The sequence below is a fragment of the Perognathus longimembris genome, chromosome 17 (genome assembly GCF_023159225.1).
Source record: "Perognathus longimembris pacificus isolate PPM17 chromosome 17, ASM2315922v1, whole genome shotgun sequence".
Taxonomy (NCBI): Eukaryota; Metazoa; Chordata; class Mammalia; order Rodentia; family Heteromyidae; genus Perognathus; species Perognathus longimembris.
In genome coordinates, this window is record NC_063177.1 from 15,060,675 (window position 1) to 15,177,852 (window position 117,178).

At 51.1% G+C, this 117,178-nt stretch overlaps 3 protein-coding genes across 3 annotated transcripts; 2 read left to right on the plus strand and 1 right to left on the minus strand.

The window, feature by feature from the left end:
- The first annotated feature begins 13,362 nt into the window (after positions 1-13,362).
- On the plus strand, positions 13,363-14,317 carry LOC125366095 (inorganic pyrophosphatase-like). The gene has a single exon (XM_048366513.1). It carries the CDS (start codon positions 13,363-13,365, stop codon positions 14,230-14,232), a length of 870 nt encoding a protein of 289 aa, XP_048222470.1. The 3' UTR covers positions 14,233-14,317.
- Positions 14,318-15,549: 1,232 nt separating this feature from the next.
- Natd1 (N-acetyltransferase domain containing 1) lies at positions 15,550-25,107 on the minus strand. Its single transcript, XM_048366514.1, has 3 exons — positions 24,911-25,107; positions 19,615-19,733; positions 15,550-18,879 (listed from the first exon to the last, which is right to left on the minus strand). Exons 1-3 carry the CDS (start codon positions 25,014-25,016, stop codon positions 18,763-18,765), a joined length of 342 nt encoding a protein of 113 aa, XP_048222471.1. The 5' UTR covers positions 25,017-25,107; the 3' UTR covers positions 15,550-18,762.
- A 19,292-nt stretch (positions 25,108-44,399) lies between these two features.
- Map2k3 (mitogen-activated protein kinase kinase 3) lies at positions 44,400-69,765 on the plus strand. The gene is made up of 12 exons (XM_048366512.1): positions 44,400-44,634; positions 57,831-57,897; positions 58,310-58,358; positions 58,929-59,042; positions 59,282-59,401; positions 60,603-60,719; positions 61,758-61,809; positions 63,466-63,593; positions 63,951-64,028; positions 66,995-67,134; positions 68,193-68,238; positions 68,757-69,765. Exons 1-12 carry the CDS (start codon positions 44,586-44,588, stop codon positions 68,838-68,840), a joined length of 1,044 nt encoding a protein of 347 aa, XP_048222469.1. The 5' UTR covers positions 44,400-44,585; the 3' UTR covers positions 68,841-69,765.
- The last annotated feature ends 47,413 nt before the right edge of the window (positions 69,766-117,178 follow it).

Here is a 117,178-nt window from a genome sequence, read left to right on the forward strand (position 1 = left end):
AGTCCTAGGAATTCTAGAACACCAAGTGTTAAGCATACCACATTTCAGGGCAAGCTGCTTATGCATCTTTTCTGTGTCAGCTTCCTTTTTTTGTGACACAGTGGTGGTATTCATACCTCTTTTCAGAGAGCAGGTGGGAGTGTGTCTTGAAATGACACATGCATTGAACCTAGAAAAGGACCAAGCCTAAGGTAACGATAATAACTGGTTGTTATGTATTGCCCAGTGCCAGCCTATGTTTTGAGTTACCTCCTCATCTTTTTTTTTTTTTTTTTGCCAGTCCTGGGCCTTGAACTCAGAGCCTGACCACTGTCTGTGGCTTTTTTTTTTTTGCTCAAGGCTAGCACTCTGCCACTCGAGCCACAGCACCACTTCTGGCTATTTTCTATATATGTGGTGCTGAGGAATTGAACCCAGGGCTTCCTATATAAGAGCAAGCACTCTTGCCACTAGGCCATATTCCCAGCCCCCTACCTCCTCATCTTTTTTTTTTTTTTTTTTGCCAGTCCTGGGCCTTGGACTCAGGGCCTGAGCACTGTCCCTGGCTTCTTTTTGCTCAAGGCTAGCACTCTGCCACTTGAGCCACAGCGCCACGTCTGGCCATTTTCTGTATATGTGGTGCTGGGGAATCGAACCGAGGCCTCATGTATATGAGGCAGGCACTCTTGCCACTAGGCCATATCCCCAGCCCCCTACCTCCTCATCTTAACCCTATGAAAGTGATACTGTTGTCAACCTTGTCATTTTGCAAATGAGGAGAACAAGACACCAAAGACCTAAATGACTTACCAAGATCACTCTGCATAAGGAATACTGGCAGGATTTGAACCCAGGTACAGAGGTGATGCTTTTGTGCCCCAGGAAGTACTTTGGAAATGTGTTGTCATTAGTGAGGCAGGTACCTGGTCATTGTGTAGTGCAAGAGCAAGTAAAAATGCTCAAACATCTGTGGACCCAGGAGCTCCATCTCTCCAGCTCTTCTTTGATCCTCGTGACTTTGAGATGGCCATCTGCTTCCAATGTACTGAGATCCTCACAGGGTGGTCTTTTTTTTTTTTTTTTTTTGCCAGTCCTGGGCCTTGGACTCAGGGCCTGAGCACTGTCCCTGGCTTCTTTTTGCTCAAGGCTAGCACTCTGCCACTTGAGTCACAGCGCCACTTCTGGCCATTTTCTGTATATGTGGTGCTGGGGAATCGAACCCAGGGCTTCAAGTATACGAGGCAAGCGCTCTTGCCACTAGGCCATATCCCCAGCTCTAGGGTGGTCTTTTGATCACTATTAGTACATAGATGCTGTCTGGAAGATTCCTGGGCAGATTGACTCACTCAGCACATTCCCTGAGTGCTTACTGAGGGCACCACTTGAGCAGTAGAAATTGGGTTCCTGAGGGTGACTGCCGAAGAGCTCTCTGGCTGGCTGGCAGGTGGCAGCCAGTGGAAAGGGCATGTCCCTCTAACTGTTCATAAATAATAGACCATTTCTCTTCCCACACTTTTCACTCATTCATCCTTAACAAATAATGGTGGGCAGACTGTGCCAGGCAGCTTTCCAGGCACAGAGGTACAGCATTTAGCAACACAAACATTGTTCCTGGGCTCAGGGACTTTACATTCCAACCAGATGAACAACTGAGTGAATGTGTACTAGCAGAGCAATAAATACCAGGAGGAAAAGAGGCAGGATGATGTAATGGGGTGACTGAGTTACAAAAGATGTCTTTTGATTGGTAACACTTGAACAGGACCTGACTAAAGACAGAGTGTATATTTGAAGGGCTACACACAGAATGTTCCAAAGTGGGACTGAGCCCAGATCATTCTACTTATAAGTGGAACACAGGGAGGTAGGAGGGGTTTACACCTTTGGTTCAATCATTCCTGTCTTTGAATTTCAGCTTTTTCAACTATAAAGTGGGTAGTTTTTTTTAAATATAACAGTCAGTATCTAATTAGGAAAATACATGTTAGGCATTTCAAACAGAAGGAAGTGAGTAAAGGATATTGTTGACTGTAATGGGGAGGCCAGATTTGGCCAGTGACATCATTAACTGTGGAGGGACTTCAGGTTGACTCCAGCTCAGATAAGAGCAGAAGCCAACTCCATCTCCACTAAGCTCTCCCCCACCCTATCCAGGGAAGCTCCCCTTTATTATGTTAGGTTATGTAAATTGACCACCTGAGGCCTGGGAGCTTCAAGGGAACCTGTGCCCTCCCATGTGAGCCCAGCCAAATCCATTCGCCAATTCTAACTAGAATGATAGGTTGGTTCAAACAGATATGAGACAGACTGTAACTCTATTGGCCACCTGTGTGCGGCCTAGCATGCTCTGTAAGTGTTGTATCTTCATTGGTCACCTGCATGTGGCAAGTTTGTCTGTGATGTTTGCCTTATAACCAGGCTGGAAGGCCACACGTGTGCGCGGTTCCAGCTCCCGAGTCTGGGCCTTGATCCTGCACTCGTGGTCAGCAGTTTTGGCTCTCGAGTCTGGGCTGCGACCAAGGCCGGTCGGTTCACTTTTTGTTCACTTTTTACTTCCCCAATAAAACTGTCTTTTTGTCATCTTGTAGCTGGAGACTGTGTGGTGGACTCTTGGGGGAACCAGGAATCCCCTCCCTTGGGGGGGACCCGGTTTCATTGTAACAAACCTCCACTCTACTTCATTGACAAAGGTTTTGGAAGGACAGGAAAAGCAAGAGACAGGATATCCAGAAACAAGCAACTAGAGTTAGCTGTTCCTACCAGCTAAAGTAAAAAGAAATGGAGGATTATTTCCAAAAGCCAGGTTCCCGAGCTGCCAAATAGGAGCCCTTGCCAAGCAGGTAAAGGGGGTGTTAAGGACAGGCATCTAATGCCAGGTCTAGAGAATGGAATGACTTGTCTCTCACTTCCTGACATCCTGCCAAACCCTCACATTGGCAGAAAGAGTTGACAAGGGCATCTGGGAAATGTAGTTTGCAGCTATGCCAGTGACAAGTGCTCACAGGTAGAACTGTAGAAAGGTGAGTATGTTGCAAGTGGAGATGTGGTTCAAGTGGTAAGAGCACCCATCTTGAGCTGAAAACTAAAGGGATAACATCCAGGCCTTCCCTGAGTTCAAGCCCTAGTACCGCCACAAAATAAAATAAAACATAAAATAAAATAAAAATAAAGATGATTTTAAGGGACTGGGAATATGGCCTAGTGGTAAAGTGCTTGCCTCATAAACCAAGTGCTCGCCTTGAAAGGTGAGTGTGGAATGAAGACTAGAGACTGTTGGCACTGCCCATCTCACAGAACTATTAGAGAAACAGAAAAGTCATGCTCAATAAATTGTACTTATTGTAGCTTTGTAGGGGAAGGGGAATCCTCCAGAAACATATGTTTGGTATAGTATTTCTACCGAAAGCTTTGAATTTACAACTGAAAGCATCAAAAATGAGTCTTTTAAAAACAATTTTAGAGCTGGGAGAGATGGGTTCTTATGAAATTTGTTTGTTTGGCCTAGGCTGGCCTTGGAGCTGTGATCTTCCTCATGGCCTCCTCCCAAGTAGCTGGGTCAGAGGCATGAGCCATCATGCCTAGCCAAAAACATTTTTCTTTTACACAAAGGGTGTATAATACTACATAAACCATTCTACCTTTTTTTTAACTTAGGACCTCACACATGCAAGCACTACCACTCACACCAAACTTCCAGCCCTTTTCCTTGTATTTTGTTTTTAACATAAGGTCTGCCAGTATTTCCCAGATTAGTCTGGAAATGGAGATCCTCCCATCTTTGTCTCCAGGGATTACAGGCATGCACCACCATACCCAGTGCTTTGTTGTTTGCACTAACCTACATCTTAGAGTTCCTGCTCCATTAGCACCATCTGATTTGTTTGAATAATGCATTGTATTCCTTTGTTTAGATACACCACACTTGGTTTGTTGTTGTTGGTTCTGGGGCTTAAACTCAGAGCCTGGGGTGCTGTCCCTGAACTCCTTGTGCTCCAGGTCAGTGTCCTACCACTTTGAGCCACAGCAGCACCAGTTTTTGGGTGGTTACTTGGAGATAAGAATCTCATGGACTTTCCTGCCTAGACTGGCTTCAAACAACAACCAGGATCCAAGATCTGCCTCTTTTTTTTGTCAGTCTTGGGGCTTGAACTCTGGGCCTGGATACTGTCCCAGCTCAAGACTAGCCCTCTACCATTTGAGCCACAGATCTACTTCCAGTTTTCTGGTGGTTAATTGGCGATAAGAGTCTCATGGACTTTCGAGCTGGCTTTGAACCTCAATCCTCAGATCTCAGCCTCCTGAGTAGCTAGGATTATAGGTGTAAACCACTGGCACCCGGCCCACCTCTTTTTTCATGCAAGTCCTGGGGCTTGAACTCAGTGCCTAGGTACTGTCCTCGAGTTTCTTTTGCTCAAGGCTAACTCTACCAGTTGAGCCACAGCATCTCGTCCGGCTTTTTCTCTTTACAGTACTGAGGAACCGAACCCAGAGCTTTGTGCATGCTAGTCAAGCACTCTACCACTAAGCCACATTCCCACTCCCCTCTGTCTATTGAGTAATTAGGATTACAGGCGTGTGATGGGTGTTCTGCAACACCATAGTTTTTATTATTCAGCCTCTCAGCGGTCTTCTACTATTTCAGGAATACTGTGATAAATATGCCTGCACTCCTTCTTGAGAAGAGCAAACAGAGCTGTAGCATGATTTTCTGAAGAAACTTGTGGGTCAGAGGCTACAGGCATTTGATGGGCATTGCCACTCGGCTATTCACCAGCTGTCAGTGGATGACAGTGCCTACTGTCTCACAGCTTTGCTAACACTGCCTGTTAGCAAGCACTTTACATTTGCCAATCTGATCAATAAAAACATATCTAGGGCTGGGAATGTGGCATGCATGAAGTTCTGGGTTCAGTTCCTCAGCACCACATAAACAGAAAAAGCCAGAAGTGGTGCTGTGGCTCAAGTGGTAAAGTGCTAGCCTTGAGCAAAAGAAAAGTGCCCAGGCCCTGAATTCAAGCCCCAGGACTGGCAACAAAAGGGGATGGGGGGTGAAGTTGGGTGCTGGTGGCTCACACTTAAAATCCTAGCTACTCTGGAGGCTGAGATCACAGGATTGTGAATCAAAGCCAGCCAGGAAAGGAAAGCCCATGAGACTCTTATCTCCAGTAAACTACTAAAAAGCCACAAGTGGTGCTATGACTCAAAGTGGTATGGTACTAGCCTTGAGCAGAAAAGCTCAGGGACAGTGTCCAGACCCTAAGTGACCACAGAGAGAGAGAGAGAGAGAGAGAGAGAGAGAGAGAGAGAGAGGATAATAATGACAATAACCAGAGGCCAGAAGTCTGGCTTGAAAGTAGAATTGTTGCCTAGAAAATCTGAGTTCCTGAGTCACTTCTAGTACCACTGAAGAGTTAAAGTAAATCCCATTTTCAAGCAGCCCCCGTTTTGTTGTCTGTTTAAACTTTGAGTAACCCAGGCCACCAATTATCCCGGCTAGCAGGACAAGCTTATTAGGGCCCAGCCAGTCAGGAAACTCCCTGCTTAACTCTAACCGCCTGGGAATGCTTAACTCTAACCGCCCCAAATGCCTGAGCCAATCAGATTCGTACCCGTATCCTAATCTTGCTTGAACACCTGATTGCTGTAACTTGTTTTTTTGCCTTTATAGGCTCTGTGAAAGCTCAGCTTGGGGCCTTCCTCCTAACCTCCGCTGTGTCCTGGCCGATGTGCAGCTCACCTGAATAAAGCCTTGCTTTTGCATTTCGGAACGTCTGTCTCTCAGTGGTCTTCTTGGTGGACTTCTCGCGACTTGGGCATAACACTACCAAAGGGGGAAAAAAGGTATGTAGGCCAGATATAGTGGTGCACATTTGTAATCTCAGCTACTCCCAAAGGCAGAAGAGGATTGCAGGCTCAAGGCCAACTTGGTCTACAAAATGTCTCAAAAGCACTGTGCAAACAATAGGGCTGGAAATGTGACTCAAGAGGTAGAGTGCTTATATTTATGAGGCCCTAGGTTCATACACACAAAATAATCCAGTGGACTAGGCTGTAACTCAGTGTAAGTGTGCTTGCCTAGCATTTGTGAGGCTCTGGTTTTGATGCCCTGTAAACATGCACAGTATGTGCCTGGAATCCCAGCTAATCAGAAGGCTGAGGTCAGAGGATCACTACAGTCAAATCCATCCTGGGCAGCATAGTGAAATCCTAGCACAAACAAAAACAAGACTAAAAGGTTAGTAAAAGTTGTGTTTATGGGGCTGGGGATATGGCCTAGTAGCAAGAGTGCTTGCCTCGTATACACGAGGCCCTGGGTTCGAGTCCTCAGCACCACATATACAGAAAATGGCCAGAAGTGGCGCTGTGGCTCAAGTGGCGGAGTGCTAGCCTTGAGCAAAAAAGAAGCCAGGGACAGTGCTCAGGCCCTGAGTTCACGGCCTAGGACTGGCCAAAAAAAAAAGTTATGTTTATATTGTGATCAAAATGAAGCCTCCTGATTATTTTTTTTTTCTATGTTGTACAGGCTGGCCTCCAACATCTGTGACCAAGAAATCCTACGTGTAGCTGGGATCACAGAAGTGTTACCTGGTGCCCAGTTTGACACTTTTTTTTTTTTTTCTAGTCCTGGGGCTTGAACTCAGCCTGAGCACTGTCCCTGGCTTCTTTTTGCTCAAGGCTAGCACTCTACCACTTGAGCTACAGCGCCACTTCTGGCTTTTTCTATATATGTGGTGCTGAGGAATTGAACCGAGGGCTTCATGTATGGGAAGCAAGTACACTAACTACCACTAGGCCATATTACCAGCCCCAGTATGACCCTCTTAAGAAGATGGATGCCTTAAGTAAAGCTTACTGATGTAAAACTGTTACAGTTTCTTCACTTTTTAAAAATGTTGCTCACACTGCTTTTCTAATTCTCATTATCTGATACAATGTTTCTTTTATTATTTTTTTTTGTTTGTTTTGTTTTTGCCAGTCCTGGGGCTTGATCTCAGGGCCTAAACACTGTCCCTAGCTTCTTTTTGCTGAAGGCTAGCACTCTACCACTTGAATCACAGCGCCACTTCTGGCTTTTTTTTATATATATGTGGTGCTGAGGAATCGAACACAGGGCTTCATGTATGAGAGGCAAGCACTGTACCACTAGGCCATGTTCCCAGCCCAGTGATACAATGTTTCATATTCCCATACATGAAATACAACTTCAACATATCTTCCCCTTTGCAATTATTTTCTTCTTTCTCCTCCCTCCATCCCTCCCTTTTTCACTCTTTTTTTGTCAGACATGGGGCTTGAACTCTGAGCTTGGGCGCTATCCTGAGCTCTTCAGCTCAAGGCTAGCCCTCTACCACTTGAGCCACAGCACCACTTCCAGTTTTTGAGTGGCTAATTGGAGATAAGGGTCTCATGGAGACTTCTGCCTGGGCTGGTCTTGAACTCCTATCCTCAGATCTCAGTCTCCTTAGTAGCTAGGATTATAGGCATGAGCCACCAGCACCTGGCTTCTTTCCTTATTTCTCTTTCTTTCTTTTTCTTTTTCTCTTTCTCTTTTTCTCTCTCTTTCTCTCTTTCTTTCTTTTCTTTCTCCTTCCTTCTTTCCCTCCCTCCCTCCCTGATAAGAGTTTATTGGATTTGTCTGCTTGGTCTGGTTTCTAACCCAGTTCCTCAGATTTCAGCCTCCTAAGTGGCTAGGATTACACACATGCCCCACCAGCACCATGTGCCTCCACCCTTTCTGTGGTACTAAGGTTGGAACGCAGGTCCTTGTGCTTCCTAGGCAGGTGCTCTACCACTGGATCATACCTCCACCCTTTTCTTGCTTTCATGATTTTTCAGCTGGGGTCTCATATTTCTCCCTGCCTTGGATTCGAATTCTCCTAACACTGGCCTTTCACATGGCTAGGATGACAGGTATGTGCCATGTCAGGCTAAGGCTGCCCTTGAACTGTGATCCTCCTGATCTCTGCCTCTCAGTATCTAGGATGACAGGCATGAATCACCATGTCTGGCATTACCATTCTCTCTCTCTCTCTCTCTCTCTCTCTCTCTCTCTCTCTCTCTCTCTCTCTGCCTCTCCTGTTTTTTTGTTTTTTTTGGCCAGTCCTGGGGCTTGGACTCAGGGCCTGAGCACTGTCCCTGGCTTCTTTTTGCTCAAGGCTAGCACTCTGCCACTTGAGCCACAGCGCCACTTCTGGCCATTTTCTGTATATGTGGTGCTGGGGAATCGAACCCAGGGCCTCATGTATATGAGGCAAGCACGCTTGCCACTAGGCCATATCCCCAGCCCCCAGTCCTGGGGTTTGAACTCAGGGCCTGAGCACTGTCCCTGGCTTCTTTTTGCTCAAGGCTAGCATTCTGCCACTTGAGCCACAGCGCCACTTCTGGACTTCTGGTCTTTTCTATATATGTGGTGCTGAGGAATTGAACCCAGGGCTTCATGTACACAAGGCAAGCACTCTACCACTAGGCCATATTCCCAGCCCCAACTATTCTCTTATACTAGTGTCTTCCTGAGTGGGTGACATGACACCAACAAGTGTGCTGAACTCACCTGGAAGGCTTGGTGATTCATGGGCCATGTTATTCCTTTGTCACCAAAGCCTTGCAGAGAACCTGCTATGAGCAAAGCCTGAAAAAGCCCTGCGGAAGGAGAAGTGAGTGGATAGTATACCTGTCTCAAGCTCACCTGCCCAGCCAACTCATTTAAGGCAGGGCAAAATCCAGAGTGGAGGTGTGTAGGGTGACCAGCTATCCCTATTTCAGAGGGCTCTCGGGATAGGGGAATTTCTCTATAGTGAGAGACAGGCAAAACTGGGCCAATTGGCCATGTAGTGTGGTCAGGAGAGCAAAGATAGTTTGATAATTAGTCCTTTTTTTTTTTTTTTTTTTTTTTTGCTAGTCCTGGGGCTTGAACTCAGGGTCTGGGTGCTGTACTTGAGGGTTTTGTTTGTTGGTTGGTTTTTGACACAGAGGCATTTCTAGTTTTCTGGTGGCTAATTGGAGTCTTATGGACTTTCCTACCTGGGTTGACTTGAAAAAGATCCTCAGATCTCAACCTCCTGAGTAGCTAGGACTATAGGCCTAAGCCACTGGTACAGGGCTAGTCTTTTGCTTTTTATAGTTCATTTCATACCTAGGATGTCCTCATGATACACCCATAAGCCAGACGAGATACCTAATAGTTTTGACTTCATGAGCTTGGAAACAAACAGGCTAAGCACCTGCCCGCACCTGGGAATCAAATCTCCTGTAGGTCCTACAGGGCCACACTCCTTGTTCTCACCTCTCTCCCCACAGGCAAACATTTCCAGGGAAACCCTTGGCCCAATGATGGCAGTTGACCATGTGGTTAAATGTAGTTTGAGAGAGTTCACAGAAAGCTTCCATGCAGCCTAGGATTTATTTTTTCTATCCATTTGCCATCTCACTCCTGGTTAAAGGGTGCGTGTATCAGGCTGGACCAATGGCAGCCATCCTGGGCCAGCCACCCCCATCAAGGAACAGAGGTCTCAATGGGAAAGGCAAGCAGGAGTTTGATATTTCCAGGGAGGTGCTATGCAGATAAGGTAGAAAGACATTCTGTCTCTCTCTGTCTCTGTCTCTGTCTCTCTGTCTCTGTCTCTCTGTCTCTCTCTCTCTCTCTCGGCTGTGGGGCTTGAACTCTGGGCCTGGGCACTGTTCCTGAGCTCTTCAGCTCAAGTCTAGTGCTCCACCACTTGAGCCACAGCGCCACTCCTGGTTTTCTGGTGGTTCATTGGAGATAAGAGTCTCACAGACTTTCCTATGAGGGCTGGCTCTGAACTTCGATCCTGAGATCTCAGCCTCCTTAGTAGCTAGGATTACAGGTGTGAGCCACCAGCACCTGGTAAAGACTAAGTAGGAGTGGATGGGGAAGAGGATTGCTATAAGGAAAGGTGATCTGAAGAGGTATCTTAGTCAGCTTAGGCTGGAATAACAAAACACCATGGAGAGGGTGGCTTAAACAACACACTTATTGATCACAGTTCCAGAAGCAGGAAGTCCATGATCAAGGTGATGGCAGCTGCAGGGCCACTGTGTGTCTCACCTGGGAAGGGGGGAAAAGAGAGACTCAGAGATAAGTGAAGAAATCTTGTAAGGACACAGATGCTATAGGGTTGGTCCCACCCTTATGACCTCATTTAACATTAACTACTTCCTGAAAGTCAAACCTCCAAATATAGTCTCAATCTGAGGTACTGAAGGTTCAAGCTTATAATGGTTTGGGTATGACTGGAATGTGTCTCTGCCCCCTCCCCCAGGCCCAATTTTTGGAAGTTGGTGCTCTATGAAGCCTTAGGATGTGAGGGATCTTTTGGGGCCTAACAGAAGGTAACTAAAAGCTGAGAATGTGGCTTGGTGGAAGAGTGCTTGCCTAGCTTGCATGAGGCCCTGGGTTTGATTTCTCAGTACCACATAAACAAAAAAAAATAAATACTTTTTTAAAAGACTTTAAGGTTGAGGAAAAAAGTTGTGTTTTTTTTTTAAGAAGGTAACTAGAACATTGGGGCCCTGCTTTTGGACTTGGCTGACAGATTTCTTGGAGTTCTATGTAGTAGTTCCTGTGAGAGAGGTTGTTATAAAGGAGCAGGATGGTCCAATCTAGTGCTGTGGCTTCCTCTCTCACCATGTGATCTCCCCATCTCTCATGTGCTTTCCGAGCTGTGCCATCTTCCATGCTCCCCAAAAGCCCTCTTTAGAGACCAGAGAAGGATGTTCTTCAACCTCCAAAACTGACTAAATAAACCTTCTTTTTAACAGAATACTCAGCCATGAGTATTCTGTTATAAGAACAGAAAACTGGTAAATACAAAGTTTCAGCATATGAATTGGGGGAGAGAGGACCCAAAATGCCCTATCCATGTCCTGCCTTCTTGACTATCTTCCCTTAAGTGGGAGGGGAATAGAAGAGGGGCAAGTAGAGAGAGCAGAGAGAAGACTGATTTGCAAGCATGCACTGTGTCCCTAGCTGGGGCACAATGGGCTGGCAAACAGTTACACTTGAAGGAGTCTGAAGGGGCGGGACTGTGACGAGACACAGAGAAGGTGGAGCCTGTGCACAGGGCAGGGTTGTTCATGTTGTCAAGAGATGGAAGTGCCCAAGTGTTCATCAACAGATGAGCAGATAAATGGGTGGCTGGTCCAGCCGGTGCAGGATTATTCATCGACAAAAAGAATGCAGTTCTGGAAGGGGGAGGGGAGAGGGGGGAAATGAGGGAGGAGGTAACAAGTAAAACAAGAAATATACCCATTGCCCAGCACCACATATATAGAAAATGGCCATAAGTGGCGCTGTGGCTCAAGTGGCAGAGTGCTAGCCTTGAGCAAAAAGAAGCCAGGGACAGTGCTCAGGCCCTGAGTCCAAGCCCCAGGACTGGCAAAAAAAAAAAAAAAAAAGAAGCCAGACACAAAGAAGAAACTCTGATTCACTGACAGGAAATGTCCACAATAGGCCAATCCAAAGAGAGGGCAGGTGAGTGGTTGCTAGGAACTGAGTGTTGGGGGAAAGACTTGGGCAATGACAGCTCAGAGGAGCAGATTTCTTTTTGAGATGATAAGACTGTTCGGGAACTAGATAGAGGTGGTGGTTGCAAGACGAGCTGAGAAGTTTTTCCTTTGGTGCTGATCCTGATGCTTGAACTCAGGGCCAGGGCACTGTCCCTGGACTTTCTTGCTCTAGGCTAGAGCTCTACCATTTTAGCCACAACTTCACTTCCAGCTTTTTGGTGGCTACTTGGAGATAAGAGTCTTGAAAATTTTCCTTTCCCAGGCTAGCTTCTAAGCTTGATCTTCAGATCTTATCTACGCAGTAGCTAGGACTACAGGTGTGAGCCACCAGCACCCAGCTTCACTGCTCCCTTTTGTCAATTGGGAATGCTTAATCCTGCCCAGCTCTGGTGTCAGGCCACCTCACTGAGGCAACACAATAGCCCTACCTGTTGACTCTTTCATTGAGTTTCAATCTTCAGGAACAAACCTTTCTCCTCTTTTTTTTTTTTTTCCAGTCTTAGGGCTTGAAGTCAGGGCCTGGGTGCTGTCCCTGAGTTTCTTTTGCTCAAGACTACAGCTCTACTACTTGAGCCACAGCACCACTTCTGCCTTTTTCTGTTTATGTGGTACTGAGGAATCAAACCCAGGGCTTCATGCATGCCAGGCAAACACTCTACCACTAAGCCACATTCACAGACCTCAAGGCCCTCTCTGACATCATGGATCCCATCATTCCCCTAAAGAAGTTTCCAAATCTCTCCAGCCAGGTTTTCCACTTGGCTGAGTCTCCTCCTTTGACCCTCAAACTCCTCCCAACACAAGCAAGCTTCAGCTTCCTGCTGCACTGTAGTCAGTGAAAGGGCAACATGGGGATGATGGTGACCAGCCCTCCTAACTGCCATTCTGTGGCTTTGGTGCCCAGCACTCTCTCTTCTCTGTGGTTTTGAATGGAGAGTGCCAGGGATGGAACTCAGGCAAATGCTCTGCCATGGATTTACACAGTCCCATCATTCAGATCAATGGATTGGCAGTAGGACATATTATACCATGCACCTAGCAGGCAAGGATGTTCCTGCTTATTCTGATTACTTGTCTGTGGGCTGCCAGATCCCTTCCCTTCCACAGTGTCACAGAGGGCCCATACTACATCTGCCCAAGCCTCTGCCAGTGAGCTGATTAGGGATGAGAAGGCATGGATTTCTGGGCTTGGTGGTGTTTTTAGTAGTGGTTGCAGCAGGGAGCAGTGGACACAAGCTTCTGGGTCTCAGGCAGTGAGTTTCTACTGGGAATGCCCTCTGCAGAGCTGTAGTCACAACTTTGAGTGATGCCTTCTGTCCCTCCAGCCTCCGTGTAAAGACAGCTTCCTATATTATCAATACAGGATAATGTCACCTTCGCACTCATTTTCCTCCCATGCTTTCACAGCCAATCCCTTGCACTAAATTCCCTGTGTGAAGCACCTAGCTCCACTTCTGCTTCTGAACTGATACTGTTCCTGGCAGCAGAAATGACTTCCTAAGAAACAGTCCCTCAAAGCTGGGGACCTGGGTATTGAACTGGCTGGAACTCATGAATTACTTGATTATAGGAAGGATAATGGGTCCCTTAAAGCTTGGAATTCACTGCTATGGCTCAAATGTGTCTCTCAAAAGTTAGGTGCCTAGTGGCAAGAGTGTTTGCCTCGTATACATGAAGCCCTGGGTTCAATTCCCCAGTACCACATACATAGAAAAAGCCAGAAATGGTGCTGTGGCTCAAGTGGTAGAGTGCTAGCCTTTAGCAAAAAGAAGCTAGGGGCGGTGATCAGGCCCTGAGTTCAAACCCCCAGACTGGAGTCAGCGCCTGGTGCGGGCGGTAGCTCATAGCAGCAGCACCATGAGCAGCTTCAGCAGCAAGGAGCTCGCCCCGCCCTCCACCCTGGATGCGCCCCGCATCTTCCTCAAAAATGAAAAAGGGCAGTATATATCTCCATTTCATGATATTCCAATTTATGCAGATAAGTATGTGTTCCACATGGTTGTTGAAGTTCCACGTTGGTCCAATGCAAAAATGGAGATTGCTACCAAGGACCCTTTAAATCCAATTAAGCAAGATGTTAAAAAAGGAAAACTGCATTATGTTGCAAATTTGTTCCCATATAAAGGATATATCTGGAATTATGGTGCCATCCCTCAAACATGGGAAGACCTAGAACACAATAACAAACATAGTGGGTGCTGTGGTGACAATGATCCAATTGATGTTTGTGAAGTTGGAAGCAAGGTAAGTGCAAGAGGTGAGTTAATCAGAGTGAAAGTTCTGGGCATATTGGCTATGATCGATGAAGGAGAAACCAAATGGAAAGTGATTGCCATTAATGTGGATGATCCTGATGCAGCCAATTACGATATTAGTGATGTTCATCGGCTGAAACTTGGGTACCTAGAAGCTACTGTGGACTGGTTTAGAAGGTACAAGGTTCCTGATGGAAAACCAGAAAATGAGTTTGCTTTCAATGCAGAATTTAAAGAAAAGGAATTCGCAGTTGATATTATTAAAAGCACTCGTGACTATTGGAAAGCATTAGTGACTAAGAAAACAGATGGAAAAGGAATCAGTTGCATGAATACAACAGTGTCGGAGAGCCCCTTCAAGTGTGATCCGGATGCTGCCAAGGCCATTGTGGATGCTTTACCACCGCCATGTGAATCTGCCTGCACAGTACCAACAGATGTGGATATGTGGTTCTATCACCAGAAAAACTGATACAGTTCTCTGGAGTACAAGCTGATTTTCTGCATCCTATTCATCTGCAAGTATTAGGAGCAAAAGTGGTAACTTTTCAAAGCTTTAAATTTATGACTAATGCAAATTCTGCTGTGAATCTATTCAGAATGTTCTGTCTGGAGGCATTTTACATAAGTCAACTGAAGTTAACTATAGTATGTCTTAGCTGTGGGGGGCAGTGGTGGTTTGGGAGTCATTTGTGAACAGATGTGCAGTATGACCACTGGTGGGGTCTAAGTACGTGTGTGCCATGTGTTAGGGAATAAAGTTATTTTGCTGAAACTTAAAAAAAAAAAAGACTAGGTGCTAAAGCCAGGTGCTGGTGGCTCACACATGTAATCCTAGATACTCAGGAGGCTGAGATCTGAAGACTGTGGTTTGAAGCCAGCCTGGGCAGGAAAGTCCATGAGATTCTCCAATTAACCAGCAGAAAACTGGAAGTGGTGCTGTGGCTCAAAGTGGTAGAGAGCTAGCCTTGAGCAAATAAGCTCAGGAACAGTGTTCAAGCCATACAATGAACAAAGTAAGTTATGTACTGGATACTTAAATCTCCAATAGATACTAAGTCTCAGCACTGAGAAGTGCTTGAGAGACCTTTAAGGTGGAACTCTGCCTTCAGGGATGGGCTGTCATTATTGCAGGAACCATCCACTTGTGAAGATGACTTTGGCTCTCTCTCTCTTGCATGCACATGCTTTCTTGCTGTTCTGCCATCTCCCATGGGATGATGCAGCAAGAGCCTTGTTGGCTCTTTGGCCTTGCCAACCTCTACAAGTGCCAAGATCTCCATTTCTGTTCTTTGTAAATCATCCAGTCTCAGGTATTCTGCTGTGGCACCATAAAATGGACCAAGTGGCAAAACCAGTACTTAAAACTATACTTTGTGTGTGTGCTGGTACTGGAGCTTGAATTCAAGAGCCTGGCTGCTGTCTCTTAAGCTCAAGGTTGGCATTCTGGCATTCTACCATTGAGCTACAGCTCTACTTCCATCTTTTTGATGAGTAATTGGAGATACAAAGCTCATGGACTTTCCTGCCTACGCTGGCTGCAATTCTCAGATCTCAACCTCCCAAGGAGTTAGGATTATGGGAGTGAGGCACCAGCTCCTGGCAGTGAAATGTCTTTTAAAGGCAAAGACAAAGAGCCTGAATAGCCAATGACTGCAAGTGTAGTCCTGGGGCCAACACCTAGCATGAGCCTGGAGTGACTGAGGGCTGCCAACTACAATAGACAGTCAGCAGAGAGAACATGATCAACCACTGTGCCCAAGAGACCAACAGAAAGCTGGAGAGCATCTTTGACAACCAGAAAAGCATCTTTATTATCTTGTAGCCATAGGATGGATACAACTGAAAACAGGATGCTAAACTCAGTCCTGCAGGCCGTGGCTACAGTACAAGCGAATCCACGACCTTACTGGATCTTTAATGTGAAAGTTAGGCATTGATCTGGAAGGAGTGGGACCCTGAGAATAGTAAAGGGATGTGTGGATGAACTTGAACCAACCCAAGTCCTGAGCTGAACATAGTGCATGTGGCCAGGTGGTCCACAAATCTCCTATGTATGGCCTATTTTAGAGTGTGACCCAGCCTCCTCCATGCCAGACAGGCACTCCTGACTAGCCACACACACCTAGCTCAAGACAGAGCCCCATCTCAACCTTCTGAAGGAGCAGGAAAGTTGCTGCAAGTCTGATCTATTGCTTTCTGAGACCATCCCTCACCACATGCCAGCCCAGAACTATCGAGATAGGACAGGGACTGGTTTTGGATCCTGGTCCCTTGGGCTGTGTGGGCTTCAGGCTGACACCATCACTCTGACCCTCAGTCTTCTCATTTGTCAAACAGGCCCTGGGACCACCAGGGATAATTGAGAGGAGTAAGGAAGAGGGAGCTAACTACTGTACCACTTCCTCTTTTGGCAGGTAGAAAGTGTTGTGGCCTTCAGCTTATGCCAGATTCCTGCCTGGTTCTCCAAGTGTTTACCAAGGTCGGGCCCCAATCTCCCTGCTCTGGGCCAGAAATCTAAGGACTATCTCAGACTTTTGCTTCTGTGTAAAATGGGGCCTCTTCCCAAGAAATTCAATAAAGCTGTCACTCTGGAGTTGTAGTGTGGCCTGGAGGCGGGATAGATGACAGTCACTCAGTGTTGGAATTCTGACATCACCAGCACCACAGTGCTGGGAAAGCTGAGCCAGGCCCCAGCCGATGCCTCAGAGGCTCATCTTCTCTAGTGTGGCTGTCCCCAGCAGGCAGGTGGCACTGATAATGAGGAAAAAAGCTGACACTGGAAGAGTGCAATGAGGGACCCCCCCCAGGGCTCTGTGTCTCTCCTCATGCCTCACCCTCTCACTAGCTAGAACAGGACAAGCGGCATGTATGTCATGCAGTATTTGTCTGAGAAATGACCAGGGAGCCCAGACACCAGTGGGAGTGGGTCCTGAGTAGGAAAGGCACGCGAGTTACCGCCTATGGAGACTGGGGAAAGAACAGAACCCCTCTTCTTCTGGGGGGTGGAGGACCGTGCCCCTCTGTCCTGCATTGACCAGGGCCCCAAGTGACCAGCACCTGACCATGGTCTCCTGGAGCATCCTGGGATAGAGAAGGGGTGAGGCAGATGGGGGTAGCACCAGAGGGGCCAAGTTGCGCAGTGCGGGCCAAGGTGGGGCTGGACTCCAGGGTGACCTGGACACATAGTTACTGCTGCTGCCATAACCAGATCAGGCCAGCACAGCCCTGTCAAGCCCCTAGAATGGGATCAGCGGGACTTTAAGGCAGCTGAGGTGGTGAGGATGTCCAGGTCACCCCTGTAGGAACTTAGGACAAACCCACTGAGGAAGCCCCTGCTGCTTTTCCCAGGCCCAAGGTCCCTCATTCAAGTACTGTTAGGGATGTGGGGCCGCCACAGGAGTCACCTGTGGCCACAGCCCAGTATGCAATCTCAGGTTTTGGGGGGAGTGGTGGGGTCAGGCTGGGATGCAGTAGGGTGCTTGGGAAGGCGATCATGCTGGTCCAAGCCAGTAACTCACAGTGGTGGGGCTCAGGGGTTCTGTGCTCAGGGACCCACAGGCCTCTTGGTGCAGATCTGGACATGGGAGGGTGTCTGTGTGGGTATATGGGCCCCTGAGTGGCTACAGCTGGGGAAAGAGAGTGAGGGTCTTGGAACTGAGATTGGAGAACTAGGAGGTGAGTAGAAAGGTCACCTCCAAGATAACCCAGCACCAAAGAGAGGGGTCATCATGGAGGTTTGGGTGACAATGGGCCTCCTTCACACCCCCAGCCCAAGGTGACCCCCTGAGAAAGCCCAGGTAGGCAATAGCAAAAAGGTCAGAGGTATTGGGATATGCCACTCACCAGGCTACCAGCACCCCAGCATCTACTTCCTTGAACCCCTGTACTAGGGGAGGGAGACATAGGTGTTCCAGCAGCTTCTTCTGGGAGCAAGGGCCCAGCCTCAGATGCCCTCAAACTTGAAAGATGTAATTCACCCCCAGGGAACTGGTACTGCAACCTGTAAGGAACCTTGGCTCCTGGGGTCCCCTGCCAGCTCTACAAAGATGCTTTGAGGCAGGTCCCACAGCACCAAGATGAGTTTGGTGCATTGCCCAGGTTGTCACCGGGGCAGTAAGTATGGGGAGGGGCTCTGAGAGTCAAGGAAAGGGAGCAGAATGTGCTAGCCACAAGGTGCTGACCTCTGGTGGCAGAAAGAAGACCCCCTCTGGCGGCAGGCTTCTTCTTTTTGGGTGATGCATGATGATGTGCCTTCCTCCCTCTCCCAGTTCCAAGGTAATCCCTCTGAGAAAACCCAGATAGGGATGGCAAAAAATCCAGAGAAGGCAGGGATGCTGGGATGCCTGTTGGGCCCAGAGGGTGCTGGGACAGAGACACAGGAGATGGTCACAGATGATAGTACCAAGGAAGGCAAGACATTCTCTGCCCCCTGCTGTCTCCACTTCCTGCACATGTGTTCATGTGTGTGTTGAGCCAGAGCTCCGTCGGCGACTCTCATCTCCCATGTGAGGGAGGGTCACCCTCTGCCATGGCTACACCACTGTGCCAGTGCACTGAGGTCTGAGAAGAAGAGGCAGCACTGGCGCAGGTGAAGCTCGGTGCTTACCACCCTTGGGAGTTGGCACACGAGGTTTTCTTGTTGCTCCTCTTGGCTCCCAGGAGAGCATCCTCCTCACTTGTAGGAAAGACACAGCCCAGAAAGTGGTACCCAGGGCTCCATATTGGCCTCTGCTGATCATGGAGTAGGGACCCCCGCTGGCCAGGGTAAAAGGCCTCTGAGAAGCTCAAGGGTCTCTGCAGGGACCACAGCTGCTGGCCTGCCATTTGCCTGGGTCCCTGGATCGCTCGGAATCCTTTGCCAGCAGCCCCAGGAACCTGGATATAGGTCTGCAGCTGAACGTCCTTACAAAAATAACTCTGAGCCTGGTCCCAGGGGGAGCAGGGTCCTGAGAGCACACAGCTGGGTGGGATCGAGTGGAAGGCCGCCTGCCCGCCAGGGTCATGGCTGCAGGCGCTCCAGGTACTGCGGCAGTGGGTTCTCCTTGACGTACTTCTGGATGTACCAGCAGGTGAGGTGGGCCTTCAGGTCCTCCTCCACCACAAAGTCCAGGGCAGCCTGGGACCAAGCAGAAGGATAGCAACCCTCAGAATCTAAAGCCTGCACCCAGGGGCTGCACTGCCCAGCCTGAGATGGGGGCTGTAGTGGGCTCCCTCTGCAGCCTCCAGGCTTCATGGCTTGGCCACTCTCCCACTCTGCCTAGGCCAGTGCCTGAGGTTCACTCCCTGGGAATCCAGGATGACTCCATGGATATGGGGCTATGCAGATACCAGCTTTGCAGCCTGGCCCAGAAAGTGTTACAGGAGGATGAAGAAGCCTGGGAACAGGGGCTGGGGTAGAGATGGGGCCAGCGGAGGCCCCTAAGCAGCCCTGGGGACATTGAAGGCCTTATCTGCTGCAGGTATAATCTTCATCATGAAGCCCCAACCTGCTGTCCAGGCAACTAGGGGTTTGATAGGCTTCAGAAAAGAAAGGGGCAGGGACAGCAATGGGGCATATACCCACTGACCAGAACATTCATCCCTCTGGAGCCCAGGGCAGTCAGGCTGTGGTGATCCTACAGCTCTGGCTGTACTAGCCTCTATCAATCAGGAGCAGGGGCCTGTGCTATGTGCCCCAGGGAACCAGGGAAAGCAAGGAGGGTGCCCAGTGCCTACCTACTACTTGCTGTGTGACCCCTTTGTCAGCCAGGTTTGAGGGGCTGAGCTCTGGCCAAGAAGCAAGCCGGAGTCAGCTCTGGGACTTTCTCCTGAGGAATGTGGTAGCCTGTGGTCATGCCTGCTGCTCACATACCTTGGCCAGGTGCTTGGCGATGCCACGCCCACGGTAGGCATCAGGGACCTCAGTGTGCTGCAGGTCTACAATCCGCTTGCCCACATACTCGTACAGCAGGACAGCCCGATCATGACATCCTGAAGATCAACAACAGAGACTGCTGAGGCATGGACTCCAGGAGCCTGACCTGAGGACAAAGGTCCTCAGGCACAAAGACTCTGGGGGTCCCAGGGGAGCCAGATGTGGAGGCTGGGGTGGAGGGACAGGCATCTGGAGCCAGGCTACTGGAGTTCTACTGCAGCTGAATTCTGAATAACCTCTCTGTGCCTGAGTTTGCTCATCCATAAAAGTAGGGATATGAGCAAATCTCTTTCAGAGGGCTGGGACATGCTCAGCAAGGTGCCAGACCTGCACAAGCCCACTCCATCCCATGGGAGGGGAGTCATAAAGTCTTTCTGGGAACACAGAGCAGGGCATAGCAAATCTAGACCACTACCAGATGCAGCTAGACCCCTGCTGGACCCTGCCTGAGATAAGCTTCCTCCCAGGCCTGAAGGAAGCTCCCCAGTCCACCCTAAATCCTGCTGGGAAACATTTAACTGAAGTTGCTCAATCACAATTTTAGTTCTCCACTCATCTGTCCACCTAACCCTCCACCTATCCATCTGCCCACTCACCCATCCATCCATCCATCCACTCATCTAATTATCCATCCATCTATCTACCAACCTACCCATCCACTAGTCTTATCTACTCATCCACCCATTGATCCATTCAGTGATCCATCCATCTAATGTTTACTGAGCTCAGGCTGTGTTCAGGTGCTAGGCACTGAGACAGGAAGAGGGCCCTCAGCAGAAGAGGGGCAACAGCCTTTGGAGGGGCAGGAGCCCAATATGTGGTATGAGGGGGTAGGGGGGTACTGACAACTGATGGAAAGAGCACAGTTCCAGAGATGTCCCAGGAAGGACTTGCTGGTGGTTTGATGTGCTCAAAAGAGGTCAAGGCAGGGCTGGGGATATAGCCTAGTGGCAAGAGTGCCTGCCTCGGATACACGAGGCCCTAGGTTCGATTCCCCAGCACCACATATACAGAAAACGGCCAGAAGCGGCGCTGTGGCTCAAGTGGCAGAGTGCTAGCCTTGAGCGGGAAGAAGCCAGGGACAGTGCTCAGGCCCTGAGTCCAAGGCCCAGGACTGGCCAAAAAAAAAAAAAAAAAAAGAGGTCAAGGCAAACCTGACCAGTTCTCTAACTGGAGGGAGCTGCGTGTGTTATGAAGGAAATAAGCTGGGGAACCCTGGGCCATGCAGCTGGGGGCAGTCAGGGAGCCTCCCAGGACAAACTCTCTGAGCTAAATGGTGAAGGATACACAGGAAGCAGCTGAGGGAAGAGCAGAGGAGGGACAGGCAAAAGGCCCAGCCTGAGCAAAGGCCCTGAGGTTCGAAGATGATTTAAACATGGCAGTGCCGAGTCTTTTTCTACTTTCTAAAATCAAATTCTATTTCATGTATTTTAAAGCACCAGAGAATTAGCTCCTCCTACATGTTGCCTGTACTCATAGCCCTCTTTAGGTCTTGCAAAGGGAAGACTGACAGGCAGAGACTGCATGAGGAGCCCGGAGTCCAAGAGCAAATCAGATACCAGAACGGAACTTGGCTGGCTAGGAGGCTTTCTGGTCCTTGGTATCCTTGAAGAAGTGAGGCTATGATTCAGCTCCCAAGCTCCAGATGAGCAAACTGAGGCCTGTACAGGGGTGGGGGTGGTACTGTCTCTACAAAGCCCAGCCCAGAGCACTAAGAAGAATTCAAGGGCAGCCCAAGCTGGTCATGAAGCCTAACCTGCTCAGGCTGCCTGCTCTGGGCAGGCATCACAGAATACGGCAGGGCACTGGGGATGTTGGGGCACTGTGGGTCATGTAGAACCCCACATGGACACTGGGTGCTGCACTCTCAGTCTTGCAACTTCTAGGGTGCCAGAGGAGGCCAAAGGCAGCTGCTGACTATTTCCGTCCCAGTCTTCCTGTCTTCAAAGTGGAGGTTGGGAGGATGTGGAAAACCCCAGGTTGTGGGACACTCAGCTCTGGCTGAGGCGGGGACAGGGAAGGCCATGAAAAGATAGGACTGGGTCCTTTTCCAGCTTCCTCCAACCTCTAGATGATAGCCCTCATATGGAGGCTGGTGGCTCCGTCCTAGCTTAGCTGTGCTCTGCTCTGCTCTACCCAGCACTTCAGATCCTGGACATGGACTCAGATGAGCCTGCACTGGAGCCTCCTCTCACACACGGTGTCAGCAAGTCCTAGCCATGCTTCCTGCCATGTCAGTCCAGAACCTGGACCTTTCCCCACATCCCTACTCACATTGCTTGGATTGTGCAGTAACTACTATCTGCCCTGTCCTGCTAGTCCCCTGTCAGCACAGCCAGAAGGAGCTGGGGTTACACCTTCTGTTCTCAGCTTGGGATACTTGCAGGAGCCCACCTTGCAAAGAGGTTAAAGCCATAGTCACTCACACAAGTTCACACTTCCTTGACCTCCTAGCTTCATCTCTCTATCCTACACGGATCCCTGCTGGTCTGAGTGCTCACCAGTTCCCCAGTGCCTTTGCTCTTCCAATTCTCTTCTTGGAACCCTCACTGCTCGGCTATTTCTTACCTCCTCTGGGTCTTACTCACATGCCACCCTCTTGGGAAGGGGCCTTCTTGGACTCCTGAAGCTAAAAAGCAGCCTGATCCAGTCATACCCTTCCCCTGTATTACCTCTCACTTGAGTATTTTTATGCCAGTACTGGGACTTGAACTCAAGGTCTCACACTCTTGCTTGGCGCTTTACTCTACCACTTGAGTCACATCTCCACTTCTGGCTTTTTGATGGTTAATTCAAAATAAGAGTTTTATGGACTTTTCTGTTCAGGCTGGCTTTGAACTGCAATCCTCAGATCCCAGTCTCCTAAGTAGCTAGGATTGTAGATGTGAGCCACCAGCACCTGGCCTTGAGTCTTTATCATTTATTTGTTGACCATAAGCCCCACAAGTCCCCAGTACCTAGAAGACTGCTGGCACACAGTAGGTGCTCAGTAAATACTTGTGGACTGAATCCCAGCTCTTGCACCTAGAGACGCAAGGCCTAGGGTGAGTCAGTCACTTCCTTGTGCCTCAGTGTCCTCATCTGGAACTGGGAGGATTGGGTTTCCAGCTTCCACTCTACTCCCTGTGGCTGAGCACAACCCAAGGCTTAACAACATCAGCAGCTCAAATGTCTTCCCTTTCTCAGACCAATCATCAGCCTAGTGCTGCCTCAGGAACAGCTGGGGGCACGTGCCCGCTAGGAAAGGCAGAGAATGACAGCCTAGATATGTTCCTCAGTGCAGTGGAGGTGGTAGCCTCCAGGATTCCCTGGAGGCAGGAGACCCTATCTCCACCTGTTCCCCATCTAGCTCAGCAGGCCAGGCTGGATAGACCACCTGTCCTTGCCCTCAGATACACATTTGCCTGGACAGCATGGCCTGGAAACTTGGAGAGGGCCTGCCCTGGGGACTGGGAGGAGCTTCCTGGAGGCTGGAAGGATCCAGGCCACTTTTGTAGTTACTTCCCAAAGAGGCAAGTTTAAGACTAAATTGTGCTGGGCAGCAGGGGCTCACACCTGTAATCCTAGCTACCCAGGAAGCTGAGATATGAGGATTGACATTCAAAGCCAGCATGGGCAGAAAAGTCCTTGAGACTCTTATCTCCAATAAACCACTCAGAAAACTGGAAATGGTGCTGTGGCTCAACTGGTAGAGCTCTAGCTTTGAGCTGAAGAGCTCAGGGACAGCACCCAGGCCCAGAGTTCAAGCCCCACAACGAAAGAAAGAAAGAAAGAAAGAAAGAAAGAAAGAAAGAAAGAAAGAAAGAAAGAAAAGAAAGAAAGAAAGAAAGAAAGAAAGAAAGAAAGAAAGAAAGAAAGAAAGAAAGAAAGAAAGAAAGAAAGAAAGAAAGAAAGAAAGAAAGAAAGAGGTGTGGTCACAGCCAGGTTGGAGGGCTTGCCTTTGGCGGCTTTCCCTCCCTCCCTCTCCCCACCCCTCTCTCTCCTCTACGGAGTCTAATGGCCTCCAGAATCTCACAAAACCTCAGGAGAGGACTTGAACTGCCATAAGGCCTCCCTCTCTCCACATCTGTGGACAGGGCTCAGGTGTCAGTGGTCATTTGGCCATTACAGTTCTTCTATGAGGGAAGAATAGGTGGAGGTCACGAGGACCTGGCGTGGGTCTCCTCACCAAGCTGGGCAAGTCGCTTCCTGTGGCCCCTAACTTGGTCTGTTCATCAATAATATGGTTGGTGTTGTCACACTGTCACAGGGATGCTAAGTGACAGTTATATCCCCGAGGTGGTGCAAACAGTGGGGCCTGGCTCCATGTCTAAGCCACCCAAAGGGAATCCCAGGCCCCTTCTGACTTTGTGCCTGTCTCTGAAGCCACATTCAGGAAGTCAGACCAAGGGAGGTGCAATCCCAGCTCTGCCCCAATTCTCTGTCAGACATTAGACAAGCCTCTTCCCTACTGGCCCTTCACCTTTCCTCAGAAATGGGTACTGCAGCCTCTAAGGGGCCTGGCCATTTCTCCAGAGGGTCCTAGTGGGAGGCTCAGAGAGTCCCAGGTCCTTGATCTCACATTCTATTTTCAACCCTTCAGACATCCTGGGGGAAGGAGGTGTGGGCTGGCACGAACTACAGGAAACTAAGGCTTGCCTTTGCTTTGTGGTTTACAAAATAATGATCAGTCTATGTTTATCAGCACTTGTTCTGTTCTGCAGGAACGATTCTCAGCCTTCGGCTCACCCTGACTGCCAAGCCAAGAGAAATCTACCTGGAGCTATTCCCACCACAAAGATGGAGAAACTGAGGCAAACTGGCCAAACTCTCAGAAACACCTACCTGTCCTCCTCCTCCACGGGACAGAAACCCTTTTTCTCCAACAGCCCCCGGTACCCCCCCCCCCCCCGGAGATCCCCAATGTCTCTTGGGCAGTAACGCCAAGGCTCCTAGGGGCTGCAAGACGCCCCAAGGACCCCGAGGAGAAGAGGCTGGTCAAGGCTGACTGATCGGCGGGCGGCCGACACCGGAAGCCAGCGGGCCGAAGCAGGTGCCAGTGGCCTGCGGCCGGGGCCGGAGCCGCCGAGCCCGAGCCCGCCTCGCGCCAGTCCCCGCGGGGCTCTGCCTCGCGCCCCCCCTCCCCGGGGTGCCCCCTCCCCCGCGTCCCCTCGCGCGCACCCGGTCCACCCCCCCGCGGGGCCCGGGCCGGGGCCGGCTGGCTGGCGAACAAAAGGCGGGGGCGGCGGGTTACCGTTGAGCCGCACGGTGAACTGGCGGCGCCGGCGGTCGTGCTCCACGCGGATGGGGCAGCCCTGCTCCAGCGCGCCCAGCGGCACGGTGGCCGCCGCGTGCGCCATCGTGCGGGCCGCGGGCCCGGGAGCCGGCGCGGGGCGGGCGGGCGGCGCGGGGCGGGCGGGGGACGCGAGCGGGCGGCGCGCCGGGCGCGGGGCCCCGGCTGGGAGGCGGCAGGCGGCGGCGCGGAAACTGACACCCGGCGGCGGAGGTGGCGACGGCGACGGCTGCGGAGCAACAACAACAACAACAACAAAAAAAAAAAAAAAATAGAAAAGAAAAGAAAAAGAAAAAGAAGAAAAGGGAGGGGGCGGGGCAGGAAATCAGCTGTGCGTCACGTGCGGCGCGCGGCCAGTGCGCGCCCGCCGCTCTGTTTTGATACATTCCTTTCGCCTCTTAAAGGGGCCGCACGCCGCGCTGGCCGCCGTCCGCGCTCAGCCCCCGCGCCACGCCGGGGTGCCTCGCGCTTCCTCCAGAAGCCGACTCTGGGGTACACACACACACGCACACGCACACGCACACACACGGGCTCTTCTAAAAGAAAAAGATGTAATGACTGACAGGGACACTCTAATGGACCCCCTGACTGTCAGCATTTACTAAGTAAGCGCTTTCTGTGAGCACGGGCCCTCAGCATAATTTAAGTCTTACAAGGAAGCGCTGGGTGAAAATTCTTAACCTAAGCCTGACTCCGACTTACAGATGAACAACAACAACAACAAAAAAAATCAAGGCCCAGGGCAGTAAAGACATTCCTTAAGATCCCACGCGCCTGCGCCCCTGGTGCTGCGGAGCCTACCCGCCGTGAGCAGTTGCTGGAAAGGGGTTAACCCCAAGAGGCTTTGTTTGGGTGAAAGCTGTCTCCCACGGAGAGGACGCAGGGCGAGATCCCTGGGATCGGGCCACACCGTGGGGGGTGGGGGAACCATAGCTTCCACGAACAGCAGAAACCCTCAGAAAAGAGGGTTTGAAAAGCCGCATGCCTCTCCCGGAGGGGGGGGGGGCACTTCTAGGATTCACTCCACAGATGGGGAGTCTTAGGAAGGAAGAGGCTGGAAGACGCAAGAATCCCGAGGACACCAGATTCTGGGCTACTCAGGCTAGTTGACCTCTAGGCCCAACCCTTTCCTCTTCCTCGTGCCCGAAGCTTTGCTCCAGGGCACTAAATCACATGACTACCGGTTGAAGGTGTTTACTATTTTGTTAATTAAGGTGTAAACTTGACATTCACATCCTTGTGACTACCACTCAGGGAAGTAGAAGCACCTTGGTTTCAACCAATGCTCCTCTTTTTCTCTGGTACTGGGGTTTAAACTCAAGGCGTAAGCCCGTTTTTTTCATGCTCGCTCAGCCTCTTTCTGCTCTACTGCTTGAGCTATTCGTCTAGCGTAGCTTTTTGGTGGTTATTTTGGAGTTGGAATCTTAAAGACTTTTCTACTGGGGTTGGCTTTGACTCACAAGCTTACAGATCTCTGTTTACTGAGTAGCTAGGATTACAGGTGTGAGCCACCAGTCTTGGCTAGGGCCCTCCTTTTGAGGTAACCACAACCTCTGATCTTTACCATCCCCAACTTTTTCTAGAACATTCTATGAGTAGAATCAGACTGTTTTGACCTTCCAGTATCCAATCTCACCCCCCCCAAAAAAACATATGCCTGTAGTTGGCCTGAATATTTGCTTTTGTCTTTTTGATCATGCCTATGAGTCCATTGTGTGTTTACACCAGGTGTCTATCCACCTATTGATCAGTCATTTGGGTTGGTTTAGATTTGGGACAACTGAATAATCAATGTGTTCTCTAGGCCTGTCCTATAGACTAGTCTGCATAGTCAAACTCTACCAGAAATTTGATAAAGTTTGTTAGTATTTCCCCCACCTCAGGTCATCAGCCCCTCCTAGTAGCCCCCAGCTCCACCCACACCTGAACTCTCTGCCCTAGAGCTATAATGGGCCACTCCCACTCAGACCTACCTACTTCCCCTTAGCTTTAGCCCCAGAGTTATATAAGTGATCACCCTGATTAAGGTAGAGATGCCATATTGCTCCCTCTCCCTTGGGAGGTATGGCCCCCACTAATAAGCCTCCTTGTGAACCTCCTGTCTGTGACTATCTCTGCATGATCTCCTGGGATGGCTGGGACAGCTTCTTTCAAAATCCAAGTTTAGTTTTGTGAGAGAATGCCATACTTTTTCATATTAGCCATTTTTGTATGTGAAGCCTTTCTCATTTGTGGCTTCTATTGAACCGTTTTCAGCTGCTGTTGGCTTCAGGGAATGTTCATTCTTCTGCCTGCTTTTTGCCTCATTCTTTTTGTTTCAATCCACTGGAGTTTCTTTTCTTGTTTGCTTATAAGTGTTTGGTTGGATATAGTTATTGAGAATATCTCCTAGTAGTTTTTTTTTTTTTATTTTAAAAGCAAGTGTGGGGGCTGGGTATGTGGCTTTGTGGTAGAGTGCTTGCCTAGCATGCATGAAGCCCTGGGTCCTCATTACCTTATAAACAGAAAAGGCTGGAAATGGCTCCATGGCTCAAGTGGTAGAGTGCTAGCCTTAAGCAAAAGAAGTTCAGTGATAGCACCCAGGCCCTGAGTTCAAGCCCCAGGACTGGCAAAAGAAAAACAAAAACAAAGCTAGTGTGTGTTGGATCCAAGTGTTTGGAGACAAACTAGGCTGGGATGAGTCTTTACAGGTTAGGAGATAAAGATCCTGGGGTCGGCTGGAGTCAACTTAGCTGAGTCAGCGCTGGCTACTACCCCAAGGAAGATAAAACCCTCAGGTGACTTCCATTTCTTTGAAGAACCCAAGTGGTGTGGAAAGGCCAAAGCTTGTACTTCAGATAGGATGACCACCTCAGGCAGGTGCCCACCTCTGGGCCTTTGCACCTTCTGTTGGGGAAGTTATCTTCCCTGTCAGCCTAGACCTGGGGCAGATTCCTGAGAAACCTCTGGCAGGGCCCACCTCCTGCCCCGCTCAGGTAAGAGTCAGACTCCTTCTTGCCTTTGACTTCTTTCTCCTCTATTTAAAACAATTTTTTTTTATGTCAGTACTGGGACTTGAACTCAGAGGTCTGGGTCATTGTCCTTTAGGTTTTTATTGTTCAAGGCCTGAGCCACACAGGATGCTGGAAAGGGATGCTGTCCTCAGGCTGTCGCCTTTATCTCTATCTAGAGTAAGAGTATTGGCTTTGCCCTGAAACCCTGGGGAGTCCCCTCCACTCAGGCTGGCCATAATCCAAGCTTTGACCTCCAGGAATGTCATACTAGCGGTAAATTTCCGCAGCAAGTCGTAGGGTGGCTGCAAACGTCATTCCTTACCCAGGTTTGTTTGTCAGTCCTGGGGCTTGAACTCCAGGCCTAGCCATTGTCCCTAAGCTCTTTAACTCAAGGCTAGTCCTCTACCACTATGAGTCACACCCCTACTTCCTGTTTTCTGGTGGTTAATTGGAGATAAGAGTGTCACCGATTTTCCAGCCTGGGCTGGTTTTGAACTGTGATCCTCAGATCTCAGCCTTGAGCTAGGATTATAGGCCTGAGCCACTGGCTCACTCTACTAATTTTACAGAATGGGAAACTGAGACTAGCCTACAGGCAGAAGCAAAAGCAGAGCAGAGTCTGAAGGGTGAGAATATCAGCTGCGGAATAGATAAATCTCATTTTAAGTCCCATTGTCTCAGAAAAGTCCCATGATCAATTTGGGCCCTAACCAGCAAGTGATCCTCAGTCTGTTTTTTTTTTTCCTCTCTTTTCTTTTTTTTTTGGCCAGTCCTGGGGCTTGGACTCAGGGCCTGAGCACTGTCCCTGGCTTCTTCTTGCTCAAGGCTAGCACGCTGCCACTTGAGCCACAGCGCCCCTTCTGTCCATTTTCTGTATATGTGGTGCTGGGGAATTGAACCCAGGGTCTCATGTATACGAGGCAAGCACTCTTGCCACTAGGCCATATCCCCAGCCCCTTTTTCCTCTCTTTTCTGTCAGTCATCAGGCTTGAACTCAGGGCCTGGGCACTGTCACTGAGCTCTGCAACTCTAGGCTAGTGTTCTGCCACTTGAGTCACAGCCCCATTTCTGGTTTTCTGGTAGTTTATTGGAGATAAGAGTCTCTTGGACTTTCCTGCCTGAGCTGGCTGAACCTTTGAACCACGATCCCCAGATCCCAGCCTCGTGAATAGTTAGGATTACAGGCCTGAGCCACCAGCGCCCTGCTGATTTTTTTTGTTTGTTTGTTTTTGTTTTTTGGCCAGTCCTGGGGCTTGGACTCAGGGCCTGAGCACTGTCCCTGGCTTCTTTTTGCTCAAGGCTAGCACTCTGCCACTTAAGCCACAGCACCACTTCTGGCCATTTTCTGTATATGTGGTGCTGGGGAATTGAACCCAGGGCTTCATATATATGAGGCAAACACTCTTGCCACTAGGCCATATTCCCAGCCCCTGTTTTCTGTTTTGTAACACAGAAATAATTCCTTTGGCTGGGTACCAGTGGATGATCCCTGTAATCCTAGATACTCAGGACACTGAGATCTGAGGATCATGGTTCAATGCAGGAAAGTCCATTGGACTCATAACTGCAATTAAGCACTGGAAAGTTGTAAGTGGTGCTGTAGCTCAAAGTGGCAAAGTGCTAGCCTTGAGTGAAAAAGGTCAGCAACAGCACCCAAGCCCTGAATTGAAGCATTTGGACCCACAAAAACAACAACAAAAAATTTCCCTGCCAAGTTGTATTTTTTTTTTAATACATCTTCCCTCTGTGATTGTGGTGAGTTAGATTCACAGGTATTAAAATTCATCCACTGAATTGCAGTTTAATATCCTGAAAGAAAAAACTTTTAGCCTCTACTGGGGCTTGGATTCAGAACCTCACTTTCTCACATCTTTTTCTGCTCAAGACTGGTGCTCTACCCATTGAGCCACACCTCCACTTTCAACCTTTTGCTGGTTCCTTGGAGATAATAGTCTCATGGAGTTTGAACCAGGCTGGCTTTGAACTGTGATCCTTAGATCGCAGCCTCCTGTGCAGCTAAGATTACAGATGTTTAGCCACGGGCACTTGGCTTAGATATGTTTTACAAAGATTATTTTCCTGCAGTTGTTTTGAGCATCAAACAAAATTGTTAACACTTGGTGTGTGGTTGCTCTTCTCATGATTACCACTGGCATTGCATTGCTCCAGTGTGTCATCATGGCTAGGACAGTGCCTCCCAGCCCACAACTGCCAATGCCACCTCCCCCACCCTCACCCCCAGTCCCCATCTTCACCCCCCATCCCCAATCCATTGGCGCAGGTCCCTCCAGCTAGTTCTCTGTGATAGTGACACAGGCTCTTGCAGATACCAGGCCACAGCCTCTGAGTTGTTTGTTGTTTATAATATTCACTTATCTAAACCTGCCAGCTGGCCTCAGCTGCTGGGGGGAGGGAAAGGGAGGTCTGGGAGATTGGCTTTGCCCTCCCTGAGTCCCTCCTAGCCACATGTACAGCACCTATGCTCGTCATTGGAGCCCCACTGGGTGTGGATTTTCTAGGTGCGCCACTGTCAGCAGAGGCCCCAGCTCTGAAAGGGTGGCACTGATTCTGCCACAGGGCCTTTGAACTGATAGTGTCACTGTCCTTTAGCACCTGGGCCATAGAGGTATCACTTCCAAGCTCTGCAGTAATTTTCTCCTGCCAGGGAGGTTCTTCCTATAGTATGATTGTCCTGTTTGACACACATGGGAGACTGAGGCAGGACTAGAACCCTGTGTGCTATCTTCTCAGCCTGGGAGCTTGGCTGCTGGGCCTCTATTCCTTCATGAGACCTGTCTCAATTTGTGTGGCCCATGGTTCTGGGCCTTCACATGTAGTCTGTGTGCATCCTTGCAAATCATCACAGCACCCCGAGAGTCCTTAAGTAACCCCATCCCCTCTTTCCCTCTTCCGACTCTGTCTCTCTGTTTCTCTCTCTCTCTCTCTCTCTCTCTCTCTTTTTAGCTGGTCCTAACACTTGAACTCAGGGCCTGGATTCTGTCCCTGAGCCTCTCTGTGCTCAAGGCTAGCACTCTACCACTTGAGCCACAGTGCCACTTCTAGCTTTTTCCGTTTATGTGGTGCTGAGGAATCTAACCCAGGGCTTTGTGCATGCTAGGCAAGCACTCTACCACTAGGCCACATTTCTAGCCCCTCTTCCCCACCTTTTGTGTGTGCTTGTCCTAGGGCTTGAACTCAGAGCCTGGGTATTAGGATTACAGGCATGAGCCACCAAAGTCAGGGCTCACTCTTATTTTAGCTTTGTGTCTGCTCCCAGCATTCTGAGAAGTGCCACCTGTTGTCTGCACACCCCTCCCCCTGCAGCAAGCCTCATCTCATCTATCCCCCATCTCCTAATGGAAACAGGCTGTCCTGCAGACCCGTATATAGAGGGTGCTGTGGGTCCATATTGTCCTTTCCCCCAGGATTATCTTCCTCAGATACACTTACTCAGGAGGGGAGTTATTTCGCACAAGATATTCACTGTCATGGCAACTGGAGTGACCCAAATGCCTGCCTATGGATGCTGGCTAAGTCTACTATGGAAAACCACCTAATGGAGTATTACACAGTTGTAAAAAGGAGGAACTTGCTGTCCTTGCTGAAATGCAAGGATTTAAAGGGTATAAAAGATGACATTAGGGCCAGGGATGTGGCTTAGTGGTAGAGTGCTTGCCTAGCATGCATGAAGCCCTGGGTTCAATTCCTCAATACCATATAAACAGAAAAAGCTGGAAGTGGCGCTGTGGCTCCAGTGGCAGAGTGCTTGCCTTGAGCAAAAAGAAGCCAGGGGCAGTGCTCAGGCCCTGAGTCCAAGCCCCACGACTGGCAGAAAAAAAAAAAGAAAATGCCCACCCTCCAGAAAACCATCCCTGATATGGTAGCCTGCGGTCCCCTCCCCCTCCCCAGGGACACCAAGTGTTTCAGTAACTTCCAGGTGGTGCCTGTTGCCTGCTCTTTCTAGATGCCAGTGTTCCACAGGTGCTCGGCAGGGATGTCCCTCCTCGGGTCAGACTGGATGCCCAAGAGAAGGGCCTGAATGTGGAGGCTGCTAAGTCCCTCACAGCTGTGAGCCTTCCTCACCCTTGAGGAGCAGTGCCAATCCTGTGCCAGCCTGGTTCTAATCCTCACCTTGACTTTAAAACACACGATGAAAACTCCATAGAATGCCAGTCCTGGGGCTTGAACTCAGGGCCAGGGTATTGTCCCTGAGCTTTTTCACTCTCTACCCCTTGAGCCATGGCTCCACTTCTGGCTTTTTGGGTGATTACTTGGTGCTAAAAATCTTCTGAACTTTCCTGCCTAGACTGGTTTTGAACCTTGATCCTCAGATCTCAGCCTCCTCAGTAGCTAGCATTAGAGGCGTGAGCCACCCACGCCTGACTGAAAACTTCAATTTATAGAGGGGAAATAGATCCTCATCCTGGAGCATGCTAGCAGACAGAGGACCTAGACCTCTTTCCCAGAAGCCTTGGTGCGCCCTGGGGGAGACTGCCGTGAGAAGACCCCATCTTTGTCCTCACTGAGAGGCCTCACCTGGAGGTGCCTTTCTCTTGTATACCTCTGTGTGATAGGAGGACTCCAACCTGGAGCAGCCCAGAAGACTTCGTGGAGGAAGTAGTACCTGCTCCCCACCACCCCCAGACCAGCTAGCCACCAAGCCCTAGCTCTATACCACTTTGCTATCTTCTCTTCACACTCCCGCTGCACTGCTTGCTTGTTTTCATCTTTTGATCAGCAGGCTGCTCACCCCCAATCCCAACAGAGGAGGCCCCAAGCCTCCTTATTGCCTGGCCTCCTCCCTCAGCCTCCATCCACTTCCTGCCAACCACTGTGGCCTCGTGGCCTCTTCCTCAGGTCCTTCCACATGCTCCATTCCCATCCATGTCCTTGTGTGGTTCAAGTGGTAGAGCGCTAGCGACAGTGCCCAGGACCTGGGTTCCAACCCCAGGATTTGCACAAAAAAAGAGAGGACCAGCTTCCTTGTGATTTCAACTTCTATAAGTCTCCTTGGTGACTCTTGCCTTGGTGCAGTGGTTATAAACATCCTCTGAGCATGGAGTGAGGCCCCATGCCCAGCAGGAGGAGGACTGTGGGGCTGCGTGCGGCTCAGTGCCCTCCCTGCCCTGCCCACTAAGCTGCTCCTTCCTTGCCTCTGCAGGTTGGTTCCACTGGCAGGGGTATCACAGCAGATCCTCCAATGTGCCAGCCCCCCCGGGCCCCACATCCACCTAGGCAGCATGGGTTCTGCCCTGTTGGCCGAAGGCTGGCCCGGGAGATCATGCATCTTTCATACCTATGTGTTCTTGCCTCCAAATGTTTAACCTGCAGCCTCAGGACAGTGTAAACGATCCTCAGCAGAGCAAGGGAGCAGCCACTGCTGTCAGTGTGCCCGCTTGGCCAACACACGTCCAAATCCATCTGAGGCCTGGGTCCCCCCTCCTTCTCCCCCCAGAAGAAACACAACACGGGTTCTCAGCAGTCCTCCTGGGCTACCTCCACCCAAGGCTATTTGCAACCCTCTATACAACAGCTTCCCAAGGCCAACCACTTGAATGGCCTTTGGCCAGGAAGCTCAGCCTGTGCTGTGGAGCCAAAGGGCTGGGTTTGGAGTTGTGCTCACCAGGGGCCAAGCAGAAGGAGGCCTCTCAGACTTTGAGGACAGGGCCTCTGTCTCTGCATGGGGAAGTGGGATGAAACTCAGGGAAAACCCCAGGATTTGATAGTGTTTCTCCTTCTGACAACACTGGAGTTTGAATGGAGGGCCTCGTGCTTGCAATGCAGGAGTCTCTGCCACTTAAGCCATATCACCAGCCCCTTGTGCTTGAGTTCCTTTTCACATAGGTTCTCACATATTTTACCAGGGCTGGCCTTGGACCAGATTTTCCTATCTCTGCCTCCTGTGGAGCTTGGATCTCAGGAGACTTGAATCACCTGGCTGGGTTTAACGATTGAGATGGGAGATCTTACTCACTGTCCGGATTGGTCTCAAACTGTAATACTCCTGGAGCCATTGGGGTGGTGGGTGTGGGAGACTGGTGCACTTATTTAGCATTTGACTGAGCCATACCACATATCCAGAACAGACCTGCAACTTCCAGTCTGCCTGGCCACTGGACTTGATATTCCCACAGAACTCCCACAGGCCAGGGAGGAGGCATCTTGAGACCTTGAACCCAAGACCATGCTCCTGAGGTCAAAGGACAGATTGAGCACCCTCAAGGGCACCAGTGACCCCCTCCTGCCTGCCCCATATAGACTCTGGACTGCTCTTCCTCTCAGACAGAATGTTGAGCATTCTCCCAGCCTACCTGTGGCCCAGTGGTCACATGATTAGGCACAGCCAATCAGATGTCTGGGACAGCCACCTGACTGGGGACAGTCCAGTTGGGGCCTCAGCTCCTCCCCACCATGGGGTGTTCCCTGCAGCTCTGAGAGTGACCTGTGCTTGCCCACATGGTGCTGTCTAGAGGCTGTGGCTTTTCCTCTAAGTGTGTAGTTGGCAGATGGAAGAGTCCTGGAATGACCTTAGATTCTCTAAAAATCCTTCATTTTTGGCCATCCACCACCTGAGCCATTAACCTTCTAACCTCACCTCCTTCCACTGTTCTCCTTCCTTTGTGCTTTTCCTGTACCTTGGACACATTGGTCCTTTCACTTTTCCCTTAAACTTTCCTCTTTTTTTTTGTTGGTCATGGGGCTTGAACACACTTTTTTTTTTTTTTTTTTTTTGGCCAGTTGTGGGGCTTGAACTCAGGGCCTGAGCACTGTCCCTGAGCTCTTCAGCTCAAGACTAGAGCTCTACCACTTTGAGCCACAGTGCCACTTCTGGTTTTCTGGTGGTTAGTTGGAGATAAGAGTCTCATGGAGGGGCTGGGAGTATGGCCTAGTGGCAAGAGTGCTTGCCTCCTACACATGAAGCTCTCAGTTCCATTCCCCAGCACCACATATATGGAAAATGGCCAGAGGGGGCGCTGTGGCTCAAGTGGCAGAGTGCTAGCCTTGAGCAAAAAGAAGCCAGGGACAGTGCTCAGGCCCTGAGTCCAAGGCCCAGGACTGGCCAAAAAAAAAAAAAAAAAAAGAGTCTCATGGACTTTCCTGCCCCAGCTGGCTTTGAACTGCGGTCCTCAGATCTCAACCTTTAAGTATCTAGAATTATAGGTGTGAGCCACCAATGCCTGGCTTAAAGTTTCCTTGTTTATTTTTATTAAAGCATGACATGTACATGGTGTTAAAAGTCAACCAGCACAGCAAGACCTATGATAAACAAGCCAGTAGCTACCTGCTCCACTGGATGAACAGAGTCCAGCACCTATGAGGCCCTAGGCTTCCAGCCCCAGTAATAAAAAGAGTGACCCAAACAGACCAAGCTCCTGCCCTCCATGGCTGGCCTCCAGCCCTTTCAACCTTTTCTTATCACATGATCATACTGTTTGTTATTATTTTTTATTTTTGGCCAGTCCTGGGGCTTGGACTCAGGGCCTAAGCACTGTCCCTGGCTTTTTTTTTTTTTTCCTCAAGGCCAGTACTCTACCACCTGAGCCACAGCGCCACTTCTGGCCATTTTCTGTATATGTGGTGCTGGGGAATTGAACCCAGGGCTTCATGTATATGAGGCAAGCACTCTTGCCACTAGGCCATATTACCAGCCCCCTGTTTTTTATTTTTAATTTTCATTTCTTTTCAATTTTAAGCAATATCTGATAGCCACTGGATATTGAGCCAATATCTATTCCTATCATGGGAGATAAGGATTTCACTCTCTTACAAATAGATCCCTATATTTTGCCTGCAAATCCAATTTCAAATTTGAGCTACATCGTATTTATGTTTACAATGTGATGGTTATTTAAATTTTATTCCCAACAGAGCTATGTAGTACATCATGACTACATTTTCTATTTTGTGTTGCTTGTTTATCCAGGAGTTCTTTTTTTTTTTTTTTTTTTTGCCAGTCCTGGGGCTTGGGCTCAGGGCCTGAGCACTGTCCCTGGCTTTTTTTTTTTTTTTTTTCCCTCAAGGCCAGTACTCTGCCACCTGAGCCACAGCGCCACTTCTGGCCTTTTTCTGTATATGTGGTGCTGGGGAATTGAACCCAGGGCTTCATGTATAGGAGGCAAGCACTCTTTGCCACTAGGCCATATCCCCAGCCCTATCCAGGAGTTCTTAATTGCCTTGTTTTCTTCTTGCATCAAACTGGGCACTTGGTGGATCTCTTTAGAGATTTGTGACTCTAGGAAGCTGAAAGGCTTAATTTCTCTTAAAAAATTCATACTCATTTGATTTCCAAACTCACCTGTGTCTCTCTCCCTCCTCCCTGGTGTCTCCCCCTTCCAGGATGTGCTAGGGGAGAGGAGGGTGTCATGGTGGTGGGTTGACCTTGGCCTGGCTCTTTCTACTGCAGTATTTGGTTTCACCTTCTTCTATTCTGGTGAGCTGGTTACCATTTGCCTACTCATTTTCCAACTTTGACAGTCTTATAGATGCCTCTTGTCGCTGTCACTGATCTTCTCTCTGAGTGCCATGTCCCACAGCCTATTTTAAGTTTGTTCCCTATCCTTAGGGTCCCAGAACTCTTGTCTCCCAGGCCTGTACTCAGACGACACTTCTGAGAAGGCCTCCTGGACCACCCAGGGCTTTCCTTCCATGTTAGCTTGCTTTTGCTTTTGTTCGTAGCCCTTAGCCCTCTTTGGAAAGTATTTCCTCTGTGTTTACTGGTGGCTTTCCTTCCATCTCCATCTCCAGCTCTGCAGAGGGCTTCCTTCACACAGGCAGGGGCCTTGTCTGTCCACTGGATCTCACTCCACACAGGGATGGGCAAAGAAGGATGCTGAGGAAGTACCTGCAGAATGAACATGCGCATCTGAGCACAGGGTCTCCAGGAGGCAAACTTCAGCAGGAAGATGCTAGTTATAGTCATGGCTTCTTGGGGTGAGAGGATCCCAGTGAGAGAGAGAGAGACCTCTGTCACAGGAGAGCGACCAGCACAGCTTGGGCATGGCTGAAAGGAACTGAGTGATAAGAATAGACAGGAAAGTCTCTGGCCCAGACAAGTGATGGTCACTCAGCTGCTTCCTAGCTCAGATCCAAAGGGAGCCCTTTGTGGACAGGCCCTGGGGTATGCCCTGCTATGACATCAGCTCTTTGTAAATGTGCTCCTACCTCTCTTCTCCCAGTTGTGCTGGTCAGCAAAGTGCTTGTTACTGTTTGCAGTCCTTCCAACTCATTGTGGTTAAAAGAACACCCTCTGGCCAGGCACTGCAGGCTCACCCTTGTAATCCTAGCTACCCAGGAGGCTGTGATCTGAGGTTCAAAGACAGTCTGGACAGAAACATAGACTCTTGTCTCAGTTAACCAGCAAAAAACCAGCAGTGGAGGTATGGCTCAAGTGGAAGAGTGTCATCCTTGAGTGACAGAGCCAAGCTAAAGCTCATAGTCCTGAGTTCAACCCTAGGACTAGCACAACACACACACACACACACACACACACACACACAAATACACTTGTGTGATTTTGGATTCCAGATAAACCAAGCCTTTCACTTAAAAGCCCAGGACATGCCAGGTGCTGGTGGCTCATGCCTGTAATCCTAGCTACTTGGGAGGCTGAAATGTGAGGGTTGAGGTTTAAAGCCAGCCTGGCCAGAAAAGTCTCCTTGAGACTCTTATTTCCCAATCACTAGGACACAGGAAGTAGCGCTGTGGCTCAAGAGGTAGAGCACTAGCCTTGAGCAAAAAGAGCTCAAGGATAGCACCCAGGCCTTGAATTCAAGGCCCATGACCCACACTGTGCATTCACTGTTTTGTCAGCTGTCATTAGGGTGATCTTGGTGAAAAGTCTGTTTGCTTCCTTCCTAGCTGGGAGATGCTTGAGCTTTAGGTCTCAGTTTCCTCTTCTTTGCCAAGAAAGTCTAACCTTGCCAGCTTTACCAGGGTGCCAATTCACGAGGCTGGGCATATAGCAGGTGCCAACATATGCATGTTCTTTATCTCCTACCCAGGATGGGCTATGTCCGAGGACTCTGGGGGCACAGAAGCACCACACTGAGGCTCCTTGGGTCCCTGGATAGGTGTCTGCATGGCCACAAGGTCCCATACCCCCTGCAGGGAATCCGGTAGGCCAGATAGGAGGCTCTTTTGGAGCAAAGAGCTTCTGTATTTCCAGAAAGGGGCAGAAGAAACTCAAGGGTGGCTAGATTGCTCAAAAGCAGAGTGTTACAATCCATTGTAATGGACACATGGACAGGAGAAGGTAGGATAAACGGCCACCATCTGATAGACTGGAGTTCCAGCAATAGCTATGCCATCACTAGTGGCAGTTCAGCCACTGGGGCCCTCTGCTTTCTCTTTTGATAAATGGACACGATGATGTTAATGTCCATCTTTCTGGGGGACCATGAGCTTTCCTCTGCCCCTCAGACATTTCCTACTGTGTGCTGGGTATATTACAGCTACCAAAGCAGAGCACTGCTGGCCTGAGGCTTGCATCATCATGTGTCCATATGAGGACACGCTTCGAAGGGCCAGCACAGAGTAGGTGCTGTAGAAAAGGCACTTGCTGTGTGGCAGGCAGAATGGTGTCACCAGTGTGAATTCCTCCTCTGGTATTGGAGAGCAGTGGCCAATTTAATGCCTAACAGTAGATAAAGACAATAAAAAATAACACATAGCCAGGCACTAGTGGCTCACACCTGTCATCCTAGCTACTCAAGAGGCTAAGAGCCAAGGATCATGGTTTGAGGCCAGCCTGAGTATGGAAGACCGTGAGACTCTTACCTGCAATTAATCACCAAAAAAGCCGGAGGTAGCACTGTGGCTCAGGTGGTAGAGCGCTAGCCTTGAGCAAAAAGGCTCAGGGATAACATTTGGCTCTGAGTTTAGGCCCTAGGACTGGTACACACAGACACACAAACAGACACACACACACACACACACACACACACAGCCAGGCACTGGTCAATCATGCTTCTGATTGTATTTACTTGGGAGGTTGAGGCTGGGGACTGGAGGCAAACCTGGACAAAAAAGTTCAAGAGATCCCTTTTGAACTGATACCTGGGCACAGTGGTACATGCCTACCAAACCAGCTATGACAGAAATCCTAAATTAGGTGAATCTTGGATCAGGAATATTGTCTATCTCAAAAGTAACTGGGGGGGCTGGGAATATGGCCTAGTGGCAAGAGTGCTTGCCTCCTGCACATGAAGCTCTCGGTTCAATTCCCCAGCACCACATATATGGAAAACGGCCAGAAGGGGCGCTGTGGCTCAGGTGGCAGAGTGCTAGCCTTGAGCGGGAAGAAGCCAGGGACAGTGCTCAGGCCCTGAGTCCAAGGCCCAGGACTGGCCAAAAAAAAAAAAAGTAACTGGGACAGCTGGGCGCCAGTTACACCTGTAATCCTACCTACTCAGGAGGCTGAGATCTGAGGACCATGGTTTGAAGCCAGCCCACACAGGAAAGTCTGTGAGACTCTTATCTTCAATAAATTACACACACACACACACACACACACACACACACACAGACACAGAGAGAAAGACAGAGAGAGTCAGAAGTGACACTGTGGCTCTAATGGCAGAGTTCTAGCCTTGAGCAAAAAGAAGGTCATGGACAGTGCCCAGGTCCCAAGTTCAAGCCCTAGGACTGGTAAAAAACAAACAAACAGAACTAAACCTGGTGCAAAATGGGCTCAAACTGTGGCTCAGTGGTACAGTCCTGCCTACCAAGTACAATGCTGAGTTCAAGCCATAGTACTACAAAAAAGAAGAGAGAAAAGAGAAAAAAAATGAAAGAAAACAGTTTTTTTTTTCAGTTTTCCCTTGCAGTTTCTCTGTCCTATGGTGGCTTTACAACCTGATGCAGAGCAAGGGGCTCCCTCGAGAAGGGCAGAAAGGCTAGCCCCTGCCTTGGAGCAGTGCAAGGCTGATGGGAGAAGTGGATGGGCTTCTGGCCACGGACAGAACAGAGAGATGAGTAGTGGTCAGAGGGGTCTGGGCTGGGGTGCAGGGCAGGGTGGAGAAGAGGGTGGGAATGTGTCTGTTGGAGAGGCAGGGAAGGGCATACCTGGCTGAGGGAACAGTCTCTGCAATGGAAGGTCCAAGGAGAGGCCTGGTGTGGTGGTTCATGCCAGGATCAAAGTTCAAGGCCAGCCTAGGCAGGAGGTCAGTGAGGTCCACAACTCTTACCAATGAGCTGGGCATAGTGGTGTGTGCCTATAGTCCCAGCTGTGTGGGAGGTCAGAGCTAGGACTATCTCAGTCTGAAGCTAAAATTTGAAACCCTATCTGATAAATAACCAAAAAAAATGAGGCTGGGAATGTAGCTTAGCGGTAGAGCGCTTGCCTAGCATGCACGAAGCCCTGGGTTTGATTCCTCAGCACCACATAAACAGAAAAAGCCGCAAGTGGTACTGTGGCTCAAGTTGTAGAGTGCCAGTCTTGAGCAAAAGGAAGCCAGGGACAGTACTCAGGCCCTGAGTTCAAGCCCCAGGACTGGCAAAAAATGACTGGTGGTGTGGCTCACGTGGTAGAGCACCTGTCTGAAAGCATGAAGTCCGGAATTAAAAGGCCAATGTTAGAACAACAGCAACAAAAGCTCAAGGAGAAAAGCTTAAGTTGGTTGCGGCTGGACTGGGGGATGTCTGAAGACATTGGCAGAGGCACCTCAGAAGCCAGGGCAGAATTTGGGGTGTGGCTATCTCTGTGGTGGAAGGCCTGGGGCAGGACACAAAGCAGCAGTGCCTAGATGGCATTCACAGCAGAGTCACAGGTCCTGCACAGGGAACCCCAGAGAACCGCCATACTGACTGTGGTCACCAGAGGGCGCTGTGGGCTAGCAAGCTGTGGAGGTTTCTACAGGATGGCAGGGAGCTGCACAGATGTGTACAGCAGTGTGTGTAGGTTGTCTGTGAATGTGCCCCAATGACATTCCTATGCACAAGTGTACTTGGGATGTGTAACCCATACTGGGTTATGAATACACGTCAGGGCATATTTAAGGTGAAAATGGGTCTTTATCTCCCATTTTCCACAGTCACATGGGCACCTTATTTTTCTCCTACAAACCATGGGCCTCAGGGCTTTTGCATGTGCTGTTCCCACCACTGGGAATGCTCTTTCCTCCCCTCCCCTGACCTTTTCCTGACCTCCATCTTTAAAATGACAGCCCCACCTGCACACACATTCCTTGCCTCTCCCTTACTTTCCCCTCACAGCTAGCATCACCCTCAGACATCCTATCATCTATTTTAGGCCTTTTACTGGTCTGTTTTGTCCTCCTCTTCTTTGAGAGCAGGGAGTGGCTTCTGTCTTGCTCAAGACTGAGCCCTCAATAAATATTTGTTTAATGAATAGGCTGTCCCTATCCCCCCATCTCTCTCCAGCCCCTCGTCACTCAGATGTCACGTGGGCATCCTAACTTTGGTCACCACCCCTTCCCATCCTGAGCTTCAGATTCCCTGGCCTTTGTAGAAAAGAGGTGTTCTCTGAAGAGACAACAGGGCAAGAGGCAGCTTCCTATGGATCCATATCAAACTCCCCTTTCAGTTTCTGAGTGGAAATGGGGTTCAGAGCCTGGCTGTGCCACCATAAGGCACCTGAAGGTCAGCAGACTTTGCTGTCATAGGCAGCAAGAGAGAAGGAGCTTGTGGCTTTGCTTCAGGTCTGTGGGTAACAGCCCAGTTGACCTGCACAGCGCTCCCTACCAGCCAGGGCTGGTCTTTCCAGGGACACCATTCAGCTTCTGCCTGGAAAGCTCCTACCTGTCTCCAAAGGCCCAGGGTCAAGGTCACCTCATCTGCAAAGCCTTCCCTGACCCCACCCAGGTAGAGTCAGGCCCCTTCCTGGGACTCCTGCTCATGCATCTATTAATAGAACCCCACATGGAGGTGTTTTTTTTTTTTTTATTCCTGGGCTGTTTGTCAGGTTCCCTGACTAAGCCACAAAGTCCTCGTGTCTGAGGCCTCATCTGAGTCACCCAGTGCCTGAGAGGCTGGCACGGGACCAGAGTCACTGTACCTGTGTCTGAGGCATGCCTTCCTCCTTCCTCTGTTCATTCCTCAAATAGTTATTAGGTACCTACTGTGTGCCTTGCTCTGGGCCAAGCCTTAGGAATGCAGTCCGGCATGAGCTGGGCAGGATTCTCCCTGGGGGGACAATCTGGAGGGGGCAGTGGTGGAAACAGTAAGCTGGATGTGGGCAGCATTGATGCTCTAGCAGAGAATTAAGGCTGATCCAGAGACCAAGACAGTGAGGCTTCCTGATGTGTTCATTTAGGAGGGTCTGAAAGATAAAAGGGAACCAGTCCAGGAACATGGGGAAGGGGTGTGTGTGTGTGTGTGTGTGTGTGTGTGTGTGTGTGTGTGTCCGAGTGGGCAGAAAGAACAGCAAGGGCCAGCACTGGCAAGTTCAAGAGGCGGCTCTAAGACCCTGCAACACAGCATGGAACAGAGTGGCTAGGAGGAGGGGAGAGTGGGAGGAGCAGAAATCCAGCTGTTGGTAGTGGCCTGAACCCAGAAAACCTGCCAGACCGGGCTTGTCCTTTTGGCAGGGAGGTGGCTACTGTTGGGTGCCTATTTTACAGCTGGGTAAGTGCAGGTCCCAAGTGACCTGAGACAGCCCCAGGGTCCCGGTAGGTGTATGGCAGAGCTGAGATGGCTTCCTGTTGGAGGTCATCCACAGTATGTTTCTGAACTCATTTCCTGGGCACCTGGTGAATGCCAGGCGAGATACTTCCAAATCTGAAATGCCTTCAGAGGCCTGTAAACAGAGTCTGAAAGACTTTGTGACTTGTCCCAGACCATCCAGCTAGGAAGTGGTAGAGTTAGCATTCAAACCAGCACTTGACTATGTCCAAAACCCAGGATTTTCCATCCCATCTCCTGGAAAGGCTGAGCAAGAGACTCAGGAAGAGAGTAATGATAATGACCAGGCCTTTCCCTCTTACTTCATCAGGCCCTCCCTAACACTGTGTGGGAGGGCACTGCAGGGACCCTGTTTTACACACCACCAGGCAGAGAGGTCAGTCTCCTGCTCTACACGTTCCCAGCAGGTGGTGGAACCTGCTTCCTTCATGTGAGGTCTCTGACAGGGCACACACTCATGCCTGCCTGGATGCCAGGGGCTGACCCCTTGACCTGGCTCAGTACTTCCTCCCCTTACTAACCATGTCTTTCTATTCAGTGTCATCTGATCCCCGAGTCTGATCTGTCAGTGGCTCCTGAAATTCCCGAGGCTCAAGACAAGGGGCAGAGGAAAGATGGCCTACCTATGGCATCACACAGATAAGCAAGGGGACAGAAGAAAGGAACCAGCTGGGCACCAGTGCCTCACAGATGTGATCCTAGCTACTCTGGAGGCCGAGATCTGAGGATCAAGGTTCAAAGTCAGCCTGGGGAAGGAAAGTCCATGAGATTCTCATTTCCAATTAACCACCAAAAGATTGGAAGTGGAGCTGTGGCTCAAAGTGGTAGAGCCTAGGCCCTGAGTTCAAGCCCTACGACAAAAAAGAAGAAAAAGGGAACCAGGGGCCACAGAGTGACCCAGGATGGGACCCTCACCCCCACCTCCCCCCATCAAAGGCTTAGTAAAGGAAGTAAAAGCTCCTTATTACCTAAAACTCCGCCTACAGAGGCACTAAGGGCAAAAACCAAGAAAGCTACTTGCGCTGACTTGTCAGTAGGCACCACCAGGTTTGCCCCGGCATCCAGACTCGGGCCCGGTGGCGGCACGCGCTGGCGCTCGTGGATGCTTGCTGATGCAGGGCACAAACGCGTGCACGCCCCGCAAGGTGATCAGCCCTTTGCAACAGTCAGTCAACAAACACGTAGGGAGCGCGCGCCAACACGCAGCCTGGGCTCCTCCACAGCCAGGCCCGAGGCCGAGAGGCGATCACCGCTCTTTCAGAGGCGGAAATGCAAACTCAGGGTGCCGGGGACTTGCCCAAGGTCACCACCTCTCTTCCTCCCTCCCCCTCTCCTTGGTCCCCTCCCGCTCGCCTCTGCTACAGTATGGCCGCGTGGGATCTGCACCCCGAGTATCACCCAGGGTGTACTTTTAACCCCGCCGCAGCAACCGCCTAGCCAGGGTACCCTCGGGATCTCCGGGTTTTTCCAGATTACGTACACTGCACGCGCCCACGCAGCGCGCCACCCGGGCCCAGGCGTGGGGGCGTACGGGGGCGGGGCCTGGGCCGGACGCAGCGCGGGCGGACGCAGCGGGTCTCCCGCACCAGCGGGGAAGGAGTGGGAGGGACTACCGTTTTGACAGGCAGCTGGAGGAAGGCGGGCCTTCGCGGGGGGGCGGAGTCTGGCTGGAGCTGGGGCTTCCTGAATGGCTAGTAGGCTAGACAGACGGTAGTGGGCGTGGCCGCTTCCTGATAGGCAAGGGATGGGCCTTGGAGACACGTAGACCAATCGGCGCGCGGGGGCGGGGCCTGTGTCGGCGCCGTCTGTCCCGGGCCCCTTGGCGCTGCCCAGTCTGGCTGTGGCACCGCCCGTTGTGAACGCGTACTTGCAAGCCTTCACCGCCGCCTCTGCTCCTTTACCGCGTCCGGGCCGCCTGCCCGTAGCCATGAGCGCGCTCGGCCCGGGTTCAGCCCGCCGTCCTTTAGATTAGTCCACGCCGCTTCCTAGGACCCTTTTGCAGCATGGAGTCGCCCACCCCGAACCAGCCCGCCAGCATGCCCCAGTCCAAAGGTAAGCGCGCCCGCCGGACCGCGGCCTTACCCTCCCTCCCCGCCCGAGCCTGGGCTGTGAACCCGGACTTCTTTGTGATCCTACCCTATAGTGTTCCGTGCAATAATAGCACCCTAGACCAAAAGCCCTCCCTCTCTTAGGCCTTGGGTTGCACCCAGGCCGAGATCTCCCGGACTGGACCCAAGCTAGGACTTAGCTCTGCTTACCCCGTTCCTGGCCAGGGGCCTCACCCTGATCTCATTTAGGCCTCAGGGGTGCAGCCTGGACTGAAATAAAGCTAGACCCTGGTGGGACTTGCTCCGATCCCCCTCAACTCCGAGTCTTTAGGCTGCACCAAGTCTCTCATTTTCAGTTCCTGGCCTCTGGGCTCTGTCCAGGTTGGAACCCAACTCTTATTTTTCATCCGGGCCTCAACGGTGCTCATATTATTAGAGACCTTATTATACCCCAGTGCTGGGGCTCTGACTATACTCCAGTTAAGAGCTCCCCGGCCCCATCTCTCCATTCTTGTGAGCTCTCTCTTGCAGCATTGTCTTCCTAGAACATCTTCTGGTCTCCCACCCCCCTGGGCAGCACAGCTGCTCCTTTGCAGATTTCTCTTTGGCTGAGTTGCAGTCTTTGCATTTGGAGGCTACCCTTTCCCATGCTAGTTAGTGTCTCCAGGGCTGGTTGTTTCTAATCCTTGTCCCCGCTTCTTGGGACCTGGGGCTGGCGGCCAGCCATGTGAGTTAGGACTTGATCTTGTCTTCTCCAAGTAACTGGCCTTCCTGGAAATTTTTGCGAGGTGGTGGCGGTGGTGGTAGCAGCAGCAGGATTTGTCATGAGGGCGAGGGAGGGAGGATGAGACTTGGAGGGTAAATGATTTTTTTTTTTTCAGGAAGAGGAAAGGATGTATTTGGCATGTAGGAGTTTCAGTAGGCAGAGCTGTGTGAGAACGAGCTCCCAATCAGACTAGCAGCCCTGCATGGCCTGCTTCTTGCTCTGTATCTGGCAAGCCATTTGGGGTCTCTGGGCCTCAGTCACCTTACCTGTCAAGTGGGTATCAGGAGTGTGACAGGACACTGTGAAGGTTTTCAAGCAAGTGTGAATGAGGTGCTTGAAAGCTCAACATGGCACCTGGCACATAGTAGGTGCTAAGGTGGGCAGTTGCTGCACCCTTCCTTATGACTGCCATTTTTCCTACTGGAAAGGTTGCAGCCATCTGGGACCAGAACTTTGTTTCTGGATTGTACTTGCAGAGTGAGCAGGAGGAAAAGGGAAGCCACATGTAGAGGCCCCTCAGCAGGGGTGGGACCTGCTCCTCCTTTCCTGGAGGGGCCCACCAGTGTGGGGTCCTCAGAGGGTGTGGTCCCTTCCTCGCCCCTGCTGCCAGTAGCTGTGGTGGTGGCTGTGGGCTGGAGCTGGGTGGGCAGGATAATTACGTCTTACATAAGTGGGAGGCCGGATCCCTGACCATTGCCCAACCGCTGGCCGTGAGTAACTCCGGAGGCACTCGCCGGGGGAGGTGGCTGGGAGACCTCGTGGAGCTGGGAACCTCAGGGACTGGGAAATCAGACATTATACACCCGGGAAGTGTTTGGAAGTGGTGCTTGTTTTTGGAGGCATTTCAGCATTTCCAGACAGGAGATGCCTCACCAAAATAAAAGTTGTAATTGTGGATTGTGTGTGTGTGTGTGGGGGGAGGTATGGCAGAGCAGAGCTCTGTGGGAGGATACTGCTGTGTGACTTGAGACTGGGCACTGCCCTCTCTGGGCCTCTCTGTAAAGGCCAACATGAATTCCAGCTTCTAGATCCCTGTAGCATGATAGTGGATGGACTGGGTAAAGGTCCGGGCCCTCCGTAAGGCCTAGGGACCCTGTTGTGTGGTTGGGATTTGGAGAAGGAGGTGGTGGAGGAACCACCATGTCCCTTTAGCAAAAATGTCAAGGGCTGACCCTTCTCAAACTCTTTTCACTGTGTCATTCTTGTCTTCTTTATTCCTCATTGCCCTACTTACAGATGAGGAAATGGAGCCTCACAGGCACTAGGTGCTTTGCCAGAGTTTTTGCACAGCTAGACATGACGGTCCACTGGGACTGTCTTCATTGTGGTTCCCAGGGCTCTCCAATGTTCCACTCTCATACTAGGTTCTGGGGCTGAGCTGTGTCCCCCTCACCTCCTTGTTTATCACCTGCATGTCTAGTGGGCCACATGGGACCTGAAGGATGGCCGAGGCCAAGGTGCTCCCCATGTGCACGGCCCTGACAGATGGCATGTTGTATGCTTCCTGCAGCCTGGCCCATTTGACAGATGCAGATTGAGGCCTCCCAGGGGAGGGGCTGGACTGACTCCACAGAGCAGAGCGGGTTCTTGCGATGCCCTCCTGATGCCCTCCTTATCCTGGGCACTAAGATCCCTAGCACAGAGCTTTTGCTTTAACTTCTTGAAAGACTTTGAACAAAGCAAGGGAGTGGCTGGCACTTGGCCTTGCCGTAGCCTTACCTTTGTGCTTCCTGCCTGGCAGCGGACACTTGCCTGTCTCTGTGCAATGGTCTGGTGAGTTCTCCTCCAGTGCATGAGGCTCTTGGGCTCCACAGCCTTGTTGTTTCCCCACCTCCTTGCCCTCATGCCACTTATTGGCTAGGGTCACAGGTCAAGGGCAGCTTGTGCAGGGATTAGTGTGCAGGGACACTTGGGGTCAGCACAATGCAGTAAGCCTCATTTGCCTTTGGGGACACTATGTGTGTTGTGCAGTGTGCATGGTCACTGCCTAGAAGGGGCTTTCTTGGGATTTTCATGATTATTGTCACAGGGCTTGGATTTGGGCTGGTGGCCCTGGCTGTCCAGCTAAGCTGCACAAACACCATCCTGGACTGGCCTTGCCTGTTGTTCCTGCAGCCCACTCCCCCACCCCGTCTTGGCTGTCGGAAAGACTGGAAGGTGGCACCTTGGGGACTTCCCCCTACCCTGGTGTGACGCACAGGAAACTCTCTATCAGCCAGCCTGTGGCTCAGAGCCCGAAGGGAGCAAAGTTCCCAGTCTGCCTGTGTGGGGAGAGGGAGAGGGCCACAGGGCCGGGCAGTGAGGCTTCCGGTGGGGTGAGTCAGCAGGCCTGGTGCTGACTCACCGCTGGCATGCCGGGTGCTGCCTGCAGCTTAAAGGGGTAATGTCTGGTGGTGGGCAGGTGGGTGGGTAGGGGCTGCAGCCTGGGCTCTACAAGAAGCAGCTGGCCCTGAGCTGGCCATTACAAGCAGCCTTATCCTGGACCTTCGCTGGGCTGGGACCCCTGGACAAGCCCTACTGTCTTGCCCAGGAACTTCCTCTGTTAGGCAAAGGGCTCTGCTTCTTCCTCTTGCTCACTGTGGGCTGGAGCAGGTGGCAGTGGCTGTTTACTGCTTTTGGCCGAGGGGACTCCTTCAAGCTCAGAGATAAAGCTGGGGCCCTAGAGAGCCAGGAGCAGAGGCAGTGCAGGACCAGCCAGGTTGGTCCCAGTGGTCTCTGCCTGAGCTCCCGGAAGCCAGTGATGTGGAGATCTGGAGTTTCACTGCCTGGAGTCAAATCCCAGCTGGACCCCTTTTGCAATGTGACATTGGAGAAGTTGCATCTGGTGCATTCTCTGTGTGCTTCCATGTGGCCAGCTTCCAGCAAAGCCTCAGTTTCCTTCACTTGCAGAATGGCGATAGGGACCCAGCTAGGTAGATGCACACAGCCCTTTTTTTCAGTGGCCAAGTAAATGTCAGGTACTGGACTACCCTCCAGAAGGAACTGCTCAGTTAGGCAGGAAGTAGGGGTGGAGCCTCAGCTCTGGTGGGATGGGCCTGGTTTCTAATCCTGGAAACACCACTTCCTCACCTGGGTAAGTGACCCACCCCTCTCTGACCCTCAGTCTCCTCTTCTGGGAAGTGGGAGGCAAACACCCCTTCTGCTGATGGTAGTGGTGAAGATGAGAGATAGTATTTGTCAAGCGAATGGCATCTGTGATGATTTTACAGTTGTGTGGCTGCTGTTCATTGGGGGTGAAGATGCAGTACAGACCTTCCTATCATGCACTTGTTGGCTCTGTGATGCCAGGTTTTCTTGGCTATAGGCCTCTTGAATGCTAACCAGAATCTACTAGGCCCTCTTATTTCTCTCATCTCCAAGCTAGAGCTGGAGCTTGCTTTTGCCCCCAGACTTCTTGGAGAAGATGAGTGGGGAGCAAAGAACTAGGGAGAGGGGTGTTCCCATCCCTGAGGATGAATAAGGGAAGCATGGGAAGTATGGGAGTGAGGTCTGCCTCAGTTGTGGGGCATGTGCTGGCCAGGCAAGGTGCATCCTGGACTCATGCCTCCTCTAGGCCATAGTCCTGTGCTGCCTTCTTCAGTCAGGCCTGCTTTCCCAGGAGCCCAGTAGCTCTTCAGCCCTGCTTCATGCCCAGGGTGTGGAGGCCAGACAAGGCCCAACAGAAACAGTAGCAGCTAGTTGGGCTCTTCTGATTGATTCAGACAGTATATCTGACCTGAGAAGGGTCACCAGGCTCCCTACCCTAGGTCCCTCCCTGTCCTCAGACCTGGCATTCCAGGGGCTTCTCTGGAAAGGCTAAGAGCTTTTCCCAGTTGGTCCCCATTCCTAGGTAGCTAAAATAGTCTCTCCTGCTGTGTATGGGCCATGGCCAGGCCTACACCAGCTCTGTGGCCCCTCCTGGTGATGGTGTCCCAACCTGACAGGTGGGTCTTCTGTTTCCCTCCTCTTAAAAGAATTATAAATGATGAGCTAGATATCAGTGGCTCATGCCTCTAATCCTAGCTACTTGGGAGACTGAGATCTGAGGATTACCGTTTGAAGCCACTCAGGACAGCAAAGTCTGTGAGACTCTTTTCTCCAATTAACTACTCAAAAAAAAAAAAGTTGGAAGTGGAGCTGTGGCTCAAGTGGTACAGTATTAACCTTGAGCAAAAAAGGCTCAGGGAAGTGCCCAGCCCCTAAATTCAAGCCCCAGCACCAGCAAAAAAAAAAAAAAAAAAAAAAAAGAAAGAAAAAAAGAATTATAAACGTATCCACAGACGCCAAGAGGATATATGCAATGTGCCATGTGCCTGTGTGCTTTTTGTTTGTTTTGTTTTTTTAGTGAAATGAATTCTGTGTGCACATTACCCAGCTAAAGAAATCCAGCAAAGCTCAGCGATTGCATTTCCCTTTCTTCTCCCCCAATGGCCGTCCTGATGTTTGCAGTAATTATTGGATTATTGGTTGCTTTTTTTTTTTTTGCAATTGTGGGGCCTGAGTTCCTGAGTTCGTCCTGGATTCCTGCGTTCTTCAGCTCAAAACTAGTGCTCTACCACTTAAGCCACAGCACCACTTCCCATTTTCTGGTGGTTAATTGCAGATAAAGAGTCTCACAGATTTTCCTGTCTGTGCTGGCTTTGAACTGAAATCCTCAGATCTCAGCCTCCTGAGTAGCTAGGATTATAGGCCCTGCTTCTGTAAGACTTTTTTCTTCAGTAAACCACTGAAAACATGATGTGGGGCTGTGGTTCAAGGAGTACAGTGCAGTCTTTTAAAAAAATTATGTATTGGGGCTGGGAATATGGCCTAGTGGCAAGAGTGCTTGCCTTCTACACATGAAGCTCTAGGTTTGATTCCCCAGCACCACATATATGGAAAACGGCCAGAAGGGGTGCTGTGGCTCAGGTGGCAGAGTGCTAGCCTTGAGCGGGAAGAAGCCAGGGATGGTGCTCAGGCCCTGAGTCCAAGGCCCAGGACTGGCCAAAAAAAAAAAATTATGTATTGTTTATTTATTGTGAAAGTGAAGTACAGAGGGTTTATAATTTCGTACGTAAGGCAGTGTGTACATTTCTTTTCTTTCTTTTTTTGCCAGTTCTGGGGCTTGGGACTCAGGGCCTGAGCACTGTCCCTGGCTACTTTTTGCTCAAGGCTAGCATTCTACCTCTTGAGCCACAGCACCGCTGCTGGCTTCTTCTGTTTATGTGGTGCTGAGGAATCGAACCCAGGGCTTCATGCATGCTAGGCAAGCACTCTACCACTAAGCCACATTCCCAGCCCTACAGTGCAGTCTTTAGTGGAAAAACTAAGGGGAAGTGCTCAGACCTTGAGTTCAAGCCCCAGAACCATCATGCATGCACATGCATGTGCAGACACATATACACGCATGTACACAAAATTAAATCAGTGTACACAGGGTGTGTACACTGCAGAATCCTTGGGTCCTGTGGTCCACAGGGCAGTCCTGGAGTGTGGTAATGGAGCAGCCTTAGCCAGCTAGTGTGATCAGCTCCATGTCCTTCTCACAAGGCCATGGCCTCAGCTTCTCATCTGCACCTTGGAAGTAGGTGTTCAGTTGCAGGGCTGACATGTTTACTTAGGAAAGTGTTGTTGCTGCAGATGTTGCATTGAGTAAAATTCCCCCACCTGGCCCCAGTGTGTGCTGTTCCTAGCTGTGTAGCTGTATGGGCAGTGGTGCCTGGGCTCCTCTGCATCCCTGTGCCCATGTCATTGTCTTCAGGGCCTGTCCTGAGGAGTCCCTGAGCCAGTGTGACAGACAGGCCAGGTTCCACTAGGCAGGGCTCTGAAGGGCCTGGACGTTCACAGCAGAGTTTAGGCCTAATCAGGAGCTAGGTAGGAGGTCACAAGCATGGCTGGTACGTGGTGAAGGGTCTGGGCCTGGCTCATGGCAGATGCCCACTAAACATCAGTGGTAGTTGTAGTGTGGGGGGTGCAGCTGGAGGTGTGGTTTCTGGAGCAAAGGAGACCAAGGACATGAAGAGCTCCATCTGGGGAGGTCTGATGAGGGGAGAAGGTGACTGAGCCCATGCAGGTGCCAGCTGCCTGCTCTGCGGCTACTGCCTGTCCTCTTCTTGCCATCTTTCCATGGCTCTGGTGTGTACTAGACCTGTGCTAGCTATACCTGGCACTTGCTTATACCATGGCCGCCTCAGCTGCCTCATCTCAGTCCTCACTGCCACTGCTTGTAGGTTTCCTCAGCCTGGAACTGCTCTTGTTCTGGCCAGGAAAATCACTTCTGATGACTGGTGTTTGAGCAGTGTCCCTGGCCTCTGCCTGCCACTGCAATCCCACTGCCCAACCTGGACAGCTGCGAGTGTCCTCACACTTGCTCCAGGTGCTCCTGTTGGAGTGTCATCTTCAATGGCAGGCCCCCAGCTGTCGGATTCTGAAGCATACAGGAGGCTGGGTGGTGCGATGTGGGTATGCTTGGCAGGGGAGCAGGCCCTGCGAGGTGGAGATATGGAGGTGCTGAGGGCTCAGAGGCCAAGACTTGGCCAAGTGGCTATATACAGCTGGGGAATGAGGTCAGGGCTATGGGTCAGAGGCCTTGAGTGGCTCCCCCATCTCCCTGGTCTGTCACTCATGTGTAGTGGGTGGCACAGATGGTCCTAGAGGCATGGGGTGGGGTATGGGGTTGGTTGGGGAAAGACCCCAAGAGTGGTATATAGTAGGTGCTAAGTAAATGACAGAGAAGCTGTCACCATGTCTATGGACCTCAGGCTGCTATTTCAGAGCCCCAGGTCATAGCTTCTAGGCCCTTAGGGATACCAGCCCAAGGTATCGTGTGTGTGTGTGTGTGTTGGGGGGGTTAGCTCTGAAAGATCTTGGGAGACCACTCTGAGGTTACCTGGACCCCAGTTCAGATGTAGTGCACACCTGTGACTGACTGATACTGATAAGCCTGATCTATTAATGCAAAGCCACCCACCTCACAACTTTCTCTTTCCTTCTTGGGCCTCAGGTCCTCGCCAGCATGTGGTTGTGGGTTGGCCTAGCTGTGTTCCAAGGGACTTGCAGGGTGGAGGTGGCCAGCTGCATGGGGGTCTGGGAAATCTTGCCGCTAACATCTCTGTGTAGCAGCATTTGATGTATCCAGTGGGCTTAGCCAGCTGTGTCTGGGTCTTCTCTGTGGAATCAGGAGTCAGAGGAATGTGGACAGTGGTGTGGAACTGCAGAGGTTGCATCTGTTGTTGGAAACCCTGGTGTAGCACTGACTCGGGGCTGGTGCAGGCTCCTTCTGTGTGTGGCTCACTCTCTGGCTGTCTTGGTTGGAGCCAGCCAGCCTCCAGACTTGCCTTTTTGCTGGGCCGGCCCTACCAGATGCTTGATGTATACCTCTGTCACCTGGTCTCTGACTCGCTTGTAGGACAGACCTTGATGATTTTTCCCTCGAGCTGCTGTTCAGCTGGGTAGCATCTGATGGGTGGTGACCTTGGATGACCCCGTCTAATCTTCCTTGAGTCAGGAGTTAGACACAGCTAAGGCACTTGCTGATAATAGAAGGACCCAGGAGGTCACTCTGTTGCTGGCACCCAGAGAGGTTCGGTTCCTTGCCTGAGGGCACATACTGGCAGAGTTGCAGATCCAAATCCACTGGGATGCAGACATCCTCTCTGAGATAGTAACCACAGAATGGTCATTTGTGGAGAATGACTGCAGAGAGATCACTGGAACTTAGAGCTAGTCATAAAGGGACTTAGCTGTGGTGGTCAGGGGTACCCTCTGAATAGGCACCCAGCAGAGTCATGTACCAGCTTAGATGGAATTGCCAAGAGAATGGCATGTGCAGGGCCCTGAGGTGGAAAAGAGAGTGGCTTATTCAGGAAATGGGTAAGGGACAAGTGGAAGAACTTACCAAGAAGTTCATACGAGGGCAGGAACTTTATCCCATTCTGATGGCATAACCTGGGGTCAGTTCTTGAATCTCTCTCAGCCTGTTTCCTTGCTCCCTGCTTTGGGGGTTTCTTGAGGCTGGAGTGGCCTGAGACCACACAGATGCCTGGCTGGCAGTGGCCTGAGGCCACACAGATCCTGGCACTGAATTCCCTCGCCTGCATCAAGGCCCTGGCCAGCCAACTCGAGAGGACTTGTTGTGGTTTGCCTGTGATGGCCGAGAGCCTCTGTTTGTTATGGTGACAGTTGTCACCTCAAGCCACACCTGGGTAACCCTGGCCGCCTGGCCATCTGGGCCTAGCCCCAAAATTGATGAGGACAGTGGCAGCAGCTGATAGCCTGAGGCTTGTTTCTGCCCTGTCTCCATGGTGGCCTCCCCCACTCCCTGTGACAGCTGGTGGCTGCTCCAGAGTGCCCAGGTCATTCCTGACGCAGGCCGATGTCCCCACTAGGGAGGTGCCAAGGCGAGGTGGGTGCTGCCCAGCCTGGGAGAAAGCACTGGCCTCAACCTTGCCTAGCTTCCCAGATGGACATGGCCTTGATGAGAGGACATGGAGGCCTGGGAGTAGGGAGAGGGGAGGGGAATCTTACAGCATCTATGAATCCCTGGCTTGAGGTGAGCAGCAGGCTGCAGCCAGAGAGGGAGGGGTGGGGGGCTGGGAGCAGAGGCAGTGCAAGGAAGGGTGCAGCTCTGAGTCCCCACAGAGAGAGGCCAGGTCTGCCGGGGACTGGGGACCAGGCCATGGCTCTGAATTCAACAGACAGCCATCCTTCTTGCCATCTGACACCTTATGTTCTTGCCTCAAAAATCCTTAAGAATAAAAATGCCACCAGGAGCTGGTGGCTCCGTCCTGTAATCCTAGCCACTCAGGGACCTGAGATCTGAGAATCACGGTTTGAAGCCAGCCTAGGCAGGAATGTCCATGATACTTTTAATTAATTAATTAATTAATTAATTTTTTGCCAATCCTGGGGCTTGGACTTAGGGCCTGAGCACTGTCCCCAGCTTTCTTTTGCTCAAGGCTAGCAGTCTACCACTTGAGCCACAACTCCACTTTCGGCTTTTTCTGTTTATGTGGTGCTGAGGAATCGAACCTAGGGCTTCATGTATACAAGGCAAGCACTTTACCACTAGGCCATATTCCCAGCCCATGAGACTCTTTTCTCCAATTAACCAGCAAAGAGCTAGAAGTGGAGCTGCAGCTCCAAGTGATAGAGTCAAGCCTTGAGGGGAAAAAAAAGCCAAGGGACAACTTGAGGCCCTGAGTTCAAGCCCCAATGTCAGCAAGAAATAACAATGACAAACAACAACAACAAACCAAAAAAAGCAAACAACAAAAACTGCCTATAATTATTGTTAAAGACAGATTTTGGGGTCTGGGAATGTGGCTTAGTGGTAGAGTGCTTGCCTAGCATGCATGAAGCCCTGGGTTTGATTCCTCAGTACCACATAAACAGAAAAGGCTGGAAGTGGTGCTGTGGCTTATGTGGTAGAGTGCTAGCCTTGAGCAAAAGAAGCTCAGGAACAGTGCCCAGGCCCTAAGTTCAAGCCCTTAGGACTGGCAAAACAAAATGAAAGAAAATCAAAGATGGATTTTGGGCTGGGAATGTGGCTTAGTGGTAGAGTGCTTGCCTAACATGCATGAAGCTCTGGGTTGGATTCCTCAGTACCACATAAACATAAAAAGCTAGAAGGGACAGTGTCCAGGCCCTGAGCTCAAGCCTCAGGATTGCAGATGGGCTCAGTCCTGGACCTCCAGGTGGGGCAGGTGGCATTTCTGCCTTTCAGAGAGGGTGGCATCACTGTGGTGCGCTTCTCTATGTGGCAGATGCAGAGTGGATGCCTGCGCATGCACCAGTCTCAAGCTGGTACAAGGCTTCTGTGACTGCCATGCCACGCTTTCTGTGTTGCATTGTGGCCCAGAGCCCCTTCCTGGCAGCAACTTAGATCCAAGGCAGAAGGGGCTTCAAGAGTGGATAGTCCAGCATGCTTCAGCTTCTTTCTGCTTTCTTATTCTAATTTAGAATGTGCCAGTCCAAGGAGGTCCGTGGGGAGGCCCAGGCTGGGTGCTGTTTGCCGTGAGCATAGGCTGCTACTCCTGTTCCTACACACAAGGAGACCCTTGCAGGAAGCTGTAATGATTGTGGCCATGCCTGGAAGGTTTCCAGTAAGCATCCTCAGAGGACACAGTCCTGGCTGGCCTAAGTGTCCAGGCTTGATGCCCAAGTGCCACATGAGGCTCTGATGCCACCCTGTGTGGGGCTGAATTTGGAGCTGAAGCCAGTTCATACATAGATTCAGGGACTGGGGTCCTCTGGGCAGGGGGTAGCAGGGTATGGGCAATTCCCAGCCTGGGTGGCCAATAGCAGGAGTGAGGCGGCAGCAGAGGTGCACAGGTGGGCAGAGCAGGTGGCAGAGGAGCAGGGTGAAGCTCCTGTGAGGGACAAGCATGTGGCCAGTGTGTTTCTACTCTGATGGCATCATGGAGCCATGGTTGAATCCCATGGTCTCCTGGGCAATCCTTTTCCCTCTCAGGAGGGTAGAACCTGTCATCAGGGTGCCCAGGAGCTCTGGGAAGGCCCTGTGTCTTCCCTGGGCCTTGCTTTCCTCCTTGTAAGAGGACAGCTGTGCCTTCTTCAGAGGTGGCCTAACCCAGGGGTACTACTCTCTTGCTATGTCCCGTGCAGCCCGCTGGGCTCCATGCTCTGTAGAGACTGACCTTCCATGCCAGAATAGGGCTGGAGACACCTGGTTGCACTCTGCTGCCATCCCAAGTGTGGCCAGGCTGCTCTCCTGTCTCCAAGACTTGGGCCTCCTGTGCCATGGATAGGAGAGGGTTTCTGGGTGGCCACAGGAAAGGGCGGTTAAGGTGAGGACTTTGCATGGGTCAGGGGTATGTGGGGGAGCCAGGCACAGGGCATGGCCTCTGGGTGAGCAAGTCTGGCCAGGCCATCCCTGGAGGGCAGCCTGGGCTGGGTCCCAGCTCTGACCTTAGGTCAGTTCAGAGCTTACCCTGTCCTGTGTTCTCACTTCACAGGTGAGTAGTCGGCCGTGTGGCCTCACATGGCCTTAGAAAGCACGTGGCCAGCAACCCTATTCCCCGTCCATTGTGTGACTGTGACCTTGGTTGCTTCTCCTGGGCATTGGTTTCCTGCTCATGTGGGCATCAGGCTGGCATCTTTCCTCTCACCATGTTTTTATTTTTTTCTCTGTAGTTTTCTCCTCCAGAGTCCTTTTAGGGGTTAGTGACTTGTTGCGTGGAGGAGATGCTGAGCTGGAGGGGGCTGGGGCTCCCATGGTGCCTTGTGGGAGCTGAGCCTGGGTGGTCCATCAGGCTGGGGGACAGTGGCTCTTAGGGCTGGGCAGGGCATGATACCCACTGAGCCTGAGCCTTGTGTTTGAGAGAGCCAAGTTGGGGAACCCCAATCTGGCCCTCTCCCAAGCCTCCAGTCACCCCACGTGGGCTTGTTTTCCACAGTGACTCATGGGGAAACAGACTCAGAGAAGGGACACAAATGGAGCTCAGTCTGCCCCACTGTCAAGGTTGGCCCAAGTGGGGACAGACACATCTCTAGGGAAGTACCTCAGACTATAGAGGCTTCTGCAGCTCCAGGCCAAGATGAGGGTGTGGGTAGGCTGGGCTGAGCAGGAAGTCTGTCCCTTAAGCCTCTCCCGGACTGCCTCTCCACCTAGTTTCCCTGTCTGCCCATGTCTGGGTGTCAGTTTCTGCTTTTGTGAGGACACCCAGTCAGGCTGAGAGTGTAGCTCAGTGGTAGACAGGGAGCTTGCCCAGCATGCATGAAGCTCTGGGTTTATCCTCAGTACTGCAATACACAAAGCAAAAACAAACAAGATACCAGTCCTGTCATGCTGGATTAGGGCCAACCCTAGTGACCTCATTTTAATGTAATTACCTCTGTAAAAAAATCTTATCTCCAAATAAGGTCACATTCTGAGGTGCTAGGGGTCAGGACTTCAATATAAAAGTTTGGAGAGACATAGTTCAGACCTTGATGAGAACTTAATTAAGCACAGGCCTTCTGCAGAATCAGGAGTGCCAGGGCCTGGCATGCCCCCTCCTCAGACCTGGCTGTGCTTCTGTAGCTGGGTGGGCTGCCTGGGCCTCTTCCCTCCCTCCCCCAGGTCCACCCTCATCCCCAGCTGTAGGCTGGTCCTGTCCAGCTAAACAGCAGAGCATGTGTGACCTGCATGCAAGCAGTGGAGCAGGTGGCCCTGGAGTGACAGTCACAGCTGCATCTCAGCTTCTGGGAGGGCAGGGGCATGGGCCTGGCCAGTGTGCCTGGGATCTGACCCTAGCCCAGCCACTTCCTCCTTCCAGTCCAGATGGGCACATGCTCTGGACACCTAAGGCTCTGAGGCCCCAAGTGGCACTGGTCACATTGACCACTCTGCATCTGTGCTGGGGACCCAGGACCCCTTGAGGTCTGGGGGCCCGAGTAATGGCCCCCAGCATTACCCAGCCAGGGGATGTTGATGGTTGGAGAGATTAACCAGACTCCTCACCTTCTCTCCATTTCAGGAAAATCCAAGAAGAAAAAGGATTTACGGATAACCTGTGTGTCCAAGCCACCTGTGCCCAATCCCACGTGAGTCTGCCTCAGATTCCTACCCTGATCACCCTGGAGAGGGCTTCTGAGGGGGCTGGGAGAGCAAGCAGGCAGGGTGGGGTGTGTGTGTGTGCCTCTGCTTCTTGTCCTGGTCTGGGCAGCATTGGGCCTGATGGGTCCCATGGAGGCTTGATGATCATTGTCTATCTGCTGTGGGCCTCCTCCCAACACTCTCCTGGGATTCTGCCCAAGGCTTCCCACAGCAGCCCATGCTGGCACCCAGGAGATGTCAGGAACTGATGAGATGACATGACCCTGGGAACTGCCCACTGGGACCAGGACTTGCCTGGTCCCCTTGCTAGGCCTTTTCTTCCTTCTCCTGGTGTGGGGCAGTGCTGGGGGAGGGGGCTCTGTGGTCTCACTGAGCCTTACTGTTCTTCTTTCTCCACAGACCTCCCCGGAACCTGGACTCTCGGACCTTCATCACCATTGGGGACAGAGTAGGTGCCTGCTGAAATGCAGGGCCCTCTCCCACTTCCTCCTCCAGGGCTGAGCTGGCCCTGTGGGACCATTGGGGCTTGGTTATGGGTGGTGGACATAGCTGGGCTCTGGGGAGGAGCCTGTCCTTATACTGTGGCTCTGGGCCTCTACCCTCTGACCTTCCTGTGTGGAAGAGGTACCGTTAGCCTGCCTCACAGGGCCGTGGGGAGCCCAGAGCTGGCATCTTGTCTAACCTCAGTTTAGGAGCCATGAGTCCCTGCACCTCTCTCACCCCAACTCTTGCCAGTACCTGACTTCCTGACATCTTGCTTAGTACCTGTGTGTGTGTGTGTGTGTGTGTGTGTGTGTGTGTGTGTGTGTGTGTACACAGATGTTTCATTGAGGGCAGCATCAGGCTCTGAGAGGCTAAGTGGATTTCCCAGCGTCACACAGTGAGGAGTGGCCAGTACATGGTTCCAAACTTGATGTGTCCATTTTGGCCTCTACTGCTCTTTCTTCTGGGTTAGGGACAAGGGCCAGCCAGCTTTGACATGGCATCCACCAATACCCTCTCTTTTCTGTCTCCCAAGAACTTTGAGGTAGAAGCTGATGACCTGGTGACCATCTCAGAGCTGGGCCGTGGAGCCTATGGGGTGGTGGAGAAGGTGCGACATGCACAGAGTGGCACCATTATGGCTGTGAAGGTAAATAAAACTCACCCTGCTCAAGTCCTGCTCTTCCAGGGAGTGCCTGGTCCTGGAGGCATCTATGAGCAGGCATGGGGCTGAGCTTGGCTGGTCAACTGCCCACCATGTGTTCCTGTCATTCCCTATGACCAGTGACAAGGTGGCTCCTCTTAGGCCAGGCCCAGCCAGGCCTGGTTCCCCCGGGAGAGTGGGGCAGGCCCTGCTACAGGGGCCTCTAACCCATAGCCTTCCCACAGCGCATCCGGGCCACGGTGAACTCGCAGGAGCAGAAGCGGCTGCTCATGGACTTGGACATCAACATGCGCACGGTTGACTGCTTCTACACTGTCACCTTCTACGGGGCCCTCTTCAGAGAGGTGTGGCCTGGTGGAGGGGGGCGGTGGGCCCCTGGCCCAACCCACGTATTTCCAGTTACCACTGTGTGTTCAGTGCTGGGGCCCCTGAGGACACAGGGGGAGCATTGGAAAGCCCCTCTCTGTCTGCCTGGAAAACAGTGTTGCTGGATTCTTGTCATTGCCTCCCGGCTCCCCATGCCTCAGTTTCTTTGTCTGTAAAAAGAGTCAGTGACTGAGCTTCCCTCCTGAAGTTGTCAGGGAAACCAGTGGTGTGTCTGCCTGGTGGGCAGGGAGGGGTTAGATCTGGACTCTGGGAAGGAAGGGTGGAGCTGTCTCCTGCTGAGCTGGTGAGGTAGTGTGGAAAGCTGTGTGGGACCGGAGGGAGAGGGAGCTGGGCTGGATGGGAGGGTTTGCCATGGGATGGATTTTCTTTTTGTTGTTGTTGTTGGTGGTTGTGGGGCTTGAGCTCAGTGTCTGGGTGCTGTCCTGAGCTCTTCAGCTCAGGGCTAGCACTCTATCAGTCTACCACTTTGAATCACAGTGCTGCTTCTGGTTTTCTGGTGGTTAATTGAAGATAAGTCTCATGGACTTTGCTGCCCAGGCTGGCATTGAACCATGATCCTCAGATCTTAGCCTCCTGGGTAGCTAGGATTACAGGTGTGAGCCACCAGCACCCGGCTGGGACTTGCTTTGAGACACTACTAGGTGTCTTAAAATTTCCTAGTCTCAGACTACCGCACAGAGCCCTTCTCAGGTCCCAGTGGTGGGCACAGAGCCTCTGTCATGCATCTACTCTGGCAGGTTGCACCCCAGTGGGTCAGGAGGCTGAGCCAGGTGCTTTTCCTGGTGGTCATCCTGGGGTGGTGAAGAGAGGCGGCCATGGACCCGTGATTCCCACTTTCTCCATGTCCTCAACTCCCCAGCTGGGGCTTCTTCTGAAACATCAGGAAATGGGCTCGGATGGAGATATCCAGGGTGGCAGAGCCCAAGGAGGGGCTGTAGTTTGACAGTACTGGCAAGGCTGGTGGAGGGTGAGGAAGGGAGAAAAGCAAAAGAGGCTAAGAGATTGAGAGGTAGAGTGGGAGGGGCCAGGAGCTCTGGGAACCTCTGAGCTGGTGAGTGGGCACAGTCCCTTCCCAGGGGGAGCTTGAGGCTGGTGCTCAGAGGCCAGGCCTAGTAGAGCAGTGCTCAGAGGGTCACTGAATGCTGCTGCCCCCTGCAGGGAGATGTGTGGATCTGCATGGAGCTCATGGACACATCCTTGGACAAGTTCTACCGGAAAGTGCTGGAGAAAAACATGACGATTCCGGAAGACATTCTGGGGGAAATCGCTGTGTCTGTAAGTGGCCCAGGCCCCATGGGCTGGGGGCTTCCAGGTCATAGAGTCCTAGTCTTGTGAGGCAGGCATGGAGCCTTCTGTGTGACTACATTGGCACAGTCATTGCTCCTCAAAGGCTTAGTTTCCCTGTGGAGACCATAGAGGCTTGGGATTTTTGGACTCCCACAGTTCCCTCTAGTCTCCTGAGTGTCACTCTCAAACTCTTGATCATTCCTCCTTCCTCAGTACTTTACCAGTACTGTAACTAAGGGCCTAGCTGATAATTTTTTTTTTTTTTTTTGCCAGTCCTGGGCCTTGGACTCAGGGCCTGAGCACTGTCCCTGGCTTCTTCTCGCTCAAGGCTAGCACTCTGCCGCTTGAGCCACAGCACTGCTTCTGGCGGTTTTCTGTATATGTGGTGCTGGGGAATCGAACCTAGGGCCTCGTGTATCCGAGGCAGGCACTCTTGCCACTAGGCCATATCCCCAGCCCCTAGCTGATAATTTTTAAAAAAAGAATTTAGGACTTACCAGTGCCTCATACTAAGAAAGTCGTGAGGTGGCTTACAGAGGTACAAGCTGAGCTGGGGAAACGTTTGCTTTTGGAGCCCATACCTTTCTAGACCTGGGAAGCAATGGTGGGTTTGAGCAGCCAAAGAGGAAAGGCAAACAGGATCTGTGATACTCATGGTTCTCAATCCTGGCTGTATCCAGAAGTATTTAAAACAGCCTGTGCATCAGGTTCCCCTATGGCCCAGTCCCCAGCAGGTGGCTCTGCTGAGGGATGGAGAGTAGCCTTGGGGCCTGGTAGATCACAGTGATGGCTACTGGGAAGCACAGCCTGAGCTCTGCAGAGATCCCAGGCAGGATATGTCCAACTTAGGGGGTAAGAGAAAGGTCAGGAGGCAGAAGAATCTGCACCAAGAGGCCAGGATGCTGGGGCCTGGGCAGGAGCTTGGGGGACCAGGGCTGGGTGTGTGTAGAGGGGGTGGGGGGTTGTTACCTTATTGTCAATATTACCTGGAGTAATAGTGGTCCTGCCTCTCTTGTCCTTACCCAGATTGTACGGGCTCTGGAACACCTGCACAGCAAACTGTCTGTGATCCACAGAGGTCAGTTTCTCCATCTCCTGCCCTACCAGCGCAGAGGCTGCAGACTGAGACCCAGGGAGGGGGAGACTCTGAGAGGCAGGGGAGTCCAGGCTGCTTTCTTTCTTTCTTTCTTTTTTTTTTTTTTGCCAGTCCTGGGCCTTGGACTCAGGGCTGAGCACTGTCCCTGGCTTCCTTTTGCTTAAGACTAGCACTCTGCCACTTGAGCCACAGTGCCACTTCTGGCCATTTTCTATATATGTGGTGCTGGGGAATTGAACCCAGGGCTTCAAGTATACGAAGCAAGCACTCTTGCCACTAGGCCATATCCCCGGCCCGACCAGGCTGCTTTCTACCCTGGGTCTACTGTGCTCAGAGTAAGGACTGGATAGCCCTTTGTCCTTGGCTTGGGTGACTTCTTCCTGATTGCAATTATTATTATTATTATTATCTTTAAGTTGTATACAAAGGGGTTTCAATTCAACATTGTCAGTTTATGAGTAGAATCTTTCTTTCTTTCTTTTTTTTTTTTTCAAGCCCCAGTCCTGGGGCTTGAACCCAAGGCTTATGGGCTATCCTCCAGTCTTAAAGCTAGCACTCTACAAACTGAGCCACAGTTCCCTTTCTGGCTTTTTTGGAAATTTGGTGGAGATGAGTCTCTTAGAATATTCTGCCTCGGTGTGCTTTGAACCACCATCCTCAGATCTTAGCCTCCCAAGTAGCTAGGATAACAGGTGTGAGCCACTAGCTCCCAGTTTAGTATCTTCATCAATGTTACCCTTTCATTCTTTTGCTTTTTGAATTCAAACTGAAGTTCGAGTGCACCGCCTTGCATTTATTAGACTGGCACTCTGCCACTTAAATAACATCTCCAGCCTGGCTTTTCACTGGACATTTTGGAGATGGAATCTCATGGGCTTTGCCTAATGCTAGTCTTGAAGCTCAATCCTCAGATCTCAGCCTCCTGAACAGCTAGGAGTACCGGCACGAGCTACCAGCACCCAGCTTCTAACTTGGTGTTTTGACTGTTTATGTACTGTGAAACACTCAGCTTTTTGGTGTGCTGCTCACTGTGTCTCACAGGTTCCCCCACATGACAATCCTGGAAGAGCTCTGTGATCCCTTCCTTCCTGATCCCCACTGTATGCATGGCACCAGGGTGGCTTTCACCACTGGTGGGTTATGCTGTCAAGCAGTAGCCTCTTGTCTAGCCACCCTCAGGTGGCTGTAGTTGGCACCTTGGCATGGAACCTTCCAGCCCTTTTCTGTGCATGTCCTTACGTGCACCCTCATGGAGACATGTGATGCATGTGATACACAGATTGGCTGGGAGGCTCACTGCCATGCTGGTCCCCTCACTGCAAGTCTGGCATGCTCTGTGTGTACACACATAACCCATTGCCTGTGCCTTAATCAATCCTACTGCTGACATCTTGCCTTTATCTCCTGAACTGTCTGTGGTAGGGCCAGGTCAGGGCACATCTTGGCTCACCTCTCTGCACAACTGGGGTCTGGCACAGGACCACTCACAGTTTCGATCCCCTCATCCTGTCCTTGGGGCCCCGGGAACCTGCTGTTGGTCCTTAGCGGTGAGCCAGGAAGGCAGCAGTTGGGGATGAGGGCCCGCCTCCAGAGGGCACTGTCTGGATGTGCCTGAGAAAGGTGTGTTCCACCCGACAGATGTGAAACCGTCCAATGTCCTCATCAACAAGGAGGGCCACGTGAAGATGTGTGACTTTGGCATCAGCGGCTACCTGGTGGACTCTGTGGCGAAGACGATGGATGCTGGCTGCAAGCCCTACATGGCAGTGAGTGGTGCTGTCGGGCCGGGGTGGGCAGCCGGGGACACTGCCTCTGCGCAGTGGGCAGGCTTCCACACTTCTGTCACAAATGTCCCCTTCACCCCATTATCTGCATCTCCTCATGCCCTGTGGTCTGCAGCTCTGTGGCCCCTATTATTAGGAAGTCAGGGTTCCTTCCTTGGGTCCTCCCCAGGGAGGCCAACTGGAAGGTAGGGGTTGGCCCTTGCTGGCCTCTGTCAGGAGGACAGGTTGGTTGGGGGAAGGGGAACTCCATTTTGGAGTTGGAAAGATTAGACTTGACTGTGAGCCTTGGGTGGCCCCCTTACTCTGCCGTGGGTGTTTATATCCCACTTATTCTTGCAGCCCGAGAGAATCAACCCCGAGCTGAACCAGAAGGGCTACAATGTCAAGTCTGATGTCTGGAGTCTCGGCATCACCATGGTACCGCCCAGGGCTGAGTGCAGACCTTGCTGGTCAGGTGGGGCCGGGTGGGGCTGTGCTTGGGCCTTGAGCTCTTGGTTGGGGGGGGGGCGTTGAGGGGCTTCCAAATACCTTCAAAGATAACCTGCTATCAAACACTCCAGACTGTAAGACAATGAGAGGCAGGGTGGTTTCCTTGATCCTTTAGTTTACATATCACAAACATTCATGCTCTGTGATGTCAGCCACTGGCTCCTCCCCAGAGCTCTGGGTGCATGTTAAAAAATCCCAAGCTGAGCTCTTGCTGTGCTAGTGATCTCCAAACAAAGCAAGACCATAGAAATATTCCTCTAAGCAGGAAATCCATTGCTCGTGGGTCCTTGCCCTGGGCTCAGTAGGATAGGACCCATGAAGTCTATAAGGGCTACTAGTTTGAGGAGTGGGCATAGGTGTCCCATGTTTTAATCTTGGCTTCCAGAAGTACCTGACAATGCCCTCTCCCCACAGGAAGAGGTGAAGGTCAAGGTTTATTTGTGTTCTGCATTCAAGCTTCTAGTTGAGAAAGTACAGTGGCACCAATGTGGAGGAAGGATTGGAGAGGGCAGGAAAGTGAGTGGCTCTGCCTCCTAGTTCTAGGGGGATGAGAGAGACAAGGGACAGGGCAAATGCGATGTCATAGTCACAGTGGCTGTCCAGGTGTGTGGGCCATTCAGGGGACTCAGCAGTCTGGTCTTCAGCCCAGGACTGATGGGGCATATCTTTATTGGGCCAGTAAAATCTGGTTCAGATAAATGTGTCAACCCTGCCCTTTGGCTAGCTGGTGTTGGAGGTAGTCAGAACTCATCAGACCTGTGTTGAGATGTCAGGGTCACTCTGAGGGCTTCCCAGCCTCTAATGTCCTGTGGTCTCTGTTGTCAGCGCAGACCCACAGGTGAGAGGCTCAGCCCCCAAGATGCCTCCTTCATGCCAGCACAAGCCCCTGGCTGACTAAATTGGGGTTCCCACAGTTCTTTCTCAGTCTGACCATTCCAGAATGGCTTGCAACCTCCAGGAGATTTACTACAGTTTCTGGTTTTCTATTAATAAGACTGCACTATCAGTTTCCTGCAAAGAATGTGGCCAGAAAGAACCAGATGGAAGAAGGGCCAGGCTGGCATGTGGGGGCAGCCTCTACACAGCACCCCCCGCCCCACCCTGCCAGCTGAGTTCCAGAATGCAGTCTCTCCTGGAAGCCAGCAAGTGCCAGGGCTCTAGTCACTGGGCTACCTGGCAGTCAGGACTGGCAGGAAGGACGTGTGTTCATGTTCCTGCACACAAGACATGCAGGAGAGTCATGCCATTTCTGTGCAGATGAGGGCTGCCCAGTTGTGGGTCACACAGACATGCACTGGACCATGAGGTTACCCCACACAGATGCAGCTCCCATAGCTCAGGTGTGCACAGACTCAGGTCTGGAAGGCTCTTAGCCTGTAATGAGCGTTGACCAAATGCTGGCCTAGGTGGTAGGTGGGGTTATCACGGGAGTTGGGGGTGTCTCTTGGGTTAGAATTGTGTTGCCCTGACTGTGAATAGCCACTTATAAAGACTGGCTCCAGATGTTGCTGCTTAGGGTTTTCTCAAGGTTTCCAAGAGGGGTAGCACCCTACCATGTATCTTTGTGCTCAGAGGCAGTTTTTCTTTTTTAAAATTTTGAGCTCTTTGTTTTGTTTTGTTTTGTTTGCCAGTCCTAGGGCTTGAACTCAGGGCCTGAGCACTGTCCCTTCTTTTTGCTCAAGGCTAGCACTCTACCACTTGAGCCACAGCGCCACCTCTGCCTTTTTCTATATATGTGGTGCTGAGGAATCCAACCCAGGGCTTCTTGCAACTAGGCCATATTCCCAGCCCCAATTTTTGAGCTCTTGAAAAAAAAGAAAGACCAGCTAGGGATCGGTGGTCCAGGCCATGGATGCTCTCTGTCCTTCTCAGGACGCCTCAGCCCCTGTGCTTTCTCTTGCTGTATGCAGAGGAGCCTCATGTCTGAACATTGTGGGAGAGAGTGCGCCCAGTTCTGCCTGAGATCACACATGCAGGGTGACCACTGTAGGCGGGTTTCTGCCTTGCCTGGGAAGGCCCCTTCCCAGCGCAATAATTAGTGCTCTGTTCTGGCTGGCGCTGTGTGTGTTGCCGACACAAGGCTTTTGTTTGAGTGGAGGCCTCTCTTCGTTCATTGCCGTGATTATGGCCTGTCATGGAGGCCTTGGGCTGGAACTGTGCAATTCCTTGCTATTCTAGGCAGGGGCCTGGGCTGACCTGATTATGTTTTTATCCCAGCATTTAGAAGCAGAACCCCAGAGTGTGTTGTAGTCTGGCTAGTCTCTTCCCAGTGTCTTCCCGCCTACTGTTGGCACAGCTAGGAGTCCCAAATGAGCAGGAGGTACAGAGATCCATCAGCCTCCTCTTGTCACCTACAAGGAGTTCAGGCCCAGCAGGAGGGTGATACGGTGGCATTCACATGTGATGGCCAGAGCATAAGTGATGGGGTGAAGAGGGGGAGGCTCCCTGGAGGAGGAGGAGGCAGGGCTGGTGGACAGGGTTGGGGCTCTACCGAGAAGGGCTTCAGACCTCAGTCAGCTGATCTGATGCAGGGAGAGCTGTATCATTTCCTGCTTGCACAGGTAAGTAGCAATGGACAAGCAATATACACTTAAGCCTGGGCCAGAGGGACATTAGGGAGGAGAGTGGCTTGTGGCAACCAAGAGACTAAGGGCCTAGCTAACTGAAGTGCTTTGCCAAGGGTCTGTTGGCTGGCTGGGTGGAGGAGCTTGGTGCTGGTGCCCCCTGGCTTTCTTGTCTGGTCTGCTGGAATGTGACAGGGGAGTCGGTGGCACTAGCTGATTGGCCTGGCTGTGGGTGCTGGGCTGGACCCCTCCCTCCCTCCTCCCCCTGCTTTGGGCGCAAAGTGCATATGTGGTGGCCAGAGCCTGCTGACCTCACTGTCCCCGCTGCAGATTGAGATGGCCATCTTGCGCTTCCCTTATGAGTCCTGGGGGACCCCGTTCCAGCAGCTGAAGCAGGTAGTGGAGGAGCCGTCCCCTCAGCTCCCTGCTGACCGGTTCTCCCCTGAGTTTGTGGACTTCACTGCCCAGTGGTGAGTCTCTGGGCTGCGTCCCAGCCTCCTCCAGCATCCTGGCCTCCCCTGGCACATGGCGTTGGAGCGTGGAAGTTTGAGCAGGAAGAACGTCTGGCTAGACTGCTGTGCTGGTAGGAAGTGTTAAGAGTAGTTCTTCCAGGGACCTGAGGATCAGGGAGACGAGGAGAGAAGATAATTCCATGGAAAAGTTAAATGCATAAAATGTTTGCTTTTATTGATGTTTAGAAGATTGTATGGAATTAGGAAATACCCATGGAAGCCTTATAGAAATGAATCATGAGGGCTAGGAATGTGGCTCAGTGGTAGAGTGCTTGCCTAGCATGCATGAAGCCCTGAGTTTGATTCCTCAGTACCACATAAACAGAAAAAGGCAGAAGTAGTGCTGTGGCTCAAGTGGTAGAGTGCTAGCCTTGAGAAAAAAGAAGCTCAGGGACAGTGCCCAGGCCCTGAGTTCAAGCCCCAGGACTGGCAAAAAAAGAAATGAATCATATTAAAGTTACAGAGTAAATAAGGAAACAGGACAGGTGATAGGAATTCGTGTTCTCTAACCATAAGTAAACGGAAGAGGAAGTATGTAACTAAAGAAGAATAAGTTGCTTAGAAACTAAAAGTAAATTCTTCTGAATAACTTGGGTTGTGAAAGACATTTTAGAAAGACGAGAGCCTCTCAGTATCTATGTGAAATACACTGGAAAATCTAGAGTCTTTATTTCATCTATTAGAAAATGGGAACAGGGAGAAACTAATTGGAACTGCCCTTCTGCCAGGACCAGTGATAAAGAGTGTGCACTCCTGATTAAACTGTGACAGCATTTTGTGATTGGTATCATGAGACACTCCCAGAATCACTATGGAGACTGAAACTAAAACCACTCTTCCTAGGGAGGGTTTTCCTAGGGAAAGTTGCTACAATATGGTTTGGGGGACCCTTCCCCCCCCCCCTGCTTCTGCTCCTTCTTCCCCAGGCCCCAGGAGTGTGTGGCCCCAAGCTAGCTAGGCTGGGTTTCTCTGTACAGGCCTGGCCTCAGCCCCCTTCCTTTCCCATTCTGTTCTAGCTTGAGGAAGAACCCCGCAGAGCGCATGAGCTACCTGGAGCTGATGGTGAGTGTGGGAAGAATCTACATTATTCGTGGGGCCAGCAGTGGCTGGGTGCAGCTGTCCCAGGTGAAGAAAAGTTCCTGCTCTCATTCATTCACACACACATACACACACGCACATGCACGCACACCCCTGGCCGCCTCCTCTCTCCTTCCCACACCCCAGGTCTGTGGAGGGCTACACAGGCTGGGATGGCAGGGCAGAGGCCACCAAGGCAGCATGAGGGAAGCCTTCTTGGAGAAGCATCGTTTGAACTGGTGGAAGGAAGAGTGGAGAGTGCATTTCAAGCAGTGTGGGCAGGGGCCTGGGGCATGTGAGGAAGGGGAGGTTAGTGTGGCAGACAGATGAGGTGGGGTCTTGAACCGCTCTCTCGAAGTCCTGGAGGGCTTCATAGAGGTGGAGGGCCTAGAAGGGCATGTAGAAGTTTGCCAGGTAGGAGGAGCCCAGAGATGGGGTTGGTTGGGGAAGAGGGGTTCTTCCTCCACTCCCTCCTTGGTGACTGTGCCTCTGTCTCCTTCCAGGAGCACCCTTTCTTCACCTTGCACAAAACCAAGAAGACGGACATTGCTGCCTTTGTGAAGGAGATCCTGGGAGAGGATTCATAGCGGGCCGGCCTTGGACCCCACTGGCCCTCCAACACCCAAGTCCTCTCTGCTGGGGCAGTGCTTGCCCACAGTCATAAGCTACTGGGCATTCTGGGAGGAATTGAGGGGACTGCTCCTGCCTTGGCTCTACAATCAGCCATTTGTCTCAAGTGCCAAAGAACCAGATCTTCCAGGACTCCCAGCTAGGCCCATGGTGGCCTCGTCAGTGCCTCTGCCCTGCTGCTCTAAGGACCCCAAGTCTCCACCAAGGCTTGGACTTGGAGGGGCACTCCACCCCTGCGAACTCCGCTGCCCCCATGGAGGAGGCAGCCAGCACCAGTGTGGATGAGCTACTGCCTCGGTCCAGCCTGCATGCCACCCATGTTGTATATTTTTTTATCTCAACTGAATGGATTTTGCTCACTTTGGCCCAGGGTGGCCATACCTCTGTCCTGGCCTCGTGTGGAGGACACAGTAGGGGACGAGCCATGTGAATCCCTAAGTCTCTCAGCTACCTGGGGCCTTGACCTGGCACTGGCCTGAAGGGGCATACTCGTCTAGCTCCCACTCACCACCTCTAATAATGTTGGGCCACTTTTTTTTTTTTAATTTTAATTTATCCTCTATTGACTTTTCCTTTTGCTTTGGGGGCTGGCTGTTTTTATTTTTTTTCTTGCATGGATTGGAGTTGATTACTTCTCCAGCCTTGAGCTTCCCGCAGGTTGAGACCTGCCCCTGTGCTCCGGCTGGAGTCTAGGGCAATGGGTCTCTCAGTGTGCCGGTAGGAGCTCACAGGGGCTGTGGGTATGCTTTGGTGGTGTTTTTAAACAGAAAAAAAGAAAATATATTTTTGTGGAAGAAAGGCCTGCCCCTCTCTGGCCTTTCCCTGGGGGCCTCAGACAGGCAACTGGTTGCTGTTTTAATTAAAAAAAAAGAAAAGAAAAGAGATCAAAGGTTGTATGAGACTATGTGACTGTCGCAGTGAGCCCACTCCTCTTTGGGGAGGTCCCACCGGCCCACTGGGGACCTTGTGGACAAGGCTCCCAGGGGGCTGACTGCCCAGGTGTCAGGCCCTCTGCTGGCCATAGTGAACACACAGGTTGGTTTTTGGTGGGGACTTCCTGTCCTGCCACCACCAAAGTCTGACAACAGCCATATATACGAGCCACGGGCACCCCTCTGCGTTGTCCAGGGTACTATGCGGGAACTTCATCAGCGGCTCTGTGCTGTACTGATTTGCAGATGAGAGAACACACCCAGCCAGCCAAAGTATAATGTGCCCAAAGCCACACAGCTTGTTACATGGAGAAACAGTCTCGGGGACAGGGAGTGGTGCCCCAGAGAAGTCCACCTGCCAGTGTGCAATCCGAGACCCTTGTGCGAGCTGGGTAGACACTTCCTTCAGTCCTATGCATTCCTCTCCTAAGCAGGAATGTGTCTGGCTTCAGGGGCTGTGGGATCCAGGCACTTGGTTCATGTCCCCAAGGACTTCCTGTGTCCATACACTGCCTTCTTGGGTGCATGGCAAACCTACTTGCCCCTCCTGAGTGCTTCCCAAGTCCCAGAGATAGCTCTCATTGGCTGGGAAGGGTTCCCTGCCCACCCTCTGGCCAATCACAGGAGGATGGACTATGACTGGTCAGGTGTAGATGGGACATGGAGGAGCCAGTCATCATCTCTTAAGATGTGAGGCAGAGCCACAGCATTCCTAGAAGTGAGAACAGGCACCCAGGGGGTCTGTCCTCAGCCCTTGGTGCCTACTAACCCTTCCTTGGACTGCTTGTGTCACAGATTCAGGGAGCTTTGCTCTCCTTCACTCAGAGCCCAGGCCCCTTGAGTTCTCTGGGTCCTCTGCCTGGAACCCCTCCCATCCTTTCCTTCTCACCTGTTCAGGTCTCCCGTGCCACCTTCTGGAGAGTCCTCCCAAGCCCACCCTGATGTTTATAAAGGTGGCTCACTTGGTTTAATTGCGCCAGTGACCACTGTAACTGGGCAGATTCGACCTGCCACCCTATCCCCCGCCAACCTGGAGCAGGAGCTCAGTCAAGCTTTGCCCAGCAAATAACGAATGCACTAGCGAGGGATCGAGTCCCGCCGTCCGCGCGCGGGAATGTGCGCATGCGCGTCCTTCCCGCGGCGCCGGCCCGGGCCCGGGCGCGGCCGCCTCGCCCGTGGCCGCCAGGGGGCAGCAGAGCCCGGGCTTTGTCCCGGAGTTCAGGAGTCCCTCCCGGCCGGGTGACAGCGTGTGGGTATAGCACACTGGGTGTGCCGCCCTCCACAGTGGGCAAGGCACTGCTGCTTCCAGAGAAAGCACTGGACATAATGTACCAAACACCGTGGCAAAGTTAATCGTTTGCAAACTTCCCGGAAGGGCTACCAAGCACTTCATCAAAAATTTACACTTTGCCAAGTCCTGCCTGGAGTAGATAGCACTTTACAGTTTTTGCAGAGTCCTCTAGGCAGTACTACAAACCCCAGGCTTTTTGCATTCCATTACCATTTAATGCCACCCTTCAGCGTTCACAAAGGGCATTCTGTAGTCAACTATGCGGACGGTGTTGACCTTTCCAAGGCCGAGACCCAGACCTGGAGCAGCTCCTGCAAGCTGCAGACATTTCACACAGGTACCTCCCCGGCTCCTTAGGAGCTTCTGGCCTCACCCTTGTGGCCAGGTCGGGATTTCCCAGCAGGCCAGAAGGTTGGGGCAGGTAGCTCCTGGATGAATGTGGCCCTTTGGATGGGCACAGATGGCAGAGGCACATGTATCTCTTAAGAGTATCTCTTAAGAGATACTCAGGCAGCATTAATATCAGAGCAGACAGGCCTGCTTGGGAGCACCAGCCTGCCTCTAAGGGAGGCTTGGCCAATTCTGTGCTGGAGGCCGAGGCAGGCAGCCTCTTTGTAGGTCTTTCCTGTCCCAAAGTCATACTGTAGGCTGACTTATGCCTACATGCAGGCTATTCAGGAAGCTGGGCAAGAAAGTCTGAGAGATTTTTTTTTTTGTCTTCAATTAACTAGCAAAATGCTGGAAGAGGAACTGTGACTCAAATGGTAGAGTGCTATCCTTGAGTGAAAAAGCCAAGCAAGAACATGAGGCCCTGAGTTCAAGCACACACACCCTGTGTCCAAATGTTCTGCCATGGTTACTGTCTTAATGTGCCACAGGGCCTTTATACTAGCTGTCGCTTCCCAGAACACTCTCCCTGGAATTGTACTGCTTAGTAGACCACCTCCTCAGAGAGGCCTCCATGACTGCCTTACGCTTGTCCTCTTTTCTTCATTTGTTTATTTACATTTGTGTCAGTCCTCTGCCTATAGGCTAGTCTGGGAGGCTCTGTCCTGCTCAGAACCTGGCCCAGCGAGGCGGGGGTGGGGGTGGGGGCTGATAATGGCACAGGAAACAGGACACACACCTGAGGCCGAACTCAGGAAGCTGGCAACCAAGCTGGCAACACTGGCGATCGAGGCCTCAGAGCCTGGCAGGGATGTGTTAAGGTTTGGGCTGGGCAGAGCTGTGGTACTGTGTATTTCCAGTGGGCTCACAGGAGCTAGCCACCCATGGCTCACTCTGAGGCTCTGCCTTTCAGAGGATGGAGCCTCTGGGGGCGGGGGTCTGCAGGCATGGAGCTGCCTCTGCTCCTGAAGCTGGGCCCTTGCTCCCCTGGCAGCCCCTGAACCTGATTAAAACTGTCTCCCCTCCACCAGTAAAGCTATTAGACATTGGTCAAGATGCATTGTATTCACAAATTGCTTTGTTAAATGGAAACACTTTTGTACAACTACTTAAAGATAATAATAGTAATAAAGGCTGCTAGGGCAATTGATCTGGGGGAGGGGCCATTCCATGGCTCCCTTTCAGGCCATTTTTCAGACTTCCTCCTGGGTGGGGAAGTGGCTGGGGGGCAGAGTCTCCCAACAGGGGGGTGGGGCTTTCTGCTCAAGCTGTCTGCACACCCTCCCTAGCAGCACTGCCTTGAGGCCTTGCAGCATCCTCTTGCATCCCACCCGCAATGGGGACCTCATTCCCACACTGGCGCGCTGCATGGGGCTGAGATCATCTCTGAGCTTTCTGTTCTGCACTCGGAGTCTGTACTCTCAGTGCTTACCCCTGAGCCTCTGATCTCTTTGGAAGAGGTGGGGGTGTCTGTGCATGTCCTGCATTGTAGTCACTAGCTGGTGTCTTGACGTAGGGGCAGCTGAATTACCTGTGGCTTACAAAGGTGTTCTGGCAAGGCCTCAGGCTTGGGTGGGGTGGGATGGGGGAGGAGAATCACTCACATCCCAGAACCTAGGTGTCCAGTTCCCAAGCTCTCTGAGGCTCCCACATGCCCACCTTACCCAGGGAAAAGAAGGTCCAGTGTGAACTGGTACAGCAGGGTGTTGTGTGGGTTGTTCTCGGAACCTCTACAATGTAACAGGAAGCCCTGGAGCCCTGGAGCCACAGTGGGACTGAGAGACCCAGCTTGCCCTCTGCAAGCTCAGCCAGGGCAGCAGACATGGTGGAGACTGGAGTCCCAGGCCCCGGAACCTAGCACTTCCCACCTGTCCCATCACTCCCTGGGGGCGCCCAGCCAATTACATCAAAATTAATTACATCACTAAAACTAATTAGACCTCCCTATGATTAAGTAGTTCAATTAGATTGGTTCATTGAATTATTTAAATTTGAGTTTCAAAGCTCCCATGGTGGTAGGGGATTGGGTGGCACTGAAGGGGTTAAAGGATTGGAGGTCAGAGGGCAGTGGGTCCTTTAGGCCTAAGAGGAGACTAGACTTGATTTTGAAGGTGCCAGAGAAGTCTCCCAGGGCTTTTGAGCAGGGGACAGATGTAGGCTGATTTACAGAAAGGAAAACCAAAGCAATAAAGTCACTCTGCTACCATGTTCCTGTCCCTGCCCCGTGGACAACTTTCTGCCTTCAGAGTTGTTCCCATGCCCTCTCATGACATGCCTGTCCCCTCGAGTCCCAACTGTCATCCCAGCTATGGGACACCTCCCTGAGCCCTGGCTTCCTCCAAAAGCTGGGATTCCTAATGCTGGCCCTGCAGGAACGTGGTTGATCTCAACCACACCCTGAAAAATTTGAAGGTAAGTTGAAGGCAGCCATATATTTGATGCTAAGTTCATTTGCCTGTCTCTCTAGCCCAGGTCCTCCCCTATCCATCTTGGGCCAGACCTTAGTTTGCTGTCCTGCGCTGGGGCCTACTATATCCTCAGGGCAAATGCTAGCATGGGTCCAGGGCAACTGAGTCACAAGTCTCCTGGTGTCTGCCAATGACCATGAGAGGAAGAGGGTGAAATCGGGGACCTAGGCATGGCTGAGACATGATGGGGGAGGGGGGTGGATGCATATCTTGTTGGCCACAGTGGGTAGAAATCACAAAGGAAAGAGATTTCAATGAATCCAGACTCCCCTATAGGTGAAGCCTCACTGGGACCTTACCTGGAGCCCCCAAAGGCCTCATTCCTGGACCCCAGTCCTAGTCTATACTGCAAGCATTACATCTCGGCCCAGCCTCAGAGGACCTGACACCTTGGCTTATAATAAGATAGACTCTGGGGTATAGTTCATACTCCTGGGCTCCCAGGATTAGGCTCTGGCTATAATTTGGCTTCTTCTCATTCTGTTGCCCTGTCTCCTTACTGGATTTTGTTGGAGGAAGGTTCTTAATGAAGCTCTTGCTCTTGAATGCTGTCCCAGGCTCTGCTTCTGGAAGGAGCTGGTATGAAATAAACTGCCCCCCCAAGGCACCCTGCATCTATTCTAATAGTAGTTAGGATTCTAGGCTTGACAGCTTATAAAAACAGACCAAGTGCAATGGCTCATGGCTGTAATTCCAGCTACTCAGGAGGCGGAAATGTAGGAGCATCTCTGTCTGAGGCCAGCTGGGCAAGAAGTTTGTAAACCTCCATCCCAACCAATAAAAGCTGAGTGAGGTGGTGAGCACTTGTGATTCTAGCTGTGTGGATCACTGTCTGAGACCAGCCCTAGACAAAAATGTAAGACCTTATCTAAAAAAGCAAAGCAAAAAGGGTTGCTAGGCTCAAATAGCCTAGCAAGTGCAAAGCCCCGAGTTCAGATCCCAGTTCACAAACAAAACAAAACAAAAAAACCCAAAACCAACCTTCACATTAATCATGGTTTAAACATGACAGACAATTATTATTTTCCAGCTGTCAGAAGGTCAGTGGTTTGGAGCAAAATGACAATTTTTCAGTGCTGCTTCCTAGGCCCTGCCCATCAGCTGACCTGATACCCTACAGTGATTGCTGTCCTCATCTATATGATCCCAGGTGGTCCCAAGACAAAGCCCACATTCCGGGCAGCAGGATGGGAGAGGTGAAGTGGTAGCTTTCCCTTGTCTTCAAAGAAGACACATACCAAGAAGTGAGGGTCAGCATACTGGTCACACCCTATTGGTCACTGTTTGGTCATGTGGTCACTGTGGCTGCAAAGGAGGCTGGGAAATGTAGTCTTTTTTATAGCAGTCTGTGCTAGGAGAGTTCTATCCCACTACAGGAAAGAAGAACAAGAGAACTCTATCCATTCCTACCACAGCTAGCAAGAATGAATGTTACTTTAAAGGGGAACAAGATGCTTTTTTTTTTTTTTTTTGCCAGTCTTTGGGCTTGAACTCAGGGCCTGGGCACTGTCCCTGAGCTTCTTTTGCTCAAGGCTACTACTCTACCACTTGAGCCGCAGCACCACTTCTGTCTTTTTCTGTTTATGTGGTACTGAGAAATTGAACCAAAGGCTTCATGCATGCTAGGCAAGCACCTTACCACTAAACTACATTCCCAGCCTCAAGAGGCTTCTTTCAGAGAGAATAGTCTTTAAGGAAATATTCTGAGTATTCTGAGGGTAGGTAATGGGAAGTATCTTCCAGGGAGGGCCCAAATGGTGCATGAGTGATGGAGGAAGTGGAGGATCTTCCCTCAAGAGATAGCCGGGGAGGAACTGCCTGAGGCCAGGATACCCCCACTTTGAAACCTAATGTTCTCTGATTTACAGGGAAAGTCACACATTGTGCACTTATAGTCACACATGTGCACTGTCATACACACACACACACACACACACACACACACACACACACAGAGTTTTTTTTTTTTTGCCAGTCCTGGGGCTTGGACTCAAGGCCTGAGCACTGTCCCTGGCTTCTTTTGAGCCACAGCACCACTTCTGGCCATTTTCTGTATATGTGGTGCTGGGGAATCGAGCCCAGGGCCTCATGTATATGAGGCAGGCACTCTTGCCACTAGGCCATATCCCCAGCCCCACACAGAGTTTTGTCAGTTGTGGGGCTTGTACTCTGGGCCTGGGCCCTGGGCACTGTACCTGAGCTCTTCAGTGTAATACTAGCACTCTCGGGCTTGAGCCACAGCACCACTTCTAGTTTTCTGGTGGTTAACTGAAGAGTCTCAGCCTTTCCTTCCCCTGGCTGGCTTTGAACTGTGATCCTCTGATCTCAGCCACCTGAATAATTAGGATTCCAGGCGTGAACCACAGGCCCGGCACCCACAATTGCTTTTTGTGCCAGTGCTAGGGTTTGAACTCAGGGCCTGGACATTGTCCCTTTATTTTTTCTGTTGGTTGTGGGGCTTGAACTCAGGGCCTGAGCACTGTTCTGAGCCTCTTTATGCTCAAGGCTAGCATTCTACCACTTGAGACACAGTACCGCTTCAGGTTTTGGAGTGGTTAATTAGAGATAAGAGTCTCAAGAGGACTTTTCTGCCCAGGCTGGCTTCAAACTGTGATCCTGAGATCTCAGCATCCTGAGTAGCTAGGATTATAGGCGTGAGCTATTGGTGCCTGGCTTGTTCCTTCACTTTTTCACTCAAGATTGGCACTCCCTCTTGAGCTACTGATCCACTTCTGGCTTTTTTTTTTTTTTTTTTTTTTTGCCAGTCCTTGGTCTTGGACTCAGGGCCTGAGCACCGTCCCTGGCTTCTTCATGCTCAAGGCCAGCACTCTGCCACCTGAGCCACAGCGCCCCTTCTGGCCGTTTCCTATATATGTGGTGCTGGGGAATCGAACCGAGAGCTTCATGTGTAGGAGGCAAGCACTCTTGCCACTAGGCCATATTCCCAGCCATATTCCCAGCCCCTACACTTCTGGCTTTTTGATAGTTAACTGGAGAGCAGAGTCTCACAGATTTTTTTTGTCAGGTGGGCTTCAAACCAAATCATAGCTTCCTGAGTAGGTAGAATCACAGGTGTGAACCACCAGCACCCAGCCTGGCAAGACCTCTTTGTGGAGAGCTCTGTGTCCCTCAGTACTATGTTTGTCATGTCTTTGTGGGAACAGCCACTGCTGAGGCTCAATGCCCGCTTTCATCAATTTATTATATTAGTGGTTTGCAAATAAGTCTAAAAGAAACTAGTGGCTACACAATGATGACTCTATTCTATCATTGTTTCATTAGCTGAAATGGTTCTATAGAGAGAAACGTCTTCTTAACCAAACTTCTACCCCTTGGATACCTTTTGGTAGGGTTTGTAAGGAGAAAACAAAATATAGGCTTGGCTTGGCCCCTCTAGCAAATCTCTAAATAAAAATTATCTCCCAGAGCTGGGCACCATTGGTTTATGCCTGCAAGGCTTGCTATTTAGGAGACTGAGAAATGAGGGTCCAGGTTCAAAGCCAGGTCAAGAAAATCTGTGAGACTTTTATCTCCAATTATCCATCAAAAATCCACAAGTGGAGCTAAGGCCCAAGTGGTAGAGTAGCAGCCTTGAGTGAAAAAGCTAAGGGACCGTGCATAGGCCCTGAGTTTAATCCCCAATACTGGCATATACTCACAAATTCCCTCCTAATGGTGATTAAGTAGGTATAAATGAATGGAACTCATTAATTCAGGGATATTTTATATGCTTTAATTTGCTACAAAGTACCCTCTATTAAGGCATAAATGGTCTCTTGTTTCAAGTTGGCTCTGAGTCTTTGGGTATGACAGTGGTGTTCTTTGAGATGGTGTTTGATATCTGGTTTGGAAAAGTGTTGCAGGGTCATCCTTTTCATTTCTTGTTTCAAACTGGACTCAGCCATTTCTTCAGGGACCCCTAAATGTTGGGGGTGAGAAATGGTCATCAGAAGCCAGAACCTTGGTGGAAGGAGGGCCACCAGGCTACTACAATGGCTATGATTTCCACAGCATGAATTTACACTGATCTTCTGATTCTGATTCAGGACAACTTAGCTTTTATTTCTATTATCTGTCAGGGGCTGGGAATATGGCCTAGTGGCAAGAGAGTTTGCCTTGTATACATGAAGCCCTGGTTTCGATTCCCCAGTACCACATATATAGAAAACGGCCAGAAGCGGCGCTGTGGCTCAAGTGGTAGAGTGCTAGCCTTGAGCAAAAGGAAGCCAGGGACAGTGCTCAGGCCCTGAGTTCAAGGCCCAGGACTGGCAAAAAAAAAAAGGCCCACCTTCCTGGGCCTATAGCGCACACACATGAGTTTGAGTGCACACACACACACACACACACACACCAATAACACTATTATAACCACCCACGATACAATAACAGAGAACAACCTCAGATAATTTTTTTCTATCCAAACTAACTATGCTGACTGGAAGCAATCTAAAAACAAGAAGAAGCCAAGTGCTGGTGGCTCAGGGATATAGTCCAAATTATTCAGGAGGCTGAGATATGAGGATCATGGTTCAGAGCCAACCAGGGCGGAAAAGTTTATGAGACTCTTTCTTTTTTTTCTTGCCAGTCCTGGGGCTTGAACTCAGGGCCTAAGCACTGTCCCTGGCTTCTCTTTGCTCAAGGCTAGCACTCTGCCACTTGAGCCACAGTTCCACTTCTGGCTTTTTCTATATATGTGATGCTGAGGAATCGAACCTAGGGCTTTATGTGTACGAGGCAAGCACTCTTGCCATTAGGCCATATTCCCAGCCCCTATGAGACTCTTTTTTTTTTTTTTTTTTTTTGCCAGTCCTGTGCCTTGAGCTCAGGGCCTGAGCATTGTTCCTGGCTTCTCTTTGCTCAAGGCTAGCAACTCTACCACTTGAACCACAGCACAGCGCCCCTTCTGGCTGTTTTCTATATATGTGGTACTGGGGAATCGAACCCAGGGCTTCATGTATATGAGGCAAGCGCTCTTGCCACTAGGCCATATTCCCAGCCCCCCCTATGAGACTCTTATCTTCAGTTACCACCACAAAAGGACAGAAGTGGAGGTGTGACTCAAGTGGCAGAGGGCTAGCCTTGAGCAAAAAGCTCAACACCCATGCCCTGAATTCGAGCCTCAACACACACACACACACACACACACACACACACACACACGACAGGATTATTATTTTTATGACGATGATTGTTTTGGCCAGTCCTGGGGCTGAACTCATAGATGAACAATGAAATTGTGATATGCTAAAATCCTGGAGTAGTTCTTCTTTATAGGGTTGCAAAACTTGGTTCACAACCAAGCAGGTTCATTTGTTTGCTTTTGCTTTTAATGTTTAGGGAATTTGTAAAAATTATGTTTTTATAATGATGCAATATAATCACATGGTTCTAAAATCAAATCTATGAAACTAATTATGTTAAGAGAAGTCTACCTCCTATCCCTGTCTGTTCCACGCTGTCTCTACTCTTCCCTTCATGTAATTATTTTTAAACATGTGGCTCATTATTGGTGGCAATTATAAAACATGGCCACAAATCCTTCGGCATTTCTCCTTTAGGAGGTAGTCCTGTCAGCTACCAGTGGCTCATGCATGTAATCCCAACTACTCAGGAGGCCGAGATCTGAGGATCATGTTTGAAGCTAGCCTGGGCAGCAAAGTTCACAAGACTCTTAGCTCCAACAGACTATTCTGAAAAAGCTGAAGTGGAGTTGTGGCTCAAGTGGTGGAGAGCTAGCCTTGAGCACAAAGAGGTTCAGAACAGTGCCCAGGCCCTGAGTTCAAGTCCCAGGACTGGGAAAAAAATAAGGAAGGTGGTCCTTGACTCTCTCCTTGAACCTGGAGACAGGACAGTTTCAGCTCACAGAACGGTACACATGATGTTCAAGGACTTCCAAACTGGGTCGTATCCTGCTACAGAGTCTCCTCCCGGCTCCTCTGGGACAATCATGCATGGAGCTCCTGAGCCACCACATGGAAACATCTCATAGCTCCAAGACCCTTGGTCAGGGAGGCCAGGGAGAGGTGCATGGTTCCACCCTCTCAGGGGAGCCCCACCTCCCAGCCATCCTCACCCAGCTGTGTGGGTGAAGCCCTCACAGAACTTCTGCACTTGCCAACTGGATAGCAATGCGTGATCGCCACTGATGCCCCAGGAAAGTAATGCAGCCACCCCTGCCTGCCTCAACGCCAGCTCACAGAACCACTTACAAAATGACAGATTGTCCCAGCCACTCATGAGCACAGCCTGTTAGGATGCAGTGCATTATCAGCATGTAATTCTTTTTTAATTCATATACATTTATTTTTGAAAGGGTCTTGCTATGTAGCCCAGGCTAATCTTGAACTTGATCTTTCTGCCTCAGTCTTCTGAATACTGGGGTTACAGGGGTGTGTCACCATACTTGAACTTCTCACTGTTAATGTAAGCTGATTCGTACATGTGTGTGCTCTTCTCTGTTATACATGATAGTGGCTCCCCTCCCCCACCCCAACTCTGGCTTTTCAACAGATAACATGCTCAATCCTCTCAGAGAGATTTTAGTCACAGAGGTGGATTTTGCTTTGTTAGCAAAGCTTTTTTCTATTAATAGATGAGTTAAAACCATAAAATCAATATGTGTAGCTTTAACTGTTATACTGTTTGTTCCATTTATGACTACCTCGGTCTCTTTGATGAATTGTCTTTCAATAGGGTGTTTATTTTGTCTTTTATGATTTCTTTTGCCAGTCCTGGGACTTGAACTCAGGACCTGGGCACTGTCCCTGAACTTCTTCTGCTCAACTAGCACTCTACCACTCGAGCCACAGCACCACTCCTGTCTTTTTCTGTTTATGTGGTACTGAGGAATCGAGCCCAGGACTTCATGCAAGTTAGGTGGCCACTCTACCACTAGGGCACATTCCAAACCCTTTTATGACATATTTTGGTACTTAAGCAGTTTCATATTTGCATGTCGGCACTAGGACTTGAACTTAGGGCCCCATGCTCTCACTTGGCTTTTTCATTCAAGGCTGGCACTCTATTACTTGAGCTATAACACTTCTGGCCTTTTGCTGGTTAATTAGGGGTAAGAGTCTCATGGATCTGTCTGTTCAAGTTGGCTTTGAACCTGGATCTTCATATCTCAGCCTCCTGAGTTAGCAAGGATTATAGGTATGAAGTTCCCGTTCTCAGCCTCCCCCCCCCCCCCCTTTTTCTCTTGGTGACAGGTTCTCATTATGTACCTCAGGTTTTCTTGGTATTTACAATACTTTTACCTCAGCCTCTAAATTCTGGGATTACAGGTGAGCATCACCATGCCTGGCTCTTTCCATTTCTCTAGTCATAACCTTTTACAAGACTTAACCATAATGCTTGCCTGTGGTCATTTTTACAGGAAGTGAGTTTTCTGAACTCTTAATGAAGGGTGGATCAGATAATTTCTCTCTCATCATGGTTCTTTAGTTCTCTTTTCAATTGTTTTTGTGAATTGTCAAAAGTAGGGACTTGTGTTTGATTGCTTTCATCTCTCTCTCTCTCTCTCTCTCTGTTGTTGGTTGTGGGGCTTGAACTCAGGATCTGGGTGCTGACCCTGAGCCTCTTTGTGCTCAAGGCTAGCTCTCTACCACTGAAGCCACAGTGCCACTTCTGGTTTTTGAGTGGTTAATTGGAGATAAGAGTCTCATGGGGATTTTTCTGCCTGGGCTGGCTTTGAACAGCAATTCTCAGATCTCAGTCTCCTGAGTAGCTAGGATTATAGGTGTGGCCACTGGTGCCCAGTGCTTTCATCTATTTTACCTAGATTCTCTCCCTCCCCATCTTTCCCCTCTCCTCTCTTCCCCTCTTCTCTTTCTTTTCCTCTTCCTTTTCATCTCTAATTTGAGTTCCTATTGTCTCTGTCCTGTCCCATTTCAATTTTACGCTCAGCTGGCTCTTTCCATCTAGCTGGTGTTAGCACCAGGAGTCTATTGTCCCTGTGCAACCCCAGCCCTGTGGCCTTGCTCTGGTCCCCACATTTTCCCAGCAAATACTATGCATGGTAGGTAGGTCGTCCTAGTGTTGGCAATGTGTGCCTTTGTCAGCCAAGAATAATTCACACCTGAGGCCTCTCTTCCATTCCTTCCTTGGAGATTTTGGTGGACATCTGAAATAGAGGGAGCTAGATCCTTGGTTTGTGGGTCCCTATCAGTCCCTTCAGCTGTGAGGGAGCAGGAAGCAAGCTTTTGTATCAGTGTGTGGGGTTTCTTTGTTACTGCCACCTGCCTGCCTGAACCTGTCTTACATGGAGGGCTGGGGCTGGGGTGGAGGGGTGGGGCTGGAGTGGAGGGGCGGAGGTGGGTGGAGGGGTAGCACACTTGCCCAGGAAGTGTGAGGGCCTGATCCATCTCAGCACTGCAAACACAAACAGACCAACAAATGACAAACACAGAACTGACTCATGGACAGAAATGCTGCAACAGCAAACTCCTGGATTGGGTGGCACTGGCTTGGTGCCGGGGTGGCAGATGGCCAAGAGACTGATATTAGAGATGGCAAACCACTCAGCAAGGCTGTCTCCTGCAACAGTCTGGAAGCAACGAGTGACCCCAGAATTTCTAGTGTTAGAGGAAGAGGTTGGAGGGGGAGAATCTGAATAGAGTGCCAGTCCATGCCCCTTGCCTAGGATAGGTGTAAGAAAGATGTCAACTCAGAAAAGACTTGAAAGGAGCTGGGATAAGTCTGAAATTCCAGACAAAGGGGCTGAGTAGCTCAGGAGCTTCTTGGGTCCTCACAGTAGGAAATGCTGTATTATTGAACCTTTGAACTTTAAGTCCAGCAAAACTGCTCCCTGCATGAGGGCATCTTCGGATAAATACTGCATTGGGGTGTGACCTTCCATCTGCCTTTCCAGACATATTCAGGGGTCTCTGTGAGAGAAAGGGCTCATCAGTGACAAGACCATGGCATGTGGGTGACTTGGTTTCTTGGGCAGAAACACCGGCACAACTAGACATGGAGGCAACTGAACCTGAATCCTCAATGCTTAGAGTGCTTAGAGGCAAAGCAGGTCAGGATGTTGTCCTGGTCTACCAAAGCTTTGGATGACTTGCCATGGTATCCAATGACTCCAGGGCTGCAGCACATCTGGGAAGATGGAGTAGACAGGAAAACAGGAAATCTCTTTGCAGACATGGCCAAGAAGGAAATATAAGAAAGAGAAGAGGGGCTGGGAATGTGGCTTAGCGGTAGAGTGCTTGCCTAGCATGCATGAAGCCCTTGGTTCGAGTCCTCAGCACCACATAAACAGAAAAAGGTGGAACTGGCACTGTGGCTCAAGTGGTAGAGTGCTAGCCCTAAGCAAAAGGAAGCCAGGAACAGTGCTCAGACCCTGAGTTCAAGCCTCAGGACTGGCAAAAAGAAAGAAAGAAAGAAAGAAAGAAAGAAAGAAAGGAAGGAAGGAAGGAAGGAAGGAAGGACGAAAGAAAGAAAGAAAAGGAAGAGAACAGTCTCCAAAGACAGCAGGGGTTGTGAAGGAGGCTGGGTGGGGAGCTTTTTCAGAGAAAAGTCCTGAGCCCCTCAAGGCAGACTTTCTTACCGGCTGCCAGTGGCTCATACATCAAATCCTAGCTAAGATCTGAGGATTGTAGTTCAAAGCCAGCTTAGGCAGGAAAGCCTGTGAAACTCTTATTTCCAAGGAATCAGCAAAAAGCTGGAAGTGGAGCCGTGGCTCAAGTGGTAATATAGCAGTCTTGAGCAAAAAGCTCACGGACAGCACCCAGGCTCTGAGTTCAAGCCTCAGGACCAACAATAATTTTTTTTTAAAAGACATATTTTCTCACATCCTGCCCAAAGGGCTCTCAAAAATTGCTCTGGATTTGAAATGTCCAGACAGGTTCCAAATGGGAAAGTCTTTGCAGGTGTTCTTTGTCCTTGTTGGGGCTGGATGGAAGAGAAATATGGCTTGTGATTTCAGTTCAGAAGGCTCTGGATAAAGATGCTTCACAGGCAGATCACTATTACATGCCAGCTGGGGACTCTGCATTCTTGGCTGAATTTCCCTTGCTGGGAGTCACTATGAACATCCTTGGTCCCGATGGTGGAGTCCCAAGATGGAAGCTCCAGGATGCCAGGGTCACCATGTAGAGGAGAGCAACCGCCAATCACTCAGCCACTTTAGACTGGGGCATGACCCAGACAGGAACCTGAGTTTTGTTTAACATCAAGATGAGAGGGTTTGGCATCATGTCCTGCCTTAACTTGTCTCCATCAACACAAGTGCACTTGAACTGAGACCTCACCAACCATTCTATCTCTCTATCTCTCTACCTATCTCTCTATTTATCTCTCTCTCTCTCTCTCTCTCTCTCTCTCTCTCTCTCTCTCTCTCTCTCTCCTCTATCCATCATACTTATTTAGTCAATTCCAGAGTTTGAACTCAGTGCCACAAACTTTTGCTCAGCTTGGGCATGGCTGGTACCTTGCCACTTGCTGGCTTTTTGCTAATTTCTTAGAAATGGGGTCTCATCAACTTCTTTTCATTTGTACAGGCTGGCTTCAAACTGTGTCTCCTATCTCAGCCTCCTGAATAGTTAGGATTACAGGCATGAGCCACCAGTGCTAAGCTAACCATGTTATTTTTTTTAAACTTTTGTTATTTTAAAGGTGATATACAGAGGGGTTACAGTTATGTAGATCAGGTAAGAGCATATTTCTTTTCCTTTTCACTTAAAATTTTTTTAAATTTATTTTTTGTATTTATGTGGTACCAAGGAATTGAACCCAGGGCCTCATGCATGCTAGGCAAGCACTCTACCACTAAGCCACATTCCTTGCCCTAACCATGTTCTTTTGTAACTGATTTTTATATATGTATGTGTATGCTGAGGCTGAGACTTGAGCTCAGGGTTTCACGTTCTTTTCTTCATTTTTTTTTTTTTTTCTGCTCAAGGTCGGTGCTCTACTACTTGAGCCATTTCTGTCTTTTTCCTAGTTAATTGGAGATGAAAACCCCATGAACTTTCCTGCTCTGGCTGGCTTCAAATCGTGACCCTCCGATCTCGGCCTCCTGAGTAGCTAGGATTACAGAGGTGAATCATCTGGCTGTATCTGATCTTAAAAACAAACAAAACTATTTAAAATAAGCTTAGCTGAAGGATAATTTATAGACAATGAAACCCACCAATTTGAAGTGATAGTTGTGTAAATATGGACAGCTGTGTAACTAGCACCACAGCTACTCCCAGCCCCTCCCTCCAGCAGATGGATTTGTTTCCTGTCACTGTTATTTGCCTTCTCCAGAATCCCATGCATAATGAATCCCATAATGGGATCACTCTACACAAAGTCCTTTGTGACAAGCTTCCTTCTGTTAACGTAATGCTTTTGAGATTGATCTAAAAGTCCATTCCTTTTTACTGCCCAGTCATATCCTGCAGAGTAGGTGTATTACCCATTCACTAGCTCTTGGGCACTTGGGTTGCATCTTCCCGTGAGAACAGCTGCCCTGAACGTTGGTGTGCAGGTTGTGTGTGCGGTCACATGTTTTTATTTCTCTTGGGCTAAGATCGAACAGTAGAATTTCTGGGTAATAAGCGTGTGTTTGACTTGAGAAGAGACAGCAGAATGCAGAATGTGTTATGAGATGGCTGTATCATTCTGCATTCCAATCAGCCTCCTTTATTTTTAGGGCTCTGGGGCCTGAACGGAGGGCCTAGGCGCTGTCCCTGAGCTTTTTCACTCCAGGCTTGAGCCACAGTTCCACTTCTGACAATTTTTGGTGGTTGATTGGAGATAAGAGTCTCACAAACGTTCCTGTCTGGGCTGTCTTTAAACCACGACCTCAGATTTCAGTCTCCTGAGAAGCTAGGATTGCAGGCATGAGCCATCGGCACCCACTTAACTTTCTTTTTTTTTTATATTAAACTTTTTTCTTGGGTCTGGGAATATGGCCCAGTGGCAAGAGCACTTGCCTTGTATACATGAAGCCCTGGGTTCAATTCCCCAGCACCACATATATAGAAAATGGCCAGAAGTGGCGCTGTGGCTCAAGGGGCAGAGTGCTAGCCTTGAGCAAAAAGAAGCCAGGGACAGTGCTCAGGCCCTGAGTACTAGGCCCAGGACTGGCAAAACAAACAAAAAAACAAAAAAACAAAAAAAAACCCCAAAACCTTTTTTCTTTATTGTCAAAGTGTGATACAGAGGGGTTACAGATTCATATGTAAGGAACCGAGTATTAACTAGCTTTCTAACTGTAAAATGTATGAGGCATACCAAACAGAGCAAGCCTATGGGTTAGTTCTGCTACTGTGACTAAGGCCTGAGATGATCCGTTGATCATCCTTCCAGGTTGGAGTTTCAGTCTGCCATTGGTTGGCCCCATTGCTCTGGGTGGGTGGCAGTGGACCACAGAGGCGAGTGAGCTGGAGTGAGCCTTCACTTCATGGCTGGGAAGCAGCTGGGGGTCCCAGTACAGGCTTGGGGATGAGAAGAGAGATGGGACTAGAAAGGGTGACCTTGGCTGAAGGCACAGCCATTGTGGCTGCCTGGCGGCTGAGGCAACAGGTACGTGGCCAGGTGGGGGAGGGAGGGGCCTCACTTGGCTCTGAGCTCCTTTCTTCTTCCCTCCAGGCTGATCAGTCCGTCAGTGGGTCAGCTGGGGGGTAGGGAGGAGGCCCATCCTGGCTGTCCTTTTACTCTCTGGAGGGCCAGGGAGCCAGCCTGATCAATGAGCAGCCAAAGCAAAATGTCAGGAGCAATTAGAAGGTGCCCTTGGCATGAGCTTCCTCAGCAACAATACGTCTTTATTAGTGATGCTTTGGATGATGAGACTGAAAGAGCTGGCAGGGCATGGCACGTATCATGCCTCCCACATGGTGTACACACACAGAAGTTCATTTTCGGCTGCATTTTCAGGTGGAGAGGAGTCCTGAGCTTCAGCTCCATGGAACCCTCCATCTTCTCACCAGTATAATGGGGATGTGGTGGTGTGGTAGGTGTCAATTAGACACTGCATCATAATGAACACTCTCTAAACTCCCCTGCTGCAAGCCAGGCCAGGTGGTGGCAGAAGCGGGAGGCCCCAGTACAGGAGGGGAAGATGGAAAACCCGCTCTTTGGGCAGCTCAGCATCACTCTGCATTAAACTCGTCAGGTATCATCAAACCACCAAGGAAGGGAGACAGAAGCCTCGCTGTATATTTAATGTTTTTGTGTGCCATGACCAGGGTTTGAACTAGGGACCTTACACTCCTGCTTGACTTTTTTGCTCATATCTGTCACCACTTGAGCCACAGCTCCATTTCTTTTTTTTTTAAATTTAATTTATTTATTAATTGAACACAAATTTTTTTTGACAAGGTGTTGTGCAAAAAGGGCACAGCTCCATTTCTGGCTCTTTGGTGGTTCATTGGAGATAAGAGGCAGGACTTCCCTGCCTGGGCTGGCTTGGAACCATGACCCTCAGATCTCAGCCACCTGAGCAGCTAGGATTACAGGCATGAACCACCTGTGCCTGACTTAGAGCCCTTGCTTCACAGAAGTTGCCACAAGGGCTTGGCAGACACATTGTCTGTGTGCCCATGGCAGACGCACTTGTGCAAGCCACCTGCAAGTGTTCTGAGTTGCTCAGGCAGATCCAGACTCAGGCCTGGTGCTGCTGGCTTCATGTAGAGAAACATGAATCAGTTTCTGGTCTCCAAAAGCCTCCAGTTTGGTGGAGACAGACAGGGGCCAGCCAGGGTGGTGAGGGCAGTGGGAAATTTGGCCTAAGAGAAATGAGCTCATGGGTGTGGCAGGCTCTGTGGAGAGCCCTATGGCTGGAGGGGATGGAGGCTGCAGGTGATTCTGTACTGATTATTCTCCAGGGGTGATGGTGAGGGTCTTGTCCTGGATTATTTTAGTGGAGGCTCAGAGTGGATGAAGTCACGTAGCCTGAGGAAGGTCTAGGAGTAGGATCCAGCCATGTCAGCCTTTATGTGACTGTCCCGGGCCTGCTGGTCCTGACTCTCAATGCATCAGTGGTTGAGCAGGCAGGTGGTGTCTGTGCTGCTTGGGAACACTGGGGTGGACGGAAGACAAAGGTGGGGGAGACTCTCTAGGAGACACCTCTTGGGACCTCAGCTCTGACCACATGGTGGAGCCACCTGTGGGTTGGTTAGTTGAGTCTTAAACGTGGCTTGCTTTTCTGCTGGGATAGGAGTAAGCCCCTCAGTTGTTCCCAGTCACCCAAGGAGGGAGGCTTCCCTCTGGGGAGACCCGCAGGCTGGGGTCTCCCTCCCCTGATGGGTCATGCAGAGGTAGTAACTTTGCTGAGTGCATTTTTTTTTTTGAGTTTGCATCCTTTAATTTTGTTAGCGACATTCCAAGGTGTCAGTAAGCCTGTTTGGAAGCTGATTTGACTGAGGCACACAAAGGTAAGGTGGCTTGCCTAAGCTTACACCATAAGTCAAGACATAGCTCTAGCTGGATGTGGTGGTACATGCCTATAATCCCAGCATTGGTGGGGAGGGGTGTAGCTGAGCAGGAGAAACACGAGTTTAGGGTCAGGTTTTGGCTACATTATGAGACCCTGTTTCCAAAAAAGGAGGAGGAGGAAGAGGAGGAGAAGAGGAAGATGAGGAAGAAGAGGAGGAAGAGGAGAAAGAGGAGGAAGAGGAGAAAGAGGAGGAGGAGGAGAAGAGGAAGATGAGGAGGAAGAGGAGGAAGAGGAGGAAGAGGAGAAAGAGGAGGAGGAGGAGAAGAGGAAGACGAGGAGGAAGAGGAGGAAGAGGAGAAAGAGGAGGAGGAGGAGGAGGAGGAGCGGAAGACGAGGGGGAAGAGGAGAAAGAGGAGGAGGAGGAGGAGAAGAGGAAGACGAGGAGGAAGAGGAGAAAGAGGAGGAAGAGGAAGAAGACAAGGAGGAGGAAGAGGAGGATTTAGCCTTAGAAATGTGGAATGTCCAAAACTAGCCTCCTGCTTGTCCTCGCTAAGCTGACTAGCCTCAGTGGCTGGCATGGTTAGTAAAAGAGTAACAATATTCTAGCAACAATAACAGTAACATTGTAATAACAGTGGCTGTTGTGGCTACAAATTGCAGTCACACTGTAATAACAGTGACTATACTGTGGCTACAATAATAGTAACAGTATGTTCTCCCCCTGCAAATACATATCAGGCCAGCTGCTTTGTCCGTGACTCAGTACTGAATTTTCTACTACCTCAAATGTGGGGCCGCTATGGGGAAATTGGAGCACAGAGAGGGTAAGCCGTCTCCCCAAGGCACAGAGCTTCTTAGTGGCCAGGCTGCCAGGAACATTCCAGTCTCCAGGGCCTCCTTGGATGTGGAGCTTCACTAAATTTGCTTCCTTAGAATCTTCTCTGACAGACTCAGAAGACAAAGACCCTCTGGGAGGTACACCAGGCAGGTGGGAGGCTGGGGAAGAGGAGGGGAGACCATTGGGTGCTGGACCCATCTATTCGGAGAGGCTGTGCAGCCTCCCTCAGACTGGATACAGATGGCCCCCGCCTCTGTGGGTCCTGGCTGTTGGAAAGTTCTGGACCTTGTCCTCTAGCCTGGTCTGTATTTGAGCAGCAGCAGCAGCAGCAGCAGCAGCAGCAATAATGGCCCAGCAATAACTTCCAGAGCCAGTTGGTGAGGCAAGAGCTGCTCCCATGGTGTGGAAGAGAAGATGGAGGCCCATGAGTGGGCCTCATGTCTCTAGCCAGCAAGTGAAGGGCTGGGGTTGGATTCTATATCTTGCTGGCTTCAACTCAGACTCTTCACTGTTGGGAAAACTGAGGGAAAGGGGAAGGTGCAAGCTCATCTCTTGGGATTTAAACAGTTGTACCTTGATGGAACCCACTAATACTGACAGCAACAATGTGGGATGACAGTGAAGTCCATGTCCTGCACAGCTTCCTTCAGCTCCTGGGCCTTGCTTTCCCCATCTGGGAAATGGGTGTGTGATGGGCCTCTGTCTCAGAGGACCAGTTGGAGAGCAGAGGAGTGAAAATAGCACATGGGTCAGGGCTGGGCACCAGGCAAGCTCTGAGCTGTGGCCATGATGCCACCATTTGTGGGGTGCTGGGCATGCAGTCCTTACTGGGCAGTGAGGCTGCTGGAGGTGAGGAGGTGTCCCGGGGTCTCGGAGGTGGGGACAGGAGCAGTGGGTGCGGCTAGTGGCCTGGCAGGGCATGTGGACAGAGGGCCTGGAGCCTATGCCCTGTGGCAGGGAGGGGGGCTGTCCAGCAGCAGCTTCCTCTGCTCCAGGCTGAACAGACACAGACCAATAAGACACCCTCAGGGGGTCCTGGCCCTGGCTGGGTCATCCTCCAGGCTTTGTTCCCTCCCAGCCCTGCCAGTGGCTACCAAGGTAGCTTCAGTCATTGGGGGGATGGAAGGTGGGGGAGATGGGCACGGCTCCAAGATGGAAAACATCAGAGCTTTGACCTTTGCTCATGGAGTAATTCCATTCCTTCTTTCCAAGCTCATCCTGGGGAAACTGAGGTGCAAAGAGGTTGTGTCTTGCCCAAGGCCACCTAGCCAGGAAAAGGGTGGGCTGGGTGGGATTCAAACTCAGGTCCTTTAGCCACAGAGGCTGAAAGTGGCCACAACGCCAGGATCCTGGCGTGACCCTCCTGATGCTCTCTCAGCCGGGCCATGACGTGCAATCCTTGTGCCTCAGGTGGGCTTGGATGACCTTTGGTGAGATAGTGACCTTCCCTGGAATGACTCCTGCCAGGAATGACCTCACAGTGCTGTTGTGTGCAGGTGGACGTGGTGCCACCTCAGGCTTGCTGGCTTTATCCTCTGTGCCCATCTTGGAAGCACAGATGGGGCCCCGGTGCACCCCATCTGCTGGGCTTGGGACACACCTGGCCCTCACGGGTGGCAGAGGTGGGTGGCATACCCTGTCCTTGTCCAACACTGTGGCCCAGCTGTGCTGTTCTCCCTGGACCTCTGGAGCTCCAGTTAAGGATTCGGGGTGCATTTCTGCCCTCCCCTTTCCCACCTCGGGCCCTTCGCCTCCCTTTGAACTGTCTGTCTTGCTGCGGAGAGAGCTATTCATAGCCAAATGATGTAAAATTTATAAAGTATGGCTGGGAAGGCCGAATCCGCCCCCGGCACGTGGCCACGCTGCTCCCACTCTGCTCAGGAGCTCTTCCTCTACACGAGTGTGAGTGAGCGTGGGAGAGAGTGGGCACTGGGGGGAGGTCACTTCACTATGTCTTGCTGCTATTGCTGTGGTCTTGGGGGGCTTTCTTTCTTTTTTTTTCCCTTTTCAGTACTGAGGATGAACTCAGGGTCTCCACATGCTAAGCAAACCATTTACCCCTGAGCTCTGCCATCCCCCACAAATCCTTTTCATTTAATTTTAATGCAGGGGTTGGCTCTCATATAGCAGGTGGATCCCCCTGTCCATGGACTCCTGTGGGCTGGGATTATAGGGGTGCACTACTGTACTCAGTTGCAACATGTTGTTCTGCGATATGCATGCACTGTGGACTGGACTGGCTAACTGGAGCTGTGGAGCAGGTGCATAACCTCATGTATTGTCTTTTTTCTGGCTTGAACTCAGGGCTTGGGCACTGCCCCTGAACTCTTTTTGTTCAAGACTAGCAGTCTACCACTTTGAGCAAAGCACCACTTTCCATTTTCTGGTGGTTAACTGGAGATAAGAGTCTTATGGGCTTTTCTGTCCGGGCTGGTTTTGAACTATGTTCCTCAGATTTCAACCTCTGAGTAGCTGGGATTACAGGCATGAGCACCAGTGCCAGAGTACTTGTCGTTTTTGTGGTGAGCACTCACTCTCCTCCCTCCTTTCTGAGGCTGATGGATGTTTGTGCAGATGGACCATTCTTCACTTACCCCAATCATCTGTGGATGGACGTCGCTTGTTTCTGTCTTCTGGTAGCTGTTACCCTACTCAGGGACAACTGTTCTCTGACCATGCGTTCAGTTCTAGGCAGAGACTGCCGAGTGGGTCTTGCTGGGCCTGTCACAGGGCTTTGCCATGCTCCCGAGGAATGTCTGTCATAGCCCCGCTGAGCCGGAAACCCAGCTCCCTCTGTCTCCCTCAGAGCAGGGCACACTGCACCCTGTTCCCCATCTTTCTCTTCGAGGCCATATTTTGTTTCTCCTGGGATTCTGGGTTCCATGGAATAGAACCCAGATGGGGGAAGTCAAAGCTTGTCCAGGAAGTTGGAGTCAAGCTGGACCTGAACTCCAGACCTACCAGGCCCCCAAGTTCTGTCTCTCAGACCCATAACTGCTCCTCCTCCATGGAGTCCCCATCTCCAAGGCCAAGGCCAGATGACACACAGCCCTCCTCCTCAGCCACTGCCTTCCTGGAAGTGCCAGAGAGGACATGGGGGCTCTGAAGCTGAAGGCCAAATCCTTTGGGGTGGGATGCCTCCAGGAGGTGGGGGCTCACAGGGGCCCCGCCCAGTGGTAGCTGGAGGGCACAGCCAGACCTCAAGTCCACATCCTTGGAGCAGGCCCTGTGAGTCCCCCATTGTCTGTGTCTCCAGGGACATATCCCGGGATCCCAAGTGTGAACTTGGGAGCAGGCAAGGAGGCCCAGGAACACAAACCCGATCCTCATGACTGGCTGCTGTCCTCAGCGGAAAGATGAGTATGAAATCATCCAGTGGAGACGAGCAATCTGAAGTATACATATAGCAGGGTGACAGGAAGGAGGCCAGACACCTGGAGAATGGGAGGGAGGGAGAAGCCTGGAGGAAGAGCAGCAGGTGCCAAGTCCCTGAGGTCAGCAGCATTCAGCTCCTTTGAGGGACCTGCCTGAGGACCAGCAGAGAGTAGCCCATGGACATGGCAATGAGTTGTTTACACCTTCGGGCAGCTGTTACCCATACACAAGGATAACTTTTCTCTGAAATCATGTTCCATTTGTTTGGGTCTCTCTCTCTCTCTCTCTCTCTCTCTCTCTCTGGGGAGTTTTAAATCTCATTATTTTTGGACATGGACATTCCAAATTTCCAGTCTCTCTTAAGAAAGGAAAGTTCTGACCTGAACTGTGGCCCTCACTCTTGGAACTCTCCATGGCGGACTGAGGGCAAGAAGGGCCCTTGTTCCACCTCCAGACCCAGAAGCCTGAGAACCAGCGCTCAGGTTGGGAGGGGCCTAGCAGAGGGGCAGTGGGGGTGGGGGGTGGGGAGCATCATGAGTTTATCCATGCAGAGGCCGCTGTGCCGCAGATACTCATGATCAGGGCTAAGATGCTTCCTTCAAACCAAGGCCTCTGACACCCAGTCTGCCCCACTGCCCTCCTTGTCCTGCCCCAGCTCTGTGTGCCTGGTCACCTCAACAGCCAATCTGGAGATCCAGGGTGTCTTAGAGGGCCATGTCCCCTCCCTGCCTTGAGTGTGTCTGAGCCTGATCCTCCCCTTCGAGGCCCCCCAGTGTCTCCAGGGCTATGCAGGGTGCATCTAACCCAAGACAACATGGCTCCCTGGTCCAGGTCTCAGGCAGCATCCTTTAACCAAGGGACACACAGTCAGCTAGCCGGCTGGGATGAGGAAAGTGGACTGCTGTCTCTGCTGTTTCTGTGCAGAGTGGCCTAGGCTGGGCTGGCCAACAGGGCCCCTGACCACTGTCTCCTGCCTTCTCCAGAGCCGGTGGGGTGAGGCCTGGGTTTTGTGGGGTCAAGACCCAGTTTGGCACTGGGTGTGTGTGGGAGGGATGGGAGACAGCAGTCATGTGGTCACCTGTGTCAGCAAGGCAAAGGTGTCAGCAAGGGCAGCCCCAAGGGTGGGTGGTCTAGCCATGTCAGACAGGGACTACCCTGGAGAAAATCTCTCTCTCTCTCTCTCTCTCTCTCTCTCTCTCTCTCACACACACACACACACACACACACACACACACCACATTTAGATACATAGATCCAAATATGTAGAGACCCATGTGACTATCCACACGTTTGTCAGCACACACAGACTCACAAACACACTCACACATGGGACACACACAACTGTCCCTTTGTATATGGGGGAAATCTGTTCCAGGATGCCTTCATCCCCTCCCCATGCCTTTGTATAAAATACTAGGGAAATCACCTCCGGTATGCTTTAATTATCTCTCTCTTTTTTTTTTTTGTCAGTCCTGGGGCTTGAACTCAGGGCCTGGATGCTGTCTCTGAGCTCTTTTTGCTCAAGGGTAGTGCTCCACCACATTGAGCCACAGCACCACATCTGGGTTTTGAGTGGTTAATTGGAAATTGAAGTCTCACTCTTACTGAGACTTTTCTTCCCTGGGATGGCTTTTTTTTTTTAATTTATCAAAGAAATTTATTTGTATGTAAATAAACACTTTTTAATGTTTCAGGAAAAAATTTCCAGATTTTGTCTACTTTCAAAAAAAATGAAAACAGAAAACCCAAAGTATTTACAGAACTGCTATACACACAATCAAATTTGATTCCTTTTTAGAAAAGACCCTCCTCACAGCTCCTGTGAATTTAAACTCAGAATTTAAAGCTCACCACTTAGTTGAGCATTATTTCCCAAACTAGCTTGAGATGTGAAACACCTGCTACCCCTCTAAAATGAACTCAATGATAGAAACAGGGAGCAGAGATAGAAATGAAGGGGGGAAAATTAGATTGCCCCTGGGATGGCTTTAAGCCACGATCCTCAGATGTCAGCCTCCTGAGTAGCTAGGATAACAGGCCTGAGCCACTGGTGCCTGGCTCTTACACTGCATTGTTCAGGAAATCAGAACAAGAGGACGCAGACCCAGCCATGCGCAATTGCATGCTGGGGCCTTGGCAGAGGTGTGGGCAGGGCTGGAAGGCAGCACTTGACTGCCCACAGCTTCATCCATATAGATCTGACTTGGTGCACTGCAAATTCTTTTTGGAACTTTCTGGAATTTTTTGTCCTATTTTCAACCTGCATTTGTGGAACCCATGTGTATGCACATAGAGGGCCAACTACACTTGAATAGATCTCATGCGCACACACTCACACACGCACACACACTCATGACCCTCCCTCCCAGCTCCCAGGCTATCCTAGGATGTAGGTGCCTGGGGCAGTAAGCCAGGGTATATAAGGCCTGAACATGAATGGTTGTGGCTGCTTCAATTCTGGGGACCTAGCTGGGCACAGGGGTTGTTGTCACCGCCTAGCCTGAGAACAACTCTATTGTAGCATCCTGGGGTTCCCACTGCAGATCCTAATGGTTTCTGTAGGCTCCCCCCACTTCCGACTTCTCTTCCCTTCCTCCTCCAGTCCTCCTCTTCCTCCTTCTCCTTCTTCCTCCCCATCCCACTTCTCCTTTTCTCCTCCTTCCTCCTCCCCTCTCCCCCTTCACCTCCTCTTCCTCCTCCTCCTTTTTCTTTTTCTTGCCAGTCCTGGGGCTTGAACTCAGGGCCTAAGCACCGTCCCTGGCTTCTCTTTGCTCAAGGCTAGCACTCTATCACCTGAGCCACAGCGCCACTTCTGGATTTTTCTGTGTATGTGGTGCTCAGGGCTTCATGCATGCTAGGTAAGCACTCTACCACTAAGCCACATTCCTAGCCCTCATCCTCTTCTTTGAATGTTTATGCTTTCTCTTTGTGGGGTGGAACTTGAGACAGGTTGTCACTATGCAGGTGAGGCTGGCCTCAAAGTCACAATTCTCTTGCTTTTGCTGGGATTACAGGTATGTACCACTGCACTTAGCTCCCCTAGGCTTTGTGTCTGGTTATAAGAAGACTGGGACAGTGGGTTGTATTTTCATTTTTAATAAGCTGTGCACGCACAAGGCCCAACACCCTGAGATTCTCTGGGTGCAAAGTTCACATCGCCATCTCCTCCTTGTCCCAGGATTATCTCTCTGGAGATAATCTCCAAATTTCTCCTCATCTTTCTGGAGCTTTCCATACACACAGCCTGCCATGAGCACTTTCCATGGCTCCTAGTGTAAACAGGAGCAGCAGCATGTGTGAACATTGCTCCTTGGTTGTGTGTGTGATTACTGGGGACTGAACTCAGGGCCTTGAAGTTCCTAGGCAGTTGTCCTACCACTTAAAAAAAATATTGTTATACAGATGATGTGCAGAGGGGTTATAGTTACATAAGCCAGGTAATGAGTACATTTCTTTGGACAATCTCACCCCTTCCCTTGCTCTCCCAGTTTTTCCCTCTGCACTACCTCTTGAGCCATACCTTTCACCTTTTTTTTTTTTTTTTTTTTTTTTGGCCAGTCCTAGGCTGTGAACTCAGGGCCTGAGCACTGTCCCTGGCTTCTTTTTTGCTCAAGGCTAGCACTCTGCCACTTGAGCCACAGCGCCCCTTCTGGCCATTTTTCTGTATATGTGGTATTGAGGAATTGAACCCAGGGCCTCATGTATACGAGGCAAGCACTCTTGCCACTAGGCCATATTCCCAGCCCCCCTCCCACCCCTTTTTCACTGGTTATTTTTCAAGGTAGGGTCTCACTTGATGCCTGGGCTGTGATCCTCCTACCTGTGCTTTCCTGTGTTGCCAGGGATGATGACAAGTGTGTGCACCCAGCTCTTGTGCTTCCCGTGTAGCTGGCATAACAAGTGTGCCACCACACCCAAACCATTGGTTGAGATGAAGTCTTCAGAACATTTTTGTTTGTTTGTTTTGTTGTTGTTCTTGTTCAGACTGGCCTGTAACTGAGATCCCATGATCTTTGCCTTCCAAGTAGCTAGACTAACAAGTTCGAGCCACCTTTATTGCTCTTTTATCCCTTGATGTATCTTGGATGTGTGGGGACAGTTGGGCTCTTCTCATTGTCTGTCCCCACACTGTACCATGAAGCGTGGAGTGGATGCCCCCTTGATTCATGTACCCACACACCCTGGCTGTACGGGCAGCCTGTGGCCACCCGCCCTGCTGGGCTGTGGGGACAGTCCTCTGGGAGTCAGTCTTCAGAGGGGCTGGCTGCTCCTGGCAACTTGGCTTCCCCGTCCTCTAGGATGGCTGCTTAGCCAGTACCACCAGTGGGCAGTAATGCCCACTTCCCCAAGCCTCTGGAGTCCTGCTTGGTGTGTCGGGTGGAGGATGGCAGCTGCAGGCAGACTGGGCTTGGTTGACAATGGAGCTGGGCCCAGGGGGCTGGGGGTGGAGAGAGAACCCCCCTCACATGGGGATAGCAGGAACCATACTCATCCTGAAAGATCTTTGATGGACCCCAGGAGAGAGGAGGACCTCAGGAGGGGAGGCCAGGGAGGGTGGTTCAGGAAGGAGAGGCAGAGGCAGAGGTGGGGCCTTTAGGGGCAGGAGGGCTGTTGGACAAACAGGAAGGGACAAGGACATGCCATGTGGCCTCGAGTGTCACTGTGGCAGTCCTCTGGGCCCTGGGGGAGCCCAGTCAGCATGAGGAGAAGGAGGTGGCAGGCTGGGGCAAGCTCTTCTTTACCCCAAGGAGGAGGTGGTGAGTGGAGGCGACCCTCACAGATGAAGCCTTGTCCCCCTTAGCAAGCAATGAACCCGGGATAGAGCGGAGGCCGATGTTTTATTCATGGCCGGCGCAGAGCGATCAATTATGGGCTCCTGCCACCCAGTCTGGCACGGTCTCCATCATCCTGCCATCCCAGGCTATTTTGGGCTGGGCCTGGCCTCCCCTCCCCCCACTCCCCAGGCCCTGTTCCTGCTCGGGGTGGGGGGCACTCCTTGTGGCTTGGGAGAAGTTGCAGAGACCTCTGAGCCCCTGAGGCACCGCGACATGGCCAGCGACCCCCTATCATGGAGAACCGGGCAGGGAGACCATCCTTGTCATCCCTCCTGGCAGGATGGCTGTGGCGGGATGCACTCTCTTTGGGCAGCCAGGGCTGGGAGAGGCCTTGCCAGGGGCTGTGGCCAACGCCTGGCATGGTCTCCACCCAGGGAGGACAGATGCTTTCCTGTCTCTCAGGAGCTGGGTGGAGAGGGGACTGTGCGAGTCTGACCCTGCTGCCTCCCCAGCCTCAGCCCCAGCCCTGAGTGCTGCCCTAGTCATTCGGTTTGTCAAAAATGGGTAGGCACATCCATCTTCCTCCTCAGACTGTGACCTGCTGGGAGACAGGGGTGTTGTCTCACGGCTTGCCTCACGTTCACTGAGCAGTGACTGGCCTGGGGGCCTGTGTGCAGCGAACACCGGATGAATGAATGAATGAGCCTCAGCTTCCTACTCAGTGGCTTTTGGCTCTCAGACCTCTCTCCCTGTCAGTCTTTCCTTTTGTGTGTGTGCTCATTGTGTACCTACTATGTGCTAGGTCTCTGTGCAAGAACACAACTCTGCCTCTGTAGAACTGATGTCCGAGGTACTGAGGTGGAAAAATACCAGGTGGTGATTGGTGCCTTGGAAAAATAACAGAGAAGAGGCCCATCCTGACAGGACGCGAGAGAGGCTGTCATCAAGCAGTCAGGAAAGGCTGCCCAGAGAAGGTGACAGCTGAGCAGAAGAGATCCGAAGCGGGTGAAGAATTGATGGGATTCATTTGGGGGAGAACAGAGGAAACAGCAAGTGCAAAGGCCCTGAGGTGGGATCATTCCTGGCACCATGTCTCAGCAAGTGGCGACTGCTCACTGTTGTTCACCCCATATCAGCCATTTCTGCCTCTGCTACTCAAGTTCTATCCACAACCAATGTCTGTCTGCTTGGACAGGTGCAGTAGCTTCCCTTACTGGTGTTCCTGCTTCCAGCATGCTCCATAATTCCTCTCTTCCCATGGTGACTAGGACTAGCCTAGAGACACCCCCCCCTCCACCTACTTTGCAGCTGCTAAGGAAAACAATTTGGTGGTTAAATGCAGTTACCATATGACCCAGTAACCCCACTTCTAGGCATGCACACCCAAGTGGAATGAAATAAACAGTAGAGGTCCACAGTGTCGCTATACCCCCCTACCATCCCCTCAGGCTCTCTCTCCCAAAGGTGAACACAGTCCTAGTGTCCACCACCAGACAGATGCAAATAGTATTCAGCCATGAAGAAGGAAGCTCTGATCCATGCTGCTACATAAGTGGACCGTCCCGCACCGCCCCCCCCCCCCCCCGCCATAGATGCTAAGTGACATAAGACCACCTGTGGGATTCCATTTGTATGAGGTGTCCAGAAGACTCACAGGGACAGGAAGTGAGTGGGTGGCTTCCAGGGGAGAGGGAAGCAAGAAAGACAGTGAAGGGGCTGCAGGGTTTCCTTTGGGGTGAAGAAATCTTTAGGTGATGGCGCAACACTGAGAGGTATTTTCTCAGTGGCTAATTTTATGTTACAGAGACAGACCTCAACTTAAAGCAGATAGGACATCCTCTCCCTGCCTTCAACCTTCCAGCCATTCCTCCTGGCACAGAAAAATAAAATCCAAGCTGTACATAGTGGTTCTTTACTGCTGTCCTGGACCAGCCATAGTTGTTCACCTTTTTTATTTTTTTACTAGACCTGGGACTTGAACTCAGGGCCTGGGCACTGTCCCTGAGCTTCTTTTGTTCAAGGCTAGCACTCTACCACCTGAGCCACAACACTACTTCTGGCTTTTTCTGTGTATGTGGTACGGAGGAATGGCACCCAGGGCTTAATGCATGCCAGGCAAGCACTCTACCACTAAGCCACATTCCTAGCCCATCTGCTCACCTTTTTTTCCCTTTTTTTTTTTTTTTTTTTGGTGCTGGTCTAAGAATTGAACTCAGCACTTGAGCTGTGACTCCAGCTCTTTTTGCTTTAAGTTTGTATTCCAGATAAGCTCCTGTCTTAATTTTGCCCTAGCTGACATTGGACTTTAACCCTCCACCGTCTACCTCCCTCAGATGGGCATCATCCTTATCTGGTGAGATGGAATCCTGTTTACAGAGTCCTCAAAATGGAATGAGTGAACTAACAGTCTTTACACTTTAGTTCTCTGGCCTTTGCTTTCCTGCCCTGTCCTGCAGGCTCTCATGTCCCTTAGGCACCTTAGGTGGACGCCACATCACACAGCTAGGCATTTCCAGTGGCTTTCAGCTGTTCCCACCTTTCCTTTCATGTCACTGTCAACCCCCAAACAGGATGTTCAGTTAGGTCCCTCTGTCTACCAAGGTGCCTGGCTGCAGAGGGAGGCAGTGCTGACACCAGGTGCTGTGGTTTGGATCTGAAATGTCCTAAGGGCTCATGTGTTGGAGGCTTGGTTGCCAGCCCGTGGGCCTGCTGGGAGGAAGTGGACCCTTTAGGAGGTGGGGCCCACTGGGAGGAAGTTAGGTCATTGGGGGCGTGTCCTTCAAGGGGATATTGGGATCTTGGCTTTTTCTTTTCCTGTTTTTATTTCTTCCTTAATACTAAAGTGCTCAGTCTCCACCTGCTCTCACCCTAACAGTACTGTGCTGCCACAAGCCCAAAGTAACACAGCCAACAACCATGGACTGAAACCATGACCCCACACAGACCTTTTCTCAGATATGATGCAGTGATGATGGAGAGCTGACTACCACAGGAGCGCTCTTCAATTCCAGCTCTTCCTCTGGATTCTGCTGCCTGGATTTGAGGGGAGCCAGGAAGCTACTTGGGGGAGGGGACAAGATGACAGGATAACAGCTATGGATGTGCCCATAATCTTCTGGACATCTATTAATCATAATTTCCTCTGACCTCTGGTTAAATGATAACCTTATTTTTTTCAGGTGAAAAAAAATTGAGGCCCATAGAGATGAAAGAAATTTTCTAATGTCATAGAGCCATAAAAGCAGAATGGCTGTGGCGGTCAAAGCTCTGCCTTTCTTTATGTTAGTTGTCTTTTTGGGCCTCTAGAAGAATAGATGAGGCCCTGGGCCAGTCCAGGAGGTCTTCCAGATGAAGGAGTGGGACTGAGAGAGGCAGAAGGAACAGCCTGAGCAAAGATCTGAAAATCGAGACAACTTGATGGCTAAGCCAGACTGGAGGGAGGAAGATGAGAAAACAGGGTTCCTGGTAAGTCATCAGGAGGAGCTGTCAGGTCTTCCCCAAATGCTCTCATCTCCCAGAGACATGCTATGATCTCTGGTCTCTAGAGACACGCTATGACCTCTGTTCTCCCAGAGACATGCTATGACCTCCCAGAGAACACTGCTGTCCTGAGCCGTTTCCCTGTGGGACTTCAAAATCCCTGCAGTAATACTGAGACTAATATGATCTGTTTGTCATCTACTCATCTGTCCTCTCACTTGTCCATCTATTCATGTCTCAGAGTCCAATTGCTCATCGAGTCACCTGCCTTCTTACCCACCTGCCTGCCCACTCATCCACCATTCATCTACTCCAATATGTCTCCACCATCCATCCATGTACCCATCCCCACCCACCCATCCGCTTGCTCACAACATAGCCATCCAACTCATCTACCCACCCATCTATCCATCCATGAATCCACCACCCATCTACCCATCACATATCCATCCACTCCTCTAATCATCTACCCACCCATATATTCATCCATCTACCTATCTGTGCACCCATCCAATCTATTCATCCATGCATTTATGTTCACATACAAACTTTTCTGTCCTTCTGTCCTCTCATCTGCTGTCTATTCTCATATCCATCCATCACTCACCTATCCGCCATTCCCTCACCCACTCATTCTCCCATCCATCCATCCATCTACACATCCCTCCTCTCATCTATTACCTATCCACTTATCCATCCATCCATCACTTACCCATCTACCATCTACTCACCCATTCATTCATCTATCTATCCATCTGCCCATTCATCTTCCCGTCCGTCCTCCCTCCCTCTCTCCCTCCCTCCCTTCCTTCATTCCTTCTTTCCTTCCTTCCTTCATTCCCTCCCTTCCTCCATGTCAATCCTGTACATCCAACTGTCCACCTCCATAGATACCCTCCCACATATGTCCATATGTTTCTCCATTGGCCTCTACATTCATTTCCTGCCTTCAGAGACTTTCCCAGTATCCACAGCCAACCTTCTCATGGCAGATCCAAACCCCAGCTTCCCTGCTAGCTGGACCTTCAGGGTCCCATTGAGTGATCTTGTCTCTCCTCTTAGCTCCTGCTGCTCTGGGATGGCAGGCATGTGGCCCTGGGTGCCATACTTGCTGTGCTCACTTGCTGGGGTTGGAAGCTGGAGTCTGAGCCCCAAGGGTAGAGGAGAGCCATGAGCATGAGGTGGGGGGAGGGAGTGGGTGGGGCCAGATTCATGCACTGGGACTCAGTTTCCCCACCTGTAGTAAAGAGTGTAGGTGTCCTTCCTCACTCTATGCTGGACTCTGAGCTCCCAAAGGAGCCAGGGAGGTGGAGGCTGGTGAGGAGAGGAGTAGCACTTACCCACATGGCCCTGATGACCTGGAGTGAAGAGGAGAGGGTCTGTTGCCAGAGGGGCACCCCATTAGTACTATTAGCAGGCCCTGGGGAGATGGGGTCACCACGGCCCAGCTGTGAGGCCATTAGCAGCCCATTAAGCACTAGCCCTTTTTTCTCATCCCCCCCACTCCCATGGGGGGAGGCAGGCTTAGACCTGCCTGCACTTCCTGGCAGCGTTCCAGCCTCCTGACAGTGTTCCAGCCTTCTGACACCAACCCTCCAGGCTTCAGAGATTCCTCATCCACTATGAAGACTGGTGCTGGGCTGGGGCTGACCCTGCTGGAGTGGGAGGACAGCTGCATGGGACTCGGACGCTGAATCCTGGAGCAGGCTCAGCCATCTGAGGCAGGTGCAGGTGGATACAAGTAGAATGTAGGCCATTGGCCCAGTGGTTGGTTAACTAAGGCTCCTTCAGTTACATTTTGCCAAGGGGAGGCTGTAGGCTGGTTCTCTGACTTCCTCTCCCTTAGCTTATGTGAATGTCTGGTTAAGCCAGAAGAGTTGTGTCAGTCAGTCAGTCAATCAGCAAACATCCTTTGAACTAACAAAGCATTGGAACTTGGGCAGAAGGGCTAAGATATTGGACTCTACTAATGACAGGATTCGTCCATCCATTCTTCACTAGATATTCATTGAGGTATTGGGATAGGCTGGGAGCGTGAGGCCTGATCATCACCTGCATCCTGGAGGCAAGGCCAGGGAGACAGAGAGGGTGGCCTGGGATCTGCTGGAGTCGGCAGGAATTACTGTCTTCATGAATCTTAGAATTAGATTCTCCTAATTAGAATGAGAATTCAATTAGAAGCATCATTGAAGTCTGGGTTAGAGGCTGGCAGTAGCTCATGGGGGCCTGACCCCCTTCCTTTCCATCTGTGACCCCCAAACCATCTCTCCCTCCCCCTCCCTGTATCCCGCTACTTTCCTCTGCCCCAGAGGCCTTCCAGCAGCAGAGCCCATGCCAAGTGTCACCAGCCCTTCACTCTTCCTCCCTGGGTCCTGTGGAATCCCATCTCTAGTCTCCACTTTCTGGTTGGGGAAACTGAGGCAGAGACAGGAAGTATCTCCTGTTCCTCAGGGAGGTACTGGATCTGCCCTGACCCCAGGGCAGGGACAGAGTGGGGTGGAAGGCTTCCAGTAGAGCCCCTGCCCTGCGTGGTATATTTTTAGCTTAGCGCTGTCTGCCCAGCATGGGGGTGGGGACGGAGACCAGCCTCTAGGGGCAGAGCAGCCAGAGCCGCATCTTAATTGGGATCCTAGAGGAGAAAAGCTGTTACAAGGGCTCAGTGTGATAATGAGTACACCCGTGTGCAAAGCCAGACACAAACATGTTCAAAGCTCAAGTGTGTGTGTGTGTGTGTGACCCATCTGAGGCCTGCAGCCTCTGTGTGTCTGTATGTGCATGTCCACCAGTGTGTCTGTATTTTTCTCTGTGTGTATGTGTCTTTGTGTTTCTATATGTGTATGTCTGTGCATTGCTAAGTGTGTGTCTCTGTTTTTATGTGTGTCTGTGTTTCAGTGTGTCTGTGTGTGTCTGTGTGTGTCCGTGTGTGTGTGTGACCCATCTGAGGCCTGCAGCCTCTGTGTGTCTGTATGTGCATGTCCACCAGTGTGGCTGTATTTTTCTCTGTATGTGTCTTTGTGTTTCTATATATGTATGTCTGTGCGTTGCTAAGTGTGTGTCTCTGTTTTTATGTGTGTCTGTGTTTCAGTGTGTCTGTGTGTGTCTCTGTGTGTCCGTGTGTGTGTGTGTGTGTGGCTGACATGAGGCATGGAGGTTGGTTCTTGCCTAGTCTGAGCATGGAGGTCCCCTTGTCCCTGAAGCCACTCCCGCCATGACTAATAGAGTGCTCTCAGGCTGGAGGGGCAAAAGTAGAATGGTGATGGGGTGCCAAGAGCTAGGAGACCCCTCTCTACCATGCAGGTGAAAAGGGACACAGAGGACCAGGGGGGATCAGGGGCTCCCATTGCTCTCCTGACAAGGCAGGAGGTGATCTGCACTTCCACCTGCCCTGCGACATCCCTGTCCTATGCCAGTGGCTCTGAGTAAGCAGGCAGGCAGGTCCACACCCCCAGACCTTGCTGGCCCCATATTTATGAGGTCTGCAACCTCCCCTGGTCCCCTGTTCACCTCACAAAGCCCTAGTGTTTAGCTGGCCATGGTAGGCTCACCCCAGCCCCTGGATAACTCAGCGCTAGTGCTAGGGTCATCTGCCCTGTGATTCTGGGTGCTCTTGGTGGACATGCACCCCAACAGAGCCTGACCCTAGGTAGAGGCAAAGCAAATACAATGCTGCTTTCTTCTTTCATTGAAAGACTTTTAACTTCAAACCAATTATTTTTGAACAGACTTTGGCTTCTCAGTTCTATCTGAGGATGGAACTGAGGCTGCGGGGAGGGGATGGGATGGAGACCTCGAGCTGGGGGCAGGGCTCTGCACTTCCTCCTCTGTGGAATGGAGAATGAGAAGCTAATTGTCCTGAAGTCCCTGAGGCCACTCCACTGAGGAGACCTCCAGGGAGGCAGAGCTCATTACAGATCCTGGTCAGCCCTAAGAGCAGTGGCTGTAATGACTCCAGGAGAGGGCATGGGAGGGGGGGTTGAGAGCCCCTACTTCCCTCCCCACCTCTGTATGGTCTGTGGGCCCTGGAGCTACAGAAGGACTCCTCCACCCAGGAGCAGAGGGCAGTGCTGGCTGTTGGCAGAGGCTGTAAGAGCAGAGCCCTAGCCTCTACCCTCCCTGCCTCCTTTCTCCCTTCCCTCACTGTTTAGTTCCTCTGATCGGCTTGTCCTTCCTTTCCTCTGCTTCTTAGCAAGGGTTTCCCCATTTCCTACTGCAGACCCCACAGTGAGTGTTGAGGCCACACGGGCTGTGTGTCAGTACAGTTGCCTTCTGGGCAGCCCCATGATGGTCATTAGCTACCCACTCAAGAGTGGGCTAGGGCTCAGGCATTGGACTCCAAGTTCCTTCAGGGGTAACTCCTGACTCCCTGTATCAGTCTGCTGCTTAAAACTTTCCATGGCCAAGACATTGGTGGCTCAGGCCTGTAATCCTAGCTACTCCAAAGGCTGAGATCTGAGAATCACAGTTTGAAGCCTGCCCAGGCAGGAAAAGTTCATGAGATTCTTATCTCCAATTAACCACTCAAAAGCTGTAGGTGGAGCGATGACTTGACTGGTAGAGCATCAGCTTCGAATGAAAAAGCTATGGGACAGTGCCCAGGGCCTGGGTTCAAGCCCCAGTATGAGCACTTATGCGGGTGCTCTAGCATTTCTACTCACGGTTCTGTCCCTGACAGCTGGCACACAGTGAGTGCCTAGCAAGTACTACTCTAATGATCAAGTGATAGACTGATTCCTCACAAGGTGCTCTCCCTGTCTCGAGTGTGAGTCGTGCCCTCCCTGGAGGACTCTGCTGGGGCAGCATAAAGACCCAGGTAAACTTCAAGTTAGGCAGAGGGGATTTGCATAAGGAAGATGGAGGTCATATGCTGGAAAAAAGTCTCTGGAAATGAGACCAGAGTGTGAGAAAGCTGGTGCCGTAAATGATGACAGAGAAAAGAGGTGCATAGATAGATGGATGGATAGAAGGAGGGAAAGGGAGGAAGAAAAGAATGAGTGTATGAATGGTTGTACAAAATGGATGCATGGATGGGTGGGTGGATGGATGGGTGAATGGATTAATGGAGGGAGGGCTGGGAAGACAGGCTGATAGATGAGTGGATGGATAGATGAGTGGATGAATGGATGGGTAGGTAGAAGGATGGATGGATGGAGAAATCAATGGATGAGCTCATGGATGGAAGGAGGAAGAGAGGAAGGAAGCAGTGAATGGATGAATGGATATTGATGGGTAAGTGGTGGATAAATGGATGGGTAGGTAGATGAATGGAAGGAGGAATGGATAGATGGGGTGATGGATGAGTGGATGGACAAATGAATGAATGGGTGAATAGATGAGTAGATGGGTGGATGTGTGAGGAGATAAGTGGGCAGATGGAGGTAGAGATAGATGAATGGATGGAAGATGGATGGGTAGATGGATGGATGAGTAGAGGGATGACCCCTCACCTATAGGTTTACTTATCTTCTTCTTTCACCTTCTCATATCTCCTTGGTATTCCTGAATATACCAGGCTCTGCTTACCAGCTGAGCTGGGGTTGACAGGGGGATTTTGGCATTGAGGGTCTTGCCACGCTAGGGATGGACCCAGAGCCTTGTGCACACTAGGTTAGCACTCTATTACTGAGCTCCACCCCATGGAGATGAGGGTTTCAGCAGGCGCCTCTAGGCCATCCTGTGTGAGGCAGGGGCTGTTTGTGTGATGCTGGAGCAGCTCCTTTCGTGGACACATGGAGGCTCAGCCCTAGGTCCTCCATCCCATTTCCACCCACAGTGACAGTGCAGGGAGCTGGGAGCAGACCAGGCCTCCCTAGAAGTCGGCAGTTCTTGGTGCCAGCTGCAGATCCCCACCCTCCTCCCCACCCACCCTGTGACCAGAGCAGCCACCCTGGGCTCCTAGCTCTGAATAAAAGTGAGGGATAGTGGGATGCACTGGAGGGCTTGTTCCACAAAGTGGCTCCCTGGGCTGTGGGGGAGCCCCATGGCTGTCACTGCTGCCTTCCAAAGTTTGCTTTTCCATTTGGAAACAGTTTGTGGTCCAAGTGCTTCCCGTGGTGGGAACCCTAAGGCTGAGTGTGGCACAGCCAAGCGTACACTGAAATTGTTCAAAAGCAAAATGATAAAAATCCTCCCTCAGCCTCCTGCTGCCCTCTCAGCAGCTGCCATGCAGGGCTAGATGAGACTGGGTTGCTGGGGGGCCTTGGGCCTGGAGCAGGCAGGAGGGGCACCCTGCCCAGTGCAGCAGTGGAACTATGTGCTGACACAGCCCCGAATTCCCCATCTTGCCTCGTTCACTGCACTCATTTTGTGTCTAAGCCCCAGCCCAGCCGGCCGTCAGCCCAAGGGAGATCCCAGGACAATGGTGGCCTGCTCTGGGCACTGACCTCATGGCCAGGCCTGGATAACCTGATCTTGGCATCACTTCTTCCCCCAAGCTGCCCAGAGGCCCCCATCCAGACACCTGAGGTCTGCTGTGAGGGGCCAGAATCCTGGCTACTTGCACCCCTCTTGGGATGTGGTTCTCACACATATCAGGCCAGTGGCATCAGCTTCGAGTACCCCTTTCTTCTGCAGCAGTGGAGGAAAGTGTGCTGTGCTCTGGCTTCCAGGCAGCCTCTTGGCTTCCCTTACTGTTCTGTCCTTCTTGGGGTCTTTGTCCTTCACCTCCTGCTCCTGTCCTGCTGGAGTTTTGAGTGTTCAGGCATCTGAGGATGGGTGTCGCTGAGCCCTGAACTACTTTCTTCAAGCAAGTATGGCTGGCTGGCTGTCCTGCTACATATGAAGAGACTCAGATCTCAGATCCAACCAATTGATTAAAAAAAAATTGAGCTGAGCACTGGTGGCTCACGCCTGTAATCTTAGCTACTCAGGAGGCAGAGATCTGAGGCCTGAGGTTTAAAGCCAGACCAGGCAGAAGAATCCATGAGACTCTTCAATTAATCAGCCAAAAGCCTGAAGTAGAGCTGTGACTCAAGCAGTAGAGAGCTAGCTTTGAGGAAAAAAAAAAAGCTCAGGGATAGTGCAAGCCCTGAGTGCAAGCTCCAGGACTTGACATACACACAAATTATATTCAAGCCTAGTATGGTAGTACACACCTATAATCTCAATTACTTGGGAAGCTGAGGTTAGAAGACTGTAAATGTGAGGTCACTCAAGGCAACCCAGTAAGATTGCCTCAGAAATGAAATAATAACAGTAACAAGGGCTAGGGATGTGGCTCAGTGGTAGAATGCTTGCCTAGCATGTGCAAGGCCCCAAATTCCATCCTCACCACTGCCAAAAACAACAACAAACCTCTGTATTGAACATGTACAGAGTGTTGCTTATTATTATTCCCTGAACAGAGCAGCACAACAGCTATTTACCCAGCATTCATATTGTATTAGGTGTCATAAGTAATGCAGAGGTGATTTCAAGTCTAGGGGATGATTGTGTAGATTCCAGGCAAATACTATGCTAATTTACATTTGAAGATTTGAGAGTTTTAGAAACAAAATCCTGCAGATACTGAGGGCAAGTAAGGTGGTTGTTGTCTACTTCATGGCTATGTGATCGTGGACCTATGTGCCTTGTGCCTCAGTTTCCCTCATCTGTAAAACAGCAAACATGGTCCAGGAAGGGAAATAGAGGTCCAGCTATCAGGAGAGATCAGGAGGCTGCTCCCAGGGATGAGCTGAGATTCCCTGGGTTTTGGGGGGTCTCCCCAGGAGACATAGGGATACTGGACCCCTGTTAAGTGCAGTTGCCAGCTCTGGAAATGAAGGTGGGGGCTGTTTCCTCTGTGTCACATTCTGGAGATCCTCGAATGTGGACAACCTGCACTCTCACCTCCTGTGTCCCTGCCCCGGGAAGCTGATTAGGAGGGGCCCACCCACCTGGGTTCTTCTTTCTACTCTCCCATCCTCATTCTCCCAGTGCTTAGAGGTCAGACATGGTGTCACAGAGGGGATTCTGGGATTGCCACAGGCATGAGAAGACTCAGTCAGGATGTGGGCTCCACTGGTGCTCTGTGTTTGAGGACTTTCCTTCTTTAAGGCATCTGTGGGCCAAGGCATCAACCACTGTATGCTTCCATCTCCCCGACCCCAGGGTTCAGGCGCTCTCCAAGGATGTGCCCCATGGTGGGTCTTATGGAGGAGGGGGCTTGAGATAATGTCAGGGGGAGCACAGGAGGCAGGCTGGCTCAGGTGGCAGGGCCACAACTGGAGTGAGTGCTGGGATCTTGGTTAGAAGGGATTGTGGTGAGTGGGCCCAGCACCATACTGCCATCCCTCAGGGGTTCTGGCTCATCTCTGTGCTGCAGAATCCCCTTCTGGATTCTAATAATCTTCCCTGGGGTGTCCAGGAAGCCATGTGTCCAAAGGATTCTTGTGACACAGGCAGGGTGCCCTGGACTGATGACTGATGAGAAGATAGAGTGGCTAAACCCAACTCCGAATTAGAAGGGAGCAGGAATGGCCTTTAGTGATATGTCAGTCCTGGGTAGGTGTGACTTGGGTAGGTGACAGTCAAGGTACTGCCAAGGTCCTGGAGTTTACTGTCTGGATTCATAGCCAGAGAAATTATATATTTCAGCAGGAAGTTGGTAAAAATCAGTGATGTCCTGAGTTCTTCCCCACCCCATGCCTGAGCCACAGCACCAGCAATGCCACATGCAGTACATGACAATGACAAAGTAAGAGTTGCCAGACTGCATGAAGCTTTGCTCTATGAGGCAGGTCACCATAGCCCCCATATTGCAGGGGAAAAGAGGTTTAGAAACTTGCCAAAGATCACACAGCTTGTGAGTGATGGCACCAAGACTTGAACCCTGGTTATCTGACCCCAGAGCCTGTACTGTGGCCTTGCCCCCTCGCCCCCTCAGTAGAATATCTGGCACACAAGTGGGTCCTAGGAGATGTTTGACCCATTTAAAGGGTCATTGCTGAATCCTGTGTTCACAGAGGGACATTCCCTGGGGCACAATGGCTTCTATATTTGTCATCCCCCTTCTGGGCAGGCTAATGGATTTAAATGGAGTCGATATGATTTGCCCCCGTGCTGTGTGTGGACAGGCCAGCCTGGGGGGAGGGGAAAAGCTTTCCTCTAGCTCTAGGACCACATTCCTGCACATGGGCTTCCGCAGAAGCCTTGGTGAGAATTTAAACAGGCCACGATGGCAGTAAGAGGGTGCGGTCGTAGGGGGCGCTGTGATGAGTCCTCCTGGCCTCCTGGGGAAGGAAGCCTGGTGAATGCCTCTGGTACCTCCAGCAAGCCCTCCTGGTCCAGGGACCTGGGACAAAGCTGTCCCCAGGAGAGGACAGCGAGATCCAGGCCATTGTGGCATGCTTATTAATCGTGGTAGACAGGATGAGGTTGGCCCCACGGCTCTGCAGGGCATCTGGAAGGGGAGGGAACTGGGCCAGCCAGAGAGAAGCCCCAAGGGGAAGGCGGATTTTGAAGTTCAGGGCAGGGAAGGTGGACTCAGACCCCTGGCTCCCAGATTCTATCTGATCTCTTCCTCTCCCTCAGCTTCAGCTGCTGGCAAATTAATGAGTTGGGGACACACAAAACCCTGAAAACAGTCTAATTACAATGGACTTGCAGAGACTTCTCATTCCCCTCCCAGTAACAAATAGACCAATCTACCAAATAAATGCATGCATGCATGTAGATAGATATCTTAATTTAACAGAGACCCCAAACTTCAGGGGGTACCATCCAACACCATCTCTTCTGTGCATTTCCACCATGCCTTAAAGCATTTTTTCCTATTAGAGCCACTAACATGTATTTGCTGAGCCCCTGCTAGGTACCAGGGACTGCTGTCTTGGGCCAGCTGAGCAGACAGGCCTTCCCAGAGTCCTAGCCCCATGGGCTGCTCTGCTGCCTCCCAGGGATGCTGTGCAAGTCTGTCCTACCACAGGGGGCAAATGTGGGTGCTCATCTGGGTGCCATGTGCATATCAGATATGGAATTACCAGGTGGAAAAAAATTCCCATGCATCTTCCTACCATAGCCAGCTGTTACTGGATGCTGGTTGAAACATCAGGGGATCCAGCGGAGCAGCTGGAGGTGGGGCTGGTATGGGTGGAGAGGATGCAGGGACCATGGCTGGGGAGGGAGGGCAGAATTGGAGGATGGTGAACCCAGACAGCTGTGATAGGGAAGCCCAGGGTTTCCAGAAGAGGCCCAAGGATGTGGGGAGTTCCTGGGAGTATTCTAGGCATTGCCCACTGTGTGCTGAGCACTCAGCTGGGCACTTGTGTGTACCATCTCTTGGGTGCTGTGTATTGTCCATTTACCCATCCAATGAGTAATCCCAGCTCTGAGTTGGTAGTGGACAGTTAGGCAGCATTAGAGCACTGGGGGTGTACAGGGAAACCCTTCCCACACAAAGGGAGCCTGTTTTCTGGTTGAGGAAACAGAGGCTTTGAAGGAGAAAGCAAAGGCCTCAGTCTCTGAAATCTCATTCCCTTCCTTCCTGGCCTCTATCTCAAGCTGAGGATGCTCAAATAAATAGAAGCTTTCAGCCTCAACTGCTTCTTGAGATCAGACCTCAGGTGGCCAGTCCAGTCCTCAGCCTTGCCCAGGTGTCTGACACCTGAGAGGTGGACTCTTGTAAAGTCAGTTTTCTAGCCCTGTTCCTGTACTCCATGCCTTCTGTGACCAAGATGGCTTGGTTGATCCCTGACTATGCAGAACCTCCCATACAGGCCTGTCACAGACTGGGAGGCCCTGAGCTGGCTGGAGTCCCCCAGAGAACAAGTGTGTTTATTTATTTCACAGATGGAAAGAATGAAACCCAAGGGGGGGACCTTAGAGTAGACAGGGGCTCAAGCTGGTGTCCAGTTAGCTTCCTCATCCCAATAGGACTGCAAGTTTCTCAGGAGGCCTGAGCCCATACAGACCCCATGAGGTGTTTAGAGCACTGTGAGCCAGCTCAACCATGCGTAGGTGAGAGAACCAGCTTCAAGAAACCCAGGGGTCAGCCTGGCACTCGTGGCTCATGCCCATAATCCTAGCTACTCAGGAGGCTGAGATCTGAGAATTGATGTTTGTAGCCAGCCCAGTCAGGAAAGACCATGTGACTCATCTCCAAGTAACCAGAAGTGGTACTGTGGTTCTTAGTGGTAGAGCATTGGCCCTGAGCAAAAGAGATCAGGGAGAGTGCCCAAGCTCTGAGGTCAAGCCCTACAAAAGATCAAAAAAAGAAAAAAAAAAAAGGAAAAGAAACCCAGGAGCGAAGGCTTAGGCCACATGCTTGAACACAAGGCTGGCTTTCCTGTCTTCCTGGCTCCTAGGAAGCCTGTCCATCCCCATCAGCTCATTCGTAGGCTTTATTCAAGTTATGGAATCACTTGACTTAAAAAACAAAACAAAACATTCCTGAGGCGATAGATGCTTTTTGTACCAAACTGTAACTCCACAGCTAGGAGATAGATGGTGGGATGTGGCCTTGTCTGTGAGGGAAGGTAGGGCTCCCGCCATGTGTGTTCTGACTCCAGATCGCAAGGGGAGGTCTAGGCACAGAAGTGAAGCAGGACAAGGTCCCCTCCCAGAAGGGCACAATCACTGAATTTCCTCAAAACTCCCGGTTTTCCAATTTCTGGATGCAAATAATGTTTTTCTGAACATAAAGTGGATCATACACTGACGCCTAATCTGCCTCTTGGTTCCTTTCTGAGGCTGCACAGTATGTTTTGGACAATTCATTTCCCACGTCAGGACTTCTTTCTATTTCAGTCAGGCCGGGTTCAGAGTCGCCTGAAGCCAAAGGCTGGAGCCTGGCCCCCTGCTGAGGAAGGAGGGCCAGGGGGCTGGTCCTGGGCGGGGTGCATCCTGGGGCACAGGCTCATGTACCCAGAGTGATGGCCCCACGTGGGGCCCATGGTGGGGGATGGCAGCGAGAAGGCTGGCGGTGCCCACCGGGGTGGAGAGGGGCTGGGTAATTGGCCGGATTATCCCAGCAGGAGGCCTCCTTGGGGAAGCTATTTTTAACTCCTAGAGACTGAAGCCACTTCCCTTCCTCCCTTTATTGCCCTTTATTCCCATTCTCCTGGGGCCTGAAGGCCTCGTCCGCCTTCCTGGAAGCTCTGTCCCTTTAGAGGAAGGGAGGGAAAAGAAAGGGAGGGAGAGCACGCCCTCCGCCCTCTTCGTGTTCCATGTCTGTGACCTCGTGTGGGTCTGCAGGCAGGGCAGACCCTGTTTCAGAAGGGAAATGACATGTTGAAGGGATGTTTTTGAGAAAAGCTTGAGAGAATGTTTTAGAGACCTTCCTAGTCTTTTTTCTTTTTAAACATCTTTAGCCTCCAGTGGCAGCCCCTTGAGGCTATCAGAAATTTCTTAAATTAAAAACCTGGATTGTTTTGGCTCATAATCAAAAGTTCAGGAGGGGATCTACAGGGCTTAAAATACCAGTCCAGAATCTTGTTTCTCTCCATATCTCAGCCCCACTTCTTTTGGGGTATGTGTTATCTTAGGTGGACTCACTTCATGTACACCAGAAATGTCCCTAGTAGCTCTTCTTCTACCAGGGAGCCTCCCTTTCCCCCCAAATCCAGCAGAAATCCTATGGCAGATTCTCATTGGTTGCCCTCGATCACGTGTCCATCTCTCAGCCAATCACTATAATGCTCACTGCCAGGCCTGGATTATTTCATATCCTTGGGGATGGCCCAGGCCCACAGGTGACACTGGGGAAGAGGGTATGAAGTAAGCATGATAGATAAGGTTCTTAGAAGAAGGACTTCAGAAACAGGACTTGGGACTAGCACAGCACAGGTAAAAACCCTGACATGGCAGGCCACTGAGATACAGATGGAACATGGTGGAAAATCAGAGATTTCAGCCTGGCCCTGGCTGCTGCCTTCGCAGCCACCATAAGTGCATCCAGTCACAGCAGCAGCTCCAGGGGAGCCAAGGAGAAGGGGCCATGGTGGCTGCTGAGTCTCCAAACCCAGCACAGGGAAACCAATCAGCTGCCAGCTCCTGAAGCTGATCAATGCCTGCTTCCTGACGGGTGGGAGGGACTCAGTGTCCTGTTCCCTTTGCTGCTGTCTTTCTTGAACTTCTGCATGCCACCAATCAATCCTTCAGGGTCAGCCAGTGGAGGCTGGGGGGAGACAGTGGGCACCTGGGTAGGGGAGGGGCATGTACACTTGTATGTGTGACAGCATCAGAGTTCCTAGTCACTCCCCAACCCATCTCCCATCATTCCTGGACACAGAAGAGAAGACTTCCTGTGCATTCACTAAGCATGTCTCCATATCATTTCTCTATTCACTCACTGGGGGCAGTGTCTTCTGGTCTATCAACCTGCAGCACAGGTGAGTGGGCATTTAACCCCACCATGTGTTGCCTTGTACATGCCAAGTGCACAGCTGGCTTTGCCTGTTGTCATCAGCACTGTTATAGTTATTGTCATCAAAGAGTGCCTTGGGACTCCTGGTGCTGAGAAAATAGACCAGGCTAAGGGCAAGACTCCAGAGCCTGGGCTCTGCTCTGTGGTCATGGAGCAGAGTGATGGGGCCTCTTTCTACATTCACTGACTCACCCTGGGTGCCCATGGGGCTTGTGTGGAATGCAACCCTTTGACTCTTGCCTTCCTTGCCCTGGGCTCCCACCAGAAATGCCCATTTTTTTTTGGAATTAGCAGACACGGGCCTCTCTGAGCCCTCAGGGGGTTAGGGATGAGAGACACTGGTCTTAGGCTCCCTGATTGGAGGAGGAGGTCAGATTTGTGTGTATAGATCTCTTGAAAGGGGTCAAGTGTGGGTCTGTGACCTCACAGGGGTGTCAGATGTGGCTGTGAGCATTGCACAGACCAGTGGGACTCAGCTGTGTGTTCGTCATTCTCGTTCTGCCAACACATCCACACAGCCATGCCATGCCGGTCTTGTCCAGGGATCTTATCCCTGTCCTTGCAGAGCTGACATGCCAGTGGGAGTAGACATTGAGCAGGGCAGGGGAAGGGAGGCCTGTGGTGGTGGCCAGACTGCTCGCAGGGGAGCTGAGCTGCTAAGCAGCGAGCAACTAAGGAGAGGTCATTAGTTGCTGAGGCCCAGTTACATCATCAGCCCTGGGAGGTGGGTGTCACAAGCAAGGCAGGCCTGGAGTCTGGGAGATGTTGGCTCTCATGCTCAGCTCCTATTTTGATGGTCTACTGTGGTACCTGGTGGCAGAGCCGAGGCTGGGCCAAGGTCTAAGATGAGTGGGAGAAACCCTAATGTGGCTTCTGGGGGAAGTGTTCTTGCAGAGCACCAGGTGCACCTGCCTCATGGGGCAGGGGATCATCTGGCTTCCACATCTAGATGGCTGGTGAGTGTATGCCCCAAACAAATGCACTGGTGTCCTATGAAGACATGACTGTTATAGGAGCTGGCAGCTGCTTTTCATGGAGGCCAAAGCACTGAGCCAGCTCTCCAGAGACAGTGAACTCCAGCCTTCAGGGCATTCTTCTTGGACAACTTTGTGGGCGCACTGCTTAAAACAAAGGAGGGATTGCAAATGGGTAGAGGGGCTCCGGAGGCCTCCCACCCCGTGGCTCTGAAGATGCTTAAATCTTTGATGTATGTTGACCATGGGCCCAACCGAAGGCCGGGAGGGACAGCACCTAGATGGGGAGCCACACTCTTGTCCTGCAGGTGGCTCCCTCCTAGGACGGAAGAAAAATTAAGAGACTCCCCCTCCCCCTTTAGTCTTTGGGACAGTGACTTATGCTCATCTTGTTGGCTTTTCTCCCCTCGTGAAAGGCGGAGGTGGTAGTGGTGGTTTTGCTCTTATGGCTGTGGATTCTGACAACCTATTTTTAAAGAGAAAGAAATGAGAGCTCCATAAGAGATGCATCCATGGGTTGTATGCTGGGGGGGAGGGTCCACTGGGGTCCCCAGGACTACTCTGGAGCATTCCTACTTAGGCACTGGCAGGAGGCAGGATGACTGTCTTTGTGGTAGAGTGTGAGCATGGGACCCGCTGCCCACATGGGGAGCCCTGGCCCAGGTGTGTGAGCTGCTTTGAAGACCTATCTCCCCCCCCCCCCCCCCGGCCCACCCTTTGGTCCTTAATCCTTGCCTTATTCCCTACAGGAAGGCTATGATCCTGGGCCTGGCAGAGGACTGTGCATTCAGGGCCCATGACATTGTCTCCTGGATTGTGATTACGATTAAGAATTGAGCTCCAAGCCCCATGTTGGTGGCTCACACCTGTAATCCTAGCTACTCAGAGACTGAGATCTGAGGATCTTGGTTCAAAGCCAGCCCAGGCAGGAAAGTCTGTGAGACTCTTTTCTCCAGTTAACCACCAGAACATCAGAAGTAGCACTGTGGAGTCAAAGTGGTAGAGTGCTAGCTATGAGCAAAAAAGAGCTTTAGAGTTCAAGCCCCATGACCACCACTACCACCACCACCAAAGGAACTGAGCTCCAACCTGAAAGTGGGGCATGAAATCATTAAAGGGCAGAGGCTGGTTGGGAATAGGCTAGGCAATCAGAATCTCTTCTGTGCTGGGACATTGTCTGCTGGGTAACCTTGGGCAAAACAACTTGCAGTTCTACAAAAGGGGTCTGATAATGGGACCCAGGGAGAAAACCCCTCCAGCCTCCTGTGGGCCACTTAGGCCCTTCATCTGAGGAGCAGCACGCTCTCTGGGCTTGAGTGTGCTCCATGCTGAGGGTTCCCTAGGCTCAATCCCTTGTCCTAAGAGCAGCCAAGGTCCTGGGTGCAGAGGCCCCCTGTGGTGTCCCCCATGGAGAGCATGCCTTGAGTTGCTTTGGGTACCCGTGCGCGGTGGGCGTGACTCCTTCTAGAATGGCTGAGAAGTTTCCTTGGAGGAGAGCCATTCTGTCACTCCTGGGGTAATGGAGGGTGAGAGCTATCCTTGGTCACTTGAAGGAGAAGGAAGGAAAACTTGAAGAGAGCTTTTGGTCTTTGAGAGGCTTCTCTCCCAAGAGGAGAACAGCAGGCCACTGTTTTTGCATATCCAGAACAAGCATGGAGGAATGGGAGTGGAATCTTCCTTGTAGTCTGGAGTAGTGGTCAACTAGTGAGGCGGGGTGCACAGCTTGGGGACACACACATGGTTCTGAACCCAGGTTTTACCACCTCAGTAGCTCTGGGATGAGGCAAGTGGCCACTGTGCTGTCCCTTCCTTTTCCTTCCCTTCCCTTGTGTGATAGTCCTGAACTTGAACTCAGGGCCTGGATGCTATACCTGAACTTTTTTGTTCAAGGCTAGCACTCTGCCACTTGTGCCACAGCTCCATTCCTGGCTTTTTGCTGTTTAATGGATACAAGAGTCTCACAGACTTTCCTGCGCAGGATGGCTTTTGAACTGTAGTCCTCAGGACTTAGCCTCCTAAGCAGCTAGGATTACAGGCATGACACAACAGCACCTGGCTCAGT

Excerpts from the sequence above, each read along its gene's own strand:
- Map2k3 (XM_048366512.1), top strand. The coding sequence starts at position 44,586 with ATGGAGTCGCCCACCCCGAACCAGCCCGCCAGCATGCCCCAGTCCAAA. Across the intron at positions 59,043-59,281 it reads GCACCATTATGGCTGTGAAG|CGCATCCGGGCCACGGTGAA; the intron begins GTAAATAAAACT and ends GCCTTCCCACAG. Across the intron at positions 59,402-60,602 it reads ACGGGGCCCTCTTCAGAGAG|GGAGATGTGTGGATCTGCAT; the intron begins GTGTGGCCTGGT and ends TGCCCCCTGCAG.
- LOC125366095 (XM_048366513.1), top strand. The coding sequence starts at position 13,363 with ATGAGCAGCTTCAGCAGCAAGGAGCTCGCCCCGCCCTCCACCCTGGAT.
- Natd1 (XM_048366514.1), bottom strand. The coding sequence starts at position 25,016 with ATGGCGCACGCGGCGGCCACCGTGCCGCTGGGCGCGCTGGAGCAGGGC. Across the intron at positions 19,734-24,910 it reads GTTCACCGTGCGGCTCAACG|GATGTCATGATCGGGCTGTC; the intron begins GTAACCCGCCGC and ends GTTGATCTTCAG. Across the intron at positions 18,880-19,614 it reads TCGCCAAGCACCTGGCCAAG|GCTGCCCTGGACTTTGTGGT; the intron begins GTATGTGAGCAG and ends GCTTGGTCCCAG.